The sequence below is a fragment of the Gordionus sp. m RMFG-2023 genome, chromosome 4 (assembly GCF_954871325.1).
Source record: "Gordionus sp. m RMFG-2023 chromosome 4, tfGorSpeb1-WG-v2, whole genome shotgun sequence".
In the NCBI taxonomy this organism is placed as follows: Eukaryota; Metazoa; Nematomorpha; class Gordioida; order Chordodea; family Parachordodidae; genus Gordionus; species Gordionus sp. m RMFG-2023.
The window spans coordinates 24,186,831-24,295,008 of record NC_088778.1 but is presented as its reverse complement, the minus strand read 5'-3'; the positions used below and the strand labels follow the sequence as shown (position 1 = coordinate 24,295,008).

Sequence of the window (108,178 nt, the reverse complement as noted above, 5' to 3'; positions counted from 1 at the left end):
AAATATTTTTGAACCCGGGGTTGGATCGGGGTTAAGCTCGGGTTTAACAATTTTTGAATTGATTAAAAAAAATTATATATTTAAATCATAAAAAACTAGACATAAATTTGGGCATAAAAGATAAATTTTTTATTTTATTTATAGGAAAATATAGTTTAAAATACAAATCACAGTCATGTATCAATTTTAAAAATTTAATGACATATTTCCTTAAATTAACAATATCCAATATAATAATTTTTACTTTGACTTGTTCAATTTCATTTTTCTCTTAATAATCATTGAGAATAAGTTAAAAATTAAAAATAAATGGCCTAAATGAATTTAATTGTTTAAAATTTATTAACACTCTATTAGGAAACTTTGAAAATAAATTAAATAAATTTAAAAAATGGTGTATATGAATTAAGTTGCTTAAAATTTATAAACACTTCACTTAATTGAAAATTTGAAAATATAAAATCTCAATTAAATTACAAATATTTGTATTTACACAAATATCTTAATATATGATTTCAAACAATACACTGAACCCGGTTGAACCCGGATTCAAATAAAATTCAGGGGTTCGGTTCGAGGTTTTGAAAATTTTATAAACGGGGTTCAGATTCGGTTTGGGTTCAGATTTTTTTCCCAAAAACCCGGGATTTCTTCTCCGGGTTCGGGTTCGGTTCGAATCCCTGGTATAAAAAATAAAATAAATATTTTAACAAAAATTTATATATTTTTTTAACGCGATTTCATTTTCGCAAAATTATTCACAAAGTTTTCAATATCTATAATATCTAATAATTTAAGTAAGTCGTTTTCGATAAAATAAATGGGGGGGGGGGGGTGGTTACAAAACAAATAAACAACAGAATAGCAGGCTAATTAAATTAAAATATTTTTAGATTATAATAAGGAATTTTTTTTCCGATCCGCGGGCCAGACTCTGCAAATTTTCTAGTAACAATAGCCCCCTTTAAAAAAATGTTTGCAATAGCTCCTCCATTTTAAAATTTGGTAGCAATAGAAATCTAATGATTATAGCTACTATGTTTCATCTAGCTTGTTTGTATTGATGAATCGCTTCACTCCAGTGGACTCAGCCTTGGAACGCGAGCTGAAAAAATCTGTTTAACACTTGAGTGCCAAAAAAATTTGTTCAGCCTTGGAGTACGAGCCGTAATAATCGAATAAACCTTGGAATGTTAACCGAAAAAGGCTCAGCCTTGGAGCTTATACCGAAAAAAATTTCCTCAGCTTTGGAGTGTAAGTCGAAAAAATCGCCTCAATTTTGTAGTGTTTACCTTTTTTTAATTAAAAATTTCTAATTTCATTTTTTTGTTTCTATTTAATTTTGAGGCATTTATATAGTTTTTACTAATTCTAAAGAATTAGAGCATGGAACGAAATTATTTATATTAGTATTTTTCTTAGCCCTCAAAAAATTTATCATTCTTTTTTGCTATTTACATATTTTAAATTAGGGGAAACATGAATGGCCCTGTTTTTGCTTTTTTGAAAAAAAAGGTATTAAGAATTGGGTTTAACCAAGCAAATTTTATATCAATGTATAGCCTAATTATTAATCTATAAAATAAAATTTAAATCAAAGCTCTATAATAGTTTATGAGCTATATAAGTTTATGTGAAAGTTGTTGCCATACACTATGCGTTAACTGGCCATAATATTTTATTTAAGAATTTTATTATAAATATAAAATACAATATGAAATACTTGTAAAAGACCTATGTATGTTAATATTTCTATTTTTTAGTTATATAAAAAATTAATTAAAAACTAATTTAATTAGTATTAATATCTCAATTTATCATAGTCTATTTAATGATAATATAAATTAATATCTTAATTATCTTTTTGCTAAATATTATTAAGTTTGTTCATCACTTAAAATTTCACCAAATGTTGTTTTGCATGAGTTTTTCATTTATATGTGAATATGCGAACTGTGGCCAATCAATACATGGCCATAAAATACTCACCTCTATTATTATTAAGTGCCTTTATATGTCTATTAAATAAAATGTTTTAAGTCTAATTTTTTGTGTGAATAATGCTAAATGCCTAAGGATAATATTTATATAAAATATCAGTAATCTAAATTAGTAATTTTTTCACCAAACAAAAAAAAATATGTAATGTAATTTTTCCAGTAAGAGGTACTAAAAACAAAATATTTTTTTATTAGATTGCCCTACTCAATAAATGTTAGGTAGGGTCCATATCAAAAATATACACATTATGACCAATTTTGATAGAAATCGGTCCAATAGATAAAAGATTTAAGGGTGGTGGCCAGTCTTCAGGCATGGCCATTTATAGCACATTTCCTCTACATAAGATTGGAGATATAATCCTCATTTAGCACTATACAAAATGATACAAGTCTGCCATCATCATCTCCACAATTTAATTCTTTACATTATTAACTTTAAAAGCGTTCACCTAGAAATAAAATATTCTTAAAATATTACTCATTAAAAATTCAATGTACTAAATACAAATTCTTGTGATTGTGGTTTCCAACAAAGATATCTTTTACCTTGCAAACATTTGTGTATTGATGTGATATTAATGACTTTTGTAGAGAGGAAAGTGATACAAATTTTGATATAAAAATTGTTTCGAAAAATATTAGAAATCAATGCAAATTAATTAATAAGGAAATATATAAAATCAGGGATTCAAACCGAACCCGGAGAAGAAAACCCGAGTTTTTGGGAAAAATCTGAACCTGAACCGCGGTTTATAAAATTTCAAAACCTCAAGCAAAACTCGGGATTTTTATTTGAACCCGGGTTCCGGGTTAAGTATATTGTTTAAAATTATATATTAAGATATTTGTAAAATTGTAAATAATATTTTTAAATTTCCAATTAAGTGAAGTGTTAATAAATTTTAAACAACCTAATTCATTTATGCCATTTTAAATTTTTTTAAAATTTATTCTCAAAGATTCCAATTATAGTTTTAATAATTAAATTCATTTACGTCATTTATTTTAAATTTTTAACTTATTCTCAAAGATGATTAATTAAGGAAAATGAAAGTGAACTTGAATATTGTTAATTTAAAGAAACACGACTAAATTAAATTTTTAAAATTGATACATGACTACGCTTAGTATTTTTAACTATATTTTGCCTATAAATAAAATAAAAAATTAATTTTTTATACCAAATTTATGTCTAGATTTTTAATTATGAATTAAATATATAATTTTTTTTATCAATTCAAAAATTCTTAAACCCGGAACCAAACCCGGGTTCAAAAATATTTTTCTGAACAGAACCAAACCCCCCCCCCCCTCTTCCCCCCCAATATTTTTTTACCTTAACCGAACCCGGGCAAAATTTTTGCCGGGTTCGCATCCTTGTATAAAATGTTACAAGAGTATTTTTCAAAGTATATAGTTTTATTAAAGAGCTGCCAGTTGATTTGATATGTTACGCTATCAGGAATATGATTTTTTTAAAAAATAAGTTTAATTTAGGAGGAGTATGTATTAAATTTTTTATAAAAATATGTATCATCAGGGATGCGAACCCGGCATTTTTGCCCCGATTCGGTTCGGGATTCAGGGAAATATTTTTAAACCCAGGTTTTGTTCTGGGTTCAGCTCGGGTTTAAGAATTTTTGAATTGATAAAAAAAATTATTCTATATTTAAATCATAATTAAAAAACTACACATAAATTTGGTATAAAAAATAAATTTTTTATTTTATTTATAGGCAAAATATAGTTAAAAATACAAAGCAGAGTCATGTATAGATTTAAAAAAATTTTCTAGTCATATTTCTTTAAATTAATAATATCCAATATAATGATTTTTACTTTGACTTGTTCACTTTCATTTTCCTCTTATAAATAATCTTTGAGTATAAGTTAAAAATTAAAAATAAATGGCGTAAATGAATTTATTTTTTTTAAATTTATTAACAATCCAATAGGAATCTTTGAGAATAAATTTAAAAAAATTTAAAAATGGAGTAAATGAATAAGTTGTTTAAAATTTATTAACACTTCATTTATTGGAAATTTGAAAATATTATAAAATGTCAAGTAAATTATTAATATTTGTATTTACAATTATACAAATATCTTATATTAATTTAAATAATAAACTGAACCCGGGTTCAAATAAAATTCCCGGGTTCGGTTCCAGGTCTTAAAAATTTTAAAGACGGGATTCAGGTTCGGTTCGGATTTTTTTCCCAAAAACTCGGGTTTTCTTCTTCAGGTTTGGGTTCGGTTCGAACCCCTGTCTATCTTGATACCATTGGTTGAGAAAAAAGAATACAAGTGAGCAATTTTCATAGTCTTAGTTTCTCAAATATTTTCAGGAGTATCATTCTACTTAATTTTTAACTATAAATTGATACTCTTATCAAAATATAGTCAACATTACCTTCACAGTTACACGATCGATCGGCCTAGCTTCGCCACGTTACCTCCTTTAACATGTTCCAACCATCTCAAACTATTCTCATCACAACACGAATAGCTTATATTCCAATCCTTTCCTACATATTTTGTGTTTATCACTCACAACCCACCTAATCATTCTCATCATTATTCTTTCCAATTTGGCTTATTGTATTTCCTTCATGCCTGTCTTCGCAAACTATACTCTCATGGTAATAAGCGCTTTCCTTTAACGTCACCGACATCTTTATTCGTTAAAACTTCTTCCATGAATCTTGCCAGTCAAAACTTCTCAACACTCTCAAAATTAACTCAATCATATTTAACTTTAAATGTTATACCTACTCTCTGCAGATTTTATTTCCCAATTTTTATGTTTTGGGTAATTATAATTTAATTTATCTGAAATGGATGAATGATAAAAATTTAAATTTTATTATTTTTCATAATTTAATTTAAATTTTAATATTAAGTTTTCAGGCAATTTGTCCTGTTATGTTAATTATGAATTTTCTAGGAAAATAGATCATTTTTATGACAAAAATTCACAATTTTCTTATCTTTATAATTTGTTTTAACTTGCCTAATTATTTATTTTCTAAAAATTTAATTCCACCTTGTTGTGATGAATATCATTATTTAAATTTTTAAATAATAAGAGATTTAAAATTTAATTTTAACGTTACACTTTTGCCACGTGTAATAAAATAATTTGTGATCGCCAAAATTTTTTTTTTATTTATCGTTTGAGAATTTTTGCTTAAAGTTTTATTATTTTTTTTCAAACAATTACAAAACTAATATTTAATTAAGATAACGGTAGCTTGCTTCTTTTACAAAATGATCATTCAATTTAAAAAGAATTTTATCATTGTTTGTTTAAAAGTTATATGTACATATAAATTTATTATATCATTTAAGTCTTTTAAAAAATTAAAATATATGATTATTACATTACAATTTACTAGCCAATACAATATACTCACACTTTTAACAAAACCTTTTTGAAAAAAAAAATAAAAAATATATAATAAAAAACTTTTATTTATTTTTTATACCCAAATCCAATCATGATCATGATTTACAAAATAATTAGTTAATTATATGATACAATTTTTAATAATATATAAAATTAAATTACATACACATAATATTATTTATTATTATTATAAGAAGAAGACTAAATTCATTTTAAGAGCATTGCGCGGACTAAAGGAAAATAAATTTATTTTATGCACCCCCACTCAGGAAACAAAATTCAATGGTGGATTTTTAAAAAAAAATTAATAGAAAAGAGTATTAATGCTTGATATCAAAACAAAATTGAGCCAGAAATCATTATAATGAATATTTGGTGTGAGTGGACTTTTCTACTCCATGGAGGGTTGGCGCGTATGAAACATTATAATAAAATGTAATTATTTAAAGCCGATGGCGGGTTATGCTTTCGGTCAATAATAGTAATAAAAAAACAAAATTTTATACAATAAAAAATTATATTAAAAATAAGTATATATATATACAAGTTTTTTTAATCGGTACTTATTAAAAAAAATTGAGCAATTTATTTTCCGTTTTTATGAAATTTTAAACGTTAGTTTTGGTTTTACATATAAGTTATAGTAACCCGATTTATAATATTTCCTAACCCCTCATTCATAATTATCGCGAATTCCCGAGCGAATTATAAAAAATATGTTGTTTTTTATTCTCACTCGCGAATTCGCGCTAATTGTGAACGAGGGGTTGCCCTGCATTCATAGTTAGCATAAATTTGCGGTGAAATAAACAAATGCTGCATTTCTGTGTATTATGTATACTTCACCGCGAATTCGCACTAACTATGGGTGCATGGCAATGGAACCAAAATTGGGATTAAAAAATGGGTTATACTGTATTTTTTTTTTATTATATAATATATCTATATCTATTTATTTGATTTTATTACAAAAAAACTGAAGATTTTTACAGAATTATAAAAGTTATGTGCTATTATAGGGAGATCTATTCAATTTTCTTTTACTAAAAAAATATATATAAAGATGAAAGAGATTGTCATAAGCAAGAATAATAATAATCTAACGAGAAAGATCTAGAATATCACAGAAAATTTTAAGAGCATAACTATTTATCATTTACAATTTTGTATAAAAAATTTTTTTTCTAGTATAATATATAATATATAATATTATCGTTATTGTATTATTATCGATATAAAATTATTTAGTTTTTTTTTCTAAATTACCCTGGTTAATTTTGTACATTTATATTTTGTAAAGGACATTAACACTAAGTCTAAATCTAAGTAAAACACAACGTGAAATTTCAAAAAAAAAATAATCACACTCATCATTAGGTTTAGCATTGAGTCCACTTATAAATACTTTATTCCTTAGGAACAAGAGCATTGTTCTACAACCATTCCACCGACCACGCCGTACATAATCGAATTATCTTCTTTGAAGTAAAGTAATGACATGGCCGAAATTTTGGAAGGACTACAGCAAGCGCTAAGAGAGGTAGCCAACCTGTACAAGTAAGTGTGAGCGCTTTGGTGTAAAAAAGTCATGGGACAATCTCCGAAACAATAATTGATTGCCGCTTGCTTTGGAGCCACTATGAAATCCCAATTAAAGTCGGCGAAATTTATGACTAGCGGGTACCTGCAACATCTCTCTTCCGGATTTTCTTCAGTGCATTGAAGATTTAGACTTCTTTTTTTCCTAAATAAATTGGGCTTGGGTGACAACGTAAGATCCAAAATTGGCCTCTTAATAAATAGAGCAAAAAATAAAGTAACCAAGTGCATTATTATAAACGAAATGAATGTATAAAAAAATCCAGAGTTTGGAACTCGGTATACGAATGAGGTTCGGTTCTTAGATTTGGCGAGGTTCTAGGCTCTGTTTCCACAACTCTTACGAAATCTTGCCATTGCGATAATATTATATACTTATGAACTTTAAAAAAATGATAAGGTTCATTAGTAAGGCGATAGTTTAATGGGTTTTCCCGACATGCATAGTTGGTTTTGCATTTTTAACATTAATTGAGCTTGCTTTATTAAACTTAAAGAACTGATTTTGCCAGAAATGCATAACAATATGTGTAGAATACCCACCCTATAAATTCAGACAATTTTATGACCAATCTATAGAGAAACCATAAATTATATTAAATTTACCATATTTTTAATGTAAATATTTCCGCCAAAATCAGATTTTTAAATTTAAAATAACGCGCTCAATTATAAAATGCAAAAAATAAAACAATACCAATCAAAAGCCTCCATATCGCAGGGATTAGTTCATTATTAGGGGCTACGCCATACCATTTTGTCTATACTAATTAGTTTATCTTAAAAAAATATACATATGCCTCTTCTTGTTTCGACATGGGCTTGGTAGTGATGATATTCTTTCCTAAACAGTTTTTAGCTACGAGAACGAATCCTAGGTTCGAATAAGGGCTTTCAATCCATGATTCAACTAGCATTTTTATATCTATCGATACCCATTTGTTAAGGTGGCGTATCTCTTTACCGCTTATCAATCTTAATTTGAGATCGTCGGGCGTTGAGTTTTTGAACGTTTCTCTCATTACCTGAAAAACGTGCAACATGGGAGATATATTCCTGCATTTAACTTTATCATAGTCGGAAGCATATATCCAAAGATTGGCACTCTTGATATTGTTTTCGTAAACTGTTTTGTCCAAATCGAAGTATATTCTATTAGAAATAATATTTGAATCTTCACGGTGACGTTTGTATCTTTCGACATCTGATTAAGAATAATAAAATAGGATTGACTTCCTAGGTTCATAAGTAACATGGTAATAATCTTACCTCTATTAAGGATATCAAGATTAGAATTAATTTATCAGTTTAAAATACTAAAAAAATAATAATTCATAAATCCTATATTATTACTATATAATCATTTTTACTGTGAATCATTTGAGCATTGTATGTATAATGCAGTGCGAAGAAGGGGGGGGGGGTAAAGATTGCATTCGACACAATTAAGTTTAATTAAAATACCACTAAAATATGTTACATTTTAGTAAAAATTTTGGGACGCCATTTAAGAAAAACATGATTGATCAGTTGTAAACACAGAGGTAATACATTAATTTAACCTCTAATAATCAAGCGGCCAACGAGAAACATGTTACTTATCAATAAAGTTAGATCAAGTAAGAGTTGATCAGGCAGGGCCATTGCTAAAAAAAATCATTATCGTTTTATGCAATCAATAGGCAAATAAAAGTCAATTGTAATTTTTTTAAAAAAAAATGAGTGAATTTTATCGAAAAGTTGAATATTTCTTTATATTCTAAAACAGGGAATTAATTTTAAGAGAAAAATCCTTTAGGGTCAAGTTAGGACACAAAAAATATATAAAGAATTTCTTCTTCTCTTTATCAAATAAAGATGGCAATTAGAAATTATTCTAGGATTAGGACAAAGTAATTTAGAGATTAGGTTATATTTTTCATATATCCGGACTAAGCCGAGCTTGGGCCTAAAAATAAATTAAGCAAATGGGATTATTAGCCAGGTCTCTCTCGGGATTTAAAAATTAATACCCACCCCCTCCCTTTCAAATGAATTGCTGACATCTACGAACTTTTTATTTATTTTTAGGCTTGAGTTCGACCCGATCCTCGAAAAAGTGTACGAACCCAGCCTGACATTTTTATTTTAGATCCTAGCCCGACTTCGGGCCAACTTGTAGTTTAATATTAGAGAATACAATTAATTTTAGCCTAGATATAACTGTATTTACACTAAATATGAAAATTTACAAAAAAAAATGATATATAACTAATTTCCCCCAAGTGTAGTGAAAATTCAAGATTAAGAGACTACAAAAAAAGGATAAAACTAAAAAAATAATGTTTATTATTTATTTCTTAATGATTTTGTCCACTTAAAATATTTGCCTATGTGATTTGTAAACTTTTCCTAAATATTATGATTACGCTTTTCTATCGAAATCCAATTTTCTATTTATTATCAATATCCTGCCTATATCAATCATGAATTTTGATTTTGTATTAATGTTGCGAGTAATTCATCATATTTTTTTTGTGATAGTATTATGGCGAATTTGTTTATAACATTAAATTTTTTCTAAACCTTATAATAATGCAAACGTTGGCACATTATACTGGAAATTTATTTTTTTTAATTAAAAATTATCTTAATTTTAATAAGGGACCGCACATTTAAAAAGATCAAATCTGAGTAAACATTGTAATTAGATCGATAATACTCCTATCATTATTATATACTATCTATAACAGGAGCATGGCCATGGGGAGGGGGATTTGCCTGTACTAGTAAGTTAAGCTAATAAAAATGTCCTCCCAACATATCCCCTCTTCCCAAAGTTAATTTTGTAAAATAACGACTATAATTCAAAATTTTTGAAAAAAAATCATTTTTATAAAAAAATAAGTGAAAACTCAAAATTATTTTTATAAAAATATAATATATCTAAAGGCCTTCAATAAGTGGACCTAAAGGCTGCCAATAGTCTAATTGTGTTCCCTTCCCTATAAGAAAATCATGGATACGCCAACCATGGTCATGGATGGTATGAGATTGAAGAGTCGATACTCTAGAGTATTATCAATTACCCTTTTCTTATAATCAGCGTGGGCATGCTATCCATCTAAAAGAAATGAGAGGAGTTTATTTATATGTCAATGAAACATTTTATAGCATCACAATCTAAGTGACATCGTTAACTTGAGACGACGAGAACAGTGCCAATGTAAGATAGTTGGAGACAGGTTATGTCTTATCACCATGTTATTAACCTCAGAAAATTTAACGGGTTAAAAATAAATAAATAAATTATGAGTTAAGCAACGGTCTAAAAATTCAGATATTCAAATATGTCTTAAAAATATATAAACAAGATCATCAAGAGGGAACCCTTCCCCTGTAGGCAATATTGATTAAGACTACTTAATATTTTTGTATTATATTCTAGATTAGACACCTGAATAGAAATTTTTTCAGCCTATGCTCGCCCGTGGTCAGTTGGTTCAGATAATAAGAGTAGGAAGGAAATACAACAAATAATTCTACCAGGCCTACATTGTTAATGATGTCATCGTTAATCCGGCACTGCTATATTTTATTGTATACTTTCTACGAGGATCGAGATCTTATTTTTGACAATATTATTCACAATTTTTAATCTTATCTCCTTGACTACGCAATTAAAATTATATTCAAGAGCACAAACAAAATATGGGACCGAAAAATAAGGCCAAATTTGTCCATTTTATTAAATCCATAAGTGAGGTGACTCTCAGAATATATATGAACGGGTGAGTCGATTTTAAAAAAATAATAAGCCCCTGAAATAAAATAAATTTGCAAATTTTTTTTTATCGGTCGCTAATTTTAAAATAGTGAATAACATTTGGCCCAGCTTGTCAAGGGTTCCTTTTAAAGAGTTCGGACGAAGAAAGTTTTAATGAGAGGGCCGGCCATCAGCACCCATCAAATTTTAAGGAATTCTAGAGAGAGAGAGCGCTAAATTATCTTTAAATTTTCAGTAGAACTGCGTGTCCTGCAACATGCCCCTTCAGGGTCGTCTTATTTCTAAACAGTAGTCTGTTTAGCCAGCTATAAGTAGGGACTGTGACTGTTTTCCATACCAAAATATTTATTCAATGTAAATACTTAAAACACACCAAAAATAAGGTGTCCTAGTTCAATTCCTTTGGTCTGGGATAAACAGAAATAAGTTTCAAGAATAAGAACGAACTAATACACGGCTTGAGCAATGCTAATATATAATAATAATTAATTATCGAAGACTATAAAAAGATAGATTTAATACAGAATAAATTTGACCGAACGTAAAAAAGGTAATTGAAAAATTTAAATTTAAGGGATCCTTTGTGAGGATATTTTTAGAAACATATATTTTTTATTTAAATAAAATTTTTTTTTTATTAAAGGTTGATTGTCCGGTGAATTAAGAATGACAATTTATAAAAAATATGAAAAGGAAATTAAGACATCATAATAATTCCAATTATTTACCTTCATTTTTATTTTGGTATACGATTATTATATTATTATCCATCTCTGTTTTTTATGTTTTTTTTTTAAAAAAAACTTAAAGAAAAGCCTTAAAGATATTTCAAATTATTATATCTTTATTTTTTCCTTGCCCATTTTTTTAAAATACATTTTTAAAATATGAATGAATGTTTAAAATATTAATCTCTTCTTCTTTTTTTTTTCATGTAGGTAGGTAACAAAAATTATTACCGTAAACTACTTTTTAGGAATTTGTGTACCAAAGTTTTTAATCTAACTCTTACTATTATTTAGGCGCTCCTCTATTTTTTAATTTAAATTTCCAATCAATGGACATAAGGGGTTAAAATATAATTGGTATAAGAAAATTCGGAACACTTACAATTCTTGGAAATAAGCATCAATTTTTTCGGAATAATATTGGGCGCATCCTCATACTCAAATCCTTGGTTGTACTCATCTGGTACCTCGCTGATATCGTTTTGCATAGTTTTAAAACCTTTGATTAAATCGTTGAGAGGTGGAAGATTTGGTAGAGTTTTGTTGATATTCGGTACCTTTTCCAAACCCAGCTGTTTCAGAATTTTTTCCTTAATCAGCGATATCCTGTGGTTAATAGCGACTTGACGCCTGTAACACCTAGGACATGCATTGGTCGAAGGTAAGCTACGATTATAGGTTGAATTGCCCTGTGTGTACAATTCTGAAATTCCGGTGTAATCATTTAAGTTCACCAGGTTACTCAATTCCTTGCTGCTTTCAGCCTTTCTACTGTTTAGCGGTGCCAAAATCTTTTTGGCCTCAGAGTATATTAGATTGTCGATTTGAGCGTGACACCCTAAGGTCAACCACGATATAAATATAATTATGGCGGATATTAATTTGGACACGCGAAGTATGCTAATAAAATTCGTAATCGATGCGATATGTTTGAAAACGATGGAGGAAAGGACGGTTTTATGACGATACGGAACAACGTGATAATTGCCCTGGGATAAAGAATAGTTTAGCTCGGAAATGATTTCTGATTGGGAATTCTTTGTTTTCGTATTTAAATGTTTGTTATACTCGTTCAACAATGGATTCTCGGACCCCTCAATTGGACGAAACGATTTATCAGCATTTGTATAATGGATAATTCCCTCCGAGGATGGCGAAGATTCGTAACTAAGTTCAGAGGGAAGTGGTTTTATTATGAAACGCGGAGTTGTAATATTTATTAGACTGGAGTCTGTCAAACATGTTACTTTTCGAGGGCATCGACTAGACCTCGTATTTTTGTGCGGTTTAGAGACGTATGACAGATTAGAATATATTCGCTCAGAATCTTCCATATAATGCATTTAATAACTAAACTAAACAAAAGTTGGGAAAATGAAAATTGAATTATTTTTTTTCTACCAATTTGAAATTTGTTTTTAAGAAATTTAAAAAGTAAAATAATATTTTTCAACGACAATTATTACACTTCTTTTTTCCATGTTTAAAATAATATTATAAATTTTATTTCTAAAAAATAATAAATCTTGATATAATTATAATTATCCACATAAATTATATTTTTTTGGAATGATAAAATATATTTTATTTTATCATTTACATAAATTTATTTATTTTTTTTTCCGCTAATTTTTAATAATAATATTTATAATATTTTTTTTTAAAATTTATATTTAGGTAGGGGCAGGAAAGTAGAAAATATCATATATTTCTAATAAATATTTTTTTTTTACAAATACCTGGTAGGTGGAATAGGTAAAAAAAAAGGAATATGAATTTCTGAAAAACAATATTTTTTTTTTTGAAAAAAAATTATAAATTTACTAAGAAAAGGATTTCCTTAATTTTTTAAAAATTATTATTTATAAAATTAAAAAAATTTTTTAAATTTTTTTAAAAAAAAATGTATATAAATAAATTACCCCTTAACCCTTCCCCAATTATGTATTTTCTCAATATAATATAATACCTTTACTGACCAACGTCTACCTATGGATTTATTTTTTTAATTTTATAAATATTTTTTTATAATAAATATGCAATATATTTTATTAATAATATAAACATTCACATCATTTCAACTGCTATCATTTTGCTAATTTCTGATTGGTAAATTTCATTTTTTATTCTTTATAGGATTTAGGTTTTAGTTTATGATCTATATGGTTCTGGATTAAATCACAAAAAATAGGGGTTTATTTTTGAAGTTCAACAAATATTATTCAATACCATCCTTCCATTTTTTCAGGGTTTCGAAACTAACCGCGAAACCGAAATAGACCGTTATAAGTAAAGTTTGAAAGGACAGAACCAAACGATTATATTTCAAACTGGGTTTAAACCAATTCATAACGGGCTAACCCGGTTCATAACATTTTTTGAAATTTTATTTATTTTAGAATATTAAAATAGTTGCTACAAAATTATAACAATTTATATGATAAAATAGGAACGCACAGATATAGGTTCAAAAACAGGAACAAACCGATATAAATCTGTTTAAAGGAATGGAAAAAAAACCGTTATTAATCGTTTCGACATCCCATATTTTTGGGGGTTCCTTCCTTTTTAAGTTTACTTTTATCCAAATCTAATTATTAAAAAAAATTTAGAAAATACTTAAAAAAAATTTTTTTAAATATAATTTCTTTAAATTATTTTTATGAAATAAATGCAGTGAATTTCTCGAAAGGGTGTTTGTGGTTTTATTTACTATTTAATATATAAATATTTGTTTATACTTTATTCAAATATTTGACTTCAATGACAATGTTTATAAAGTCTTAACTTTCATAATCTTAATGGCGTAACCTTTTTTTAGTGTGTGTGAATGTGATAATTATTGAATGAAATAGAGAAAAACAGCCTGCTGTTAGAACATATACATACAATTCCTACAATTCCTTTATCATTGAGTCACAAGGCTTCTTTTTATTGCATCTGCCAACTTTTTTTTAAACTAAATTTTATTATTTATTATTATGAATAAATATAAAATATGATAATTTTTTCTTCTTCTGAAAACAAAATTTTTATAATTCATAATCAAATAATATGGGTAAAATATATGTATACCCCTCTCTATTATACTATTTGTAACCCAAATTGTGATTTATTACTCAAAAAAATCTCCGCCCACTAGATTTAAAAAATTGATCATAAATGTCTAGAAATGATAGGATATGTCATGCTGTTTTAATGATTATCATTTTATTAATTTTACCTTTTATATACATTATTTATGAACACGATAATACTATGGTTAATAAATCATTCTCTAATAAAAAAAAAGAATTTGTTTTACCGTTGTGGTGCTGATGGTATTATGTATGTCTGCCTGATATATTGTTAACATCTATTAGCTGTTATTATATATTATTATGCCATGTTTTACCTATTTTACACCATTTATGATTATTTTTTTAAAAAAAATATTCTATTTTGTTTAAGAAAGAATAATAGTTAATTTGTCTTAAAATAAAAAGCAATGAAACTTTTGTGCATATTTGACGCAACAGGATGGATATTTTGAATGTGTCTTAAAATAATTAAGATTGTAAATACCGTCATTAATTATTAGTGAATATTTTATTTTATTATCGTTATTACAGCCCTCCCCTCTTTTACGCAAATTTGAATTAATAGATTAAACATTTTTAGAATTTTTAACATAGATTATAATATAAAGTAAAAAAATAAAAATGTGACGAGGTTTGCAAATAATTGAAATACCTCTCAAAGTTAGCTTATAAATTGTTATTTAAGTTATTAAATAATTTGTCTAAACTTATAAACTTTGGTTTTAAATAAAAAAAATATTTGGTTGTTTAAAATGTATATTTTTAAAAGCTTTAACTACTAATTTATTTATAATTCTTTAAAGGTTAGGGAGAGCTCCCATAAAATATTAAAAATTTTATTATTTTTTGTGTTTTGGTTTCCATTTCTTGAATAAATTTTAAGTTTTGTAAAATTTTTAATGAAATTAAAGATCGATAATCACGTATTATTCCCGGATAGTAAAGTGAATATCAAATATTATCCACATACTTATATATTTTAAATTTTTATTGTTTGTTGATCTATTTTTTAATTGTGATAATCAGGCAAAAAAAAGAAGGATAGAATAGGAAATATTAATATTTTTAGCCTGCCATGCAGAACTCTAAGAAGAAACTATAAATGGAAAATTATGAGCTTATAATAGTTAAAGATATTTATTAATTTTATTGGATGAATGTACAGACGATATTTATAATTAATAAATATTTATGGAAGATTTAATTCATCATCTGAAAATATTGAAAAGACAGGAATACTTTAAACCTGTTTTTAGATTTGGTTCAAACATTATATTTTTAAAAATTATAGGGTTGAAAAATAATAACTGCAGGAATTCCTTTCGGAATAATTACAAGAAAAAGGAACAATCCTTATGCCATTCTAAATATTACATTTTAAAAGATAAGTTTTTATATTTTATATAATATTCAATTTAATTTATATATAATTAAACAACTAGTGAAGGAATTTTCAGTGCCCTTCCCTTTATTGGATAATAAGGTTTTCTTACCTACCTTGTGAGAAAAAAACAGGCGTGATTATGCGAGGACGTGCTTTCACCTCAGGACAGGTCGTAAATGAATATATATATTTGATAAAACCAATACCAAACGAATTAATAATATTTAAAAAAATTGTCTGTTTCTTATTTTATCACATAATTTTATTAATAAATATTTTTAATGATGTCCAGAGACGCCGTTGTTTATAAAGGTTCTGGTCTGGTAACAGTTCAGTAGCAAAAAATTCAGAAAGTCATGGCTATGTCACGGTTTAGTTGGTTAAAATTTAAAAGATTCCTGTTCGGTTATGGGAAATATTGTAAAAGTTTTTTTCGGTTTTAAAATTTTGTAATATTTATATCAAAGGCGTCCAAAATAAAAATATAGAAAGATACACAAAAACGTGAATTAATTTTATTGAAGAAATCTACAATACAAGTGATAAAACAAATTATAAATAAATAAGTATCAGTAGAAACGTTTTAAAGTTCGCACTTTTAAATTAAATATGATTTGATAATTTGTAAATTTTAGTCAGCTAGGTGAGACCGGGGTACTTGGAATACAGGGGAACGTTAGATCATTTCAATTATAATTTGAGCTATTATTTAATGAGACTAGAAATTTTAACCTAACATAGATAGTTTTGTCATACATGATTGACTAAAAAAGATTTGAAAAATATTTAGTATTTTAATTTTTACAGAAGAAAATGTGTTTTACCAAAAGTAATAAATAACAATTGCAAACTTTATCGTTTATATTTATAAATAAAACTTTTAATCTTAATAAATAAATTTAGGGAAGTTAAAACCATATTTTTTAATTTGAAAAATTTTCAGAATCAATAAACAGGATTTAATATGTTTGAATGATATTTTGATAGTATAGTTGGGAGGGGACACACCATTTTTGTTATATAATGTATTACAATATTATCAATAAAACTTAAAATTTTATTAAAATTTAATCATTCATAGTCCTACATCGGAACACCGGATAAAGCAAGATCAATTAAATTAAAATTTCTTACAATCGTTAATTATTAATACAGTATAAATCTTATAATTATTTATAAAACATTAATTTAGGTGCAAATGGAGAATAAAAATTATCAAGCAGTATTCATTTTCCAGCTAACGATGAGAATCAAAACAAGGATTATTTTAGAGATGAAGATGAAGGTTGTATAATAAATAATCTTAGTGGTATCTAATTATAATAACAACCACGGAGTTTGAATTACAAGGGAAAGGGATTATGTTAATGATCAAAAACCAAAAACGAAAACAATTATAAGCTGGAGATCAAATGATTTATATAATTTTCCTATATTTATCTTACTTATCCAATAGAATATTTTACAGTTAATTTTATTTATTGAAATACGAAGGAAGATGTCAAAATTTTCAAATAGAGTTACTATTATATCAGAAAGTTATATCGATATGCATTCCGTAAAAATAATAATAATTGAGAGGGGAATATAAAAAATGTGGTATGAATCTCCATGAAACTTTTTTTTAAAATATATCATATTATTATATTTAATTTACATTTCAGGTTTTATCACTGGGTTCCGATAAAGGAAAAATTTTCTAGAGAAATTTTTTTTTTATAAAATGAGATTCCCTTTTATTATTTACACAACAATTTTAAAAAAATGAACTCGGAAAGTTTACTAATCGGAGAAAATCAGCAAAAAATTCTTATTTTTCATTATTTTTTTTTAACTTGATTGGAAAAAATGGTAAGTATTTCAGAATATTTGTTAAAATATTCACCTTTAATGGCATAAAGGCACATTTTTATAATTTATGTTGGAGGAAGGGCGGGAAGGAATTTATTGGAGTAAAAACTAAAATGTCCCCTCCGTACATACAACCATGAGTGAGAGAGACCAGAAACAAAAGATCCTTAAAACATTTAAGGAACTATGGTTGGTAAATTAATATTGAATAGGTTGTTTTCTTTTAAATAAAGCATTCGCAATATATTTATTGTTCCGCTCTAATGCGCTCGCGATAATGACTTCGCGCAAATATATTCGCGATAGAAAATTTTATATAAAGTGCTCGTGATAAATGTTTCGCTATAACGGGTTCGCGATAAAAGTTTCGCTAAAATACATTCTTAAGTATTTGTGGAAATAAATTCAGATGACGGGTTGTTATAAGGGTTGGCGATATTGTCTTCGCTATATATATTGCGCAGAAAAAATTTGCGATATTGGTTTAACAATATTTCTTTAGCGATAAACTACATTCTAAGATCGCGATAAAAGTTTCGTTGAATTGCTTGAAACGCTGTGGAGTCGATAAATGCGTTGATCAAGAATCCCATTGACCTGATTCGATTCTAGCAAGGATCATATTTTTTTTCTGGAGTCAACTTGGGGGTTCAATAGTAGATCGGACTCGACAACGTGATTCGGTAATATATAAAAAATTAGTGTGTCTTATTATAACATCATCAATTTAGTAAAAATAAATAAACATCACTAAATTATCAAAAGTTATGGATGAATATTTAAATTTAATGCATAACATTAAGAATTTCCCTTTACGCCTTTTTAAAAATTTGCGCATCGACTCTTTCCAAACTTGGGCCTAAAAATTTCTGCCACCGGGCGGCGGGTTCCTCGAAATAATTTTTTCCAATTGCGGGTCTCTAATAAATTTTAATAATTATATCATAAGGTTTAATCGCATAATTTTTTTTGCCCAATTTACAGTTAAGAAATAATATAATTAAGAAACAAAACATTAATATTAGCCGTATTATTATTTAATCCACATGATTTTTAATCCCTAAGCTTCACAAGGGATCATAACCATAAAACTTAAATGCATTGTAAACTATATAAGATGAAACCGAAATAAAGAAGAAAACAATCGAAATGCTGGGGCAATTTTATAAACGGCATCATTATATAAAGTCGGTAAAAATGCCAAACGAAAAATATAGAAGCCCTCATGATTTGTGCATTTGGTGGCCTGATTAGTATTTATTCGTACAAGTAAAAATGGGCATATTATCTATGCCAAATGTAAAAATATAGTTTCATATGAATATGATTTTCGTATGAATATGATATTTCAAAAACTAAAAATATGTTAACTAGAATTTTTTTTTACTAAGTACTCTCAGTACTCTTTTAAAACACTATCGCTTAAAAAACACATTCGTGAGCACCCCTTCCTTAATATAAACGCTAGGGCATCACATCTCCCTCATTATAGAAATCCCAGTTTCCGCATTCTCAAATACAAAATATTATATTTAATTAAGAGGTTTATTATTATTATTTAATATTTATTATTATTATTTTCATTTAAAACTCAAATAAACTAAATATTAAATTATAAAAGTGATCAAGTTAATGGGAACAACAGTTTTAGTAGTAAATTATACACTCTTGTTATGTTAAGGAGAAACGATGCTAATTATAGCAATTTTTAATCAATTTTTTTGTATATTACCTGTAAACTATTCGTTGAAAATCTCTTTTTTTAGGAAAAAAATAAATAAAAAATAACAAGAATCATAATTAAATATGTAGTTAGACAAATATTTTCCCCTCGCGGCTAAAGATATATATATTTTTTTTTAAAAAAATTTATATTTTAAATAATAAATATTTTAAAATCAGTTTTTTGAGCCCTCCCCTTCGCCATTTAGAATACATTAGGTGGCAATCGCATCTAAGTTTATAGGGCGTATTCTGGCAGAGTCATATATTATACGATGAAATAACATAATATAGTTAATATTCTCGTAAAAATTCAAAAAATATGCAAAAAAATATAATAATTTATTCGCTTCCTAGAGTATTCGTCAACATGATTTATTTATAACCGGGGCGTCACATTTTGTCAATTTAAGAACACAAATTTCATGACATTTTTTTTTTAAAAATGTTTTAAAGATATTTGTTTACATAAGGTTTTTGATAATAAATTATCATTATCTCTAAATTGTTTTGAGAAAGAATAAAAAACGGCGAATTGGGGAACCCAGTCTGACAATATTGTCGCGATTATGAATTTATTAAATTTTAATCTCGAATTATTTATGAGACAATGACAGTTGAGTTAGGGAGCGAATGTCCCCATCCCGATCTATTGTCTTGCAGATTTCTAACGGCTAAATTGATAATGTGGAGGCTTCGTTTTATTTAGTCTTTCCATCTTTCCTGTGATTTTCCTAAGAGTCCTTTTCTTAGTTCTTTCTGATCAGAAAAGCTCTCAACTCATATGCCAAAATGATATAGCCTCCATTTATCTACTATGCGAAATGTACAATCTTATTAGAAGAATATATTTTTCTTTACAAATCCTTAGAATTCAGATTTCTTAATATATAAAAAAACTAAGCACTGAACGAAAAACTTAAAATTGTGTCCTTATTATGAAAGAATTCAATAGTTTTTCGGTATCTGCTCCCACTAGAATATTGGTCAATAAAAGTGGAAAAGAATTGAGGCAAACTAGAAATATTTTAATAGATTCCTGGGCTTTCAGGAAATCAAAGTTTTTTTTTTCAGATTGCGAATTAATTATAATATATTAGGTTAAGGCATGTGAGTTGCAATATACATAATAATCTGTTTTATGAAAGGCTAGTATTTGTTTTTTAATGAACTTTATTTACATGGCTACTGATAGGCAGTAGCCAATACCCTTTTATCATATTTAAGCAGGATTTATTATTTAATAAATATTAAAATGTAATCAGGGCCGTGCAGAAGAGACCTTTGATTATCTAGGACGAAAATAAAATTAACGACCTTTTAAAAACTCTCAATTTACCTAATTATAAAAACCCATATCAAGGGGTTCAAACCGAACCCGAACAAGAAAATAGGGGTTTTTGAGGAAAATAATCGAACCCGAACCGAACCCGGAAATTTTATTTAAACCCGGGTTCAAACGGGTTTAGTGTATTGTTTAAATTAATATAAGATATTTGTATAATTTTAAATACAAATATTAATAATTTACTTGACATTATATAATATTTTCAAATTTCCATTTAAGTGAAGTGTTAATAAATTTTAAACAACTTACATTTACTCTATTTTTAAATTTTTTTAAATTTATTATCAAAGATTCCTATTGGATTGATAAATTTTAAACAATTAAAACGCCATTTATTTTTAATATTTAACTTATTCTCAAAGATTATTAATTGGAGGAAAATGAAAGTGATCAAGTCAAAGTAAAAATTACAATACTGGATATTGTTAATTTAAAGAAATACCTCTAAATAAAAATTTTTAAATCTATACATGACTATACTTTGTATTTTTAACTATATTTGCTTATAAATAAAATAAAAAATTTATTTTTTATACCAAATTTATGTCTAGTTTTTTAATTATGATTTAAATATGGAATATTTTTTTTTATTAATTCAAAAATTCTTAAATCCGAGCTGAACCCATAACCAAACCCGGGTTCAAAAATATTTCACTGAACCTAACTCGAACCGAACCCACCTATTTTTTTTAACCTTAAACAGAACCTGAGCCCGCATCCTAACCCATATCTAAAAAAAACAAAATATTTTTTTAAAATAAATAATTAACATAAATAAATGCACAATATAATAACACCACATCATGTATGCCGTTGGATTTAATATTTTTATTTTGTATTAGATAATGTCGAAAAATATAAAACAATAAAATACGATTTTAATAATATATTAATATTTGTTAATTGCATTTTTGTCTATTAATTTTTACTAACCAGCTGTTATTAAATTTTTTACTCGATGAGCAAGAATGTTTTAACTATGAATTTCATACGCTAAAAATGCGCTCCACCTGAGCTGTGGATGGTATTGCAAGTCATATATTTAATAAAGGTCTTATTTCTAAAAATTTATAGAGAATATCTAGTTATATATTTTGTTTCAAATAAATCCGATAGACCATTATCTTCCAAATTTTCCATTAACTCTTCATTAAAAAAGAGAAGATATTGTAGAATAGAGTCTCTGTTATAAAGCTTCAACATTTCTTGGTTTTATGCGAGCTTCTTAAAATATGTTATAAATTTTCTTCATTATAGGCGTCACATAAATTGATTATTTCTTCACTTTCCAAAATGAAAAATGCGTTTATAATATTTCTATATAATTTATTTTAATATTTGATTTAAAGAATTAAGATTTAAATACTTATTTTAATTAGATTAGGCCATGGTAAAAATAACATTATCTGAGTCTGAATTAGAACTACCATCTATATAAACCTAAACATAATAAAATATAAATACTCGGTCCAGAATGGGAGCGCTCCACTTGCTTAATTTGTTGAAACTGGGAAAAACGATTTGAAAGTTTGGATTTAAACAAATATAAGAAAAACTTATGGATCAATTTAAGTAAAAATATGGTATTCTTGGAGGTACTTAATTCCAACTTATTTATAGAAATAATAATTTAACTGACTTAATTGTTTTTATTCTATAAAATTTAAAAAAATGTGCATAACACAGGTGATTGATTATGAAGTGATAATATCATGCAATATATAACAAAAATTATGGAAATATAGCAAAATTGACAGAACTGACTTCGCCAAGAATTTATTTTATATATTGACAATTAAAATTAACCCTTAGCTCAACAATCTTAAAAATGATGGGTGATGCTCTCCAATTCTTGATCGACGAAATTACATTAATGAAATAAACACTAGTTTAGTCAGAGGAAAATATGCTGAGTAAAAAAATGAAACCTTTTATTTAAAAAAAAATTTCTTTTAAATTTTAACTTGAATGTCGGAAAAAAAACTATTCTATTTAAGAACGTGTTCGTTTAAAACATTAGCAAGTATACATTGCATTTTGGAACATTTTTTAGCCCAAAATCCCTGATGACTGCCCTTGTTTTATTCATTTGTTATAAGGGGCAAAATCTAGATCTTTAGGCACACTTTGTTTACCAATAACCAAATTATTGCACTATTTTTTGAACCGTTTAATGTTTTTACTATGATCTCCTGATACTATATAGCCTTTTAGAATTGGTTCAAATACTTAAAGTGCAAATTTTATACTTATCATTTAATGTACTAGATGCCCTTCCAATTTCTATATTTGGCAACTAGTGATAGTGAGTTTTAGTGCGATCCTCTGTCATCAAAATCTGATGTATCAAAGCCACGAAATCTTATTAACCAACTCCTTTGAAATGTTAGAAACTTATTCTTATCAGAGTTTGATTGTCTAAAATTTATTGGAGGGTTCCATATGGAATATTTTTGAATCTGGTAGACATTTTAATTTTATTTTTAGTTATGAATTTTTGTAGCGGCATAAGGATTCGATATTATAGTTGGGTAATGGCTAAATATCGGCTAATTAGGCTCAATTTTCAGGCGCCTGTCGGAAAAGATCCATTAACCTTAAGGCCTTTTAATTTATATGAGTTTCTTTCAAATTTCGGTTTCTATCCTTTTAAAACCTAGAGGCCAAAGATAGTTTTCGGCTAATTTGATTTAGCGCTAAAAATAGAGTAATTACCCAACTATACTTGATATAAAAATTAGAACCAATAAGTGATGCACCTAAATGAATGAGTGGCCCGGTATGATAATGTAATGTTAGTGTTGCTAAAAGGCCCGATTAGCCAAAATAATATTATATAAGCATCGAGATTTGGTAAATAGATGTATAAGCATGCGGGCTTACATAGTGTTAATTTTGTTATAATCTTAATAGGGCCGTTTTTAAAAATCGACCCGAATCGGGGTTTTTAACAACACTATAATATGAACTAATTTTATACGCCAGAGGAAATAATATATCAATGTTATAAATTTTGGGGAGAATAAAAAATACATTTAATCATGATATGTGAAAGTGCTGGGAAATCGTTGAAATTATCGTAATTTTTATATTTATACAAAAGTTGGGATCTTTTTAACTAGCTTTATCTGGATGGCAAAAAAAAATCAAAAATTAATAAATAAAGCGACCTAAACATTTTGTTCATTCAGACCTCAGACAGTATGGTGAAAATTACGTTTAATCACAGGCGACCTGAAAAAGGGATTTCCAATGTGGTGGACATAAGTTTAGAACCAACAACTAAATTTTAATAATAATTTTTTTAGCTTATTACATCTTACCCTGCGTAAACAGTTAATGCGAATTGGCGGCGAAGTATACAAAATATGATATCGCCGCGAAATCGCGTTAACTATGAATGCAGGGTTATGGATGTAGATTATTTTAAATATGTATTTAGAAAAATGGTTTTTATTTCACAAAGTGAAAAGATTCATGATATATTTTAATCTTCCCATTTTTTCGTCAACTATATTAGTATCTCTATTTACAGATTGAAGATAATATATTGAATGGAATCGTTATTAATATATCATAAATTTTTATCTCGAAAATAATAAAAATTAATGAGTGTACTGGAATAAAGGGTTAAATATTACCATTTAAACATTTATAGCAACTTATAAGTTAATATTTTTTTTATAAAGCAGCTAGTGCGGTCAAAAACATCGATTTATGGCTAAAATCTTGGTCTTCGACAAGTCACCACAGCAATTGCTTCAAAAGTATCATAAAGAATAAGAGATGTTTCCCTGATCAGCCCATCTATGGTTAATGAGACCTCCTGGTTCATTCCTGCATATAAGCAAATAAATTATGGGCTAAAATTAACTTATTTCTTTGCTATGTTTAAAATGACAATAGCATTTTTATTCATATAAAAATGTATAAAAAAGTAATTTATTTTGTACATCATAATAATTTGACGATATTGTATTCATGTTTTTTTTTCACGAAAATTTGATAATTGTAAATGACGGATTTAATTATAACCGATTTTTTCATAAAATACTATGGATGGAGTGGGGTAGCTAATAAAACAGGCTTATCAAAATAATGATAATAAAATTGGAATGCTAACAATTTATAAAATAATGCTACGTCGTATTTTTATTTATAACTAAACATATTATAAAAGCTATTTTTTTATAAACATATATAGCATTATACTTAATGGAGGGAAATTCGCAATAATAAAGATAAAAAAAATAATAAATTTGAATAATATATACTTTATATGTATAATTTAATAATGTTATGTATAAATCGTTAAATAATATATATATATATATTTCTTAAATATAATGAAAAGCAAATTACAAAATATGTAATGAAATGTTGGTAAAAAAAATTATATTACAATAACGAATCTATGCTTATATAAGAATGATTGGATTTCCGTAGATATTATAATAAAGGATTCTTGAACTATAAGTAATACATATAAATTGTGGTCCAATCAAGTAGTTTTGAATATTGGGTTAACTTAGATGGTTCATGACATTCGTATTTTTAATAAATTCGAATAAATCTCATTTCTTGACAAATTTTTTCGGCGTCGCATTACAAGAATTAGCGGAGCCAACAATAGTCTTAACTTTACTAACTTTTGTTTTAAAAGTAACGGTGGTTAAGGTGGTCCCAGCAAGAGTTTTTGAGTTGGTAGAAGCGCTAGTTTCAATGTAATTCTCTGGCTCCACCTCTCCCCTTTTTTCAATTAGATTAGAAAAAATGACAGGGGATTGGGCTCGGCTAGGAAGGCGCGAAGAAACACGGGAATTCGATCTGGTACTGGATTTGCTGTTATTTGAGCTGCCTGAATAATTTAAAAAGGTATTCTTTTTCTATAAATTCTTTAAAATTTTAAATTAACCATAATACTGAGTGCAATTTAAAAGATTATCAAAATTAAAAGATATATATTTAGCTCATATTTATTGATAAAATTTAAGGTTACATTCTTTAGCCGCATATTGCTTAAAATTTAACTGATATCAAACTCGACATTAATACCTATGCCTTTTTTCGCGATTCCGCTGAAAGGAGATGGGGAAAAAAATTGGTTAGAGGCTGGATATTGCTGATGAGGTGGAACTGGGGATTGAGAGGAAGAAGGGGTACTGCTAGCTGTTTTATTTCCGCTAGAGCCATAATTGTTATTAGAGGAATTAATTCTCCAAGGTGTAGATCTGGGGGTCTTTTCTCTGATCTTTTTTGTTTTTATTGAAATAAATTATTAAAAGTGAAAAAAAAATCGGTGTCACAAAATCTACTCATTACTCATCTTTGAGCAACCAGCTTAAATAAATCAGCTAAATCTCGAGACGCGTGGTAATCTTTCGAGTTAAACCTCGAGACTGACCTGATAGTTTTCGAAAAAACTCGACTAGGTTTAAAATAAGAGTTGATTGGCCCGTAAAATTTTCCAAGACCGTGCTGGGCAATTAAAAAAAAATAACATTTTATCAAATGCGAGAACTCGTTTGACACCGACTTATCTAACGTATGTCACAAACCATATAAAACATAAATAAATTAGAATATCCTGATTGAATCTAAATAATTTAAGACATTTATTTTGATATCAAAAAAAATTCTTAAAATTATAAATGATTAAGATGTAAGCATACTTTAGTAATAGGCCCGGGAGTATTGAAACCTAGTGAAGATAGGAAAGAGGCGGGACTAAGGGGACTACTGTGAGGTGATTTGGCTTTGAAGGATGCCATGGCCTGACTAACCCCCGATGCCAATATAAATGGTTCTCTCAGTTCTATGTTAGTTCGTCCTTTAGCTAGAATAAACGATGATATTATAGATTAAAGAGGATACACAAAAATTAAACAAGGTTTGATATAATTTCCAATACTTCCTTTTGATTGTTTAAAGTCAAATTATCAAATCTGTTCTTTCATCTATACCCTAACCTTAAATACATTTTATTATTTAATACTAAGCATGCGTAAATGTTAACAAATTAAAACACTCCATTTACCTCGACAAGGGTCGTTTTTAACCAAAAATTCTTCCAGAGCGACCCAGCCACCTCCTACTCTAACCATCACGGTGCTCCTTAGTATACGCACTAATCGTAGCTTTTGAGAATCACCAAACTAAATTTTAAATGACACAGTATAGTATTCGTAAGTAAAATGTTAAATATACAACATCGAGAAATGAGAAGGAAGCGGATAGCAAATGAAGGAGAAAAGAATATAGTAATTCCAAGTGCTCAAAGTGAATAAGATAGAATAAATCAAAAGAATTAAGGGACTCTATACAAAATTTATCCGTTCTAAAATTTAAAAGTGAGATCAGATATAGTAAATAAAATGAATAATAGATTATTTACTATGTATTTTCCTTCACCGATATGGTCTACTTTATATTTTCTGACACATTCACAAAGATTAGCCTGCCTCTTCACTTCATCCTTAACCTTTTCCACTTCGGTCACTGGATTGATCTATTATATTAAAGCATGTAAATGATGAGATTTATAGAAGCAAAGATGGTTTTCTTATAGAATTTAATAAATTTACAATAATAATTGCATCATAAAATAGAAAATAATCTTTAAAAACATTCCTTTACCGTTTGACCAGATGTAGACGAGGGTCTAAGAGCCTTCATGTATTCTTTGTAATCTATGTAACCATCAGAATTTGTATCTATAACCTATTTCAAATGTATTATTTAGAGATATTGTTATTGTAAAAGTTTAGTTTAAATCAATCATTCATGTTCAATACCTTACCTATCCCAAATTAAATATTATAATTTTTTTTAGATGAAATCACGGAAATGTAAATTTTTATTATATAGGTAATAACTATAAAAGTAATAAACCTTAGCTACTCGTTCCATTTCGGGTCGGGTGGTAGGAAAATTAGTGGAACATATTCCATCTATAAATTCGGCTAGTGTCATACGACCGTCTCCATCCTTGTCGTTACGGCGAAAGAAATCCATTATCCTGCTCTTCTTGTGGTTCATCCAATTCATGTACTAAATATAAAGATTTTTTAAAGATGTATTGGACTTACTATTTCCAAGAAATTTTTTGATTCGTTAAAATATAAGAAATAATAAAATGTAAAATGCAAGATAAAGGGGTATAGCGAAGAGATAGAAAATGTTAAAATTATTTCATATTTTAACAATCAAAAAAATAGTTAGAAATTACTTACGAACCATTTATTTCTAATTATATTTCTAAGTGAGAGGAAATTAAAAAATCAAAGAATATTCTTTTTAAAATAATAGGCGACAATTTTAGACAAACATAGCCTACCCTCTTTTTCCATTCTTCAAACTGAAAATCTTTCAACCGATCTACTTCCTTAAGGTAATTCAAGTGGTCAGTAAGCTTGGTTTGCCTATCGATGGATAGGAGCCACACACATCGCCATTTGTGGAAAAGATTACGAATTTTGATATTTTTGTATTCGGGATTTGCGGTGGAAGCACCATTTTGGGCTTGTTGTTTATGGGGGGATAGGGTTGAATTTTCGGTGGTCAGACTATGGTAAAATGGGATGTTTAAATTATTTTATTTTTGTCAGATGATAAATCTGATCCTATAATTTGTGGATGATAATAAACTCACAAATCAAATTTATAACGTGCAAAAGACTACACCCATCGCATAAATATAGAAAATAATTATAGATTTAATCCTGCACAATAAATTTAAAAAGGACATGGGTGGAAAATAAAATTTCGTTATAAGATATTTTACTCTGTTTGTGATTTTTTATAAGGCGCATATTTAGAACGTTTGAATTTCGAGGTATCATTAGCCAAAATAGGAAGCATAGACTGATTTACCGTCAATTTTTGAATATCTTGCTGCTTGTTGTTCATATCTTCCATGAATTCCTTGCAAATGATAATTTTTTTGAAATTTAAGAAAAATTTGCCATATTTTTTTTGTGGCTCCTTTTAATAATCGTATATTAGACAAAAAATAATGTAATAGTACCTTGTGTTCTTTTAAAAAAGCTTCGACGCTCTCTATATCGGTAGGTAGTGGTCTTTGATCGGCGGCCGTGAGAGTAGCCTCAGCCGTGGTCAACCAAATTAATAACTCATCCAGTAATTTAGCCCGGAATTTGGTCTCTTCCAGCATTTGGGCCAATCTTTCCTGAAGCATATCACGTTTGGAGCTCAGGTCGGTCCACATCTGTTCGACTAGGGATGTCCAATTTTGGATAGACCTGTGCGCCTTGGGGTTAGCGGAGCTCAAAATTTGACGACTGAGCTCTTGGATTTTGTGGTACACGGGTTCCTGTTTTTAGGGAAACGTGTGAAAATTATTATCATTATGTGAAACGAAAAGAAAAGGTTTTCAAGTATTTTCCCACAATATATTTAAATGCATTACTATACTAAATCCACATAATCTCAATAAAGCAAAGCATGGAAATGAATAAAATCATTTACACGTCGACTAAGTTCATTGCGATAAGCTTGACAAGCATCGCTTTTCGAAGTTAATATTTTGAGTCCCAGATCAGAGGCGGCCAAAAGGTGGCCCGTTTCTGTGGGGCTTCCCCCGATTCCGTTAGCTATCTTCTCGATATCCTTCCTCCCTTCCCCGTCCATCCAATCCACAAGGCATCGAACGTTAGATTCGAATTGCTCGGCCATCTCTTTGGATTTCGCGAGGGTAGCCGTAGTATCGGAGGCGCGGGAATTGAGAGTTTGCCAAAGGTTTGTTAGTTCGTTTAGATTTTGCGTTTCGAGCAAATTTTTAGAAGAATTTTCGGAGGAAGAATTTGAAGAGGCAATCGAGGCGCGGAGAGCGTCAACGTTTGCGCTACGAGCCTCGGATTCGTTTAAAAAGAGCTATTATTTTTTGTTATATAAGGACCATTACACATAAGCTTATTTATCGAATAATAAAATTAATACTTTTGCCAATGTTTTCTCTTTCACCATCTTTATAATATCCCAATAACAAAACATATTGTTGAATGGTTCACAATGTCCTTAAAATATCCGATATTTTTTCAAGTCTAACAAATCCTGAGAATTCAATGCTGACCTTTACACACCTCAATCGGTTTATTTATTACAAAAATTAATATCCCTACTCATTTAATTTTTAATCTCTTTATTCAATTTTAATTCGATTCATAAAGTTTTAATCGAGATCTTATAAAGTCTTTATTTTATCCATTTTAATTGAATGATTTTATTTGAACTTAAATGACAGCATCAGCAATCCAGAAAAAATGACACTTTACAATTAAGTATTACCCTGTGATTTTCCATCAGTCCATTAACCGTTTCACAATCTCCATATAGACAACCAATTTCGCTTTCAAGCCTAGCGGTCTCCCGAAGGGACCATTCCTTGAGTTCGGCGCAAACGGCTCTTATCTCACCTCTCAGGATTAGATCGGCTTCTAAAGAACGTTGGTGATGAGCGGATCGTTCACTAATTGCGATCCAAGATTGTTTGAGATTCGTTATCATGGATTGGATCTGTAATCGTATTATAAAAAAAGAGAATGGGGTGAAGGGTTAAAATAAATTTTAAAGTAGTAAATATTTGAAAAATAAGTATAAACCACATTATAATCGCATTTTAATGAAGGTGGTGATGTCTGATCATTGCAGTCTTCGACAAGATCCTTGCCTTTACGTAACACCAATTCGTAATCTGGTTGCAAAGTTGATAATTCAGTTCTGAGAACCTTAAAAAGGTAAATGTAGAAAAAAATATATATTAAAGAATAAATAATGCAAATCAACGGTAAGTTTTGTGATAGCCTATGTTAATGGGTAATTAATTACAAAAGGTGATTCGATGTTCGAAATTTCATTATTAAAGAAAAAAATATGTAATTCTACTTTCAACTGCCCCAACATAGTCTTGGTTTTGTCGTAGTGAGTCGTAGCCTCGTTCTCCTCATTCTTTTGTTCCACGTCAAGCGAATTACCAGAAAATATACCATTTATCCTACCTTCCAATCCCTTCAATCCTTCTTCGACCTGAAACGTGAATCATTTTATAAATTGAGTTTAAAATATATTAAGTGCTATTAATAGTGAGGATTTCCTATGTATGACCAAAATGGGAATTTTCATTTTATATAATTAAAAAAATATTAAAAATGGTAACCTTCCCGTGACAAGAATAAAAATCGGTCGCGTCTTTCTTTCCCCTCTCCAATTTTCGTTTAAGTTCGATGCCGGAAGAATGGACTTTATCCCAACGATGTCTAGCATTGATTAGACAATTCTTGATGACCACGCAATCTTGTTTGAGGCAAAAATACATGAGGCGAGTACCGAGTTTGTCGAGCTTTATCATATCTTGCGTTTTGTAGGTTTCGGCGGGTTTGAGGTAACTGGAAAAATGTCGAAAGGGCGAAAAGGTTTATATTTACAATGTTTTTAAAAAAATGTTACGGTTTAGCTGTCAATCTATTCTGAATTACTAAAATGATAACATAAATTATAATATTTGTGCATTATTGAGTGACGTCTTAATAAGAGAGGCATATTAATTTTGAATACATCCTAAAATATTCGCTACTGAGTTTTCAATATAACCGAAATATTCGCGATTAATTGTAGACATACAAAATTAAATTTAAAAATTCAATGTTTTATTTACTTTTCATTGAATTCGGTCGAAGTGACTGAAATTCGATCCAGAGTTTTAGGAATACCATCTTCCCTATAACGGTCTAAGAGGGATTCCAAAGTTGCCATATTACTGTGGCATTCTTTCAAATAATCTTCAAATTCTTGGGCCTGTTTAAGAGCTACCTCCAATTTGGTCTTTTTTAAAATATATATTTATTTAATTATTAATTAAAAAAAATCTTAATAGTAAAATGCTTTTATAAGAATATGATTGCAAAATGACAATCTTTCTTTCACTTAAAAAATGAACTCAATAGATATTGTCATATAAATAGATAATAAAACCTTTCTATCTCGAACGCGGACCTGTACGGCATCCCACTTGGTTTTCAAGGCATCCAAATATTTTTCCAGAGACGCCCCATTAGAGAAAGCCTCCGTGTTTTCTGCTACTATGCTACATTTTTCTTTTTGTTTCAAAACGGTTTCACCGCGAGATAAGAGAGATCTATGGTGTAAAAAGGTTTATCAAAAATAAATATTTTCTAAAAAATTTGGTTATTCATAATTATTCAAATTTACCTAGACTTTACAAAATCTAATTGAGATGGGAATCGTGAATAAGGAGCATAGAATATGAATTAGATAATATTTATGCACTATATTATAAATAATCTGCAATAAACGACTGAATTAAGTAATATTTAAGTATTATTTATAAATTACAATTCACTTTTAAATGCATGAGAAAAAAAAATTCAGCCCCAAACTTTGGGGCAGTTATGGGCCACCCGATCCTCCGTTTACGCAGGCGACCAAGTATGATCTTTTAAAATTTAAAATATGAGAAAAATTGGCAAATAAATTACCTATAATGAGATTCCCCGCTCTCGAGTTCTTTTATCACCCTTCCTTTGAAAGCATCGATCTGTTCACCCACGGTTTGGGGTAGACCTCCTAGAGGGCCCGCTCCGCACATGTCTCTAACATCACGCATTACATTGTTGCATTCCATACCACTTTCATTCGCACCGAAGGTTAGTCTATTATTAGGTCCGCCATCTAGCCCGTAATAAATAGTGGTAAGATCGTGGTTATTAAGGTTGGAAGAATTAGAACTACTGGTGGGACATAGGTATCTAAAATATTTTGAAATTTATAATATTAATATCTTTATAATATTCTAACAGATAAACTATGTCTTAGAGAATGCCCAATTATTTCAAAATAAAAATTAAGAGATTTAAAATTTAGTAATTGTCCATGCAATACCTAGAATCCAGTCTCTCAAGCCAGTCCAGACAATCTCTAACTTCAGCCAATAGGCCCTGCCTATCTCTTAAAGCGCCTTCTAACGCGGAGTTTTGACTTTCTAACTCGTCTCGACAAAGTCTCCATCTTTCGTTCAAACGCGATATCTCTTGATTCATCATGTAATGATTGTTGCTTTGAATGGAGGAATTTAGTAAGGTGGAGGGGGAATTAAGTGAAGTGAGCGAAAGGGAGGGAAAGGAAGCAGCCAAACGGGAGGACTGAGCTAGGGCTAGAGCCGAGTTCAAGGAATCTAAAGTTTGACGCTTATGAGCAGTATCAGTTCGGAGAACTTTATGCCTTGTTTTAAGGTAGTATAAAAAAACTTTAGTGAGAAAATATTTAATTACTAATCACCTATTAGATACAACGATACTAAATTTTTTTTAAATATATTTAATATAGGATATTTAGAGTTTCTTTCCTTCCTTCTTTATTCTCAAAGCAATACAAATAACCGAAATCAATGTTGTTGATTATAAAGAGAAAATATTTATATAGAAAATTTTCTTTAACTTGGCCATCAATATTTCCAATGCCTTAACATCCAAACTCTCTAGCATTTCCGGGAAATCTCGTATAGCGGTCTCGGCGTGTTCCAACCACGTATTCATTTCAGTCACAGCTCCAGTTAAGTGACCCAACTCTACCAAAGAATTCTCTAGAGCAATCTGTCGATCGGAGACATTCTGACACAACATTTCCCATCTATTGTTGACTTTATTCAATAGTTGAGCGATCTTATTATCGTCTTCGGGAGAGTGATCCGTTTCATTATATTGATTATTATCGTAAGATGGAGTTGCAATCATATCTCGACCCAGGGTGTTTAATCGTTGAAAATCTAAGGCCTTTGGATCTATCTGAGATTTGAGCACCTTGAGGGCGTGGTCGGCCTGTCGAAGGGCTTCTAGTTCTGATTTGCTCGATAAATTTGTATCGTTTATAGAGTCTTCAGCTGAAGGAGAGTTTGGCTTTGTATCTACGATTATTTGCAAATCTAATAGGATTTCAAAAAAAAGAATTGATAATTATATCATACAAAACTTATTTTGAGGTAAAAAATCTTAAAATGATACTTTACAGCGTTGAAATGAAAATTATACACTATCGAGATAAAAAGTTAGATATTTTTTAACTAATATAATTTATTGATCCTTAGATAACATAGCTTAAAAAATAATTCAAGTAAAACAAGCCACTCTTCCCCATCACACATTATTATAATCTGCAAGTATTGTGGGTTAGTGTAACAAAAAACCAAAACAAAACGTTACCAGCTTCAGCCTGGTCCAAAAAGCCCGCGAATTCGTTTAAGGCATCGTAAAACGCAAAACACCGGCTCATGGCTTTTCCCAAATTTCTTTCCCGATCCACCAAGCTTCGCACCGTGGTAGAAAACGCTGAATCTAGTTCGTGGACCGAACGCGAGAGCTCGGGCCGGTCTGGGCAATCCTGATCGATCAGTTCCATTAGGTCTGAACCCGTCCGCTTACATTGTTCAATCTCCGGGCCAACCACGCATTCGAGCTCGTCCTTCAAGGCCTGTTTAAAAAAATGATATAGCAGTTCTCGAAGATTAAAATTATATTTATATTTAAATAAATAAATATAATATATTTATCCTCCAAAAAATTCTATGGGTTTAAAAAATAGCGCTTAAAATCCTGTTAAATTATGGGGGTTGGCCCTCATTGAAATTTGTAGATAGCTTCCACAAGGTTAACTAAATACCAAAGTTACTATATTGGAAATCTTACCTGAATCTCGTCCTGTTGTTCTTGCAGAGTTTCGGGAATAGTGGCCGGAATTTCTAAAAACTTCAAATTTTCTTGGATTTCTTTCAGCGCTGCAAAAAGAGCGAATAATTCCTCCCAAAATTTGTTGGAAAGTTCGAGGGTGTCTTCCAGCGCTTTCCCTCTCGTTTCCATCGTAGTCATTACAGCATTCCATAATTGATTTAGTTTGTCCAGTTTTTCTTCGATTTCTATTGTAAATTTGAATCAAGTGTTATATGAGATAAAGATTTATTCAAAATCCGGGGAAAATCGGTTTATGAGTATAAAAAGTATTTAACCGAATTTATATTTTGTTACAATAAATTAGCGATAACCTTAATCTCGACACATTATATATAAGTTATGTATATATTGATATATAATTTTTTTTTAAATAAATTAAAACCATTTCTCTTATCTTGCATTTCTGGCGTATCACCCGCATTCAAGGAAGAGTCTTGCGTTAAAAATTGTTCAGCCCTTTCTTTAACACTAGAATATAAAGCGACTCTTTGACCTAACACTATCCAGGTTTATATAATAAAATAAAATATTGTAGCATAATCTTGTATTTATTCAAAATTAAATAAATGAATGTTATAGTCATTTATTAGTTACCTTCTGCCAATCTTGAGTTATCCAATATTTGGCCTTTGATTTTATCAGGGAAGCAAGAAATGGGTTCGGCTCTAGCTAATCTATCGGCAGTCTCGGCTATCCCCATCAAAAAAGCTTCTAATTTTCTGGAGGTGAGAGCTATATCCCCATTTAAATCAGCTTCATTGTATTCACGCTGGCTAACTGACATGGCGTTCGGATTCTCGAAGGCACCACTATCCGGTAGTGTGAAATCGGGAAAGGATTGATTTAACTGGGAAGCGAAAACGCTTCTCTCGTTGTTGGGCGAAAGATTCAAGGCACCTAAATGGTCCTTAACAGCTAGGTAACGCCGTTTTAAGTCGGTCATAAGTTCTGTCAGGTGTTGTTGAACTGGGTTGGGTTCCATTTCTAAATTTTTAATATCAGCCGTTTTATTATCTATTTCTGAATCAGAATCGGAAGAGTAATCGAGGAGAGGAGCGGCGGAAAGGAAAATAGATTTGGAAACGGATATAATTTGGTCGGAATTTTGGGTAATTTTATCTAAACGGGACTCGTTATCGTCGGCGGTCTTGATCAATTTCTGGAGAAACGATAAGAACACGGGAATCGATTTTAAAAGAAACAGAAGTAGAGTTTAAATATGTGCGAATAAAAGTGTTTTGTAATTTAACAGAATTAGATTATAAAAAGTATTGTGTACAAACTATAAAAAAAATTTTACCTATAAAAACTTCAAATTTAATAAATTGTTATGTATCTTTATTCCTAGGGGTGTAACGATACCACTTTTGGAGGCCGATCTGATATCATATCTTATTTTGTATTATACTCATATATCTAGTTTTGCAAAATCGTCATAGTCCATTTTTAAAGATGGTTAACACAGTATTTTATCCCGAAAAATATTACACAAGCCTGAAGATTTTGCTCATAGATGGCACAAAGTTTTGCACTAGGCGAAATCTCGAGGCTTATGCATTATTTTTCTGGTTAATATATGAGTTAGCCGTTTTTAAAAATCGGATCAAATTAGCAATTTTGCATCACTACATTTAATGGTATAACATCTAGAATATAACTATACCATAGCATAAGTCATTAAAATATATTATAATGATCAGTTATTGTTTTATTCATGAATCTAAAAGTATGTATATAAAATATTTTTACCTAATAAATAATAAACAAAAATGTATTATAAAATTTGAGATAAATTTTTTAAAAATTAGGACGCCATTTTATCGGATCGGATCGGAAAGTTTTACAATATCCGCCAATATTAAAAAGGTAAAATATCGGCTCGATCCGATATAAAATATCGATACACCCCCTACTAATTTCCATTTATTTAACTATCACGTGACTATTATTTGTGTATTTTAATGATTTTTAGTAGTCATTTACCTGCAAGGACAAACTAATCAACCTCTTCAAGGTTTAAAATTTTTTATCTTCAATCAAAACCTTTATCTCCTCGAAGTCCTTTATCGTAGTATCTCCATCTTCTTGTAATAGGGACTCGCACTCATTTTCGGCTTCATCTAGCCAAGTCACGAATGAATCATAATCGGCTACAAAGTTTTGAAGAGAAGGCAGGAGCCGACGAAATAAGCTTATCTTTTGTCCGCATTTCCTACTCACCTTATTCGATAAACGTTTTAGTCTGTCGTAGTTAGCGGTAATCTCGTCGATCAAATTGTTGCTACAAATATAAATATTTTGGCAATGGGAATAATTTTTTTTAATGTTTAAAAATCCATATTTATTTAAGTGTTTTGGAATAGTAAATAAAATGTAATTTGTTTTGTGAAGTGTTGTTAAAAAAGCCTGAAAAAAAGACTCGAGTAAGATTGCCAAGAATAATATTATGTAATGGCAAATAGATATCAAAACCTTTCTGCCAAGTATGAGAAACTCCAGGAGAATCTTATTCGGGTCGTTTTAAAAAAAAATTATTTCCTTCTTCCTTCCTCCCTTCCCTTCATATTTTTTAAAAATTAGTAATCTATTTTCCTTTTTCAGTAATAAAAAATAATTTTGATTATATTGTAAACCTAGCTTTTTTTTCTATCGCTAGTTCTGAATCATTCTCCCCTTCCATCTCTTTAGATTCATTTTGGCGGTCAGGCTTTTTGAGCGAATTATTGGAAGAAGATGCGAATGAAGACATCTGTTTCGAAATAAATGGGTAAGCTTCCCGTACGGTTCGATTTATTTCGACATTCAAATTCTTTATTCTGGCCTTAATTTAAAAAAATATATACTTATCGTGAAAGTTTTTAAAAATTAAATTATCAGGGGGGAGTATATTTCTTACACCACACTTTAATATATATTATTTGTTAAACGTTAGCATGGATATGATTAAGTAATATTATTACCCTTATGTTCTAATTATTCCAACATATATTTGCTTACAAATTTTTCTATTTACATAAAAATAATCAATTTTAATAACATCTAATTTATATAAGATATTAAATTATTCATTATACGTAGTTGAGACCTGTTTGTCTACCATAATTGTCCCTTATAATATGTTCCACTTCAAATAAATAATGTTATCATGGCATACATAAACGAATTTAATAATTCTCAACATAAAGTCTCTACGATAACGAGAGCTTCTTTCTAACAGGTAGTATTATGCTGGCCATATCAGAACGTTCTCCTTAGCGCATGTTAGAAGATAGCAAACCATTAATCGAGCGTTGTTAAACATCGTTTCCAAAAATTTCGATATTTTAAGCGTTTTCACATTAAAATTTTTTATCAACTGCTTATAGTTATATTAATTTCGAATAATTTCATTTCAGAGTATAAGATATATTATATTTTAACCTGTATAACGTATATCAATATATTTATAGCTTTAATTTAAAAAAAATAATGACTAACAAACGATAGAACGTTCTAGAATGGTTTTAGGAAAGGTAAACAATTTAAAAGGTTAAAAAATAATTTATAAAAAATATATTGAAGAATTTGTATTAAATGTTAAAAATGGCAATGGAGTCGATAGACCTTTGAAACTTTATTTTAAATTTTAAAAAATTTCGAGAGAACTCATCATAATTTAGAACTTTTTTTGAGTGGTTCACCAAAGTTTTGACGAGACTAGAGACACCCCCTCCCCATTCCCAGCAACATTAATGTTAATACTGGGTTAATCTCAAAGATTAAGTTTGTTTCATAGAAATACTAAAATTAAAAAAAAATTTGTCGATATTTATGTATTAAATCTATCATATGTGCAATTTACATTTTGTCCTTGTATATCGCTTTCGAGTAGTTTCAAATTCTCGAGACGCGTTAGAAGGGCGTCCGGATCTAACATGTACAAGGCTGTCCGATGCGTTTCAACCTTATTTTATCAAATATAAAATTATGATGTAATAAAATTTTATGTCCACTGAAAAATGGAATGTAAATTAGTCAGAAAAAATATAAAAAAGTTTAAAAATAACGATTATGATAATAATCACTTTTCTATGTTATATCTTGGCTAAAATTTTAATATAACATATTCACAATTTATATTTTTACTAATTTGCGTTAAAAAAAAATTTAAAAAATAACGATGACAATTGACACTCAATTAATAAGATTATATAGTGAGTTAGAGCATTATAATTAAAAGAAGCTATAAGTAATTTTCCCACCCCATAATATTAATATCGAAATGTTATTATTATATTTATATATTTATTGGAGTCAACCCTAGTCGGCTTTTGGTCGAAAAAAATGACTTAGATAATGTGTCAGGTGAAAAAAAGCAACCTAAACCTTAGGTCGTTTTTTAAAAAACGACTCATATTTTGGGTCTGGTCGAAAAAAACGACCCAGATTTTGAGTCGAAGTAAAAAAAAACGACCCATATTTTGGGTCGAGATCGTTTTTTTCGGCTTGGCCTAGGATCGGGATCGAAAAAACGACCCAAACTTTGAGTCAGAGTCGGGCTTAGCAGATTAACAACACTAATATTAGGTTTATATAAAAGATGTAAAAATTCCTCTAAAATTGTAAACGAGTTACGTTACTTTTAAAAAGGAAACGCCTTACCATTACCCCTTTTTAAATTTTTTTTAAAAAAGTAACGAATGACTTTGAGTTTATGATGCAGCTTACCAGCATTTTTAAATGTTTAAAAAAAGAAATTTATATAATATTACTTTTTGATCACTAATCACACTCGATCTCCCACTTTTTGAGGACTCGTTGCTATTATTGATCTCCTCAGGGTCAACTAAGGACAAATACGCGGCCGCGTCCCGCATCCAAACCCTAAACAATTTTAAAAAAAGAATTGCATGAGTAATCTAATAATTTTATTATCTGTCTATATCCAAATCATTCCTCAATTTATTTTTGTAAAAAAATCTTTTATAAAGTAAATCTGTTGAGAATTTTATCCATAAAAAAATTTTCACGATGAAATCAAAATCTACTTTATCCTTTTTTAAATAAAAAAACCTGGTTTCTTCGACATTGACGGAGAGCGCCTTAAGTTGGCGAGTGATCAACGAAAGTTTTTCTCGGCGGGTTTCGAGATTCGATTTGGCTGAACGGAACCGGGAAAGGTCCTGATCTACGAGCGTTTTCAATAATTGAGTCATTTCACAGAGATAAGGCACCGGGGTTTGAAGAGAATCGCCAGGATTTGGAGAGGAATTTAAGTCTGTCGGATCATTTAGACGCGATTTGGAGTCGTCTGAAATGGGTTGATTATTAGTGTGCTCTTCTAGGTAGGAGCGAAGATCGTCGGCGAGGGATACTTTTTCTTGACATTCAATTTCATGTTGCTAAATAAAAATTGAGGGAAGAGATAGGATATCATGGAAAATTGAATAAGATATATGTTATCAAGGTGTATACAATTATCGAAACTTTGTCCGCCAGTTAATTTATAAAACCAAAAAGGGTGCATATTTTTAATTTTTCTTACCAACAACTTTTCCAATTGGCTATTGATGCTAAGTGCTGCCAGTTCCCCCGATTCCAGTTCCTTCTCCAATACAGTCAAATATCGGTTTAGTTCTTCCCTGTTATCTTGAAAATTTTTAGCTGCCGGTAAATTTTCGGTCTCAACTTTATCCAACAAATGAATGCAAGTCTGATTGAGTCGCTCGAATTTATCTCCAATTTTCGCCCACTCACCGTGATGTTCCAACATTACTATAAATTTATTCATGTAACGTACATATATAATATATTAAGAATAATTTGTGATTGGCCAGGTGGTCAATGAATGAATGTTCTAAATCACTGAATGCCTTATTATAAATGGAAACGCACTGGCAAGTCTCAGGGTATCGGTCCATACTTTACAAAAATTTAGAATTTACCTACACAAATTTAGGAGAAAAAACATAGGATAAAAGTGGCATTGGAGCAACTCTGACATTTATTAATTAATAATTAATTTACTATGTTATAATAAATATAAAAAAGTCAAATGGTGTGTACTTGTTTTATCGATGACTGATCTATCTAAGTTTTTTGAAATCGTATTCATTTCGTTCAAGCTGACTCGTTTTTCGATGAAAAGCGCTTTGAGAGACTATTAAAAAAATGTATATTTAAATTATGATATTGATTAATCCAAAAAAAGAAAATGGTGAAGCAAAAAGATTGTGAAAACCTTTAATTTATTATACTGACTCTTCAGAGGTTCTAACAAGGGACTCAGTTGATAGCCGTATAACTCAAGTTTGGGCTCCACCGATGTTCTCAGCCAGTGATTCAAAGATCGACTAATCTCTTCTAATTTGGCCATGTTATCGTGCCCTTGCAGAGCTTTGTCGTGCTTCTGCTCGAGTTCGTTGCCCAAAGTTTCACAGTGTTCCCTGAAATGGGAGCACGAACTTCTAAGGTTCTTGTCGCAAGGGGAATCGGTATCGCCAAGAAGGGGTAACAGGGAATAATTGGATTCCAGAAAGGTGGGCATAACGGTAGTAACGATGGTATTCTGTCGTTCTTCCATCAATTCCTTGTATATATAAGTATTATATGATAAATTTAATAAAACTGTTTTAAATGCTTCTTTGCAGAAAAATTTCTTCAGAATATATATAACAGGGTTACCATTGTTTTTGTACAGAAACTCTTATTATAAGTGCAAAAAATATGTAAACAACATATTTTTTATTTTTTATATCATTTAATTTGAACATCATATAAAAAAATAATTAAAAAATGTCTTTACTCCTGTTTTTAATGTTCTTCCGAACAAATTCTTCTTAAAAACGAACGTTTATTTTAAAATTTCTTTAATTAAATACTTCTTCATTCGAATCTCTTTTTAAAAAAAATATTCACATATGCGACCCCTATGATACTTATGAGTTTTTGTTGAACAGTTACGAGGTTTTGATAAGGTTAAAAATTTGTTTTGATAAAGTAAATCTGATTTACAATTTTTTGAATAAAATATCAGTTACGTTAAGAGGAATTTGATCACCTTTTTTGTTACTTTTTTATGTTATTTGATAAAAAAACTAGTTTTTATTGATTATTGATACACGATTTTTTGAGAGATGATAGCTGGCTTATAGTTAAACCATGTATTCAAAAAAAAACGTATATTGAAAAAAATGCTACTTACGAGACCTTGCGCTGTGATGACGATATGTCACAATGCTTAAAATTTAAAAAAAAATAGTTTGTTTAATTAATCACATATTATTCTTATAAAGTTTAATTAATTTTATTTTCAAAAATTTTTCTTTTTATGGCTAAACAATTAATATTTTACATATGAATTTTTTAAGAGTTTCTGTGCGAAAACTATGGCAAACCCTATATATTAATATTATCATCATCTTTATTTTAATTATAGAATAAATACAGATATAAATTATAAAAAAATTTTTTTAAAAATGCATTTTTAAAAATTATTACTTTGATATAATTGGGTTTGAAGTTCCCGACGGTTATCAAAGCGATTTCCGTTTTATCGAACCAAGTGTTTAGTTTTTCGAAATCTTGGTTTGAGGCGTTACAAAATTTAAGTGCTTTCTGGTAAATGGAAGCGGCGAATTTTAATTTCTCCTTGAATAGTAAGCATTCCTCTTTAAATTCACGTAACTTTAAAACTGCCATGTTATTTATATGTGCCGATTCTTTGAGTTCCTAATTAAATAATTAAAATGGTGTTGAGCCGAATGAGAATGATGTAAGAATTATTTAGTGGCATTGGTGTAAATTATATGTGTTGCTCTAAATAGTAATAGCAAGTTATTTATTGTTTTGGGAGAAATCGTTAGGGCGACGAGTGTATAAGAATAAGCAGGTATCGAATGGCTGAATAGACTAGTTTTGGTCATTTGAGGGGATGGGGAGGCCACGATGGCCTCAAGACGAGAAACTTTAAGGGCCATGCGGTTTAATATAAAAAGAAATTGTCCATCCATGAATTTGGTAGTGTAACGAGGATGGCGGAATTTTAGAAAAGTTAAGGAGGTTTATGGAATTACGAGAGTGATTCCAACAGGATATATATTAAAATATTATTTAATCCTCGCATCTCAGTTTAAACCTTGTAAACAGAAGGGTGATAGTGCGAATGCAAATAAATTTTTAGCCCAAAATTTTGAATTTTTTAAGCCCGAGCTCAACCTGATTTTTTTTAAAAAATGTAACCCCGTCAGAAGGCCGACTTACAGAGATCAAATAAGCGATGTTCATCTAACGGGAAGCGGACCAGTTTAGAGTTAAGGAAAAAGGAGTGGAGTAGTGGCGACAGATGTAGCGATAAAGGAGAAATAGGTTATGTTGGATTGGGCAAGTTGAATGAAAATATTATATAGGATCTACATTTTAGAGATAATTATAATCGCGAAAGGTAGAGGAAGGGAATTTAAAAGAACATACCAACCCTTAATCTGGATTAAGGTTCTTAAATTGTGCGTAGTATAATATTATAGCCTCAATCTATGTGAGTAAAATGCCAATATTCAAGATAACAAATAAATATGCTATTTAAATCAAATGTATCATATTACTTTGACATCCGCAGATTCAAGCATAAGGTGATCTAAGTTCTGATCAATGTCTTGAATGTCTTTTAGATCATTCTTCATCTCATCATTCAAACATCTTAACAAGTTGCTGTATTTAAGCCGGACGTCTTTGTTATCAAGTTTAGAATCTAAATTTTTTAAAAACTATTAAATAACTAGTGTTGTTAAGGTTACTTATGTATATTAAAAAGTTATCTTATCCAAATAGTAACAGGTTCTCAAATCTAGCAGTTACCTTTTTGTCAATACGATTTTCAATAAATAAACAAAATCTATTAGTATTCAATAAAGTTAGATTAAAACTGTTTGGGTAATTTAATTTATCAAAAAATTTTTTTTATAAACTTTATCTAAAATAAAAATGATGTTTCTTAATTACCCAAATTTCACAAAATTTTGATTTTTAATATGACTGGTGGGAAAGAGAATTACAAAAAAAGAATTATTTTGAACTTTAAGCAAATTTATAAATTTAACACTTCTATTCAAGATAATAATAAAATAAATATTTTAAATATAGAACTAGAAAATTTTACAAAAAGTTAACAAGTTACATGTAATGTTATAAATAGTAACGCAGTGTTAAATTGTAATTTTTTTATACTGGCGTAACTAGAATATTCATTCATATTGGGCAGTATGGCTCTAGTTTAAGAATAATTCAATTTTTTGCTAAAATCTCTAAAGCTTCTATATAGAAATATTAAAAAAAGCGCCAAAGCATAGTGCTCACATACCCGTGCAATCGTCCCAAGTGGGTAGACCTCCAAACTCTATCCTCTCTTTCTTATCAAGATTTGCTTCCCTGAATCCAGTATCGGATTCCAGTCTATCCTTCAATTTTTGTAAACCAGCTCTACATTTATTCAAGATCTGCGACATCTTACCATCGTTTTTGAGTGCATCTTGAATATGCTCGTCAGTGTACATTATTTTATCCGCCAGTGAATGATTTTTATCTTTTAACACGTTTAAGTCGTGTTTCAATTTTTCACAAATCAACGATGTGAGAGAAGCATCGACGTGGGGCGTCAAAATTTCCAAATCCTTAGGAGGTATCGAATCAAGAAATTGTGAGAGATTCTTAATGTCTCGGTAATTAGATAAGAATTCTGTCACATGGGATTGCAAAGGTAGGATGGTTTGAGATTTGTAATCCTAATACATTTTTAAATTCAAATAATTCTAAAAAAAATCTTATTCCCTATTGCACAATTAATATGGTTATAAATATATTTGTTGTTTATTAGTAATAATAAATCATGTAAAAGTATTATTAGTACCTGGTATTGTTTGATTATCAGAGGTAATTGGTCGTTTTGGCAGCTTCTCCTTTTCAACAAAGTCTCGTTAATCTCAGATAGAGTTCCATTTTTATCGTTAATTATGTCTTCAAGATCGATTTCTAAACGTTGAAATTGGTCGTTAAAATCTTCAAAAACCCGTGCACATATCTGAGCCCGACTAAGACGATTATCCGCTAAGGCGAAGCATTTGTCTCGATGGTTTCTCAGATCAGATATATTCTTGTTTTTGTTTAAAGTAAAGGAATTGATATTTATTTTTGGTAATTTTTTGTCCCAAAAATTTAAACAAACTTTTCAAAATTAGGATATTATAAATATTTTATTTTTTTCACTTTTTCGTGCATAGTGTTCGATGAAAGGGGAGACTTTTTGACGAAGGATTCGAGGTCTTCGATAAATGCACTAATGTTAGAAAGTTTTGATTTGTATATCTGCCATTAAAGAAATAAATATTAATCAAATTGTAATAAATGAGTTTAGAAATTTATATTTGCGTTCAAAACAAAACTAGTAATTTTATAATATTATATAATCAAAAAAATTAGCCATGTCTATCAATTAATTTAAACGAATATTTAAACAAAAACTAGTTTTAAAGCTTGAAAAAAAAATCATATTTTTTTTTGAGCAAATTTTTTTAAAATCTCCCAATAGAACATTTATTAATAAAGAACGAATTCAAAACAAAGGTCATATAAAAGAAAAAATTAAGGATTATAAAAATGCGCATATATAAGGATTATAAAAATGCGCATATATATATGTTGTTATATATATGTTGTATTCCATATCAAATCAACTGAAGATTCAACCCGACCCTCTTCGATTTTTTAAAATTTGCATGATGGTAGTATATACACTAACTAGCAATAATATAAAATTTTAATTCTCAACTCAGCTTACTTGATGAGATATGGCCATCTTTAGAAACGCGAAAAGTTCAAAATACACCATATTTAATTTTAAATATCTCAAAAAGTAATTAAGATAAAGGTATAATTTAAACTTTATTAAATAACTCTAGAATAGCCCTTTAATATGATATAAAATTTATTATATTAAAAATATTTTTATTACCAAAAACCGGAAATAGAAAACCGGAAATGGTTATAAAATAAAAATTGCCCTTTTTTTTCTTTCAAAATTTTTTAACAAATAGAAATTATATATCTTAATATTTGTACAAAATCCTAGATTGGGACCATTACTGAGCCAATAGTTATTACGCTTTAAATATAAATAGTATGGCTTAAATTCTATATTATACGAAATGAGTAATTATTTTTTTAACAAAAGTGATAATATTTGTGAATAATAGTATTAAAACTGAAATCCGAACCCCATCTTAAGATTTATATCCCCCCCCCCCCCCAAAAAAAATTTTTTTTTCTTAAATTCGAGATTTTTGACCTGGCAATTCTATGAGTGAATTATGTAGATTATTTTCTTTGCCGGATAAAAAATTATCTTTGTGATCGTCAGAAATATATTTTCATAAAGATTATTTTCTACTTATAATTAATTATCAAATAAAATAATTATCATAAAAATCAAATTCAATTCCAAAAGCAACAGCCGTCATTTATATTGATTAATTTTATAAAGCCATTTTTCTAAGAAAATTAAATTATCGGTATTCATTTTTAATTTAAAATAATTATATAAAATTAATATCTATATTTTATTCCTTACCAAAAAAATTTAAATGTCTAGAAAAGATATTTCTATTCCAGTAAAGTGCTGTAATCCCTTTAGAATAAAATCTCATTCAGTACGTTACGATCTTAGAAATGTTTTACAATGGATGATAGAAGTGAATTCTAGCTTATCAATTAATCAAAAAATTTGTAGCTCTTGCCGGAAAAAAAATTATTCAACAAATCTGATCTGACCTTTTACTTCTACGATCCCGATCACATTACCTTCTATTTCTAACTTACCTTCTACCTCAACTATTAATGAAACATTTAGCGATTCTGAACCTGATCAACCATGCAATAATCCCGACTCTTATACAGATTTTAATACTTCAATTTCAACTTTAAATGAAACTTTGCCATTTTTAGGGGAGACACCTATTAAAAAGAAAAGGTTAAATGAAAAAAAATATCCTGTAAATAAATTTTTGAAAATTCAGGGAAAAATTAAAAAAGTTTTTAAAATAAATCTGGAGGGATTAAGCAAAAAAAGATAAAACCGAAATCATAAATCAACTGAAAGAAAAATTTGCTACAAGTTCTCGCAATGAAAAAATACAAATTTTAACAGTTTTACCAAAATCTTGGACTCTTGATAAAAAAGGAATTTTCAACCACAAATTTTATGGCCCGGACAGCTAAACAATTAGTTGAAGAAAAGGGTGTTTTGTCAAACCCAAATATCATAAAACCAAGTAGAATAATTCCGGATGACATTGCAAATAAAGTAATAGAATTTTATAATTCTGACGAAAACAGCAGACTTATGCCAGGTTATGAATAATTTTATATCAATGAAAGTTAATGGAAAAAATGAAAGTCAAACGTTATTCTAATTCATTAGATAATTTAATGTATGATATTATTTAATTTAATATGTTTATAACAATATTAATTTTCCATTTGATATTCATGTAATATAAATAATTAGCTAAATAAAGTTATAAATATTTTTACAATTATTTACTCTCTAAAATAAAATCGCTAAACTTATATGTTAAATATGACATAATGTCTACTAGTGGGCTCACAGCCCGGAACATTTATAAAAAAAATATAATCTGCCCGATCATAAAGGAATTTTCTTTTTATTTGTTTCGTAAATTACTATATATTTGGTATAATTTAGGATTTAAGCCATACTATTTATATTTAAAGCGTAATAACTATTGGCCCAGTAATGGTCCCAATCTAAAATTTTGTACGAATATTAAGAAGTATAATGTCTATTTGTAAAAAAAATTTGAAAGAAAAAAAAAGAGCAATTTTTATTTTATAGCTATTTCCGGTTTTCTATTTCTGTATTTTGGAATTTTCGCGTTTCTAAAGATGGCCATATCTCATGAAGTAAGCTGATTTGAAAAGTAAAATTTTACATTTTTATTAGTTAGAGTATATACTACCAACATACAAATTTTTAAAAAAATTGAAGGGGGCCGGGTTGAGAATCGACTTTTTTTGGTTGATTTAATATGGAATACAACATATATATGAAGATTTAAAACGAACAACTGGATAAAAATTAAATCACTAAAGAAAAATATTTGATTTTTTAAAAATATGAAAAGATAAATCAAATTTATTTAAATTTTTTTCCAAACTCTGGTTTAAAAGTAGTGCTCAATTCATGAATTAAGTGTGGGTTATATAAACCTTTAGTTGGGAAATTTTTTCGTCAATTTCCCTAAGTTTCGTTGGAGACATTATGGTTTCGCTAGGAGATAATATATCTTCCTCAACCTGAGATAATTCCTTGGATATTTGTTTAGTATGTTGCTATATTTTGTAAAAAAGAATAGATTTCTATGCGTAAATTTAATAAAAAGATATAACCATTTATAAAGTTTTAAATATAAGCCCCAGTAACCAGCAATTTCTGTTTATGGGGAATCGTCGGACCAATAATTATTTTTAGAAAATATATAATTATAATATAAATTCTTTAAATCAATAGTACATAATTTTGACTAGTTCTGAGCATTTCATATTATTTTTAATCTCAGCGTTTTAGTTTTATATCTGAGCAATTTAGTTTTTTTTTATCTGAACGTTAAATATTTATTCTGAACGTTTAATGATTTTAAGCATTTTAGGCTAAATTCTGAGCGATTAAATAGGAATCCTATTAAATTTAAACTAACTCTAATTTTGTTAGAAATTTTGTCCATATCCGCTATCAGGCTCATTCCGGATACTAAATTTTTGCTAGATATATCGTATTTTAGCTTGGTATCTTTCAATAACCCTTTAAAATTTGCAGAAACTATTTTTGCCTCGTCTTTCATAGTTGGATCATATTTATCGTGTAAGAAGCATCTGAGGCATTTGTCAGCCATATCATCACAGATTTTTTCAGCCTTTAGAATTTGTCTATTGCCGATATCAAGTTCTTTTTCAATTTTCTATGTATAAAAATATTGTTAATAAAAGCTTATTTGATTTCAGATATAAAAATTTGTCAAATAAAAAAAATAATAAAGTAAATCCCGTGTAGTAAACAATCTATATTATAGTATATAGTATTAGAGCTGATTTGGATTTCAATTTATTGACGAAATAACCCAAATTTCGTTAAACACGTAAACCCTTAATAAAGTAACTTGTTACAGAAGTCAATTAAAAAGTTAGGAGTAAAATCTAAAAAAAGAAGTAAAGTACATAATATTTTTTCGAAGGAGGCACTCATATTTTAGTCGAAATTTATATTCTATCTCAATTCACAAATAGTTTTTAAATAACAAACCTTAAATTCTGGGGTTAAATCCTCCGTATTGTTGGTTTCACCGTCGTTACTCTCTATATTTGACATGATGCAATCGAGTTTAGTTTCGCATTTCGTCACCACATTTTCGGAATCTTTAGCCAAAATTTCGTATTCGTTCATGTCATTTATTAGCGTTTCCAGAGCATTTATTTTGTCGCTGTAGCCTTTCAAATTGATTAATTTAATAAAAGGATTATTTATATTATAAATAATTTTAAAAAACTAAAGTATATTCAGTCACGGGAATCTGTTCTATTTTTAGCCGGCTAAATTAAAGAATTAAACCTGGCTTTGTACAAAAACTGCTTCAGTCTCAGATTTTTTTGTTGAAAATACAGTTAGTTTGTCATTATGGGACAAAGTATTAGGAGATAGTTATAATTTTATTTTGCAAAATATAAAATAATTTTTTATATTAATATTTTTTAATCAATATAATTAATGAATATTTTTTTGAATCAATTAATAAATTTACATATTTTTGATTATTATTAATAAAAATTTTTTTGTCATTATATAAACGCGAAAAAAAAAGTTTATTATGTGATTATTTTTAAAATTATTATAACTGCGTTTTACAAATTCATAAAATAAAAGCTAAAAAAAAATTAATAGCGTTACATATTTGTGTCCTAAGATAAGAACATAATAAAGTGAAAATTGGTAAAATAATTACAATATTGCTCTTTAAAAAATCGGAAATAAATTGACTTGCAATTCTAAAAATAAGGGTTAAAAAAATGTTCCAAAAACCTTTTTGAAGATTTTGAAGGTCGGTTTCGATTGACTTGATTTCCCCTTCGATTGTTGAGCTAAGGTCGGGATAAAGCTCTTTCAGTTCCTCGGAGAAGATTGAAAAATTTTCCAACTGGTAGTTCCGATGAAATTCTGTATAGCCATTCTGCATATAAGTTAATATTTTTTTAAAAAAAAATGATGGATGATGTTTAATTTAGAGGTAAAGTTTATTTCACGATCTAATATGGATATGCGCAAAGCTGTTGCTGTAATCTATTTATAATCTTATCTTTCCAAAAATGATTAGAGCTAACAAAAGTTTATAATAAATTGCAAATAAATTTTGAATGAGTAATAAGATTATCTAATTTTCGCATGCCTTCAGAGATTTTAATCTGGTGTTCTCGATCTTATCCAACGCGTCCGCTGATCGCCCATCGCTGCATAACTCAGAAAGGCTTATGCATTCTTTCAAAGCTCGCGTGGGTTCGGCACATTCTATCCCATCCGCCCTTTTATCCTTGATCCAATTCAAAACTGAAGCCTTCCTCGTTTCGTATTGCTCGAGCCTGGCGGCGCGGATCTGGTGCTCGGATAACTTATCGTCAACCTTTGTTTTTAAGGCTAACCAATCTTGACTTTGCAAAATGGCAGCTCCTAGCGGACCCTTTTGACCTAGCTCTATTTCTTTGTTCGCTATCGACTGTTTCGAATCGATTATATAAGCTCGTAGCTCAGCAATTTCAGAAAAATCTGGGGATTTATCTAACTTCGCGTTAATGTGATTGAGCCAGGTTTCGAAGGCCTGTACTTCTTGATTGGAAAGGTTGGGTGAGTAGAGATCTGTTTGATTATCGGTCAACATTTGGTTAGCGTAAAAAGTGTGTAGATCACCTAGCCTTGTCTTGAGAGATTCTAGTTTAGCCTGAAGCTCGAATAATGATGAAGGAGTGTCGGTCGAATTGATAAGGTCCTGTTAATATAATTTAGAAATATTGTTTTGTTTTTGTTAGAGAACGTTTTAAGATATCATCTTTTCTTTCTTTCTTAGATATGTTATTTTTTATGAGCTTTTATATAACACCAATAATTTTTTTTATTTTTTATGAGCCTTTATATAACACCAATAAATTTTTTATATGGATGTAAAATAATTACATCGCCCTCTTTTAAATTGTAATCTTTTTGAATCTTAGCTTCCATGTCAGCAATCTTCTTGTTTAATTCCATCACGTCAGACTTGAAAAACTAAAAAAAAATATATTTTAATTGAATTTATCTATATAATAATCATACAAAAGAGACAGTACAAGTTATTTTTATTAAAATAAATTTAAATTCTAATAAATGGTGTAAATGAATATTGAACCTTCAACTAAACATACCTTGCTTTTTTGAATTTCCAACTTCAAATCTTCCAAACTCTTCAATTTATTTTGATTTTCCAACGAGGATTTAATGGCATTCATACTCTCGATCGCTTTATCGATTTCATTACACTTCTCTAAGTAATAATTCTTAATTTAAAAAAAAATTTATTACAAGCAATTGGAATACATTGTATTTTATTTGATTTTAAAAAAATATATGGATTTTAACATTTAGATATCAAAAATCTTTGAAAATCAAAAAAATTAATAATTTTTTGATCCTTGAAAATAAAAATGGAATCTCGAAAAACTACACATGAGCGTTCTCAAAAAATCTTATCTCCTCGATCTTCGAAAAGTTAAGCTCTATATATAGTAAATACCAAATTTTCGTCTCTGAGTCTATCGTTCCTCTCCTGTATCTTTTGCTTGACTATATCCAAGCATTTCAAGTAGGACTTATTAATTTGATCCGTTTGGTCGAGCAATTCTTCGGCTAAATTATTTAAACGTTTTTCGCTTTCTTTATCCTTCACAATATTGCGCGATGGCTGGGCAGAATTTCCGTTGGAAGAAATCGCTTTATTGTCATCTAATCAAATTGTTGGTTTATTGTATGATTATTTTTTAAAAAATCTAATTCAAAACATTGGCTAAAATTAAGGATTGGTTAAATCATTATCCTTAAAAGAGTATCGTTTAAATGATACTTTTATATTCCTCATTAACTAATATTATATAATATTCATATATTAATTAGCCAAAGAATTCACCGCTAGGGGCACTGGTATCAATATTGATATTAGTAAATGTTCTATATCTTTTGCGCGAGACGGAATTGATGGAGGCTTCAATGCTAGGGTGAACTTCCTGCAATAAGCTAAAGTAATCTAATGTAACGAGATCGAATGATTCCGTCAATTTGGCCAAGTGCGAAGCTTCAACATTGAGATCTTCTAGATAAGGTTTTTCCGCATTGAGTCGATTTAATATATCCTTTTGTTAAATAAAATGGTAATAAGGCATGTAAAAAAATTTTTTTTGTATAATTAAAATTGGTATATAAACCATATCTGCCGTTAAGGAATCTGTTTATTTTCTTGTTTCTAAAAAAAAATTTAAAATATTACCAGATCACGTTTATGTGAATCCGAGTTGGACTCCTGTTCCGCGTTGAGCCTGTATTCAATATTATCCAATACTTTTATCTCCCTCTCAATTAGAGTGCCGTATTTGCTTAAGGAAGCCTCACTTTGAGTCAATGTTTGTTTTCTTTTCGTGATTTAAATTGCGCAAAAAAACCATATGTTTTAAACACGAGGGAGATAATCAAAATAATATCTCATTGGCAAAATGAAAAGAAATTTCCGATATGAAAAAAAACAAACATTTAAATGTGAGGATTTTGATTACCTCAAAAAGATTTGGGATGCGACCTCCTCCCATCTCCCTAATATTCCATCGACGCACTTTTTAATCGCGACTAAAGCTGCCGTATTTATATCTGTAACATCTTGATCCGCTTCCTGTTTATTACCCAAAGTGTACTTTGTTTCATTTTGAGGTAAAATCTCGTTATTCTCCTTGTAAACGTTAGTCAGCGTTTTGAGATGGTTGTCCAGCGTATCCATGACAGCTTGTTGCGCGTCGACGTAGCTAGTCAAGGATTCCAGGTCTCTCAACCCGTTACGAATGGACGTCGAAAAAATTAAAGTATCTTTTGAGAAATTGAGGTGGGTAGCTGAGCATGCGTTTATTTTTTAAAGCATGTCAGAATTAAGGTATATATAAATTTATGGTTATCATTATCATAAATCAAATGCCGACTTTAGAATTCATTTTATAAAAAAAATATATATTAAAACTCGATGAGCTATAGATCGGGTTGAACATGGCCCCCATATTAGCGAGAGATATTTCGGCTTTGCTCAACACGTGTGAAGCCTCTTCGGCATTATTTGAAATGATTTCGATACATTTTAATCTGCGCCAAAAATTACGAAATGTTTATTTATATTGGATCGAAATTATTTTTAAAATTTACAATTGAATATTCGAATTATTCAAAATCGAATAGCCAATTATTAGTAGTCGAAAAATTGAATCGAATATTTGCTATTCGATTTGTAATTAGAATATTAAATGCGGCGTTCAACAAGAATTATTATTTTACTTTTCAACGTAAAGGTGAGATTTGTTCCATAAATAATCCCAAAATTTGAGCAATTCGTCCAAACTTCCCATGATCTTGGAAGTTTTTTGAAAGTTAGAGAGGGAATCTATTTTCATTTTCAGTCCCTCGATTTGGGGTTCCAAATTTTGCAAATTTTCTTCATATTCCTGTTTTTTTTTATCAAACAAGTTCAAGAAATATATTTGGGTATAGGCAAGGAAAGCACTTATCAGAGATAGATATAACTACAATAAAAAAAATGAACTGGCTAACTTAAAAAAAATTAATAATTATACTTATGGCGAAATAGGTAAATAACATTAAATATAATCCGAAATAAGTACGATTAAACACTAGACATATCGTGTATAGATAGACTGACCATTAATTCAAAGTTTACATTAGGTCTTAAAAAAATTTTCAAATTTTATAACTTTCAGGACATTTGATTTTGGGTCCCGAAATCAGAGTACAAGTGCTACTAATTATACTACTAACAATTGTTAGGGATAAATTAAATAGTTATAAGTTTCATTTAACTAACCTTGTGTACGATGACCAAAGTCTCTAAATCATCGTGATTCAGCGTGACGACCTTGTTGTGTCTCTCAACCAGTTTTCTGTGATAGTCGTCAAAAACGACTTCGAGCTTCGTAATCTGCGATAAAATTTCGTCCTCCTTTCGCCCCACATCGACCACTATTTCATCTTATTTATTTAAAAGACGTAACGAAAATTAAAATATATATTCCATGCTTTCTTTGCGAAAGGTTGAAGGTCATGATCCGGTATATCTCCCCCGAAATTTAAAAAACCTGAACGGGGGAGTAGTAACCATTATGAATGAGTCTATTCATGAAACATTTAAATTAGTAATAAATAATAACAGCTTTCTATACATAACTTTCATTATTTACAGAGGTTTTGAGTCTATCAAACCTAAATTAATAAATAATTTTCTAACCAACATTTTCGGAAATTAATGCCAAATTTAGCACATAGCAAGCCGAAATTTCTTCTTTCATGATTTCAATGTCGTTCGCGTCCATAATGGTGCCCTTTTCTTGCTTTGACATTAGATCATTTATGAGATTTTTCATTTTAACTAAAACGCTTTTCTTGATATCATCGTGTATATCCTAAAAAATAAAAACAACGTGTAAAATAAATATATATTAAAAAATTATAAAAGTCACTTCCGATAATTGGCACGATCATTATTTATTTCAATATATAACAGGATGGGCCGAATCTAAAAAATTACTGTACCGACCAAGCCCAGTCGCTTGATTTATTTAATTTATAAAATATTAGAGTCCGTTAAGTTCAGCAAGGATATTTTAGGCCAAAACAGTTCAGCTAGTATGTTTATTTTCGGCCTTTACAATTCATCTAGGATGTTTATTATGGACCACAACAAGACTGAGACAATCAGAATGAGGACCTACATTGTGTAACTTATAAAATATAACCTCTGAGTCCCATCTATTGATAGAGATGATGTTTGTCATGATGGTTTGATACTGAACGTTTGCATAGCATATTTTCCAATTCTCGAAAGATCTTTTGAGGATGGATAGCAAACTTAACGAAGATAAAAAAAATTTTAAATAATATATTGAGTGTTGGTGTACATATTTACGATTATATACCCTTAAAATTAAAAACAAATAGCTCACTTTTCTATGCAGCTGAGCAAGTCTTCGGAGGGAGGCTGAATTATAAAACAAACAGAAGGGCACGCGTGTTCCCTGTTAGTGATGCAACCCACGATCTTCCAAAAGGTTATGTTTTGATTATCCACTAACCAATATTCGCTACCGTTCAAGATTTGATCCTAAGGTGTTAAATAGGAAGAGAATATAAACAACATATGGAACGGGAACCGAAAACCATTTTTTAATTTAATTTATAGGAAATCGGAGGCCATTTTAAAATTTAACCGGTTCAAACAAAAGCGCTACCAAATTTAGTAATTTATATATTTGTCATTCATTTTAATGGGGAACGGTGTCAAAAAAAAATCACCTATAATGTACAATTTATTCTTTCTTTCCTTCTTATTATTCATGGCTAAACGTAAAAATAATATTTAATTTAAAAAAAAAAAAGGAATACTAATAACAAAATCTATAGAGTAAACCTTGGTAGATTTGTAATCACAAAGAGCTTTGAGTTTGCGAGGTTCTTTCGTTTTGAATTTCCTGGCATTTATGGAGGGTAAAATTTGAGCTTGTTGTCTCAGGCGTAACAACTTATCGTGACAATCTTCTAACACATCGCCACAGGACTGATAAATAAATGTAAAATTCTTCAATTTTAAAATTAGAAGAAGGAAGTTGTTTGATGTTAATCAGGGGATCCCACTTAAAATTAAATTTCTCGGATAATATTTATATCTATGAAATAAATATTTAATATCTGATCGCTTTCTACAAGCAGGACGAATATTCCTGAATAATTTGAAAAGGAATATTGCATAAACAATATAATAAATTCAATTATGCATTCTAATAACAGGAATTAAAATTTCTTTATTTTTTTAGGGTTTCTTCAAATTTTTTGTTTCCTTTTCCCATCCCCAATCCTAAACATTTTCTCAGGAATAGTAGACCTGAATTGCATTAAGAAATAAAAATATTCTTAAAAAAATGCAACCGAATCATTTTACCTTGATAAGTTTCAACCTATTATCCCCTTCCAAATCATATGAGAAGGTCCCGTTCTTGGGCCCGTAACCATTTTGATGATTTTTGCAATCGTTCAAGCTACTATCACTGCTAAAATCGCGGTTCAAATTGTTTGCTACATTATTGTTCCCGATCATCATATTATCGGAGGCGGATAGTAAATTGGAATCGGAATTCGTGGAATTATTTGGTTTAGAATGACCATTGACGTGTGGAGTTTGAGTCTCGGCGAAACTGATGGGAGACGGAGTCTCTGTTTTAAAATACTGTTGGGAGGAAGAGGTTTTTATGCTCCTAAGCGTTTCGTATATTGTCTTCTCGATTTCAATGACCTCGGCGTTGATCTTATATAAGAAATTAGAAGTGTTTTATACAAGGTTTTGGACACATTTAAGAGTCCAAAAATTTGCATTGCGAATATGGGACAAATTTTTGATAACCCATTTAAAGGCAGGGTATTTTCCAAAAAGGAGTTCAGGCCAATTTTAAAATAATCGCTATTAAATTTGTTGACCAATTTCCAAAAAAGTGTTTAAAATTTTTGAACCCAAATAGTGGGTCTAGAGCCCTGGTTCATATTTTAAAAGAAATACAAAAAAATATGTCAATATCTATAATGATAGTGACGCGTTAAGATAATATCATTGGCATTTATATTTTTTTATATAAAATTTCCCAGATATCAATGCGCGTTTTGAAATGTAACAAGATCTATTTCGGTGTTTTGCGAACAAGAAAGTAATATCTATTATAATTAATAACATTAATAAGTATTTTAAGAATCTACAAAAGTGTTAATCAAAAACTAATAATTTTTACTTCGTTGTGCTTTTGTTTAGTTTCGAAATGAACGTCAAAACAATTCACAAGTTGATTTAACCAGACCCATTGAGTTTGCAAAGAGTTGATGAGGCACTATCAAAATTACCAATATTGAAAAAAGGTTACTTTAATTATGTATCATATTAGGGATGCATCGGATTCATGATCGCCAGCTATTAAGAATAGCCAGTTGTTAATCGGGCTTTTTTAAATGACGCGAAATTAATAAACGAAGTATTTACAACCAGGACGGCCACCTATAAAGGTTTAGGTTAGGGTTCAGAGGGGAAAAATTAAGAAATTAAGGTTTGGTAACGGTTCAGCTTTTTAGATTTTAAAAGGTTCTTCGGTTATGATCAGCTGCTTAGATTTTAAAAAGATTCAGTTCAGTTACGGTAAAGTTTTTTTCCGGATTTTGAAATTTTTGTAATATTTAAATCAAATCTGTACTATTAGGAATTAATTTGATTATAAAAATATGCAACACACAACTATTAGAAAGTATAATAAATATTTAAGATTTATCAGTAAAAAAAAATAGAGGGTATATTAGTAATATGTATTCCAAAGGTCGAAAATATTTAATTAAATAAGATTTGATATTTTGTAAATTGTAATGTATATTAGTCAATCGCTGTAAATAAAATATGATATGCATAAAATGAAAATTATTTTCATCACAAAAGTTTGACTTTTATATCTAAACTTAAATATACATGCAACAAAAAATTATCGTTTTTAAAAATAAATAAAAAACTTAGCAAGAAAGTTTTACTAATCAAACTATGGTCTTAATTTAAAATTTATTAATATAAAACAAAGCGGTTTTTAAACTGGTTCAGAAAAATAATATAGGTTCATTCGTTATAATGCTTCACTACTTCGGGGTATCTGCTTATGATACAAAAATTTCATATCTTGGTGAATAGAATATTGAATGCTGTCTATCAATAATATTTATTTATTCTACGTATAGAGGAATTAATAAATATTTTTTATAGAATCCGGTGCAGGTATAAAAATGAATCCGGTATATCTCTGTATCATATATATTTTTCATACTTTAATTTGTGAAGACGAATAACCTAGATTGTATAGAGCGTTACCGACATCGATGCAGCGGTCCAAATCGAGTTTCTTTTCGATCATATCCACACATAATTGCTGATGTTTAAAAAAGGGAAAAAAGAAGTTAAAATAAAGAAAATTATATAAAACATAAATTATATAAATTCGTTCTTTCCATATGAATAAAAATAGCTGGTTCACATAGTTTCATTCGTTCATTAGATAAAGGATAGTTAAATGTAATCTTTTATCGCAATATTAGTTATCGTCTGTTTCACTACAAAAAGGTTTAACAATTTTTATTTAAAATGTCTATTTTTTTGCGGTTTATTTATGTTTCCTTAGCATATATTAAGAGCTAGTAAGTTAATATTAATTTAGAAATGCCTTATTATATCAATATTTAAAATTTTCATTCTACTTTTAAACATATGTAATAAATTTCACAATTAATGTTATAATTTCTGTTTAAAAAGATGCTTATTCATATTATAAAAGATGATTTTATTATTTAAATAGCTCATATTAAATTCGATTTGTTATTAATAATAAAATGCGTTTTTTGACTCTCCTGTAAAATTTTAAAATGTTAGTTACCCAGCATTCACAGTTAGTGCGAGTTCGCGACGAGAAGTGTACAAAATATGAACTGTGAATGCAGGGCAAAGTCTTGCTGTGAGACCGACGACATATTTAATTTTTAAAAATAACCTTGTGGTATCTCTGCGTGGCGTCCATATCGAACCTCAAGCTGGCCCAATCCCTCCTAATCTCCACTTCGACGCGCTGGTTCAACCAACTCAACAAGGTCATAGATAGGTTAACGAAATCTTGAAGATCGTTCAAGTTACGCCGAGTTTCATCGTAACGTAACTTCCATTTTTAAATTCATAAGAGATCATCAAATCATTTAAAATAAATTATGAGACTATAGATGAAGGGGGGGGGGTTGATAAATTTATATTTATACATATAAAATAGACCGGATTACCAGACGTTGCTTCAAAATGCTAGATATTAAATGAATGAGTGAGGCTCTAATTGCACAACACTTATGTGACAAGTTTAAGATTGAATATGTTAGATAAACTTGATCATAAATTGCTGTAAAATAAATAAAAAAACCTCGAGGTTGGTATACACGTTTTTTTGATCCAAATATTCTTGATGAATAATGGCTTGGTGCTTTGAAGCGTTGGTGTGAGAATTCATTTTATCACATAATTTGACCTTTTTATTTTTTTAAAATAAATATAAGTTGAACATAATACAAATACAACAAAAAACCTTCAAAATTTTTAATCGATTTTGGTATGGAGGAAATTAGGGGGGGGGGTGGTTAAAAATAAGAAAGTAGGGCATGTGATTGATAATAAAATTATGATCAACTTTGATCTCTTCGATGCGTTCGAGCTGAGTCAGCAGCTTTGACAAATGCGTATCTTCTTTATTGAAGTTGACGACAATGTCTTCCAATTCAACGATATCCAGATTTTTGATTAAATTTTCCAACCAAATCTTATTAGGGAAAAAAATATTTTTTATCATTATTAAAACAATAAGCACATGTATTAATGGTTTAGTAACTCATTTAAGGAATCACGTGTCCCGTCATAAAATAATTTTGTTCAAATTTCTCTAAAACATGAAAGATATACCCCTCCCCCTTTTCCCAAATATATTCGATTTAGTATATGTTTTCGATTGTCGACATTCGTGTTAATGAGTCGATCGTTCAACTCAAACCGACCTCTATAGAAGCTTAGCCAAGTTTTTAACGAAAAAAATTAGGCTCCGCCTTCACGCTAATTAAGTGTAAAGATTTAAACCGTTCTATCACGTAACGCTTCCCTAAATTGCCCCAAAAAATTTTGGTAATCCTTGTAAAAGGGAAGTGCGTATATTTCATTCGAAGAATCAACGATCGCCTTGTTATTTTCTGATTTGGACGTCTTCAGCTCAATTCGGATTTGCCTATCGTGGGATGATTGATTTGAAATGACGATTTGTGAAGGGGTGGGATTTTTGGCCCTTTAAAATAAAATAAATAGTGTTTTTCAGAATTGGAAAAGAAAGGAGAGATATATACACTACCGGCCATAAATTACTGCCCACCCTGCACTTTTATATAAAAAAATTAATAACTTAAAACTTTTTAACTTATTTGGGTAAAAGCGAATTGATTATTTAATTTAAGATATCTAGACATGTTTAGAAATAAAAAACTCGGAATTTCTATAAATCTTTCTATGAAATTTTAGCCTTTGAAATAACATTTCAAAAATGACCAATTTAGTAAAATAGAGTTATTAGTTTTTTTCAGCAACAATTTTAAGTTGCCCATTGTTTTGGAAGAAAGTCATTAATCACATTCTAATCTGCTTATTAAGACCTATTTTTTATTATTTTAAAAAAAATTCCTAGATTTTTTTTTGTTTTAAATCATTGTTTAAAGAAACTTTCAGTCTTTATAAATTTAACGAACATTCGACCAAAATGATAAAAAGAAAAGAAATTTCTATTCCAACTAAATGCAAAATAATTAATTTACACATAAGTGGTAAAAGTAATCGCCGAATTGCCAGAGAATTAACCCTAGCTCGACGAACAGTCGGTTGTATACTTAAAAGATTAGGCAACATTTATACAATATCGAATCCAAAGAGGCCTGGAAGACCCCGAAAAACGACTTTAAGCGATGATAGGTGTATAGCAAGGATCAGTAAACGCAATCGACGCCTTGTCGCCTCAGAGATAGCTGCGGAGATTAATCTAAGTCGGTAAAACCCAATAAGTGTCACAACTGTGAAAAGCTCCTAATGAGCTTTGAACTTTATGGTAAGGTAGCTGTCAAAATGCCACTCTTGAGCAAAAAAAATAAACTCAAGCGATTAGACTTTCTTTCTTTCAATTTTGGACATCTGCCAACTGGTACCACGTCTTATGGAGTGATGAGTCAAAATTCGAAATCTTCGGTTCTATAAGAAGGCAATATATCCGCCGCTCAGCTGGAGAGCGATCACTGCATAATTCCTACATTCAAATTCAGGGGAGGGTCTGTTATGGTATGGGGGTGCTTTGGTGCCGGGCAACCGCCAATAATGTCAAAATTAAAGGAATCCTTAACAAGGAGGGATACAGGCAAATCCTTGAGGACCATGTGATTTCATCAGGAAAGTGTTTGATAGGGAATAACTTTTTATTTCACAAGATAATGACCCAAAGCATACATCCAGGCTATGCAAAGATTATTTACAAAATCTACAATAACATAATATTCTCGAGTTGATGACTTGGTCATCCCAGTCTCCCGATCTCAATCCATTCGAACTTTTATGGGATCACCTTGATCGACAAGCGCGAAAAAGCCCACTAACCTCTCATTCGCACCTTTTCAAAGTATTGAAGAGAGAATGGAACAATATCACTTACGAATATTTAAAAAATCTCATAGAAAGATTACCAAAAATTTTTGCATTATTAAGAATAAAGGTGGTGATATTGATGAGACCAAAATTTGATCTTAATTAATTGCTATGTCTTTTATTTTTTGTAATTTTATGCAATAATATGTAAACTTTTAAATAAATTCGATAAACCTCATATTGTGTGTTATTTGTCTTATTTTAAGAAAAATGTTAAGAAAATGCAGGGTGGGCCAATCATTTATGGCCGGTAGCGTATATATTCAATGTTATCAATTTTTTTTAAATTTATTTATTATTTATAATTAATTTACAAAAGTAAATTAAAAGGGGGGGGGGGGGGTTAAAACGCCTTCTTTCTTTCGTAGAAATTTTTTTTAAAATTTATGTGTCAATTAAAAATTTGAGGTATCAGTTGAAAATTTCTGATAATATTTATTGATAAACGTTAGGAAATAAGACATTAGTCTTTATCTTACTTATTTTGTATAGGTGCAACAAGGAATGATAAAAAAAGGTCAATAAATCATATTCTTAATATAAAATTATATATTTCTTTTAAACTCATGCAATCTATCAATATATAATAATCAAAATATATCGACGTCAGAAGAGGGGATTAGGGGTGCTTAACACCCCAAAAAATAGTTAAATAAATTTAAAGTTGCCAAAAAATTTATTGCACTTCTTTTTTTCTGAGATTTTTATTAGCACTAAAAAATTAACTTTCATTTCTGTATTTGAATAATAAATAATTTGTTCACTTTTCGAATAGATATCGTAAATTTTGGCGTTTTTTCTCTTCGAGAATGGACAAGTTGTCCCAAGTTTTTTCGATGTCGAGGGGATTGGTAGCTTTGGAGAAAATGGTCTCCCACTTGTGTTTATCGCAAAATGTCGCAGCGAATTCCTTATAAAAAAATTAATTTAAAGATTTCACGTGAGTTTGCCCATTTTTGATTCATTAATTATTTAAAATATGCTTTTTTAATTTAAAGTTACCCTTCCCTAAAATAAAAAGAGATTATATATGTTTACCTGGTTCCTGGGCTTAAATCGCGAAAATAAAAATCATTAAAAATTGGGAATCTCACTTATATCAGCCAGAATATTTTCAAAGCGATATTGAATAATTACTTCCCTATCGTCTATTAATATTATTTTCACTATTGCTTAAAAATTTGAAATCAACACGAGATTCTCGCTTTGAATGATTAAATCTATTCCGTTTACTTTCCGTATTCGTAGGGCCGTTGGAGTGCCCTCCTATATAATACAACCCAACCATATTTTAAGATTGAATGTTACTTGTTTAATTTTTGCCATTTTTGTTGTAAATTTTTTTGCGAATAGAAATGCTTTTAATTAAAAATTTAAAATACTTTTTTTTCCTTGATAAATAAATGAGCACTTTTATTTCGGTATTAAAATGATATATGGATGATGGGGAGGGGAGGGAGAGCTCTTCAATAATCCAGCCAGGATGAAATGGTTGAAATTATAATAAACTTGTAGTTCTTCGTATGTAGCGTATAAATCAGATTTTTCAAATTCCCGTGGTGATCTTTCGCGCTTAACGAACCATTCGAGCCCGTTGATTGCTTCCTGTTTGTTTATTTTGTTATTTTTTTTTAAAAAAAAATTTAAATCAACTTAGGATAGAACGAGAAAATAAATCATGAATTTTTAACAAGTACATCGATCATTTACATTTTATTCTTTAGTATGTATATGTAAATTTTATAATTTCATTGAAGTAACATTTATAACTTCAAAAAAAATATAAATATTAACATGGCCATGATATGATTAAAATAGTCCTCACTAATTACCTTGTACTTTTTCTATGAAAAATAAATGTAAGGTTTCTTCAAAATAAATATTTAAAAAAAGATTGAAATATACAAAAATAAAACTTTTTTTTTAAAAACAAAATATTCAATAAAACTCGAATATTTCTAAGGTTAATATCCTTTTATCTTATCGAAATGCTAGGAATTACCTGAACGCATTCAGGTGTTAGGCTGACATCGTATTTCGTCATAAAGTTTTCGGCGTTATTGAGCCATAGCACGAAAGAGGATACCCTTTTTTCGTAATCAGATATCTTCAACTTCAGTTCCTTTTTTTTATGGTGAATGATTGGCAAAAAAAAATCATGTGAATTTTTTTAATGATAAATATTTTATTCATTTTTATAAAACTTAATAAAAATACAAAACATTGAATAAATTAACGTAAGATGCCTTTAGCTGATTGGCATAGTGGACAAAATAGATTTAAATAAATTTCAGTTCTGTCTTACTAATAAATCACTAAATCGCGTTTTTTTTAAAGATTCGAAAATATTCTAGATTGAATGAATTCAAGTTTAGATTAAAGGGCACTTCTTCCTTTTTCATATGCGGCAAAAAAATGTTTGTAAATTTGTCAAGGTAAAATTATATTTTCTTCGAAGATTGAAGTAGTTAAAATGTGAGAATAAATTAAAATATATCTAAACGTTATCTAAATGTGCATTGGAAAAAGCCGGTGTCTCCGGCATAGCATCGTATATGGAGGACACGTAGGTAATGATAGATCTTTCGTCCGGTTTCTCGATATCAACATCTGATATTTTTTAAAAATAATAACGTAAAATTAGTAAATCATAATGTATGTAAAATCAGCTAACATAAGTCAGTTTTCAACAAAATATATCGGAACGGAAGGATTAAAACAAAAAAATGTAAGAAAAAGAGGTAGACATACAATAACATAATAACGAGTTAACTCGATTTAGCGCGCTATTGTGTGGCAAATAAAAACTTAAAACTCTTCAATTGTTTTTTCTATGGGAAGGACAGTTTTAAATTCTCCCTAAAAAAATTTTTTTGCTTGTTTATTTACAATTTTGTATCTATTCCATTAAGTGAATATATTTTATTATTTTAATATTTTAATTTTATATTGGTTCATTTGTAATGTAATTAATTAGCACTTATAATTGTAATTTATATAATTTCTTCTTTTTTTTCATTAAAATGCAAACATTTGGTTTGAAATTTTATTTTAAAACCAAACAGATGTTTTATTTTACTAAAAAAAGGACAAAAGCACTTGAGAATATATCATTTATTGAGCATTTAAAATTCGATATAAACCCACCAAATATGGATGGAGTTTGGTTATATATTTAAGTATTTAATTCCTATGAAAAGATTGCATTTATTTTTCAAGGGGGTGAACATGCTTTTCCTACATACTTTTTAGGAGGAAGTGAAGGGGAAGGTAGGGGGGGTGCAAGGGAATTAATTTTATATTTTAAGATGATATTTAAAACACCGGAAGCGAATATAAGATATAAATAACCTTCAGGATCCAACAGTTTAGTAACCCCAAAATCTTTTTGAGCAGCGTCAAAGGCGTGCTTAAGCCTATCCATGGGCGCAAGTCTTAGCAAAGCTTTTATATCAACCTGATCTGGCCTAAATGTAATAAGAATAAAATGTAGAACACATAATTATTAAAAGTATTTAAAAACAAAAAAAATGAGCATTATTTATTTTTTAGTTGTGGGGCAAAATCAAGATACAGAAATTCGACAAGGAAATAGTTCGGTTACAAACTCTGCTTCCAAGTAAAATAACTGCTACAGATGATTCATGGCTCAATGTTTATGTATAATACATCTTACAATCATGATGGTTGAAGAGGTTAAGCATTTTGGCACAAAAAAAACTAGATGTGCTGGTAGCAATTTAACTCCTTTTAGGGATGCTACTGATATTTTTTATATTTATTTTAAATCATTTTTCGGAATGTTATCATTTCGTATTTGGCACATATATATTATTTGTTAAAGGCTATTGCCAAATGATGGTTAATATTACTTGAATCGGTGGAGTATGTAATTGAAGGCCATGCCATCTTTCCAACTTTCGGTAAAATCCTTGACCCTGATCCTTGAATAAGGAATCAAAGTGGATTGGACCCAATTGAGAAGCGCTTCCTTGGCAGAACCGGCATCTTGGTTTTGACCATTTGCGACTATGTCGGATATCTTGAAAAGAATAAATGGTACATTTTTTAAAATATTTATTCAATTTATTTTTTACGAGGTTTTGAAAAACAATACAAACATTTACTTCAAAGAGAAAATTATATGAGCCTTTATTTTTGATATAAAAAGAATTTTTTTTTAAATAATAAGTTGTTTTTAGAGGGAAATAAACAAAAATATTTTACCTCAGTATCCTATAATCGCAAAGCAAAAAAAAATAGATATTGGATTATAAATAGGTCGATTTATATATATCGTCGGTTGAGTATTATAATGTTCTATTTTTATATCCCTTGTTCAAAATTTTTCAGGGGATCATTTTTAAAATATAAGTTTCTTGTATTTTAAATAAATGATAACGCTATAACATATAATACTCTGCCGACGATATATTATACAACAAAATGCACTTTAAGTTTAAAATGATGATTTTAATGAGACAAAATGTTAAATATAGACTTGCTCATATTTCAAACTTGGAAATGGAGAATTATAGTCCAGATCAGACCCAGGGTCAATTTCTGATTTCCGTCGACAATGTCCTCGCTCCTGATGTTAACCAGTTTAATCTAATTTCGTTTTTTTATGAGGTAACGTTTTAAATGTATGATTTATTTTGTAAAAAAATATATTTTTAATCCTGTGAAAAAAACAGATCTAACGTAAAAAAGAGGGAAAGAACCATTTAACTACATTGTAAATTTTAATATTTCAAAAGGCGGGAGAACGTTATAACCGGAATAAGAGGGCTAAAATTAAATTATTTTTTTTTTAAAGAGGCCTATCATTTTTACCGATCGGCATTTCAAGCAATCGAGGGCTATTTGCACGTTTTGCAACATGTGAAATCGTAGGCACCCTTTTTCGCGAGGCTAAAGTAAAACAAATTGGACAATATATTTATCGGTTAAACAAAAAAATATATATAAAATAGGAATGTCAGTTATGAAATTATCTTACGAGGTTGGATTTGGATAGTACTTCCAGAAGAGACAATAAATTTTCCCCATCTCTTAAGTCTTCGTAGATATGGTTCACTTTTTTGCCCACCTAATTTCGGATGAAATAATATTTTTTGTATTTTATCAATAATTATAATTAGATATTTTTTTTATTATGATAAGTTAAATCTTTCTTTTAATAAACACTATATTATAATAGTGATCACTTTTTTTTGGCATCAGTTTCGGCGGTATTGACGAAAAATGGCTAAAAAAGAAGTGATATCAGCGTATCCCTGTTTATTATGAATAGGGCTTAGATTCGCGGTTCTAACCGTCCGATTTTGAAAAAAAAGATGCTTGACTCCTCATTCAGAGTGAGCGCGAATTATTATCCGCAGCGAATTCGTTAACTGGAGGGGTAAGTCTTCGTCCAATCCGAAAGGTTCTTTTCTTGGAATAATGTTTTGCATTATATCAATGAAGCCTAATCTCTCATTTCTATTAGGTGAGGCATAGAAATTTTCAATTATTGTGGGTCTGAATTGTGTATTTAGGTAAAGAAGACCACATCTTTCAGAGATGGGTACGAATTTGGTAATGAAATTTTGTATTCGTTTATTTATTAGGAATAAAATCTTGGACCAAGCTGTTGAAAGTGGTAACTGGGCAAAAAATTTTATAATCATTGAAATGCAGTGTTATTTCCTGGACAGTGGGTTTCTTGAATGCCTATGTCTAATTTCTCCGCTTGTAACATCCATAAGAGGACAGTTAATTCATTCCATTTATATTATAGGCAATTTGTAACTTGTCTGTGAATTTGTCCTCCATTACAGCGGAATATCTAAAAATTTCACCTGTAATATCTTCCTTCCAATTACCCCTCTTCAATAAAATATGGAAAAGCGGAAAAACTCCAGCAGAATGGAACAAATGCTTCTTATGTAATTTCCCTAAAATCAAAGTTCCATAAAAATATCAGATTATCGGGGCGTAGCCCTTACATACTGCGTTTCAGATTTTTATGGTCCTCTTCAAAAATAAAATTATATCATCCACATCCCACCTTTTCTCCAAATACATATGCGCGTATAGACCAAGAAAAACATACAAGAGCCCATATTAGACCTGAAATGCAAATACAAATTACTCTTTTACTTCATCTTCGTAGATTTCTGTGGGGCTTTTGACAATGTTAATCATGAAGCTCTAGAAAACGCTGTCAGAGTGTGGCATAGAACACAACATTATCTACATTTTTAAAAATTAACTACTTCAACCTATTTGCATGCTTCAAAATCAATAATAAAATATCCCCTTCCTTCAAAAAGTTATAAAACAGGGTTGTACTCTATCGCCACCTTTGTTTAACATCATAATAAATAAAATCATTAAAGGTGCCCATTAAATTTTATTTGAAAATAACTATTATATATCATCGTCTCTTTATTTAGAAAATATCAAATTACAACATATATCATTATTTAATTTTTCAACAATTTCCTGACTTCTTGAGCATTAGTCCTTTACTTGCAAATATTATACTGAAATTTAAAAAAAAACAATACTTAGACCATATATTAATTAAAAATTGAATTATTTTTATTTGGTTTAAATCGCGAAAAAATATTTTTTTTTTGTATTTTTGCCAATCCTAGGACAAGGTCAGAAAAAAGTAAATAACCCGGCAATTAAATATAATCTATATTATTGGTAAGGTTTTCTTGCTCATATTTTTGATCATTAATCTTGGATTTTTATCTCAAAACATGGTCAAATCATCATTGACAGAAATGTGGCACATTATGGGTTTATCAATGAATTCTGATATTTTTTGATAGTAATTCAAGAATAATGTTTTTTAATTTTAACCACTCATTAGTATAACTAAAAATATTTTGGGTTGGGCCTTTTATTTTAAAAACTGGGTCGAGCAACTTTAGTAAAAAAATAAAACTGGCCTGGAAATAAATCCCGAGACCTAAAAATTTTGTCATTTGCATATCTCTAATTTCCATGTTATAAAATAGGTATTTTGTCATGTCTCCCTTATAATTTCGCATATTCCCCCCCCCCTCATTTTTTTTGAAGAAATAATAATTAATAATTACCTTTTTAAGATGCTTATTGACCCATTTAGTAAAGGTTTTCTTTTGTATCGCGTCCCTTTCATCTGTGAGATAACAAAAAAAGAAAAATAATATAAAATAAAAATAAATAAAACAAATCGACTAATCTAATCAATAAAAAAAAATATTATTAATTTTATAAAATAAAATGTAGAACAAAAAAGAAACTAATAATTATATAATAACTATGTCGCAATATGATTCTGTATGTGTGTGTAAAAACTTTTTTCTTGATGAAAAAAAAGTAAATTTTGACACCAGAATTGAAATAAAGAAAAGAAAGTAAAATATTCTCTATATATTTTAAATTATTTTTTATCTTTCTTTTTAAATATCAGCTGGTTAAAAAAAATTGTTTTAAAACAGTGTAGTGTGGTGGTTGGCAAGATTTCTTTAATTAAAATGAGATATATTATATTTAAATGTAATAAAAGTTTGAGGTAAAAATTTTTTTAAAATAAACATTGGGGGTGATGGGAATAATTTTTTTTATGTTTATATTTTTTTAAGTGTGCAGATTGGGGGGGGGGGGGTCATTTATAACAAGGTAATCTGAGAAAAGACACCGTAAACAAATATTCCAATTTAAAAAATATATATTTATGCTAAAAAAAGGGATTAGCTCGAGAATGAAGTAATCCACCTAAATTATAAAGAAAACAATATCTATTAAAATGGGAGGTCTAGTTTCTTTTATACATAACCCTACTTTCAAGTTAGCGCGTATTCGTGGTGAAGTATACAAATCGGCCGCGAATTCGCGATAACTATGAATGAGGTTTAAGGCTACTTTTTGTAAGCAATAATGATTTAAAAGGCAAATGTCAATATACATAAAAATGATACCCGAAATAAATTTTACTCAAAAATTTTTTGTTAGCAAATTATATAACATAGACTATAAATATATAGCAGAAAATAAGAAAATAATCCAAAATTGACAGTGCTCTAACGTCGCCAAAAATTAATATTTTCATCTAATTTAATTAAAATTTCTTCAAAATTAATTCAAACATGGTAAAAAAATATATTCGAATTAAGTTATCATGCCAAATAATACACTAAATATTTATAAAAGGTCTTGTAGTTAAGAAATCGATTTAAAAAAATATATTGAAAATTCCTTAGAGAGATGGTCAATATATAAAATTTTACAAGTATTTTTCAGCAAGGGATCAATAAGAAGATGGACACCATGAAAAAATGGTCATCTTTGGAGGACAGCAATAATGGAAAAATATATATCTTTAAATAAAGTGTTTTCCTTTATTCGTCGTTATTTTAAGGAAAAAATAATATTATGCTTATTCCAAAAAAATCACGTTTGCACAATTAAACGTTTCCATAAATAATCTGTTTAATCGAACATTTAGAATAAAAGCATTACACTAAACAACCATTTGGAATATTATTGAATTCATCTAAATTAAATCTAAATGCTTTATATCTTACATTAAAATTTAGTCGATACTGCCTCAAGGAAATCTAACATACGAATCGAATAATTGAATGATTCGTATTCAAAATATATGGGCATTAGTCGCATTCGTCCATAAGGATGATTCAAAAATTAAATTTTATTTTTTAAAAAAAATTATAAATTGTGGTATAAATTTTTACAAAATAAAGGGATCCACAAGGAACATGTTAAATATTAAAATATATATAAACAATTTAAAATATTTACGAACAATTTTTTTATTATTATAGTAATCGAATTTTCGTAACGAATAATTGCGTTATCCGTAAAATGCTAATTGAATAAATGATTTTAGATAGGTCATTAGGTGTGTTTCTCTAATTTAATTTGTATTGATATAAAGATGTCTATTAATTGAGAATTGGGATATATAGTAAAGTGGATTAACATAATTTCGAAAAAGACCAACCAAATAAAGTCCTGTTGATAAGACAATTGTAATTCTTAATAGATGCCATCAAGTTTTCTCCAGATGTTAGCGTATCAGCACTTACGGCGTGCTAGTGATAGGGTGAGGCAGGGATTACGAAACTTCCTAAGCCAATGACGATATCACTATTTAGAAAATTTAATCACCTATTCCCTCCCACCAAATCATCCCTCCTCCGTCCCCCAACCAATATTCAAATGACGATAGCGTATTCATAACTGCATATTTCAATGGTAATAACTTCGAAGAAGTCACTGGGATGGGAGACTTATCCCCAAACAAGGAAATCTCTATTCAAAAAAGTATGGAACTTAAGTTTCACTAGGACTTGAGCTCCCTCTAAGGGAATCAATGAGGTATGCGTGGTAAAATGTTTTCAAAAATATACGTTTTGCCCCCCCCCCCAATTAATATTATATAGAATTGTTTAATCTTTTTTATATTCATTACTATATAAATATGAAGGAAAGATGAAATAATTAGATTCGTAATTATGCTTAGATGAAATTAATGACAAGGAACATATTTATAAAATATATTTTACGATCCGTGTCAACTGTTGAATATTTCACTGATATTTAATTCGATTTGTAATATTTTAAAAAAAATTCTAAATTTTTAAAAAGTTTCTCGGTAAATGACAAATAAAATATAAAAAAATCATATGATTTTGTAGGGTTGGTGTCGTGCTAAGCAGGAAGTATAATTTTCGATATAATTATTTTATCCTGTTTAATTAATATTATTTCTGTTGATAACAAAATTAATTTAGATACAGTTTATAAATATTATTTATTATATTTTATATAATAAAATATAAATGTTCAATCAAATATTCGAACCGGTTGTAACTAATATAGGTTCAGATCAGATAAAAATAACGGTTCATGGTTCGGTTGGCAAAAATAAATCGGTAGGTTTGATTTCTTAAAACAAGGTTCGAACCTTTTCGCATGAAAAAAAAATTATGTGAAAGAAGCATATTTTTAAAAATCTTTTCACCATTTCCCTAAAAAAAACTATATTATACAATTAAAATTTCATGATGCACAATCACCCAAATAAGGAAAATATATAAATTCTATTGCTGATAAAACTGTATTTGCGTAGTTGGCATGGCAACATCAAATAGAAATATATGTGAATATCTAAAAATACTTAATATTAATACTTATTAATCAAAATGAGAATTAGGATATCAAAAATTTCAACCCAGTTCATAGACATTTTAGATCTGTTCAGGTTTAAGTGACAAAAATATTAACGGTTCAAGTTAGGTTTCTTAAATAATAACGGGTAATACCGGTTTATCAATTCGGATCCCTGAAATATTGTTAATATTAAAATTTTATTATATTAAATTTATTATAAATGAGCAAATATTGACTTAAAATATCTTTACTGGTAGTTAAGAATGCTTTATTCATAAATTCAATAGGGAAACTGATGCTTAATGTAATAAAATGACTGAATGCTTGATAAATAGCTTTGTTTTAGGAATTATTCTCCTCCAGAAAATTTGATTTAAATTTTAAAAAATCGTAATTTAATCGAATAAATCAATTTCATTTTTTTACAAATAAAATCTTGATTTTTTACCAACTCTATATGATTGGGATTCAAAAACTAAAAAAAATATAATCATGTGATTTATTTAAATATTGGGCTTTATTTTTCCTCCCTAAAAGATATTTTAATGATATATAGATTTATTTAAGGTTGAAGAAAAAATAATAAGCGCGGAACAATGACAAATGATGAATTCCTATTGGGTCTGATACTAAGTTACAAGGACAAAATATAAATTATCAATCCCAGGTTTTGAGCATATTATGTAATGTATTCTACTTTGCAAGAATTATACTATTATACATTAACCCCGAAAACATATTAAGTCAAAACTTACACTTAGTCTTTAAAAACAAAGTGCGCCATTAATATTTACATTTTGAAAAAATATATTTATTTTTTTTATTAGGAAACAAAAAAATTGTGTAAAAATGAATTAACAAGCGTGTCGCGAATTCTCCGGAAGAGGCCAATAACAATATATATAAATAAATTTTCCATTATATATCATTAACGATCTCATTTTATTTATTAGTGATGTGGTAAATTTAATTTTATAATTAATTGATGAATTTTAATATTTATTTTACGAAAAAAAAGCAAAATAATTAATTTGTTATTTTGAGAAAGGAAATTATTTCGATCTAAAAGGAATGGTAAACAAAAAAAACCAGGCACAAAAATATGCCAATTTTATGCATTTCCAAAAGTTTATATAAGCTCTAATTTGACACTTAAAATATCTTTCCTTAACATTTTATAAATTAGTTTATCATGTCCACTTTTGTAGAGGTAATATTTGCCTCATCAGTAATGAAATATGGGCATACTTAAACTAATGTCCGACAGGTCCGGTCCGTAAAAATGTTTTACACATGCTATCCAGCCTGAAAATATTTTCGCCTGTAGTTGGCGCCGAACTTTACTTATGATAATTAATTAAATTTATCAAAATCACTGCGCATATATTTAATTTTTTAGAAACTCATGACATGTCTAGAGAACCAAATTAAATATTTTACTATATAAATAGCGGACTACTATAGGTGCCAAAATTTTGAAAACATTTATACTATATGACCATTTTTCATAAATTCAAGATGGCGATCAATGACCGCTCAGTTAACTTTAATATCTTTGGAGGCAGTGGTATTTCCTTGAAGAATCTTGGAAAATATAAATACTATTTATTAATTAATATCGCATATATACTATACATGCTAAAAACAGGGCACTATCCTATGGATATAGGGTAAACTTGGGAAGAAGGGTAACTTTAAGAGAAAGGAAAGTGAAAGCTGTATTCTCATTAAAAAAAGACATTCTAATATTAATAACCGGTATCAACAAACTGAGGAATCTCAAAGTTCAGAGGTAAATGGTTATCATAAATTAGATTACTTTATTTTTTATATTATATTTAAAACCATAATTATTAACATCCATCACTGATAAAATTTAATAAGTAAATGAGAAATAGAATGTTGTTTAAAGTTACATACTCCCCATCTTTCAAGTGACTTGCTTAAAAATGATTGTATCGCATCCTCCATCTAGGTAAAATATCATCCTTTAATACGCGGGGAGGATGAATAACCAAACTAAAATGGCCTCAAAAATGTCTCGGGCCAACAATTTTTTTTTTGTCAAGACTCCAACCTTAAACTACCAAAAATTCTAAATAAACAAGGCTTTAAAAAATGAAAGAAATTTTTCAAATTCCTTTAAATGAAATTATTTTATTTTTAAATAAAAAAAGCATATGTAAAGTTATTACATTTTTTGGTTAAAAATTTTACAAAATATATAATATAGAAAATAAAATATATTAAATTTGGGGTAATAGAGCTATAAGTATTGTATGCAAATTGCATTTATATAGCATGCCATTTTGCATTTTCATAAAATGGAATCCATCGTACCCCCACTCCCCTCCTCCCCCGTAAGAAAATTTTGTTTTTCGTTTTCCAAACTTTCAGTTTACTAAAACAAAATTCAATAGTGAGTTTAAGTCTATATTTATTGTATTCATTTCGAAAGAAATATGAAAAATAGTAATAAAAAAAAATTTAATTATAATATTCAAATCTGTGGGAAAATATTTTTTTTTGGAATCATATTTTTAGAAAAGATAAAAATAATTGCAGTTTGATTCTCAAAATTTTCTTGATCTTCAAAGACTTTTTGCTCAAATTTTGGGCTTTTTAATATTTTGAAAAGAAAAAAAAGTGATAAAAGAGGCTGATAAAATATTCTGTAATAAAATATGTTTCGCAAGTTTTCCAAAGAAATAACAAGTTATCAGAAAATAAATAAAGATAAAAATAGGAAGATAATTTTAATTGTTTATTCAAATTCAGTATTTTTCGGGTTTATGAAACATATTTTTTTTTAAAAGTAAGACAAGATAGTATGTTTTTAAAGGAAAACCATATGGTAAAATTATGTAATTTGGGGTAAATTCCAATTCCAAATGGAAAAATTCACATTTTTTTAAAGAGATGATTTTTATTATTCATTCTGTGATTGGATAGGTGTCAGTGTCATATTGATGTAAAATCAATATGGAGTTCCGCAAAATTAATATTTAGAAATCTATAATATTAAAGCATGGCGGGTAATAAATGAAATTTCATTTCAAAGTCTTTAAGCCCAACCCTTGTTTCAAAAATTTATCTGTAATATTTATTCAGTCATCACTGCAAAAGGTAATATAGCGAAAAGATATTCCTCTAAATGTTATACATCGAAAATATTGCAGGATCATCATACAGCGAGTGCATTACAGCGAAAATGCATTAGATAGAACGTTACTGGGGTCTCAACAACTTTCTAAAATAAGATATTTAAATTGTGATGTGAATATTTTTAAAATATTTTACCATCTTCTTTAAATTATATTGTATGGATTTTCTAGGAAATACGTAAATTAGCTACTTTTTTTCTTTTTTTCAGTAAAATTAATTCCTTTAACTTTAAAAGACCAAAGATCTTTTCTCCAGCATAAAAATTTTATTAGATTGAATGTCAAAAAAATTTGTAGGGCCGGGTCGTACCTTGATTTCGAAATATATTTTTCAAGCCGGTTCGGATTCGGGCAAAAGTAATTTCCAGATTCAGTGGAGCGTGACTTGGTCAAAAATTTAATTATTATTTTAATTTTTTTTCCCTAACACTTTCATATATCCGATTTATTTAAATACTTTCAATCATATTAAATTCTTTTTCGGATCGATCTGGATTAGTGTTTGTTAAATGGCTATTTGAGCCGATTTTTTTTAAAAAAACTGCGTGCTCAATATTTTATTCAGAAAAATATAGCACACTCGAAGTTTGGGTAAATACTATTCCGGCCAAAATATTGAGCTAGCCGTTTTTCAAAATTCGCTCAAATCGAGTCGTTTAACAACACTAATCTGGATCAAGTGTGAGACCGGATATATTTATAAAAAAACAATCATTTGCATTTCTAAGTCGATTAGATTAAAAATAAAAAATTTAAGTCAATATATATTTCCCGCCCAGATACAATTTACTAAATTTAGGTCGTCTTCTTTTTTTGTCAGTCCTCGTATTGGTTGACTTCTTTGACGCTTAAAAAATGCTTGCTTAACCAAGGAGATCTTACAGGTAATCAAACAGCAGAGGCTATATTTTTAAAGAATTTAAGCAAGCAGATGCTGAGGGTTTCCAAAGAAAAACTACTTTTCATTTTTATTTTGAATAGTAAAGCTCAATAGAAAAAAAATTCTAAAGAGCATTCATTACCAGTATCAAATATATTCGTGAAGGGGAGAGTCAAGTTTATCTAAAAAATTCGGATTAGATAACATATTTATCCCATATATAAATATAATAAATCTGGAGGGGGGATGAATACCCGGATGCCGCTGATCCCTTGTTGGTAGTATATAAAACTTGTATTTTTTTTAAAAAAAGTTATAAAAACCACCGATACTTTTCTCAATATTTTTCTTAGGTCTAGAGTTATTGACAATTTTTTTTGTTATTTAAACAATTAGGTGTCAATAAATGACTCATAAGTTAGTCCTTATATTAGTTATTGGTAATTTTTCTAAAAAATATCTTTAGGATACGAAAAAAAATGAATAAGGTCTAATTTACAGCAAACGCGTTATGTTCAAGGGTTGCGTTAATTAACGATATCGAAATCACAGCTGATTTTTTATAGCATTAACAATGACACATTGAAGATCTAATATTTTTTGAAATAACGCTAACAATAGCATAGCATAACGCTCCATATTTATAAATTATGCAACGTACCGCTTGAACATAACGCGTTTACTATAAATTAGACTTAAAGCTAACCCCCATTTCAAAATAAATTTGTAATTTATGGGTTGACAAAAATGCCACATCTAATGAAAATTTTTTTAAAGGTTAGATAGGAGAATAATATATTTTATTTTCATAGATTAAGTAAGAGTTCTACTTATTTTTTTACAAATCGGTAAACTTTAAGTATTATTTTTTTTAATATATAAATAATGTGTATAAAAGCTGATATAACAACTATGATAATTTTTAATAATTTATGTAAATTAGAACAACAAAAATCCTTTTTATTTGAGTTTAATTTAGCATAAAAAGATTCATGTTTTTCGGATAAACTAAAAACCCTCTATACTTTCTTCGAACAGATAATTAAGCATATTTTATTTTCATTAAAGAGTTCAATTCAATATGATAGCATTCTCTAACATTTTCTGTTTTGAACAAGATGTTTTCTAGCACGTCAGTATCAAAAATTTTAATTTTTAGGTTTGGCAGCAGGCCTGATGGATAAGAGTTATGAATTCCCCCTCCCAAACGGACCGGCAGAACATATTAAAATAGTTCTCGTACGGGCCTCATATTAAATTCGAGAAGAGGCTGTGTGGACCGGTTTTGCAAAACTCTAAATGTCGCCATTGTTTTATTAAAGTTATTTTAAATAGAATTATTGTCCGATTTTTGGGGGTTGCCATTTAATTTTGGAAATAAATTTAATGTGAGCATGTGACTAACTAAAGATATTATAAAAAAATTACAAAGATAGATATTAAAAACGCGCGAAAAACAGAAACTTATTTTATCAACATGCGCCTCTTAACGGTGACTTCGAACAAAGAAGGAACATCTTAATTCTCTTTAAAAAAAATCATCTGGGTAAATAAAAAAAAATACATTAAAAAAAATAAGCACCCATTTATTCTATTTTTTTTACCTTTATTTTTGCCTACGGCATCCTCATAACAACGCGCGTAAGTAGTAGAATGGACGTATTCATACATTCATTCGTATAGGAATATCTTTTTAGGATGGATGTAAATAATTTTAGGAATTCGAATCTGCGCGACAACAAATTCAAATAAAGAAATTCTACAACTAATTTGGAAAATTTGAAAAAATGATTTTATTATATATTTTTCGATATTCAAAAAAGAAAGATATTTTTTAAAAAAATAAAAATGTGCGAAATTAATTTTTATTTCGGTGTACTATAAAAAAAAAATATAAAATATTTTATTTAAAAAAATATATATAATATAATAAAAATAAAATAAAAGACAGGTAGTAAAAAAAAATATAATTGTTCTTCTTTTTTGTTTATTTTATTTGTTATTTTGAGATAAAAATTAAATAATAAAAAAGTTTTTTAAAAATTTATAAATACTTAATCTGCCAAGGCCCGACATTTATTAAAAAAAATTTATACCCACTTGCCCAGCTGATTCTTATTAGGGTTTGAAGTAAGCCGACTTGTAGGACTCTAGTTTCCCGTTTCTTTAAAATGAGATAATAAGTTAGTCATCCATCCGGTAAAATAAATAAAATGATTTTTTTTAAAAAAAAACAACGGGTTTGCTAAATACTCTTAAAAAATATATAATATTGTTATTATTCCAATCCAGAGCGAGCAGAGCAGATTCGAACAAGTAACAGGATAAATGGAATGAACAATATTTATGATTATGCTGTATTATAAAAATGGATATTGTCCCCTGCAAACCTATATATCGCTTAAAAAAAATAGTTTATTTTCAAATAAACATTTCGTCTATTTTATTTATTTTTCATGAGACTTTATTTTTATACGAGACACATTACCTATATTATACCTATTACAAGATGATATTTAAAATGATAAATAATAGCATAATTATTATATATTATAAAAATGTCATAACTTGTCCCATAAATAAACGTCCCTCTCTCCCCTTTCCAACACCTTTTCTTTAACTTCTTACCTATTATTTTCCTTTAAACACGTTAAAAAAGTCATTTTATTTTTTTAAAAAAATTATTATTTCGTCTTTTTTTTATTATACAAAATATTGTGAAAAAAAAACTAATTATAATAAATAATAATAATAATAATAAATAAACATTTTATTTGACATTTTCAAAATCGCGAAAAAAATAGTAGGATTGAATCCAACGTATTGAATATATGAACATGTCCATTCCATTCAATTACTCATTCCACAACAAATCTTTTACAATTTCATGAGGTAATTTTATTTTAAATCCGATTCAATTATGTAAATTTTATTTATTTTTTTCTCTTCGCTACAGTGTTGTGGCAGATTTAATGGAAAACATTTCCATAATTTTTAATTCGTTTATAAATAAAATTATTTAACTTGTAAAAATTGATAAGAATTTTATAAATGTTATTTTAACAATTTTTTTGCAAGTCAAATATTTTTATTTTCAAATAAATTAAAAAATATGGAAATGTTTCACATCAAATCTGGTCAACACTGTATTTAAAAAAAAAATATATAATTATATTAATTTTTTTTTCAATATAACAAAGCACCTTATACAATTAAAGGATTATTCATTCATAAGCCATTTGAAATAATTAGTACCTTTTATTATAAATTTAAACAAGATAAAATAATTTTGAAATTTTTTCATCATAAAAAAGTCAATTCATTTTTTTATGAATTATTTTTATAACAACTTTTAATATATAATTTCATTTCGGATAAAGAATAAATTTTTCAAAAGCGGGCATGGCCGAATTTTTAAAAGAAACTATTAATTTAGGGAAAGGTAAATCGAAATAGGTCAAGACGGGTCCACAGCCGAAAAATGAGTGGAAACCTATTGAAAAATCTAATTATGTCGTCGACCAAATCGGGTCGGCCCAGCTGACTATTTTTTATGATTTGTAGGGCGTTATGAACCTGTTGTTGACCTTCAGGAAATTACTGACAGGATAATCATGCCATTTAACATTCAAGTGTTAAAAAACTCGAGCCGGTTTTCAAAATATAAAATCCAGGTAGGGCCAAAAATTGACTGATCCTGAAATCTGTCAGAAATGAGATGGGTCGAACATACATATATTCCATTCAGACTCAGTCGAATTTTAATTTTTATTAGTAATGTATAATGCAGGCGCGTAACCAAAGGAGTGGGATTTCTCTACCCCCCATCGCAAATTTGCCTGTTCTCGTAAATATCATTTTAAGCTAATAACATATTTCCCCCTACACAACCATCCACCCCCCCCCCCCATTTCCCTTAAGAATGTATAGAAAATATCACTATAAAGAAGAATTTGAAAAGATAATTGGTAAAGTTAATATCTTTTTAAAATACTATTTTTTTAAAAAAAAAGGATTTCTATAAAAAATTTAATTAATTGGTTAAAATGATATTTATAAGAACATGGAAATTTGCGATAGCCCCCCCCCCCGGTTATGCACCTAGTCACCAAACACTTAAAACAAATAAAAATAGGGTATTCTAGCTCAAAATCTGTTTTGCCTAAATTAAGCAGCAATAAGTATCAAAATAAGTGGAACCAGGACACAGCCTAAGTTATTTTTATAGTATTAATAACCTTTAAAAAAGATTGCTGAAATTTTAAGTTTACTAGCCGCTGAATGAAAAAGTATTCGCGATGATTTACTAATGACAAGCAGTTTGGAACTAGTGAAGATTTTACCAGAAAGCACAGATAAAGACATTGATGTAATTTCTTTCCCTTGTATAGTTTACATACTATTATTGTATCTATTTAGTTAATAATCTAGGGTTGAAACTTTTATTTTCCATAGGAAAATTCTAAGCCAATCCACAGCGCAAAATTCCCTCCCCCCATCGCAAATTTACCTGTTCTCGTAATAACCATTTTCATCTAATAAAAATTTACCCCCTACACCACTCCCCTGCCCTCTCTCCCAAAAAATGTATACAATATATCATTATATGGAAAAATTAGTAAAAGTTATAATAACGACTATAATTCAAAATATTTAGAATATATGCATTTTAATAAAAAAAATAAAGGGGAAACCCCAAAATTATTTTTATAAATATCTAATATAGCCAGTCTACAATAAGTGGATTTAAAGATTTTCAATAAAATTTATGGGGAAAAACTTGGATATGCCTATGCCAATATATAATAACTGTATAAAAATATGTATTAAATTATATTTTACCAATTGAAAGTCATAATTAATCTGTTATTCGTGTATTTGTACAAAATAATTAAACATGTATGAATTACTACAGCTTCCCTTATTCCATACCCTAGTGACAACAAACCGAGGGCACCAATATAGAGTAATTTTTATTTTTAAGCAAGGTTATAAAATCATATAGTTAAGAGTGTGTGAACTGTACACACAGGCACTAGATGATCCAGCCATTAATTTTGAAAAGACGCGCCCCAGGGCAACTTGAATTAACCGGGTCTCATCGACGCTATTCCCGCAATTTTTAGTTCATGAGTCCAAGGTCATAATAAATTGAGGCTATGAATACATTTTATGGATACCATCGCAACCTATTTAACTTTTCCTCTAAAATATCATTCTCAGAAATTTCTTATTTCATTTAAAATGTGCGCGAAAAATAATAAAAATAAATGATACTTATTTTTCAAAATATGTTGGGTATATTATTATAAATTATTTTCAGAAAATTTTGACTTTTTTTATTTGATCTTTTCGGCATTCTTTAAAAGATGACTGGGTGGACATTTGACCTTTTCTACATAATTACTAAAATTTAAGTTATCATTTTTTTTGCCACAATATTCATAAAAACTTTTATAATCCCCTTATAAGAAACTAATATTAATATCAATATGAAATTATATTGAAAAAAAAATTTTTTTTTTTTTATTGATCGTCAAAATTGACCTAATATTTTACACGTCGATTGAAATAACTAAACTATTATTAAAGGTATTATATTTTATATAGCTTGTAGGAATAAATCTTTTTTAATAAATAATGAAAACTGTATTATTTAAAAAAAAATGATATAATTCCTTTAAATGTATATTTTAATCTAAACAAAAATGTAAAATTATTTTAAAAAAAATCTTTGATAATAAACTTGAAAATTATCATTAGCGTTTTAAAGGTGTTTAATTTTTTTTTAATTTAAGGAGGATGAAAGGGGAGGGTAGTATATCTCTAATTTTGAATCATCTATAATTTTTTTGGTAAAAAAACTTTATTGGACATTCAAGCTATTAACTTATTTTGGAAGCTAGGTTTTGAAAGTTAGAAGATTAATATATAAAAAAAATGTGTAAGAAAATGAATTAAACAAGCGCAAATAGGCTTGCCAGGATTTTGTTAAAGCGAGGAGGGGGCACTATTAGGTGGATTTTTCCCTATAAAGTTTATTGTCGATATCTTAGGGTCCATTTATTATAGTCCTTTAGCTATATTCGATTTTTATAAAAATAATTATGGGTTTTTACTTATTTTTTATAAAAATAATTATTTCTTCTAAAAATTTTGAAATAGTCGTTATTTTAAAAAGTTATTAACTTTTACCTTAAATTCTTCCTTATAGTAATATATTGTATATATTTTTTGGAAGGGGGTGGGGAATTTTTATTAGTTTAAATGATATTTAAGAGAAGAGATAAATTTTTAAAGGGGGGAACTCTCTTTTACACCCCCCATTCTTGGCTACGCCTATGCAAGCACACAATTATCCTTAAAATGAAATCAAAATTAGATTATATCTAGAATCCTTAAACAGATGTCAGTTTCAGTTAGGATATTTTATAGATATAAAGAAAAACTAATATAGGATTTATTGCAGTCAGAATTTAACAATAAGCATTCACTCTCTTCAGTGAACGAGAATCCATTATAAAATTCCGAGGAACCGTTTCCAACAAAATGGCAATAGGGTTGATTTAGGCTTAAATTTTTTGAAATAACCAAAATCAGGACCCCATTTTTTAAACTTCTTTAAAAAGTGGAAACAAAGCCCCTTTTTTGGCCAGATAAAAATTCCGCTTCCAGAATAGTTCGGGGTGAGAAATTAAAATGATATAAATTCTTTTAAAACAATATGGAATGAGTGAGTGTTTGACATGAAAGGTCAATAGCATTCTAAATTATCTAAATCTGGTATTGCATTAAATTTTGATGAATGTTTTTTTTTAAAAAAAGTAATTAATATGTATACATTTTTGTCAATAAAATAACAAGCAAAATAATACCTTAATAAAAACAAAACAATTTTTTTTGCATTAATTAAGAGCAAGTGAATTGACGAACATTCTTAAATATAGTTTTACGACAATTTCATTTATTCGGAGACAATGCATTATATTGCGAATCTCGATTTCAACAAAGAAATAATAATTATGCATTACTGAGGAAGAGAACGCATTAATAGCGAAGGGAATTTCGTATTTGATATTAGGTCGCGGAGTTCCTTAAACGCATCCCTATTATCTTTTTGTTTTCACCAAAAGCAGGCGTAACTATCTGCCTGATTTCGTTAAAAAGAATTTCCCGGATCCATTATTTCTCACCCCACATGATATTTGCTCAAACCCGATTAGATAACCATTTACCGATTCATGCATTGATTTTATAACTATTTATCTTTATTTTAACTAATTTTCTATGTATTGTGTATTAGTCCATCACGGTTAATGATGCTTACTACCTTAAGGTACTACCTATCAAATTTGAATTTTGTTTATTTTTCATTTGGATAGGCACTACCAAATATATTTATAATATATATTTGAAAAATCCTTATTTTTGAAAAAGCCTCTATGACCTAGTCGGCAAGAGCTTCGCTTACTGATCCCATGATCACGGGTTCGAATCCCGGTATTGATCATGTTTTTTTTCTTATTCTAACTTGGTGGTTCCATCCTTGGGTGGATGATATATAGGAGACCGGACTCGACCACGTGATTCCATTATAATATATTAAATAATAAGGGTCTTTTTACATTTTAATAAATTTTGGTTGGTATTTAGCAAATTAGGTTGGTATTTAGAATATTTCCATACATTCACTTGGTAGTAAGCATCATTAACCGTCCATCACCGGCCTTTTAATTTTTTGCTATTTTATAAAAAATATTTTCGTTTTGTTTTATTATTTTACAAATCACTCGTAACATTCCCAGTTTCAACGTAATCCCTTGATAAGCCTTAGTGTTTAGCAGGTTCTTTTAAAATGGATTTAGATACAGATATAGATTCTTTGTAAAAATTAATGTACCTTTCTTAGATAAAAAATATTTTTATCTTTTGCTAAATAAAAGTATCTTAAATAGAAGATATTTTTTAGGGAAAAAATGATCTATTCCTTCCGCACAATCGGCAAGTCGATGAACAATTCAAGAATCTTTAACCTGTGTTTCACAAAAAATTGATATTATCGCTTTCCCACCCATTTGCTATAAATGAGTTGTGCGACCCAGCAATAAAAACGGATAGATAAATATATCAATCAAAAGAAGTGCATAAAAATATCTATATAATAGTGCACACAAATTGAACGTTTTAACGCAGCGTTTCAAAATGTAATTAAAAAAACGTAACGCAGCTTATTTGCGTTTTGAAACGCTGCGTTGAAACTTCAATTTGTGAGCACTATAAAATGTTGATTGTTTCAACGAGCTGAAAGATAAATCTGCAATAAATGACATCAAATTTTGTGGCTGATTTTTCCAAAGAGACCATACAAGAATTCGAAAATAAAGTATCTTAAAAATATCAAAAAGGTAAAAGCACATAATATAAAAGGATCGTATTATCTTAAATACAAGCATTCGTGGTATAACAGTACCGCCCAACTCCTGATAAACGATATATGTAAATCGCAGTGGCGTAGCCAGGATTAATCAATGGGAGGGGGGCTTCGCCCCCATACCCATATTAAAATTTTGCCAATATTTTTGTGCTTTATTAGTGTCTAACCACTATAGTAGCCAGCATAAATGAAAAAATATTAGTAACAAAATTTTGGCTAAATTTATGATTAATACGCGACTGAAAGCATTATTTTGAAAATTTTATCAATGTTTAGTCAATTGTAAATTAATCAATCCATTCGGTGTAGAAAGAAGAAATCGCTCCCCAAACCTCCCATTTTTATGATCACTCAATATATCTTATTCTATGTTAAAAATAATTATTTTAATTAAATTTTTTTAACAAAATTTTGCAGAAATTTCATTATAGATTTTATTTATTATTAAAATACTTTAGTATAAATAACACCCCTTTATTTAACTATGTATTTATTTTAATGATAATATACAATAAAATAAATTCCAAAATGTAGAAATTTTATACAGATTATATTAAAAATTTATTGTAAATAACTATATTTAAAAAAAAAAATTACAATAAAATAAAATATGAGTAATTCTTGTACGGTATTTAAAAAATCTAATTTAACAATTATAATTAATAAAAATGAGTATATTAACAAAACATAAATAATTCTTATTAGAGATCTGCAAAAGTAGGAAAATCGTGTTCGGGCTGGGTCTTTTTAAAAAAAATCGGGCCGGGTTGGGTCAGGCCGAATTTTTTTTTAAATATATCAATTTTATGTTAAATTTTTTATGTAATATATAAATTTATTTGATTTTATTTATAAAAACTAGATGCCATATATCTTTTATTTTGAGTAATTATAAAAATGAATTTCTATATTTAAATAAATTCGAGCCGGGCCGACAAAACTTTTTAAAAAATATTTCGGGCCGGGCTGGCATAACTTTTTTAAAATAATTTCGGGCCGGGCTTGAAAAATTATGGCCGATGCAGACCAATAATTCTTATTGCAAATGCAATATTTTATTAAAAATAGTATAATATAATATATAAATATTATGACTAAGAATTCATTTACGTTTTGAATATAAAAATTTTATGGCAAAGAACATATTATAATCATATAGCAATTTTATGATTTGAATTTATAAAGAGTGGTCTACTTTTCTCTGACATTTCGCTAATTCATCTAGAATCAAATTTTTATCTAGAATAATCTCCTTATATATATTTAATATGGCTAATCCATTTAAACGGCTTTCACCGGTTCTATTTCTTAAATAGGTTTTTAACCTTTTCAAAGTTGAAAAAGACCTTTCATTCATGCAGGTGCTAATCGGTAAGGTAGCTAAAATAAAAAACAATATTTTGATATTAGGCAGGGAATCTAAAGTGTAATTACACATGGAAAGGGCCTGCAAAGCATTATTGGTCTCAAAGAGTACTCTATTCTGCAAAGATTTTTATACCAAAATTGGGCATCACAAAGAAATTTATCATATGATCATGATAATCCATCAGAATGAGATTTTCTTAATGTCATCTCGCGTTTCATGTGTATTCAGACTCAACCGGCAAAAGAAAATAAAAGCTGTTTAAAATAAAATTGTGACTAATAAATCTTTGAGTCGTGGTATGCAAATGTGTTAGGGCATTCTCTCTTTCTTAATTGGTCCAGGTGTTTCCTTGTAATACCTTTTTCTGTATAAACTTGGAACATAGTGTCACTTTCCTTCAAATTGATTGTCCCTTGGGAGACTAATCAACTTCTTTAAATCATTAAAACTTCTGGAATGTTCTAAGTTCCATTCCCATTTTTCTTCGTTGACCATTTTGTACAACGGATCAGCAATATCAGCAAAGTTATTCAAAAATTTTCTATAATAACCAGCCATTCCCAGAAATGTTGACAACTCAGCAGCAGATTTTGGCTCTGGCATGTTAATTATTGCTTCAATTTTACCATGGTTAGCATGAATCCCCTTGTCTACTATATCGTGACCCAGGAACCTTACTTTGTTTTTAAAAATAAAGTACTAACCCGTTCGATAATATTCTCTCAAACACCTTCAATAATTTTTTCGTGTATCCATCTATTCAGTTCTTCGCCCACAAGATCAATCTTTGAATACTGTATACGTCTTGGTGGTATTATTTTAGGTTGGGCGTCACATCTTAAATGTAATTTGACATTTAATTTGTTAATTGGTTCGCTAGTCATTGGATTCACAATCTTTAATAAGTTTATTGATTTCGTCTTCATAATTAGTGTCGACATTTCCTATGAATTTATTTAAAATATTTTTAAAGGCATTGATCCAGATTCTTCCTAATAACGCGTTCTTTCTCGACTCTACAACTACTGCTAGTAACTATTTAGTGATTCCTTCATAACTTACTTTAACTTGAGTTGTCCCGATGATTTTAATCAAGTTTCCGTCGTAGGCTGTAATTGAAATAAAAATGTATCAATAAGAGGAATAAAAATATTTATTTTGTAAAAATCAAGCGATTGGACTATCTAGAAACTAATCTAGGTTTAAAATTTTTAATCCCAAAAATATTAGAGATCACCTTTACTTTCTCGTTATATTAACCAAATTAAATGATTTTTCTTTTATTTAAAAATTATAAAAAATTAATTAAAATTTTTAAAACTATCTAATTAGTTTAACAATATAAATTTTATTATTAAATTTATAAATATCTAATAAATTTACAATATATTTTTATTGTTATTTAATATTTTACATATAATTTTTAATATATATTTTTAAACCATGTTATCATTTAAAATTTAAAATTCTTATTTGTTTTTTTTAAATATTTTATTTTGATATCGTATTTTATAAATTTGAAACCGATTTTTAAATAAAATTATCAATAAGAAAAAAAATTCGAAGGTTATGGGGGTGGGGGGTCAAACCCCAAACCCGCCCCCTTGTCCACGCCACTGGTGAATTGGGATAATATTATAAATGGATTAGCTTGCATCATAAATATTAGAATATTGTCGATCATTTAAATTCCTACATTTGTTTCTTATCTTCAAATTTTCTAAAAAATAATAAAATAATTATACTACAGATAAAATAGAAAGAAACAATTTAATAAACCTGGTATAGGAAAACATGTTTATTGTATAAGAAATATTTTTTTTTATATTATAATAAGGATAATTACAGTATCGGAAAGTCTTTCTCGAGCATATGGCTGGCTCGATTTAACTATTAATAATTATTATCATTTGATGTAAAAAAATTATTTTATATAAACCATTTAAAATGTCGCTAAAAATTGTATTACAATACAATACATCTTAACTTTAAATTATAAATTTAACAATATCAAGATAAAGATAATTTTAAAAAAAATCTTTAAATTATTTTCGTCGCTTTTGTCACGTGGTAAGGTTACGCAATCATACTGATTACATTTTTATCTTATAGCCCATCTTCTTTAAAATTCTCAATTATCTTAATCCCGTTCTTGTGATTGGATCTTATTCCTCCTCTAGAAGTATGCGGTGCAATAATTTTTTGCATGTTAACACTTTATATTTACCACATAATACTATTAACTATATAAACTATAATTTATAGAACATTCTATAAATTACTTTAAATGGATGGTGGTAAATCAAAAACTCACACCTAGTGTATAAAACTATTGACTATTGAGAAGTATATTTATTTATTTCATTTTAAGTTAGTGAACCTACCAGGGTTTGGTATTTGATCGGTCAAATATCAATTGACAGTAGAATATGGTCAAATTCTATTAAATGTGCAGACCCGGCCCTAAGCCTGGGTACAAGGGCAGGTCCGTATTTTAATTTTTTTAAATATACCCTGGCCGGGCTTAAAAAATTTTTTTAAATATACCCTGGCCGGGCTTAAAAAAAATTTTTAAATATACCCTGGCCGGGCTTAAAAAAAATTTTTAAATAACCGCCCCGGGCCTAGATATTTTTTTAATAAAATACTTGTGCCAGGTTGGGTCGTATATTATATATAAAAATTCAAAATAAATAGATGGGTTAGGTCGAAAATGTTTTTTTTTAAATCTGAGCCGGGCCGTGCAAATGGTACCTCTGCAGGTGTCTGATGTATATTAATAATCGCCAAAATATATAAGTATTAATTAATAAATATTATATAATTAAATTTTATATTTTATGATATTTTGGTTCATTCTATAAAAAAACTGTTTTCGCATTGTGCGGCAAGAGCCTTTGCATCAACCAAGTTATGATCAGTTTCTATTATATTTTTAATTAATCTTATAACTAATTTTCTCGTAAGTTATCAATAGATTTCGATTATTTGAATAATACCTCATACACATCAATTTCCTTCAAACAGTGGATTCAGATATCACAAAATAACAATTTTAATATAGAATGCATATATTTTATTTCATCTTAAGATAATGATACCTAATGTAGTAGAGAAACATATAAATTTTTATATAAATCTCGCAAAAAATAATTGTAATGTGTGATCTTGTGTGATATACCCGAAAAGGAATATTGCTATAATAGGCCAATTTGAATTTTATCATTTCCCAAGCTGCTGATAATATTCGCCATGGTATTCATAACTTATGAAAACTCCTTTGTATGATTCAATCCTTGGATCACATTTTAAAATTGCTAGACAAATTTAATTTACCATATGGCAATTTTTCTGTGGTATTTACATACTTGCAGGTGTCATTACCAAGAAATCTATAATTTTTTCATTTTAGATATGGCTGTTCTTGATCCAGTTACCGTAAACAATCGACGAATGAGAAGATTTACGATATATATTCAACTCTTACATCTATATCTCCTATAGCTTTATCTAAGAGAGATCCGACTAACTTATTTAAACTGGGTAGGTTATAAATAGAACGTTTACTTTTAATATACTCTTTTATATAATGTTTTTGCTTACATTTCATAAATTTCTAATTTTTAGTTGGGTTTATCTATCTACAAAACTTTTTTATAACTAGATCGTTAGCTTTTCGTCATTTTGATTTTCAGATCGGTCAGAGTCTGTTATATGTTGGAATCAAAATCGAATTCCTAGGAGGTAAACTTGGCAAAATATATTCATCTAGGTCGATTAGAAGTTTGCCATTTTGATTCAAATTTTTTTTTACTAAGGCTGGATAATATAACTGTCATATAAACGTTTTTACCAGTCAAAGTGCATAATAATTATATGTAAAATGTAGCTATTAAATAAACATTTTAGAGTATTTGATCGATCAAATACACTTTCGATCAATTTGACATATTTGAACAGTCAATTTACGGATTGCCAACACCCTGTCTATTACATTTACAAAACTACACTCACACAATAGAGCGGTCAGAAGTTGGGAAAAAAATTAATTAAAATATGGCATGCTGAATATTTTTTTTACAGTTTACCTGCTTCCATTTGATAAGGGATAGGTGATTTTTAAATATTAATGGGGGTGAATCAATGTTGTTTAGATTGGCGATTCATGCATTAAATACATTTTAAAGTGTGCCTACATAGGAGTCAGCTGTAGCGCCATTTCGTGGTTTACACGTCAATTAAATGGCATTAATTGAATGACAACGCTCTTACTTCTATGTAGGTGCACTTTTAATTAATGAATCGCCAATCTAGTAGTATATATACATTATTGGGGTATGTATATTCGTTAGATCTAAGTGTCATCTATTAAAACTTTTGAGATAACTTTATTTACCAAAATTATAATAATCAATTGTCTCGGCAGTCAAAAACTTCTGGGTGCTGGTATCGGCTGAAAAAAGTGGCATCCGTGCAGTTTTCAAAATTAGACTTACTTGGTTTACAATTTCATTATGTTGCGTATTATTATTTACGCCATATAACCTTTTAACTCTAATTTGAATTTCATAGTTAAATCAGGGGCTTAAAAATATTAATTTTAAAAGGCCCGTCCTACCAACCTGCATCAGGCTTGCGGTTTCTTTTAATAACAATGGCAATTCAAATACTATCTTACATATAGCTATCCCGTTAAAATAGGGATAGGGAACGGAACTTCTTAGGTGTGGACACATTCCGGGAAGAAAATTTGGGAGAAATTATATGAGAACGGAAATTTTGAAAACCCGAAACGTTCCGAAAAAATAATATTTATTTTTTGCTTTCATATAACAATATCGATGCTCATTTAGATATTATAATTATTAAGAATTTAGGGTTAATGTTAAATATAACATGGTGAGATATTGAACGAACCAAATTTTGATACGAAATGAGGTACACATGTGTTTATTTATATATTTATATTTAAAAAATAGCCATTTTCGAAAAGCGTTTCTGGCCTAGTCGGATGTGTGCGTGCATCTAAATCCGAAGATTCTGAAGTTTAACCCCGTAAGTGTCATGTTTTTTTCTGAGGCCAGCTTGGTGGCTTAATACTTGGTGGATGATATATAGTAGATTGAACTCTATCACATGATTCCATTAATAAATATTAAAAAATAAATATATCTTATTTGCTATATATTGACTATGAGATATATAACATTAATTTTAGTATGTTAAAACACTTTTTATCAGTTAGAGAATGAAAAGAAATTAATATTTGAATAAAGTTTTAAATATTTATTTGCACGTCAGTTTTTATTTATTTCGATATTATTTTCACGTCTATTCAAATTTAGTAATATGTATATGAAGTTGTAATAATTAAAATTTACTTGCTAGTTTAGTTATACAAGTTGACATAATAACCCGAGATTGGCCCTGAAAAATGTATTTTAAAAAATCGACCTTTAAAAGTCTCTGGAGTATATATACAAAAAATAAATCGTGATTATTAATTGTAATCGTCCTTGGTATTGATATTGACCAATTATATTTTTGATAACAAAATTTTTTTTAAAGAAATCAATATTTTTTTTTATGTAATACTAAAATGGATATAATTATTGTTTATAGCATATTTATAAAATATATAATATTTTACATTTTTTAAAAAAATTTCAAAGTTATGGAAGCTTTAGTCTGATCGACTCCATTTTCATAAAAAAAAAACCTCCGAAAGTTAGTCTTCGATTCTTCGTAACTTTCACGTATAAGAAAATTCGAATAGGAAAATCCAAAGATTTAAAATCTCAAGATCCGGAACAAAATCAAAAAAAATTAATGGTCCTATTTTTATTACAAAATTCATCTAATATAATTGTTTAAAATATAAATTTAAAAAATCAGTAGGCCCTGACCCCCGAGATGAGAAAATTCCTAAAAAAATATAGCGGACGTATAATTAGTAGTGTTGTTAAAAGCCTCGATTTCACCGCTTATGAAACGAGTAAATCAATATCTCAAATATAAAAAAAATGTTATTATAAAGCCTCGTGGCGAAAGGTATTTCCCTCTTTTAAAATCTTAAAACTTAGGTAATATTTATATAGCCGCTTTTAAGAAAATGGGCCAAATCAAGGTTTTAAAACAACACTATTAATTAGTGCAAAAAATAAATTGGATAAAAGATTTTGTTTTTTGTTAAGAGATCACCGGTCAATGCTATCATAAAGACGTTGTGGTGGTTATAATAAATTATTCGTGTTAATGTAGTCTGAAAACTCAAAATCCTAAAAGTTCATGGAGGGAAGGAGGGAGGGTTCCGTTTAGAACTAATTTGAAGGGGTCATTGGTCTCCGTTAGTATTTTTTTTTCTTTCATCTTTCATTACATAAAATATAGCACTAATAGCACAGAAAAAAAATTCCATCAAATTTTAAAGACAATCAATTTGGGGAACTCATATACCCACTCTCCCCCCTTATGTTTTATTAAAATCATCTTCTTATCAGCAAAACAAAACAAAAATATAGAAATTTAATGAGGCCTAATTTTTATAACTTTTAATTATATTAAATCAAATAATATTATTGAAAAAATGTAAAAAAGAAATCAAATTCTTCTTTCCTTCTTTTTTTCTTTCACGTGATAAAAAGAATATATATATATATATATATAAGGTAATAAATTAAATTTAAATAAAAAGGTAAATAAATTAATATATCGCATACGAAACGATACGGTATAATACATGCTATAATTAATAAAAAGTTTCATTATGTCACTAGCTTGATCCTATTCCATATTATATAAAAGTTTTTGTTGATTCTTTAAAATAATATTTATTTTTTATTGCCTCGACATTTTAATTTTTCTATTTTGTTAGAATTACATGACATATAAAAAATATATTAATTAAAAGGGTAAGAATGCATTGTTTTTTTAAATTATAGATTAAAATATAAATAGTAATTATAAATTTTAAACGTATTGATAACGGTATCATCAAAAAATTAATAAATAAGACTTAATCTTGTCAAACGGCTCGATTTGAGCCAATTTTTAAAAATAAGTAACTAGATATTTTAGCTAGAATAATATGTTCGCCTCGAAATTTCGCAAATCATGTCTAAACCTTGGTGCCATCTATTTGCTAAATTTTCCAGCTTGGGTAATAGTATTATATATAAAATATTGAGTTAGTCCTTTAATCGGCTCCAATCGAACCATTTAATAATACTAATGGCAACTAGAGTGACACAGGAATCTGTTCGGTCAGGAGTAACATTTTTTTTATTCTCTAGCTCTTATAATTTTACCGATTTCGATGAAAAATCTTATTTCTTTTTAGGTGAAATATTTTTTATCCTTTTTTTCGAAATGGGATCTAATCTATTTCTAAATATTTTGGATTGGACTCGGATCTTCGAAGTAAAAAAATGGATAGATCGATATTTTTTATAGGATGGGACAGGAACTAAAAAATAAAACTCACCAAACCTATCTGCCAAAATATCGAAATACCTATTTATAGGCACTTTTAATTGTAAGAAAAATTTAAGATAAACGGGCTTTCCAGGATTACAATTTATTATTATTATTAATATACAAGCAATAAAAAGGGGGAAAAAAATCGCGAAAGTGAAAGAGAAAATCCTTGTTTATTTATATTTTATAAATAATAAAATCCAATTAATTATATCAATGTTCCCATTAAATTTTTTTTATTAAACATGCATATGTGATTTGTGATATAATATAAATTTTATGAGATATATTATTTAAGCTAGGCATCAGATACAGAATAAACATCATAAATATTAGTTTAAGCGCATTTTAAATTTTTGCATACTATAGTATTACTTTTTCACCATCTTAAAATCTTATGAGAAGATTGGGATTCAATTTTAAGGTATAATTTTGCAAATTTAAGGGACACTGGCCATTCTAATGTAATATTGCAATGAATAGGGGCATCTCAGTGGGCAAACCATCGAAAATAGGAAGAATGGCTGGAGGGGTTGGCAAACCATCACAACTTAAGTTCAAGGTAAATGTATGGTTTTTTGTAAGGTTTAATTAAAAAACATAAATTTAACAAAATTCTCTTTCTTTTTTATTACTAAATCACAATTATAATGATGAAAATTATTATATTATAAAACAAAAATCTCAAAAAAAAAGATAAAACATAAAATGGTGCCCATTTTAAAAGGCAGAAACAAGTAATTTTATTAAAATATGTTTGTTTATTGGGTATATAGGTTCCAGCTTTATTTTTTTTGACCAACAATAATCTTATTTTGTTCCTCTTCTCTGGGCCTTCACTTCTATATAATTAACAACCAAAAAAAATTCCATTTGCAAACACATAGTCTTTAAGTTGTTTTGGGGGTTAAAAGGGCTAAAATATTGTCCATACATATTTTTTGAGCTATAACATCATATTAGATTTCCTTTTTACTGAGCTTTCTATTCATAGGCTTAATTGCTTAAAAGAAATGACTTCCTTAATCCCTATAATCTCATAAAACATTTTCTCCCCTTATTTACAAATTCATTAATTAAATAAAAAAAGATGGTAACTTTTATGGGGAAAGGTGTAATATTATTTGGTATATAAATAATTATAAAAATTCATAGGAGTATTAATAGTTTTTTAATCTTATAGGTTTTAATAAATTATAAAAAATTGGAATGACTAATATATAAACATTTAAATTAATAAGATTTAATAAGTTAATTTATTATTTTAATATTAATATATTATTCCATTTTATTTGAAGAATATAAAGATATTTACACCTTTATAATGAAAATAAATATATGTTCAAAGAAGATAAATACAAGCTTTTTCTTAATTTTAAAATAGAATTAGATATACCTAATTTAAAAAAATAACAATTAAAATTTAATTCACAATCAAAATATTACAATAAATAGTTTTAAAATATTTAAATTTATAACTATTTATTTATAACTATATATATAACAAATATTTTAAATAGAAATATGCTAATAAATTAATCTATTTCATATCAAGATATAAATCTATAAAAATATATTATTTATAGTCATCATTATGAGCAAAAGAATAAATGATATAATTTTTATAAAAATATTCAAATTGTAACCTGCTATTTTAAGAACAATTCTATCAGGTGGATCTAATTGTAGAATATTTAGATCTTTAGCATCAATTAATACGGAGCTTTCTCTTTTTTCCATCAAATTTTTACATTTATAATGTTAAAATTGTAAAATATGTTTTAATGAATGAATGGCTAAATATCTCTTTAACTCAATTGAGTTAAATAGGAAAACTATAAAAAATTTAATAAAATATCGTTATATTGAAATAATTATGGTTAAAATCTTGATTTTAAGGTTTAATTACATTTTGCAACAATGATATTTCATCTTAATGATAAAAATACATCTTTTGTGAAATAATACCTAAATATAAATTTATGGATAATTAGTAAGAACACTAAATAAAAAATAATCACTATTCTGGCTTAGAATAAAAATATATTCTATTGCAATAAATTGTAGCTCTACTGCTAATATTTAAAATTACCCCATTCTTTTTTGTTAATTTTATATTACCTTCTCACAAAACACCAAGGGCTTTTGTTTTTTTTTTTTGAGGGGGGGGGGGAAGATTAATTAAAATTAAGTCATTTGTCTCTACTACTTTAGCAGGTGATAAATCTGATATATTTGGACTCTGTAGAAAAAATTGATACAGACCTAATCCAATGTATGAGGGAGCGGAGTCATTAGAATATTCCGCATGGCACTTTATTATTATCAGCATGAATATTGGCAGGTTCTATTCCGGTACTATTGTAATCAATATTGGATATAGGGGAATATAGATGGTTTATGCTATTTTAGTGCTGAAGAGGGTCTTTATGGAATATTTAAGTGCAAATAGAACGATGGTTATTGATATTAATTTTTAGTTCATCATTGATTAATTGTTTTTCTTACATCTTTTTAGGTGCCAGATTGTGATACAGAGTTAATTATTCGTAGGCAAACTAGATATTACCTCATTTATAAGGTTTTAGAATTTGATATAATTTTGTGAGGGGTCTGCTATAAATAATCTCCAGGGGCATCACTATCATTTACAAATGCCCTCTTTATGGACTTTCGGCCTTCTCTTTTCCGGACTTTGAAATCAAACCCATTGTAACTTCAATACCATAGTGATATTATCTTGTAGATTCAATACCGCATTGATATTTTGCTATTATAGAATTAACACGAATACCGTATTAATATTTTGTTATTGTAGAATCAATACTGTGTTGATTTTTAACAGATGTTTTTATCGATTCAAATATATTGACAGCCGCTAAAATCGTGAAATACAAGGGCATCATTAGCCTTTACAATCTCAGGGGGCTTACCTAAAAAAAAAATATTTTCAATACAAAATATTTATCGATTTATTACAATATTAAATATTTTTAAATTCGAATATAAAAAATTATTTGTCTAAAAAATTACAAGTTATAAAAAAGGCTAACCTCAATTGATAATGGTTTTTAAAAACCAACAGGGTGATATAATTCTTAGTAACCTACATTGACAAAAGGTCATTGAACTAATATAAGGTTGTGTTACCATTTTACTTTTATAGAATTGACTAATAAGTAAAAATTTGTAGGCCTATCCAAATCAATCATTATGAAGAGGATAATATAAACGACTAATCTAAATCATAAGACTGGTGGTTAGAGCTAGATGACATTATGAATTGAGGTAAGTAATTGAGAAAATTATTGTGAGATAATTTCAAAGATATAAACTTCCATTTTTAATGATATATAAACGACTAGACGACCATTATTGCTTATCTAAATATGCAAATGCTCTCAGCAGCAGGAGTAATAAAAATTCATAGCCACACAAATAATAGAGACTTGTTAATTTGCTGCAGTCATAGCCAAGACACTCTCTATCTAAACTCTTATCAGAATTTATTATGTTATAGCAATTGATAAAACAAAAACACTAAAAATCTTTAGAAGAAATAATTATGCAAATGTTTGTAATTATAAACTAAGGACCAGTGTGATATAATGAAAGCAATTAAGATTTTATATATTATTCTAGCACCACCTCTGAATGGTATATTATATCTTAAAATAATATTAGTTTGTAATATTATCAAAACTGTTTCTGTCAGAAAAAAAATATAGTTTTAATAAAAACTCGTAAAAAAGAAAAGGAAAAAAAGATATCTAATGAAATTACATCCATTGTGGGATGAATAATAAGATTTTATATTTTAATAATATTTTTAAATAAATAGTTAGCGTTAAAGAATTGAATGCAAATTGTTAATCAAAAGAATTTATTAGTAAAATTTATTAAAATATTAACTGTAATATATTCTATAACTGTCAAATACGTCTGTTAAATTGGCATTTTACCTAATATTTATAACCAATTTTATATAATAGAGGATTATCAACTATATGTCTACTTACTTTTTATAAAGAAATATTTTATAGTTATTTTCACCCTGAAAATATGTTTAGAAAGAGGTATAGGAACTAAATTTAAAAATGAATAATATAGTTGATTACAGTGGCGTCATTAGGGGGGGGGGGGGGCTCGAGCCCCCTGAAGCAAATTTTTTTTTAAAAAATTGCTCCTTAATATTTCCTTGAACTAAAAATAAATTTTTTTAATTGCCCCCTGAACGATTTCTTTTATAATTCTATTGAGTAATATATAGATTAAATTTTATTATTTAAAAATTAATAAGACTCTAAATTTTTATTAAATAAATATTATTTTAATTATTAGATTAGATACATATAAATTATATTTTCACTATGTCAGCTTACAATCAAATTCTGAATTAATAATATATCAATATCACTCACTAAATATTAATTTAGCATTAACCGTTGAAGCTTAATTGACTTTTATTATTTAAATTATTATATAACCCTAATTAAATAAACATTATCCTTTATTAATTGAAAATTAACAAATTTAATATTCTAATTAGCCGAGTTTAAAATCACTAATCAACTATTATATTATTGATTTTTAAATTTAATTATCATGTCTCTTCCTAAAATTATTTTCGAGGTCCAAATCCAAATATTTATAAGAGATTTATTTATAAAAATGAGTAAGCATATAGTTTATAATCCTCTTATATAATTATTTATAAAATTTAGGTAAAATGCCACTTTTACAGACTTATTTGACACTTATAATATATTACAGATAATATTATAAAATTTTACTAATAAATGCTTTTGATAATAAATATAAGTAACAATTTACATTCAAATATTTAACACCATCAATTTATTTAAAATATTATTAAAAGTAAACGTCTTATTATTCAACTCACAATGGATGTAATAAATTAGATATATTTTCTTCTCTTTTTTTTAAGTGTTTTTAGGAAAACTATTTTTTTCTTCTTTGAAAAACAGTTTTGAGTTAAATTTTTAATACGAATATATTTTTAATATTATTACAAACTACTATTATTTTAAGATATAATATAACTAGAGGTGGTGCGACAATATATTAAAAATCTTAATTGCTTTCATGATATCACTCTGGTTCTTATTTTATAGTTACAAAATGTTTCATTACTAATATGGCATCCTTCCCGTGTAAATAATTCAAGGCTTCAATATATTTGCATTACTAATATGTCATCCTTCCCGTGTAAATAATTCAAGGCTTCAATATATTTGCATAATTTCTTTTAAAGATTTTTAGTGTTTTTGTTTTATCAATTTATCTAACATAATAAATTCTGATATGGCTTACCATCGTGAGTGTCATGGCGATGACTGCAAATTAACCAGCATCTATTATTAGTGTGGCTATGTAATTTAAGATTATTACTACAGCTGCTGAGGAGAGCATATGATTGCATATTTTATAAGCAATAATGGTCAACTGTGTAGTCGTTTATGTATCATTAAAAATGGAAGATAATCTTTTAGAAATTTAATATCTCACAATAATTTTCTCGATTACTTATCTAGATTCCATCATGTCATCTAAGAGGAAGCTCTAACCACCATATAGGTTTATGATTGGATTGGTCGTTTATATTCTCTTCTTCAAGAATTGTTGATTTGGTAAGGCCTATAAATTTTTCCTTATTAGTCCATTCTATAAAACATAGTCTAAAATGTTAACAGAGAGTTAAATTAGTTTCATGACCTTTTGTCAATATAACTTGCTAATAATTTTATAGCCTTATGTGGTTTTTCCATTATCAATTGAGGCATATGTATGAATTAATTAACCTTTTTTATCACTTGTAATTCTTTAGACGCAAAAATTTTTTATATCAGCGATCGAAAATATTTTATACTGTAATAAATAGATTTTGTAAAAAATATTATTTTTAGAAATGTCTACTGATTTGATTATTTATATGCTAGTTTATTTTATATGCAAAATATTATAATGACAAAATATGAAATTCAGAATAATTGTTTAGAGTTACAAATTTTAAAATAGTATATATATTAATGATAAACACAGGGAAGGCAGGTATTAAAAAGTGGAAAAAGTTTAATTTATTTTATTATATCTATCTATATACAAAATTCTTGTCATTATATACATTTTTTATAATATCTTATTTACATATAAACAAAATACATATGTCCTTTACAATTTTACTTTTTCTTACAATTTCATTTTACTTTTTCTTATCACTGACCTTTTAAACTAAAAAATACAATATTCAATTTTAGACCTTTTAAACAAAAATTATAATATTCAATTATATTTAACAATTAATATAAAACCCGGAGGCAGTGCAAAAGCGGGTCGACCCCCAAATGGAGGATATGGGGGCGAAGCCCCCCGTAAATTTTTTTTAGTTGAGCCCCCGATTGTAAAGCCTAGCAACGCCCCTGGTTGATTAATGATTTTGAACTCGCCTAATTACAATATTAAATTTGTTAGTTTCAATAATAAATGATTATATTTATTTAATTAGATTTATAAAATAATTTAAATAATAAAAATCAATTAAGCTTCAACTGTTAATTCTAAATTAATATTAAGACATTATGAGAGATATTGATATTCCATTTTTAACACAGTATTTGATTTAATTGCAAGCTGACATAATAATAAAATATAATTTATATGTATTAATCTAATCTAATAATTAAAATAGCACTCATTTATTAATAATTTAGATAGTCTAATTAATTTTTATATAATAAAATCAAATTTATATTAAATACTTAATAGAATTATAAAAGAAATCGTTCAGTGGGCTATCAAAAAATTTGTTTTTAGTTTAGAGGAATATTAGGGAGCCATTAAGAAAAAAATTTTTTCGTTTCAGGGGGCTATAGCTGTGCGCTCTCTCCCCTAGTGACTCTACTGGTAAAATATTATTTATTATATCATCGCTTTAAATATATTGGGGGCCATTAAATTTTTAAAAAATCAATTCATTATATATTATTTTATCGCTTCAAATATAATGGCGGCCATAAAATTTTTAAAAATTTACCTTGAATTTATAGTGAGCGCGATCGTGATTTCTACGGGCAAAATCGCGCTTGATTTTAATTCATAGTGCAGATTTAACATCTGGTAATAAGCGATTTTAATAATATTTCATTACAATGGTTTCATTACAATGGTTTCATTCAAATTATTATTTTTATACTAAATGATGATGAAGAAAAGAAGAATAAACAAAATAAATATTAATAAAAGGAAAGAGGGTGAATTTTAAATCCTCTTTCATAAACAAGGCTAAATTTTACCATTATATGAGAATGATCAAAGTATTCAATTTTATCTTTAATTTTATTTTATATAGGTAACTTTTATTACATGCGAAAACATATAAAATCAGTTTACTCAACAGCCTAATTTTATATATTTTATAACCATAGACGAAAAACGCATGGTTTGACTTAGGTAATAATAAAGTACTTTATTAATTAAATAAATTTTTTGTTTATGTATTTAGCCATTGGATGTAACTATCTTAGCTTGACCTATTCCTTCAAATGGGGTTTTCAGCAATCCAAAAAAATAGGATCACATGCCTAGCTATATGGCTACTTTAGTAAGCATTCATATGCGACAATCTACTCTCATTAACTTTAAGAGGATAGCAAGGAATTTTGAACGGAAGTGGAATTTACCTAACTTGTTTATATAATAATCCTATATTACAAAAATAATATTTTCCATAATTAAAATTTTATCTTATTTTGTATTTTATATATTTTTTAAAAAAGTTTTTACATTTTATAGTGATATTTTTTATAATATTTCAAAATAATAATTTGCTGACACCACAAATCTATATTATGAAGATTTTATATATTATTTAAACAATATATTTTCATTATAATAAATTTTACCATATTTGGATTTTATGTGAAATATTTTTTAAATTGTTATATTTTGTAGTGATATTTTAATAAAAATAAATTTACCTTTAATTTTTAACTATAAACAGTTAGAAAAATATTTTACGATGCCACTGCGCTACTGCCGATTTTTATGGCGGGGTCTAAATCGATTCACCGCCAGCCGATGTAATTAGAAAGGTATATTAATATATATCAGAGACTTTTAGAAGTACCACTTGCACGCCCTAATATCCCTCATTCCCTGGACTAATGGTCTCCTGCTCGCTTGGGACTATACCTGTGTTGATTTTGCAGCAAAGTCCAACAACTTCTTATTTTCAGCCATTGAAAAGGCTGAAATCTTAAAGAAAAACAAATATGATGGCCTTATCAACAGCGTATTCATACTGATTACCAAAACCCTAGGCATGTTTTGAAGTGATGCCCTCAATTTCATTATAATCATAGGAAAAAAATGAGACAGATCTCAGGGTACCCCAATTTTCCCTGGAAATCTGCAGGTCCAATCTTTTAAGCATTCACTCTTCTCTAGGGTGATTTGTAATTGCCCGATTAATATTCCAAAATATTATTATGTAAGCCTCGAGATTTGGTAAATAGAGGTTCAAACCTTTCTGCCATCCCAGAGCAAAATCTCCAGTCTTATATAATATTATTTTGGCTAAAATATTGATCGGGCCAATAAACAACACTACAAAGCTGTGATAACGGTATTTGCTTCAGTTGGGGTTATACCATTTAACTTTTATCTAAAATTCCTCGATATTTTAAAGAACTTTTAAGAAAAAGTATGAAAATTACTTTTTTCCCCTAAATAATATTTTACGCCAAAGAATTGCGAAGAACATCCATCCATATCCAAAAATTATTTAATTTCTTATAAGCTAACCATTTTATTGATAAACCGTGATTCTCTCATTTTTTTTATATAAAAAAATCAATATATTAAAAAAACAAAATGTTTTGTAAAATTAATCAGTCCACAGTTTTCATATCACGGGAATTGAGTATTTGATGCACGTATTTTTGATCTTTCCTCTTATCGGGCTTAACCTCAGCTACTAATTTTTCGGGGCCCTTTTTTGACATCTCACTCTCATCGTTAGCAATGTAAGTGGAGGAATCGGCTGTGGATTCTTCGTCCTCTACGTATTCACTTTTGTTTCCGAGCCATTTACTAGTTTTTATATCGGAAATTCGCGCCCTTTTACTGATATCGGATTCGAGTAACTTGTATATGAGTTCTTTGACTTCCGCAGACAATTTTTTCGACCTGGAGAATCCTACCTTCTTTTCCATTTGATCTTTAATCATTTTTTTAATGTTGGAATCGTCATAGGGCATCGAGCCGCATACCTGAATAGTTTGCATCGATTCAGTTTTATTTATAAATAAATAAAATATTAACAATCTATTTTAGAGGAATAAAAGATGGCCAATTGAATATTAAAGTTCCTTGTCAGTTTTAAAATAAATAATAAACAGAATAAAAATTTTGTGAAACTATATACTTTAAAAAATATATATATTAGTGTAAAATCTATTTATAGAAATATAAAGAGCAATATTCTTATTGATTCACTATAAAAATTCAAGAAATCATTAAGTGTGTTATAAAGGTGTTTTTTGAACTATAAGAGTATAATAAAAATATTTAAATTATAATAAAACCATGATATAAAGAATGACACCCATGCTCCATATATCGTACAAAGGGCACACGTAAGGATTTCCCTGCAAAATTTCCGGGGCCGCATAGGCGGCGCTCCCGCAATAAGTTTTACTGAGCTCTGATCCATCGTAAAACCTGGCGAAACCAAAATCGGATATTTTTATCGAATTATTGATATCAAGGAGTAAATTCTCGCATTTTAGATCCCTGATAAATGTGGAGAAAAAAAAATATTAAATTTGTTTTTATAATTTTTAAATCTCTAATTAAATTTTTTAAAAAATGGTGCAATTATTTAACGCTGCGTTTATTACGCATTCAATAGTTAAGGATACGAGAAATAAATTCTCTCTTTTAATCCTGAATCATCTCTTTAATGAGGCATTGCAAACGCTCAAAAAGGCTACTTTACGCTGCCTTAAAATTTAAGAATCTTTGAAACGTTGAGTAGCTTCAATTTACATACATATTTATTAATAAATAAGATTACCATTTCTAAATTGATGTTTAAATTATAAATTATATGTATTAAATCACTTAATATTATTTTAATAGTATAAATTTATAAACTCTGTAATTTACCCATATCAAAAAATGAAATAGAAATCAGTTTTTTTTAAATGACGAAAACGTAAAATAGTTTTTTGCGTTTTAAACTCAGCGTAAAAATATGATCTAGCAAGATCTCTTAACTTACATTGCAAGTTTTCTAAACGCAGCGTTAAAAAAACTGGACCAGAAGCTTTGGATTTTACTTGAAATTTTAACAAAAATTCGGTGATGTGAATTAAAAATATAACCATATTGCCTTATTTTTATATAGCATTTGTTAAAATTAAGAGATAGAAAATAGGATAGAAAACCTATTTAGGGAAGAGAAAAATATTTATTTGGAATTTGATATAGTTTTGAATAATAGGTTGCGTTTTTGCGGAGCGGAAAAATAGTGTTCTATAAATACAACCTAAATTTAATTTGAGTTTATTTCTAAAATATTTCCCATTTTGAGCACGATATAAAAATTGTACCTTTTTAAGATCTAGCTATACCATTGATATAAAAAGTTCTTAATTTTTATATATATAAATATGTTTAATTTTTATATAATTTTTATCTACAACCTATGCACTATGTTATTATGATGTAAATATGAAACACCACTGGTGAGTTCTGAAAACATTCTTTTCGCTCTTCTTTCATCTAAAGCCCCCTTGAGCTTTATATATTGTAATAGATCGCCATGGCCCGCTAACTCCATAATTACGTAAATCTAAAATATAATAAATAATTTATTTGAGGCTAAATTTTGAATAAAGATCCATAACCAATAAATAGTTGTAGTTTTGTGAGTTATTCTGAAAATTGGTCGCTTTTTTTTTTAACTTTTATTCGTTTTCTCAATATAATTGACTAATTTTTTATAACCTTAGTTAATTAAATCTCTCCAATGATTCAATAGAAGCCCATGCCCGTATCGGGCTTTAAAGAATGTTTTAAACCCTTGATTTAGCGGATTTTTAATAAATGGCAACGTCGAAGCTTATTTAATATATTTTTTGGTGAAGATTTTGCTTAGCCGTTTTTATTAAAGATCGGCAATTGAGATTTTTAGCATTATCCGACACTGACACAGAGCTCTACTCAATATCGGTGTCAAATTTATTGTATCTTGGACTAGGATATATTTATAATTTATATTTAACATTCAAAGTATGAAATATTAATAAATTAGAAATTGATCATTATTAATCATTTTTCAATCATCACTTTGGCTTATATAATTTTATTGAGGTTATGCGTTATACCTTTTAATGACTTATCTAACTATACTACATCAGCAAACATACTTAGAATTGCTATAAGGATAATGTTAATTCTTAAAAAAATATCTATATTTTAAAATAAAGTTCAAGATTTAGGACAAGGTTTTTTAAAAAATTTATATATAATGTACTTTAAAAAATTGTATAAAGAACGCTCTATATGATATTAAACAATTTTGTAAACCTAACCTCTCTTGGGTTTAGGAACTTTAAACCTCATTTACTACTGATTGAGGATTTGATTAATTTTCACTAAAAAAACAAAATAAATGGTATATATTGTCAATATAATACTTTATATCCGACATGAATTATGTCAAAAATTTCTATGATGTTGGGATGGTGCATCTTTTTTATTATGCTAAGTTCTCGGGGTAAAAACTTTTCCACGAAGTCTCGTTTGGCCTTCTGTTTATTGATTATTTTTATGGCGACTCGTTTTTGCATCAATTCGGAGTGGGCTAGTTTAACCTTAGCATAGGATCCTTCTCCCAGTGTCGATCCCAAGAAATAACCTCTCTTTTTGAGCTCAGATTCATCGTCTACCTGATTGGTGTCCCGATCTCGGATAGAAGAAAGCTTCCCTATATTTTCGGTATTCATCTTGCTATTGTGAGAAGTTAGGTTTGAGAAAATATTATTCCCTATTCTTTCACGAGAGACTTCCCAGTGTTAAAAACTAATATAGCTTTTTTTTTATATTTCGCTGACAGTAGTTACATAAGAGTCATTGATTGTTCGAGAAGAAAGCATTACAAGAGAGAAGAAAACGGGGAAAAAAATAAAACTTAAAGAGTTAAGATTCCAGATTGTGATTTACATTTAAAATATAGCTGGAGAATTATTACGACATAATATACTTTATGAAATGATTGTTATTTGAAAAATTTAAAAATAAAACGTATGATTTATACGTAGTTATAAATCTGCAAATACATTATTTTAAAATAGAAGGCGTGATCCAATATTATACAGAATGTATGCATGATAGTTAAGTTTATAAATAAGGTAAAATACTATTTAATTTAATATAAAATAATCTCAACGCTAAAATATCGTAATTTGTCAGCAATCGATCTCTATTATTTAAATTTTGCATCTCTTCTGTTTTACTCTTATATATACTCTTAATATATTTTTTGGCATACATATTATTTCATTCAGAATAATAAAACAGCTAAAAACTTACGACTTTTTGAAATCGATTAAATTATGTGTAAAACTTATATTGTTGAAATCCTTTTCATAGATATTATTTCTTCGATTAGCAAGATTTAGGCTTTTATGCTTAAAACAGGGAGCGATATACAATGTCCCAATTTATATTTACCAAATATATATTCTAACTTTCTGTAACAGTTTATTTTGCGGTAAAGACTAAAATTGCCCGAATTAAAGGGAATATACTGCAATTATAGGAGTGGATTTTTCTAAAGAGTTGGGGGGGGGCACTATTAGGTGTGAGTCTCTCTATAAATTTTAAAAGATCTTTACGTCCACTAATTATTGACCATTGCATAGGGGTATCTGGAATTATCCTATAGAAGAAACCCCATGATGAGGCGGGGTTCCCATAAATAGATCTTTAGGTCCACTTATAGTAGGCCTTTGGCTATATTATATTTTAATTTTAAGTTTTTCACTTATTTTTTTTATAAAAGTGTTTTTCTAAAAATTTTAATTTATAATCCTTATTTTAAAAAGTTATTCACTTTTACTAATTCTTTCAAATTCTTCCTTATGATATATTGTATCCATTTTTTGGGTGGAGGGGGATTTATTTTAAAAAATGATATTTAAGAAAATATTGAATTTAAATGACCCTTAAAGGTTTTCTGTTTTAACAGACTTATTTATCTAAAATTTTGTTGTTTTTTTAAATTAGATTTAATGTTTAATGGCGAATGAAAATTTAATAATTTAATACCTAATATTTTTGGAGGCGATTTCTAAAAGCCGAATTTTTTTAGGAAGCCATGCTTAGGGGCCAAAATTTGTTGGGGGTAGCCCCTTATGGATACGGCTTATGATACGAAATTTTTATAGAATTTTACTTGATAAATTAATTATTAATCAAAGTACCAGAGTTATTAAGGTAAAACATTTTTGGGTATCATATGATATATAAGATACTTTTGAAATTTCAAAATATCGACAACTTCTCCGCCAATTTTATGTACCGGTATCAATAAATCGAGTTTTTATTCTTAAATGATAGTAAAATATATATAAATCTTTAAATTGCTTATTTGATTATTAATTCGAATTTTCTATATCTTACATAAGTTTACTTTCTAGTATAATTTAAAAATTTAGAAATATAAAAAATATGTAATTTATGCATAAATATTTACAAATAAAATTTTTTAATTAATCCAAAACCAAGTTATTTTACATTATATTATATAAATATTAAAAATAATTTGATGAAAATATTTTTTTAGATTTTCAGCCCAAAAAATAGATTTCGCCATTTTTAATAATTTCCCTAATATTAAGCAATTATTTATTAAATACAGTAATACTATCCTTTACAGCACGCCATTTGAGCTTTTACAGTGCGACAAAAATTTTACTGATAGGAGGGGATGTCTCCAGAAAATATTTTATTGTTAAAATCATATAATAATATAATTTAATTGATATTAATCTATACATATTTTATCTGCAGGCATGTATTATACTATTTTTAATATATAGATATAATTCTTAATTAGCAATAAATTATTCAAAATTTATCAAAAATGTATTGAAAAAATATCCATGTTATGTATCGTATTGCATACATATAGTGGAAAGTATTTGTATCGGTATCATTGCATCAAAAATTTGCATCAGTATTGGTTACATACAATACATTTTAAGCTAAAAGTATCGTTAATAAATTTGTAAATTACTACATGATGTTTATTATAAATCAGAAATTTTTTCAAAAAATAATACCCGGCCCGGGCATTATATTTTAAAACCAAATATTTGAAATCACCATTATTAGCTATAAAAATAAATAATAAGTATATATTTTAAAAAAATCAGAGCCGAGCCTGAAATTTTTTTTAAAAAAAAAAGCCTTTGCCGGGCCTAAAAATATAAAATCCAGAGGTCAGGCCGAAAAATTTTTTCATAAAAAAAAACCGGGCCCGGTGTGATGGCACCTCTGCAGGTCATTGTTATAAATAAAAGATAAACATAAAACTTAATCGAATCATGTTAGAAAATTGCTTAAGAATATTCGAAATTATTAATAGTTTTTTTAAATAAATAATTTAATACATGGTACTACGAGTTATTAAATAAATATTTTTTTGTAAACAGGTTCATTTTTATACAACCTGCGGAAATGGTAGCACCTGCTCACCCTTATATTGACTGAATTAATAGGTAAGGTAGAGACAGAATTTATATGAGACAAAAATTTAATGAAGAAGATCATGGGATTATTGACATTAAAAGGCTGCGATTTGTAAAATACAATTGAATTAAAATGCTTATAATCTTTTATCCTTCGATCAAATTAACATATATTTAACCAAGATTAAATGGTAGATTTTATAATAGATTTTATGTTCAAGGTAGTCCCAAAACTTAGGTAATTAAAAATATAAATCATTAAGCGATGATTGAGGTTAGATCTTAGTAAGAAAAATATAATAAACTGGTGATCAGACAAAGTATTCGCGGTACGTAATGTTTTAAGTCAAAATGTCCTTGGGTAATAGAATTTTTAAAAAAAATTATGAGCCCGATATGAGCTAAGGTTATTTATATGATATGACAAGTTAGTATATATTTTGAAAAAATTTATATTCTACAAAAACTTATAAAACTAAATCATACATTTAATGTTATTAATACTTTATAAATTCTTGAATATTTTTTCTGTAGATAATTTCTCAAATTCTGTTTTATCACCTAAGAAACAAGTTTATAGAAAAAAGATGTGACCAAG

At 28.2% G+C, this 108,178-nt stretch overlaps 3 protein-coding genes across 4 annotated transcripts; all 3 read right to left on the bottom strand.

Moving 5' to 3' along the window:
* Positions 1-6,757: 6,757 nt before the first annotated feature.
* On the bottom strand, positions 6,758-12,891 carry LOC135928331 (growth/differentiation factor 8-like). Its single transcript, XM_065464777.1, has 3 exons — positions 11,888-12,891; positions 7,806-8,215; positions 6,758-7,203 (listed from the first exon to the last, which is right to left on the bottom strand). Exons 1-3 carry the CDS (start codon positions 12,846-12,848, stop codon positions 6,826-6,828), a joined length of 1,749 nt encoding a protein of 582 aa, XP_065320849.1. The 5' UTR covers positions 12,849-12,891; the 3' UTR covers positions 6,758-6,825.
* Positions 12,892-24,863: 11,972 nt separating this feature from the next.
* LOC135929119 (microtubule-actin cross-linking factor 1, isoforms 1/2/3/4/5-like) lies at positions 24,864-94,581 on the bottom strand. 2 transcript variants are annotated; one of them, XM_065465626.1, is made up of 73 exons: positions 94,447-94,581; positions 68,399-68,460; positions 66,304-66,393; positions 66,138-66,215; positions 65,820-65,912; positions 65,174-65,343; positions 64,653-64,768; positions 63,805-63,911; positions 63,304-63,423; positions 62,811-62,906; positions 62,066-62,211; positions 59,706-59,907; positions 59,266-59,394; positions 59,002-59,106; positions 58,588-58,749; positions 57,871-57,972; positions 56,806-56,901; positions 55,968-56,330; positions 55,440-55,586; positions 54,976-55,133; positions 54,769-54,880; positions 54,261-54,435; positions 53,841-54,004; positions 53,297-53,463; positions 52,989-53,107; positions 52,537-52,864; positions 52,254-52,395; positions 51,897-52,119; positions 51,507-51,715; positions 51,139-51,270; positions 50,912-51,001; positions 50,133-50,726; positions 49,769-49,916; positions 48,995-49,179; positions 48,393-48,653; positions 47,905-48,027; positions 44,887-44,985; positions 44,531-44,773; positions 43,985-44,405; positions 43,230-43,375; positions 42,127-42,357; positions 40,868-41,215; positions 40,693-40,786; positions 40,172-40,401; positions 39,700-40,028; positions 39,399-39,510; positions 38,489-38,590; positions 37,281-37,468; positions 36,691-36,928; positions 35,242-35,806; positions 35,030-35,146; positions 34,606-34,832; positions 34,123-34,390; positions 33,362-33,845; positions 32,807-33,145; positions 32,404-32,673; positions 31,880-32,042; positions 31,563-31,729; positions 31,065-31,293; positions 30,794-30,934; positions 30,511-30,636; positions 30,197-30,424; positions 29,378-29,782; positions 28,917-29,222; positions 28,674-28,813; positions 28,227-28,455; positions 27,782-27,940; positions 27,527-27,610; positions 27,285-27,398; positions 26,928-27,045; positions 26,563-26,726; positions 25,946-26,141; positions 24,864-25,748 (listed from the first exon to the last, which is right to left on the bottom strand). In XM_065465626.1, exons 1-73 carry the CDS (start codon positions 94,538-94,540, stop codon positions 25,465-25,467), a joined length of 14,112 nt encoding a protein of 4,703 aa, XP_065321698.1. In that variant the 5' UTR covers positions 94,541-94,581; the 3' UTR covers positions 24,864-25,464. The 2 variants fall into 2 exon arrangements, with proteins under 2 accessions (XP_065321698.1, XP_065321699.1); XM_065465627.1 differs by lacking the exon at positions 94,447-94,581 and adding an exon at positions 77,126-77,268.
* A 7,049-nt stretch (positions 94,582-101,630) lies between these two features.
* Positions 101,631-105,013, bottom strand: LOC135928215 (testis-specific serine/threonine-protein kinase 1-like). Its single transcript, XM_065464608.1, has 4 exons — positions 104,524-105,013; positions 103,528-103,676; positions 102,406-102,613; positions 101,631-102,090 (listed from the first exon to the last, which is right to left on the bottom strand). The coding sequence occupies exons 1-4, from the start codon at positions 104,830-104,832 to the stop codon at positions 101,710-101,712; spliced, it is 1,047 nt and encodes a 348-aa protein (XP_065320680.1). The 5' UTR covers positions 104,833-105,013; the 3' UTR covers positions 101,631-101,709.
* Positions 105,014-108,178: the final 3,165 nt, after the last annotated feature.

Coding starts and splice junctions, on each gene's coding strand:
- LOC135929119 (XM_065465626.1), bottom strand. CDS start 94,540: ATGGAAAAAAGAGAAAGCTCCGTATTAATTGATGCTAAAGATCTAAAT. Junction 35,807..36,690: donor AGGACTTCGAGGAGATAAAG/GTTTTGATTGAA, acceptor TCGTTTCTCCAG/AAATTGATCAAGACCGCCGA. Junction 30,935..31,064: donor TTTATTCTTGTCACGGGAAG/GTTACCATTTTT, acceptor TTCACGTTTCAG/GTCGAAGAAGGATTGAAGGG.
- LOC135928331 (XM_065464777.1), bottom strand. CDS start 12,848: ATGCATTATATGGAAGATTCTGAGCGAATATATTCTAATCTGTCATAC. Junction 8,216..11,887: donor GATGCTTATTTCCAAGAATT/GTAAGTGTTCCG, acceptor ATTCTTAATCAG/ATGTCGAAAGATACAAACGT. Junction 7,204..7,805: donor CGAAACAAGAAGAGGCATAT/GTATATTTTTTT, acceptor CTATTTATTAAG/AGGCCAATTTTGGATCTTAC.
- LOC135928215 (XM_065464608.1), bottom strand. CDS start 104,832: ATGAATACCGAAAATATAGGGAAGCTTTCTTCTATCCGAGATCGGGAC. Junction 102,614..103,527: donor CATAATAACATAGTGCATAG/GTTGTAGATAAA, acceptor CACATTTATCAG/GGATCTAAAATGCGAGAATT. Junction 102,091..102,405: donor GTGTCATTCTTTATATCATG/GTTTTATTATAA, acceptor CAAACTATTCAG/GTATGCGGCTCGATGCCCTA.